The sequence below is a fragment of the Scyliorhinus torazame genome, chromosome 26, assembly GCF_047496885.1.
Source record: "Scyliorhinus torazame isolate Kashiwa2021f chromosome 26, sScyTor2.1, whole genome shotgun sequence".
NCBI classification, from domain to species: Eukaryota; Metazoa; Chordata; class Chondrichthyes; order Carcharhiniformes; family Scyliorhinidae; genus Scyliorhinus; species Scyliorhinus torazame.
The window spans coordinates 14,359,902-14,503,757 of record NC_092732.1 but is presented as its reverse complement, the minus strand read 5'-3'; the positions used below and the strand labels follow the sequence as shown (position 1 = coordinate 14,503,757).

The 143,856-nt window shown below is 52.8% G+C and overlaps 1 protein-coding gene across 2 annotated transcripts; it reads right to left on the bottom strand.

Moving 5' to 3' along the window:
- Positions 1-58,262: 58,262 nt before the first annotated feature.
- LOC140402904 (uncharacterized) lies at positions 58,263-122,697 on the bottom strand. 2 transcript variants are annotated; one of them, XR_011938182.1, is made up of 5 exons: positions 119,665-122,697; positions 101,124-101,756; positions 95,093-95,548; positions 63,710-64,092; positions 58,263-58,551 (listed from the first exon to the last, which is right to left on the bottom strand). XR_011938182.1 is itself a non-coding variant. In XM_072490538.1 (3 exons), the coding sequence occupies exons 1-3, from the start codon at positions 120,220-120,222 to the stop codon at positions 95,192-95,194; spliced, it is 1,548 nt and encodes a 515-aa protein (XP_072346639.1). In that variant the 5' UTR covers positions 120,223-122,697; the 3' UTR covers positions 92,585-95,191. The 2 variants fall into 2 exon arrangements, 1 of the variants encoding a protein (XP_072346639.1); XM_072490538.1 differs by lacking the exons at positions 58,263-58,551; positions 63,710-64,092 and having other exon boundaries at positions 92,585-95,548.
- Positions 122,698-143,856: the final 21,159 nt, after the last annotated feature.

The following is a 143,856-nucleotide window of genomic DNA, read 5'->3' as shown; positions in this document are numbered from 1 at the left end:
ATATTACAACGACAGGACAGGGGAGCTTGCTCTGTGAACAATAGTGTTACGGGCCAGGGATTAGAAAACTCCAAAGTATATTATGGAGTTCACCTGACCCACGACGTTTAATAGATTTTGGTTTGGGGGAGCACAAGGGTCCACTCTGCAGGTGTAATGCAACAGAACCTGATGTATTTTTAAAACAAAACAATATTTATTCTATGAACCAAATTAACATTTTGTAAACACACAGTAAACATATTATCAACTACCCACACACGCAACCCCAAAGATACAATTCTCTATAGGGAACCCTTAATACCATTCCTAGCAACATCCATGTTAAACGCTTTTTTAACAAAGACAGCTGGTTTAAATTCTCTACAGAAACAGGTATTACTTTGAAATCATCAAGTGAGTTGAAGCCATTCTTTAACTTGTAGAGAAAAAGATCATTACGCATCTGCTTTCTTTGAATACAGCTCTCCAACTCTGATAAACGAAAGCCAAAACAGAGCCACAATGCAGCTTTAAACATCAAAACGAAAGTAAAAAGACAGACCGACAGCCCAGTTCCACGCACACACGCACACCACTGCAGCTATTAGATACACACCCAGAAGTAACAGATTTGTTGTCATGGGTGATTTCAACTTCCCTAATATTGACTGGAACCTCCTTTGCGCAAATGGTTTGGATGAAGCAGATTATGTCAAGAGTGTACAGCAAGGATTCCTGACACAATATGTAGATAGGCCGACTAGGGGGAGGCCATATTGGGCTTGGTGCTCAGCAACGAACCAGGCCAGGTGTCAGATGTCTCAGTGGGAGAGCATTTCGGTGACAGTGACCACAACTCCTTGACCTGTACCATAGTCATGGAGAAGGATATGAACAGACAGTATGGGAAGACATTTAATTGGGGAGGGGAACTTATACTGCCATTAGACAGGAGTTGAGGAGCATCCAATGGGAACAATTGTTCTTGGGGAAATGCGCAACAATAATGTGGGGGATGTTTATGGCGCACTTGCTGCGAGTGCTGGGTAGTTTTGTCCCAATGAGCTGAGGAAGGAATGGCCAGGTGAAGGAGCCTTGGACGACAAGAGAAGTGGAGCTCCTAGTCAAGAGGAAGAAGGAAGCTTACGTAAGGTTGAGGAAGCAAGGACCTGGCACGGCTCTAGAGGGTTACAAGGTAGCTATGAAGGAACTCAAAAATGGACTGAGGAGAGCTAGAAAGGGGCATGAAAAAGCCCTGACGGGAAGGATTAGGGAAAATCCCAAGGCTTTCTACACTTATGTGAGAAATAAGAGAATGATCAGAGTGAGAGTAGGGCCGATCAGGGATAGTGGAGGGAACTTGTGCCTAGAGTCTGAGAAAGAAGGGGAGGCGCTAAATGAACATTTTGCTTCAGTATTCACGAGAGAGAGGGACCTTGTTGCTCATGAGAACAGTATGAACCAGGTTAATAGACACGAACAGGTTGATATTAAGAAGGATGATGTGCTGGAAATTTTGAAAAGCATCAGGATAGATAAGTCCCCATGGGCCAAACGGGATATACCCAAGGTTTCTGCGGGAAGTGAGGGAGGAGATTGCTGCGCACTTCACTATGATTCTCCGTCCTCCCTCTCCACTGTATTAGGACCGGATGATTGGAGGGAGGTGAATATTGTTCCCCTGTTCAAGAAAGGGAATAGGGAAATCCCAGGGAATTACAAATCTATCAGTCTTCCGTCTGTGGTGACCAAAACATTGCAATGGATTCTGAGAGATGGAAGTGATGATTATTTATAAAAACATACCTTGATTAAAGATAGTCAGCATGGCTTTGTGAGGGGCAGGTCATGCCTCACAAGCCTCATTGAATTCTTTGAGGATGTGATGAGACACATTGATGAAGGTCGGGCAATGGATATAGAATGATAGAATTTACAGTGCAGAAGGAAGCCATTTGGCCCATCGAGTCTGCACCGGCCCTTACAAAGAGCCCCCTATTCAAGCCCACATCTCTACCATATCCCAGCAACCCAGCAACCTAGTAACCCCCACTTAATCTTTTTGGACAATATGGGCAATTTAACATGGCCAATCCACCTAACCCACACATCTTTGGACTGTGGGAGGAAACAGGAGCACCCGGAGGAAAACCATGCAGACACGGGGAGAACGTGCTGACTTCGCACAGACAGTGACCCAAACCGGGAATTGAACCTGGGACCCTGCAGCTGTGAAGCAACTGTGCTAACCACTATGCTGTTGTGCTGCCCGTATGGTGTATATGGAATTCAGTACGGCATTCGATCAGGTTCCCCATGGTAGGCTTATTCAGAAAATTAGGGGGCATGGGATGCAGGGACATTTGGCTGTCTGGATACAGAATTGCCTGGCCAAAAGAAGATAGCAAGTTGTAGTGGATGAAAAGTATTCCCATTGGAGGTCGGTGACCGGTGGTGTCCGCAAGGATCTGTTCTGGGACCTCTGCTCTTTGTGGTTTTTATAAATGACTTGGATGAGGAAGTGGAAGGGTGGGTTAGTACGTTTGCCGATGACTCAAAGGTTGGTGGAGTTGTAGATAGCGTGGAGGGTTGTTTGAGGTTACAACAGGACATTGACAGGATGCTGAGCTGGGCTGAAAAGTGGCAGATGGAGTTCAACCTTGATAAATGTGAAGTGATTCATTTTGCAAAGTAGAATTTGAATGCAGAATACAGGGTTAAAGGCAGGATTCTTGGAAGTGTGGCAGAACAGAAGAATCTTGGGGTCCACGTACATAGATCCCTATAAGTTGCCACCCAGGTTGATAGGGTTGTTAAGAAGGCGTATGGTGTGTTGGCTTTCATTAACAGGGGGATTGAGTTTAAGAGTGGCTAGGTTTTGCTGCAGCTTTATAAAACCCTGGTTAGACCACACTTGGAATATTGTGTCCAGTTCTGGTCGCCTCATTATAGGAAGGATGTGGATGCTTTGGAGAGGGTACAGAGGAGATTTAACAGGATGCTGCCTGGACTGGAGGGCATGTCTTATGAAGAAAAGTTGAGGGAGGTAGGGCTTTCTTACTGGAGTGAAGAAGGCACAGAGATTACTTTATAGAGGTGTACAAGGTGACGAGAGGCATGGATAGAGTGGATAGCCAGAGACTTTTCCCCAGGGTGGAAATGGCTGTCACGAGGGGACATAATTTTAATGTGATTCGAGGAAGGTATAGGGGAGATGTCAGAGGTAGGTTCTTTACACAGAGAGTGGTTGGTAAGTTGAATGAACTGCCAGCAGAGGTGGTGGAGTCAGAGTCATTAGGGACCTTTAAGCGACTCTTGGACAGGCACATGGACAGCAGTAAATTCAAGGGGTGGAGGTTAGGTTGATCTTAGATTAGGATAAATGGTCGGCACCATTTCCTGGGCTGAAGGGCCTGTACTGTGCTCTACTGTTCTGTGTTCCATGTTCTATGTTCTACATGAAACAAGGTAAAATTAAACAGTGTCTGATAGTTTTACGTTATAACCCTGTTAGTTACGCATGCATACACACACTTCCGAATTGTGAATTATTAACCAGAACCGCTTGAACACTTGTGGGTTTTTTGTTTTTGTTTCCGATTGGATTCTATTCAAATTGTTGGGGTTCTCCCGGAGTGGTTTTCCACTTCTATGTCGGGTCCCGGCAGAGTCGCCAATTATGTTGCTCTTTTTAGCCTTAATTTTGTGTCCTGTTGGCTGCTTTTCCATTTTCGGTTAGCCATTTTAGATCAGGTTTTGGCCAAATTAATAGGGAATCAGCCATTTTAGGTGGCTACAGCTCCCACTGAAAATGGGCATTGAGAAGTTCGAAGTCCGGTCCCCGGGGGAAGAGATTTCTTGACTTAGGAATTTTGCGGAAAACATTTGTGAAAATAATGATTTAGTTACTTTCGGATTGAAGAAAGAAGGAAGATATAACACGTCGTTAGAGGATGCAAAAAGCTGCTCGGAATAAGGAAGAAAACCCGGGTTCGCCGTTGAATGAGAAGGCCATCAAAAGCGGTGACGAGATGGCGGATGCCGGACCGGATGGTAGGGCCGCACTACTTATGGTGGAAAAGATGATCGATGTGATGGCGGTGGAGCTGGAAAAGCAGTTTGCGAGGCATATGGAGGCTTTGAGGAAGGAGACGGCGGTCGCATTGAAATCATTGGTGGAGGAGGCCATCGCCCCGGTGAGAGTAGCTGTGGCAAAGACATCGGCCGAGGTGAGAGAGCAGGGCGAGAAGATGAAGGAAGTGGAGGAAGCCATGTTGCAGCACAGCGACGAGCTCACCTTGATGGGGGAATGAGCTGCGGAGAGTGGTAGAGGTCAACAGAGGACTCCGAGCAAAGCTCGAGGACTTGGGGAACCGCTCGAGATGGCACAATCTGAGAATTGTGGGCTTGCCCGAAGGGACAGAGGGCCCAAGGCCAACAAAGTACTTCACTAAGAAGCTGGCAGAGCTGATGGGGGGGGGGGGGGGGATGAGAACTCCTCCCAGTACTTGCTGAACCAAGCGCATCGGTCATTAAGGCCGAAGCCCAAGGTGAATTAGCCGCCAAGAGCAGTAATTATCTGCTTCCATAAGTACTGCATGAAGGAGAAGGTGTTAAGCTGGGCGAAGCAGAAGCGCGGGATGCTGTTGGATGGTGCTGGAGTTCGGATCTATCAGGACTTGACGGTTGAGTGGGCAAAGAGACGAGTGGGGGGGAAGGCGGCAGGGAAGGCGGCACTGTACATAAAGGGGGCGCGATTTGGTATGGTGTACCCGGCGAAGCTGAGGGGAACGTATTACGCCAAAGACTTTTATTTTGAGACAGCGGAGGCGGCTGAGGCGTTCGTGAGGGCAGAAAGCTTGGGACAGACGTGAGGAGCGGAACTGGAAGAGAGACTGTGGATGTGTTTGGGCAGCTGTAAAATGTATAAATGCTACAACTTTCTTTTTACTGATGTGTATTGTAATTTACTTCTCTTTGCATTGTAACAGAGTTCAAGTTAATTGTTGGGTTGACTGGCGTTATGTGTTGCGACGGTTAAATCTTAGGTTCGTGAATTGTATGGGTTGGATTGTTGGTTTTGTTTTTTCTTTCTCTGGGACTGGGTGGAAGGGGACGATATATCTTGGCGGGGGGGGGGGGGGGGAGCCATCCGCACTCGCTAACTAAAGTCAGCTAGTGAATGGAGGTGAGAGGAGGGCTGTCCACGAATGCGCCTGGATAACAGGCTTCAATGGGCAAATGTCGGAGGCGTTCTTGGGAGGGGGGGAAGGTGTTCGATGTTAACAATGGACAGGGGCGCATCAGGCGTATAGGGCAGGGCCCAGTGGTATGGTGATGGTGGATAAGCAGGGTGGGGGGGGGGGTGGTGAGAGACCCCCAGTTAGGATAGTCACGTGGAACGTGAGAGTGCAACGAGGTCCGGTCAAGCGGACATGGGTGCTTGCGCATCTTAAAAGTTTGTAAGCCGATGTGACAATGCTGCTGGAGACTCACTTGAGGGAGAAGGACCAGGTGAGACTTAAAAAGGGCTGGCTTAGTCTAGTGTTTCACTCTGGATTTTACGGGAGGGATCGAGGGCTAGCAAAAGGGTACGCTTCCAGATGGAGAAGGTGGTGGCAGATCAGGGGGGGGTAGATATGTGATTGTGATAGGGGCGCTGGAGGGGAGATTAGTGGCGCTGTTAAGTGTATACAATCCCAATTGGGACGATGTGGGATTCGCGAAGAAGGTGTTTGGGGCCATCTCCGACTTGGACACACATGAACTGATAGTGGGGGGGGGGCGGGGGGGTGACTGGAACCAAGGTTGGACAAATCATGGCCGCGCTCGCTGGTCCCGTCAGGCGCTGGCTGGGCTATTGGCGGAAATGGGAGGGGTGGACCCTTGGAGGTTCCTGCACTCAAGGGAAGGTGGGTACTGGTTTTTCTCAGCAGTCCATAAGGTATACTCGCGGATCGACTTCTTTGTTGTGGGGAAGGCTTTGCTGGGTGGCGTTAAGGGGTCGGAATACTCGGCAATTGCAGTGTCAGATCACGCTCCACATTGGGTGGACATGGTACTGGAGAAGGAGTGAGTGCAGAGGCCGTGGAAACTGGATTTGGGGCTTTTGGGGAACCAAGTGTTCTGTGAGAAAATTGAAAAGGTAATTAAGGAATATGTAGGTTTCAACTGTACGGGTGAGGTGTCGAAGACAGTTCCTGGGGCACTCTAAAGGCGGTGGCGAGGGGTGAGGTAATTTCGTTTACGGCCAGGTGGACAAAGAGGAGAGGTTGGAGTGGCAGAGGGTAATAGATGAGATGTTCGAGGTGGATAGGAGTTATGCAGAAGGTGGAGACCCAGCCATTCTGGAAAAGAGGAAGGAACTACAGGCGAGCTTCGACCAACTGTCTACTAGGAAGGCGGTGCGCCAACTGAGACGAGCAAGGGGTGCAGTTTATGAGCATGGAGATAAGGAGTCATGGAGAGGGAAGCAGCGGCAACGGAAATTCTTCAAGTGAGGGAGAGGGCAGGGAAATTGGTGGTGGCTCCGGAGCTGATTAACAAAGTTTTTGAGGAGTTTTACGAGAGGTTGTACAGGTCAGAGCCACCCGGGGGAGACCGTGAGATTCAGGAATTTCTAGATGGGTTGGAGTATCCGAGGCTAGGGGAGGGGGACAGGGCTACATTAGAAGGAGCAATAGTGGAGCAGGAGATAATGGATGCGATTGGGAGGATGCAGTCGGGGAAGGTGGCAGGGCCGGATGGGTTTCCAATATTATAAAAAAGTCAAAGATAAGCTGGCACCCCTGATGGTGGGGATGTTTGAAGAGGCGATAGGGAAGGGAGTGTTGCCACAAACCTTGGGGCAGGCATCGATTTCCCTGTTGCTAAAAAAAGATAAGGATCCGATGGAGTGTGGGTCATATAGGCCCATCTTCCATCTGAATGTGGACGCAAAAGTTTTGGGAAGGTCCTGGCGGGTAGGCTGGAGGAGTGCCTCCCGAAGGTGATAGGTGAGGATCAGGCGGGGTTCGTGAGAGGGAGGCAGCTCTTTTCGAACATTAGGAAGGTAATGAACGCCATTATGGTGCCGGCGGAAGGGAAGGAAACAGAGGTGGTTGTGGCATTGGACGCCGAGAAGGCGTTTGACCGGGTAGAATGGGGGTACTTGTGGCAGTTTTGGAGAGGTTTGGGATTGGACCAAGATTTGTCAACTGGATAAAGCTTCTGTCTAAGGAGCCGAGGGCGAGTTTCCGCACAAACAACATCAGCTCGAGATACTTTTCTCTCCACCGTGGGACGAGGCAGGGATGTCAAATGCCCCCCTGCTGTTTGCCCTTGCGTTTGAGCGTTGGCCATCGCATTAAGAAGTTCGGGAGCATGGAAAGGAATAGTGCGGGGTGTTGGATAGAGCATTGGGTGTCCTTGTATGCTGACGACTTGCTGTTATATGTGTCAGAACCGAGTGTGTCGACAGGGAGTCTATTGGAGCTACTGCGGGCATTTTGGTATTTCTCGGAGTACAAGCTGAACCTAGACAAGAGTGAGCATTTTGTGGTGTCTCGGCCGGCGGTGGGGGCAGGGGTGGTGGTGGTGGAGGGGGGGGGCTGCCATTCCGTAGTGCAGGGACTCACTTTAGGTATCTGGGGGTGCAGGTTGCCCCGGAGTGGGGAGGCTTCGTAGGTACAACATCTCTAGTTTGGTGGGGAGAGTGAAAGCCGATCTGGCAAAGTGCGATGGTCGCCCTGTGTCACTGGCGAATCGGGTATAGGCGGTTAAAATGAATGTCTTGCCGTGATTTCTGTTCATTTTTCAATGCCTACCGACTTTCCCGCCAAAGGCTTTTTTCAGGGAGATTGAGGGAAGGATTACCTCGTTCATATGGGGAGGGGAGGTGGCCAGAGTGAGAAAGGTGCTGCTACAGAGGGGAAGGCAGGCAGGGCGTTTGGGTCTCCCGAACCTGATGTAAAACGAACGTGGAGAAGGTGCGGAGCTGGGTCAGAGGGGTTAATTCGTGGTGGGTCAAAATGGAGGAGAGTTTCTGCAGGGGGTGGGGACTGAAAGTACTAGCAACAGCGCCGCTCCCGATAGCTCCGGGGAAATACTCAGGGAGTCCGGAAATAATAGCTTCATTGAAAATCTGGAGGCAGTTTCGCCAACACTTGGGGTTGGGGGCAGGGTCAAGGGAAATGCCGATTCGGGGGAACCACAGATTTGAGTCAGGGAGGTGGGATGGAAATTTCCGGAAATGGGATGAGAAGGGCATAAAGACGCTAAAAGATTTGTTTCTTAGGGGTTGGTTAGCAGGATTGAGGGAGCTGGAAGCGAAGTATCGGCTGGAGCAGGGGGAAATGTTCAGATACATGCTGGTTCGAGATTTTGCCAGAAAGGAGATACAGAGTTTCCTGGAGGAACTGGCCTCCACATTGCTGGAGGAGGAGCCGACGACAAGGGGAAGGATGAGGGGGTAGTGTCAGCGTTGTACGTAGCTATTTCGGAAGAGGATAAGGCACCACTGGAAGGGATCAAAGCAAAGTGGGAGGAAGAGTTAGGAGAGGCTATAGAGGAGGGGGTCTGGTGTGAGGAGGTACGGAGAGTAAATGCCTGCACCTCATGCGCGAGGTTGGGGCTGATACAGCTGAAGGTGGCATACAGAGCACACCTCACGAGGGTGAGGATGAGCCAATTGTTTGAAGGAGTAGAAGATGTGTGTGAGGGTTGCGGGGGTGGGGGAGGGAGGGCATTAATCACGTTCATATGTTTTGGTCCTGTCCAAACCTAGAGGATTACTGAAGGGAGGTTTTTAGGGTAATTTCCAAAGTGGTGCATGTGAAACTGGACCCGTGTCCCCAGGAGGCCATATTCGGGGTGTCGGCCCAGCCAGGGTTGGAAACGGGTGCGGAGGTAGATATCGTAGCCTTCGCCTCGTTGATCGCCAGAAGGCGAATCCTGTTGGGATGGAGAGCAGCCTCTCAGTGCCCTACCATAAACAAGGTAAAATTAAACAGTGCCCTACAGTTAACGAGGTCAAATTAAACAGTGCCCTACAGAAAACAAGGTCAAATTAAACAGAGACCTACATTAAACGAGATAAAATTAAACAGAGCCCTACAGTAAAAAAGGTCAAATTAAAGAGCCTCCGCCAGTGAGCAAGGCAAAATTGAACAGAGCCCGACAGTAAACAAGGTAACATTAAACAGTGTCCTGCAGTAAACAAAGTAAAATTAAACAGTGCCCTATAGTAAACAAGGTAACATTAAACAGTGTCCTGCAGTAAACAAAGTAAAATTAAACAGTGCCCTATAGTAAACAAGGTAAAATTAAACAGAGCCCGATATTAAATAAGGTGCAGTGAACAAGGTAAAATTAAACGGAGCGCAACAGCAAACAAGGTAAAATTATACAGTGCCCTACATTAAACAAGGTAAAATTAAACAATGCCCAGTAATCAAGGTCAATTTAAAAATGAGCCCGATAGTGAACAAGGACAAATTAAATTGAGCCCTCCTGTAAACAAGGTCAAATTAAACAGTGAACTGCTGTAACAAAGGTCAAATTAAACAGAGCCCGACAGTGAACAATGTAAAATCAAACAAAGCACAATAGTAAATACGGTAAAATGAAACAAGGCGCCACAGGTAAAACTAAACAGCCCCACAATACACAACTAAACAGCCCCACAAACAGGTACCTGGTGGGTGGTGTTCTCACGTGTAATGGTGGTATCCATGTTGATGATCTGGCACGTCTTGCAGAGATTGCCATGGTAACGAACCATTGTTTGCAGCAAACTACCCAGTCTTCAGAACAGTGACCACGACACCACACAACCCTGTCATGGCAATCTCTGCAAGACGTGCCAGATCATTGACATGGATACCACTATTTCACGCGAGAACACCACCCACCAGGTACGCGGTACATACTCGTGCGACTCGGCCACCGTTGTCTACCTCATACGCTGCAGGAAAGGATGTCCCGAAGCGTGGTACATTGGCGAATCCATGCAGATGCTGCGACAACGAATGAACGGCCATCGCGCAACAATCACCAGGCAGGAATGTTCCCTTCCAGTCGGGGAACACTTCAGCAGTCAAGGGCATTCAGCCTCTGATCTCCGGGTAAGCGTTCTCCAAGGCGGCCTTCAGGACCCGCGACAACGCAGAATCGCCGAGCAGAAACTTATAGCCAAGTTCCGCACACATGAGTGCGGCCTCAACCGGGACCTGGGATTCATGTCGCATTACATTCATCCCCCACCATCTAGCCTGCCAAATCCTACCAACTGTCCTGGCTTGATACAATTCACACCTCTTTAACCTGGGGTTACCCCATCTCTGGATCTGTAAAGATTTAATCACCTGCTAATGGTCGCATTCCTAGCATTGTTTGGCATCTTTGAAATTGTCTATATATATGTGTTTCTGGAACAGACCTCTTCATTCACCTGAGGAAGGAGCAGCGCTCCGAAAGCTAGTGACATTGAAACAAACCTGTTGGACTTTAACCTGGTGTTGTAAGACTTCGTACTGTAAAATTAAACAGAGCCCAATAGTAAACACGGTGAAATTAAACAGAGCCCTACTGTAAAAAGGTAAAGTTAAACTGAGTCCTGCAAGGTGACATTGTCAGCCTACAGTAAACAAGGTAAAAGTGAACAGTGCCCTACAGTAAATACCGTACAATTGGACTGTGCGTTACAGTAAAATGAATCAAATTTAACAGAGCCCTACAGTAATCAATGACAAATTAAACAGCCATGCAGTAAACCAGGTCAAATTAAACAGGACAAGGAACAAGATGAAATTAAACAGAGCCTTACTGTAAGTACGGTAAAATGAAACAGTGCCCTTGAGTGAACAATGTAAAGTTAAACAGAGCCTAACAGTAAACAAGCTAAAATTAAAGATTGTCCAACAGTGAACATGTTAGAATTAAACAGAGCCCGACAGTAACCAATGTCAAATTAAACAGAGCCCGACAGCGAGGGCAGCAGGGTGGGGCAGTGGGTTAGCACTGCTGCCTCACGGCGCCGAGGTCCCAGGTTCGATCACGGCTCTGGGACACAGTCCGAGTGGAGTATGGACATTCTCACCGTGGGGTTTCGGCCACACGCTAAATTGTCCCTTAATTAGAAAATATTAATTGTCTACTCCAAATGTATAAAAAAACAACAGAGCGCTACATTAATAGGTCCAATTAAACAGTGACCTGCAGAGCACAAGGCAATATTTAACAGTGCCCTACAGTAAACAAAGTAAAATTAAACAGATTCCTACTGTAAGAACGGTAAAATGAAACAGTGCCCGACAGCGAGGTAAAATTAAACACAGCCCAGCAGTAAACAAGGTGAAATTAAACACTGCCCAGCAGTAAACAAGGTGAAATTAAACACTGCCCTACGTAAAGAGGGTCAAATTAAACGGTGCCCGACGTAAACAGGGTCAAATTAAACAGCGTCCTACTGTAAGCCAGGTTAAATTAAACAGTGCTCTACAGGAAACAAGGGAAACTTATACAGAGTCTTGCAGAAAATACGGTAAAATGAAACATTGCTCTACACTAAACAAGGTAGAATTAAACAATGTCCTGCAGTAAACAGGGCAAATTAAACAGTGCCCTACAGTAAACGAGATGAAAGAATCAACCCTACAGTGAACACGGTAACATAATCAGTGCCCGACGATAAACAAGGTCAAATTAGACAGAGCCCTACAGTAAAGATAGAAAAATTAATCAGAGCCCTACAGTAAACAAGGTCAAATTAAACAGAGCCCAATAGTAAACAAGGTGAAATTAAACAGTACCCTATAGTAAACAAGGTAAAATTAAACAGTACCCTGCAGTAAACAAGATAAAATTAAACAGTGCCCTATAGTAAACAAGGTAAAATTAAACAGTGTCCTATAGTAAACAAGGTAAAATTAAACAGTGCCCTACAATAAACAAGGTAAAATTAAACAGTGTCCTATAGTAAACAAGATAAAATTAAACAGTGCCCTACAATAAACAAGGTAAAATTAAACAGTGTCCTATAGTAAACAAGGTAAAATTAAACAGTGCCCTGCAATGAACAAGGTAAAATTAAACAGTGCCCTGCAGTAAACAAGATAAAATAAAGAAGGACGCAACAGTAAACAATGTCAAATTAAATTGTGCCCGGCGGTAAACAAGGTAAAATTAAACAGAGCCCTATAGTAAACAAGGTAAAATTAAACAGTGCCCCGCAGTAAACAAGGTAAAATTAAACAGTGCCCTGCAGTAAACAAGGGAAATTAAACTGAGCCCTATAGTAAACAAGGTAAAATTAAACAGTGCCCTATAGTAAACAAGGTAAAATTAAGCAGAGCACAACAGTATACCACGGCAAATTAAACAGAGCCGCGCAGTAAACAAGGTCAAAATAAATAGAGCCCTGCAGTAAACGAAGTAAAATTAAACAGAGGCTGCCAGTGAACAAGGTAAAATTACACAGAGCCCTACAGTAAATACAGTAAAATGAAACAGAGCCCTGCAGTAAACAAGGTAAAATTACACAGAGCCCTACAGTACACAGGGCAAAATTAAACAAAGCCCAACATCCTGGTAAACCTTTTCTGTACTCTTTCCAAAGCCTCCACGTCCTTCTGGTAGTGCGGTGACCCGAATTGGATACAGTATTCCAAATGTGGCCGAACCAACGTTCTGTATAACTGTAACGTAATTTTCGAGCTTTGATACTCGTCCTATGAATGCAAGCATGCCATATATTGTTCTTTACCACGATTTCCACCTGTGCTGCCACTTTTAAGGATCTGTGGACCTATCACTCTGTGTCTCTTTGCTCCTGATGCTGCTGCCATTTATTTTCTAGCTTCAACCTGAATTGGATGTACCAAATGCATCACCACGCATTTGTCTGGGATAAATTCGATCTGTGATTTATCTCACCAATTTTGCAACCTATCTATATCCTGCTGTACTCTGTGACAATCTCCATCACCGTCTGCAACTCCTGCAGTCTTAGTATCATCCGCAAACTTGCTGATTAGACCCGCTACGTTTCCTTCCATGTCATTTATATATATTGCAAAGGGAAGTTTTGGTCCCTGCGGAACACCACTAGTTACAGATTTCCATTCGGAAAAACACCCTTCCACTGCAACCCCCTGTCTTCTATGGCCAGGCCTGGTCTGAATCCAGCCAGCTAGTTCACCCTGACCCCATGTGATTAATACTTTACTGAGGTAAAGTATTCATTTAGCACCTCGCCCATCTCCCCTACTTCCACGTATAGATTCCCTCCTCTGTCCTTGAGTGGACCATCCCTTTCCCTGGCTAACCTCGCTGTTAAAACAAACACAGCTTCTAACTATACTCAGGAGCACACAAGGGTATCGCACCACGGGAAGAGGGAGAGGAGATGATTCAGCCCCACATTGTAACGTCTATTGTACCTGATATTGGCTGATCTGTGTCTTCATTCACTCTTCCCGACTCGGTCCTAAAATTAATTTGCCCTCCACACAAGAAAAAAAAATCTATCTATCTCAGATTTGGTATTTCAAACGCACAAACACACTCAAACCCGACCCTCAGTCCCACGGCCTCAGCCGTGATTCTTTAATGGAGAGATGTTTAGAATTTGACCGGGCTCTCTTTGAACATGGACTTCCAGGCATCATAGATAAAATATCTCGTTCCAATTTTTAAGCATCTGTTCCCGCTGTCTGGATACCGCCAAACTGAATAAATAGTTTATCACCCTCCACCCTATTATCTGTAATTATATTCAGCATTCTAGGGTAAGAGAGCTTATTCGTTTCTTGAAAGTCTCGAATTCTTTACTTTGGAAGTTTAGTGTCAGGACCAGCAGTGGATCCCTTTGAAAACATAACAGAAATAATTCCAGGACTCGGATCTTTCCGGTAACTCTACTTGTGAATTTTGCAATACAGCAAAATTCATTTGTGGTAAATATTCTATTCGATCATGTCGGCCAGAATATGCAAAAGATATGAATCCAGGAAAGACAAGCACATCTGAACGGGCTTTTTTTCAGTTTGCTAAGTCTCCAGCGAACACCAATCTGATTCAAGTTTTAAGCAAGAAATCCATATTAACCACGTAATACATTTGAAAGAGGTCAATCAGCGTAATGAGTAAATCCAAGTACCCATGATTGGAACTAGAACCTTTGATTGGTAGATACTTCGCAGGAATCCAAGCAGACGCTACCTCTCCATCATCCAGGTGTCAACGCTCCATGATGAAGGGACAATTTCAAAGTGTTGACCCAGATCAGTGGGTTCAGTGAATAGAGAGCGGAACTGTTGTCCCACTCGCGGTAATTCAAGAGACATCTTGTGTATGGGGCATCAGTAAAGATATATTTTACGGATTAGGATGTTAAACTCTGTACGATTCTGAGGAGACGTCGTGGGATAAAGAGAAGAGGATGTTCCCTCTCGTGTAGTAAGGTAATAGCTGGTGACACGTGTTTGGAATAACTAAGATGTGGATGAATATCTGCTCCCAGTGGGTCGTTAGTTTGTGTGGTTCTGTGCCCGAGGACAATGGAGGCTAACACATTGAACATATCGCATACTGAGTTCGACATGTTGATTGACAAGGGAGTGACTGGTTATTGGGGATAGAAGGTAAGTTGGATTTCAAGCCGCAATTCGATGATTCCTGACGTTACTGAACAGTGGCGCGGGTTTGAGGGAGCAAATTAGTACAGCCGCTCCAATTTCTTGGTGTATTTTAATCTTTCGTTACTTGAAATTATTACGGAGATGCAAATTGTTGAATGGTGGAAATACCGATACCGGTGAAATAGGTGCTGCAGATGTACTGGCAAGTAATTCTTAAGTACAGCGATACAGTTCTTGGTGAACTTTGCAAAAACATATTATTCCCTAATCTTTGTCGGCGACATTCGCTCAGTTTTCAGAAAGAAGCATCTGTAATTAGGATTGAAATCCATGCACATCTTCGCAACCCTTTATAGAAATCTCCCTGGTAATCATCAATACACTCGCTTTCATGCGTAAAATCCAAATGAGGGACAACTGTCGAACCCGGATTATGTCAAACGATGAAGCAAACGGACCCGATGCACCATCTGAACGGAGACTAAAAACTGAGAATCTGCTGCGGAAACAAATCATTATTTATGGGAATCCCCGATGAGAAGCTGTACTCATTTCGAAAGTCAGATCAGACAATCTGTGCAGCGCGTTCTCTGCAAGGATCCTCAGCCACTCGCAGAGAAAAGGGTCGTCGGCCTATCGTTCCGCACCAGTCAAAAACAACTACATAACTGTTCGAATCCAATTTTCCTCCTCTTGGCCCATAGTCCTGGATGACCGAGGAATTTTGAGGTGATTGTTGAGGAATGGAACTGGCGAGGCAAAACGCATTAACATCAACTCAATGTGACGAATCCGGTAGAATAGGTGACTGGCAGAATGGATTGAAAACTAAACAGAGTGTTGATCCTCACTGAGTGCAGCAACTATTCTGCAGAAATGATTGACATTGAGTGACAAAGTCCTTTCAGCGGCCAGCAAACAGCAGAATCGGCTCCTCGTTCCCAGCCGCAGAAAGATGCCTCGCGAATAGCTCATTTGGGGCGGTGGACAAAGCCTGCCTGAAATGGGAAATCATTCGCTGAGATTCTGGCCAGTGTATGCTTGAGATGGAAAATGAAGTTCGAATCCGAACACCTCAGTGGGTTTTTTCTTATTTTACAGTTGAGACGTTTCACATGAGAACTGCCTTCAGGGGTCACACATGGAGACTAACTGCTAAACCGCAGACACAAGAGGTTGTACCGTCCAGGGGGCTGCTTGCACGTAACCAGGCTGGAGCACAATTGACCAGCATTACAGAATTCTCATCGTCATGATGCCGATTCCACCGTAACCTGGAAATGCCGGTATTAAATAAATATATAGTTCCTAATATTATTCACTGCTTGCATCAGCTGCTCACAGGAATTCCCGTGATGACTATGAACACACAGAGCAGGCTAGAGAAAGTCTCCAAGCTTAATACCCCCATATATTTCAGAACAATTCACTTACAATTCACACCATATTCTCTGTGATGGGAGGGTACCTAAAGATTTTTGTTTTACTCTTATTTTAGAAACAGAATTACACTGAAAACATGGCATGCGAACACGAGAACCTCACTTGACTCACCTGGAGCGATGTGGCCAAACCTTCACCGCCGTTGGGCCATAATCCTGGAAATGACTCCTTTACAACATATTGCGTGTAATTACACCACATGGGATATAGTGCTGCAACATAGCGGTTACAATCAGTTCTGCAAGGCATTGAATGATGGTTGATAGATTCTGGGCCGGTGACCAACTCGAATATTTGGGAATAAAGGAAACATCTTCAATATTCACTATGCGTATACACGAAGAATATTGTGAGACCCAGTAAAACCTATTACCGATATTATAATAAAAGAGTCATTGAGGTCGAGAGCAGAGAAAAGGGGCCTTCGGCCCACCGCGTCTGTGCCAGTCAAAATTAGCCACTGAACTATTCTAACCCAATTTTCCTGCACTTGATACATAGTCGTGGATTCCTTTACATCAAAAATGCAAATCAAAATACTTATTAAATGTTACGAGGGACTCTGCCTACACCACGCTTTCAGACAGTGATTTCTACACTCACACCACCCAAATCGTGAAAGTTATTCCTCACACCCCCTCCAAACCTCCAGCCCCTTCTATTAAATCTATGTCCCATAGTCATGTGTCCGTTAGCCAAAGTTAAACTTTCTTCCTGTCTGCTGTATCTATGCGCCTCATTATTTAATACATCTCACTGATGTCCTTCCTCTACATCAAGGAAAACACTCAGTCCATTTAATCTATTTTCACAACTGAAACTCTCCAGCATTTGCAACGTGCTGGTTAATGTCATCTGCAACCTATCCAGTCCTATCACATCCCTCCTCAAATAAGGATTCCAGAACTGTATGCAATATTTTTCCTGTTGCCGAACCAACGTTTAATCTCTTAAATTCTATGCCTCGGTCAATAAAGGCCAGTACACCATATGCCTATTTCATCACTTTTCCACTTCACTTGCTGCCTTCGGAGACCTGTGTACATGAGCACCAATCTCCATCTGATACTCGGTGCTCCTCAGGTTCCTGCCGTTCATCATGCATTCCCCTATCTTGATTGTCCTGACCAAATACATTTCCTCTAACCTATTTGGATTTAATAGCATTTGCAAGTGATGAACTCAAATGATCAGCTCGTTTCTATTCGCCTGCAATCTGAGGCTATGCTTCTCATTATTTATCACCCTCATAATCCTCCTATCATCTGAAAACTCACTGATCAAGCTCCCGGCATACAAGTCTATAACATTTAAATAAATCACAAACACCAATTGTCCCAATTTTGGTCCCTGGCAGATCACACTGGACGCAGCCTTCCAGTCGGAAGAACACCTGTCGATGAACTCCCTCTGCTTTCTGCCACTTAGGAAATTCTGGATTCAAAATTGTCTGTGTTCCTTGGATTCCATGGATTCATATCTTCACTTCCGGTCTCCGTGTGGCACATTAAAACGAGCCTTGCTGAATTCCAAGTATATCACCGCAAATGGATTGCTCTCATCTACACACCTCGCCAACTCTTCCAAGTCGTAAATCACATTGTGTAGGCATGACTTCCTCGGAACAAAACCATGCTGCCTGTTCGTGATTAAGAACAAAGTAGAAAGAATAATACAGCACAGGAACGCTGTTAGGCCCTCCAAGCTGGCACCGAACATAGTACCTGCCTAAACTCGAACTGTGTGCACTTCCAGAGCCCATATTCTTCCATTCCCACCCGATTCATATATTTGGCTAGATGTCTCTTAAATGCCGCTATCGTACCTGCTCCCACCATCCCCCCCAGGCAGTGCGTTCCATATATGTATACACATATATTTATCATAGAATTTACAGTGCAGAAGGAGGCCATTCGGCCCATCGAGTCTGCACCGGCTCTTGGAAAGAGCACCCTACCCAAGGTCAACACCGCCACCCTATCCCCATAACCCAGCAACCCCACCCAACACTAAGGGCAATTTTGGACACTAAGGGCAATTTATCATGGCCAATCCACCTAACCTGCACATCTTTGGACTGTGGGAGGAAACTGGAGCACCCGGAGGAAACCCACGCACACACGGGGAGGATGTGCAGTCTCCGCACAGACAGTGACCCAAGCTGGAATCGAACCTGGGACCCTGGATCTGTGAAGCAATTGTGCTATCCACAAGGCTACCGTGCTGCCCAAATGCAGATTAATTCTGTCTCTCGGAAATGCTTCCATTATTTTCTCCACCACTGAGATCAAATTTACTTGCCTGTAGCTTCCTGACCCTTCTTCCCCTCTTCAATACTATTCCACCACTGTCCGCCTGTTACACTCTGCCTCTGAAATGCACGTGGCATTTACCAGGATTCTGCACACACAATGTCATCGTGCTGTCCATTCGACAGTTTCTCAAAGTTTTGCAGCCTCTGAAAGTGGAGAAGCTCACTGGGAGCGAGTAGTGACTCTGCGGCCATCCCAATTGCAGAATTACCAGACTCCTAAACGACCCTGTTATGGACTGACCTCATTAACACTGCACCCCTGTATGCTTCATCCGATGCCAGTGCTTATGTAGTTACATTGTGTACTTTGTGTTGCCCTATTATTTATTGTATTTTATTTCATTTTATTTCCATGTACTTAACAATCTGTTCAGCTGCTCACAGAAGAATACATGCCACTGTTCCTCAATAAATAAAATCCAATGTGGGTCTTGTTCAAACAAAGGTAGTAGAGAGAGGGAGTGAACTGTTTGCATCACTATCAAGGGACGGATCTGGGGATTGTGACAAAGTGACACAAACCATTTGAAGTGCACACTAATTAATTCCAGAAGTCTACAGGCAGAAGTTTAGAAATCTGAGGTAATAATTAGATGAGATCCAAACAGACTTGGGAAGTACCAAAATAAATAATTGTAAAATGTGGATAACACCATTAAAAATGGACAAAGTAAAGAAACTCTTTGTGAAACGGTAATTTTGGAGGAATTCAAATACCGAATTCCAACATCTGTCAGAACTCAGTTGGAAGAACTTGGGCCAAGAAAGGCAGCAGGAATATAAGATGTTTTTTTATTGGCTCATACAACACGTTTTGGTGTTCGACATCAATTTCAGTCTGCAAGGGTCGAAACGACAAACTCGATAAAACAAAATACGCCAGTGAAGTTTACTAAAGTATCAAAATAAACCAGGGTGGCAACTGAAGAGTTGCAAAGTAGTGAACAAACAGTTCAGAGGTTATTGGATAAGAAGATGTTACATATTTATAAATATTTTACTTGCGAATGTAAAGTTTACTCATGTGTACTGGCTGAGGAGGCCCAAATTTGAAAGAATACGTGGGCAAGCCAATCATTCATAGTCAGAGATAAGAAGATAAGTATTTCGGAAAGAGTATTGTCAGAAAAGGTGCCGAAATGTGGTATTACAAAGAACAAAGGATAAAGAAAATTACAGCACAGGAACAGGCCCTTCGGCCCTCCCAGCCTGCGCAAATCCAGATCCTTTATCTAAACCTGTCTTCTATTTTCCAAAGACCCAATTCCCTCTGTTCCCTGCCCGTTCATATATCTGCCTAGATGCATCTTAAATGATGCTGTCGTGCCCGCCTCTACCACCGCCGCTGGCAAAGCGTTCCAGGCACCCACCACTCTCTGCGTAAAAAACTTTCCACGCACATCTCCCTTAAACTTTCCCTCTCTCGCCTTGAAATCGTGACCCCCTTGACACCCCCACTCTTGGAAAAAGCTTGTTGCTCTCCACCCTGTCCATACCTCTCATAATTTTGTAGACCTCAATCAGGTTCCCCCTCAATCTCCGTCTTTCCAACGAAAAGAATCCTAATCTACTCAACCTTTCTTCATAGCTAGCACCATGCATCCTGGTGAACCTCCTCTGCACCCTCTCTAAAGCATCCACATCCTTCTGTTAATGTGGCGACCAGAACTGCGCGCAGTATTCCAAATGTGGCCTAACAAAAGTCCTATACAACTGTAACATGACCTGCCGACTCTTGTACTCAATACCCCGTCCGATGAAGGCAAGCATGCTGTATGCCTGCTTGACCACTCTATAGACCTGCGTTGTCACCTTCAGGGTACAATGGGCCTGAACTCCCAGATCTCCCTGTACATCAGTTTTCCCCAGGCCTCTTCCATTGACCGTATAGTCCGCTCTTGAATTAGATCTTCCAAAATGCATCACCTCGCATTTGCCTGGATTGAACTCCATCTGCCATTTCTCTGCCCAACTCTCCAATCTATCTATAGTTTGCTGTATTCTCTGACAGTCCTCCTCACTATCTGCAACTCCACCAATCTTAGTATCATCTGCAAACTTGCTAATCAGACCACCTATACCTTCGTCCAGATTATTTATGTATATCACAAACAACAGTGGTCCGAGCACGGATCCCTGTGGAACACCACTAGTCACCTTTCTCCATTTTGAGACACTCCCTTCCACCACTACTCCCTGTCTCCTGTTGCCCAGCCAGTTCTTTATCCATCTAGCTAGTACATCCTGAACTCCATACGACTTCACTTTTTCCATCAACCTGCCATGGGAAACTTTATCAAACGCCTTACTGACGTCCATGTATATGACATCTACAGCTCTTCATTCATCAATTAACGTTGTCACTTCCTCAGAAATTCTATTAGGTTTGTAAGACATGACCTTCCCTGCAGAAAACCATGCTGCCTATCACTGATAAGTCTATTTTCTTCCAAATCTGAATAGATCCTATCCCTCAGTATCTTCTCCAACAGTTTGCCTACCACAGACGTCAAGCTCACAGGTCTATAATTCCCTGGATTATCCCTGCTACCCTTCTTAAACAAAGGGACAACATTAGCAATTCTCCAGTCCTCCGGGACCTCATCCGACTTGTCCACCTTAATGTCTTTTAGAATATTGAAAACTTCCCCCTTTCTTATGCTGACTTGACCTAGAGTATTTAAACATCCATCCCGAGCCTCAACATCCGTCATGTCCCTCTCCTTGGTGAATACCGACGCAAAGTACTCATTAAGAATCTCACCCACTTCCTCTGACTCCACGCATAAATTCCCTCTTTTGTCTTTGAGTGGGCCAATCCTTTCTCTAGTTACCCTCTTACTCCTTATATACGAACAAATGGCTTTGGGATTTTCCTTAACCCTGTTATCCAAAGATATTTCATGACCCCTTTTAGCCCTCTTTATTGCGCATTTGAGATTTGTCCTACTTTCCCGATATTCCTCCAAAGCTTCATCAGATTTAAGTCGCCTAGGTCTTATGTATGCTTCCTTTTTCATTTTAGCTAGTCTCACAATTCCACCCGTCATCCATGGTTCCCAATCTTACCATTTCTATCCCTCATTTTCACAGGGACATGTCTGCCCTGCACTCTAATCAACCTTTCCTTAAAAGACTCCCACATTTCAAATGTGGATTTACCCTTAAACAGCTGCTCCCAATCCACATTCCCTAGCTCCTGCCGAATTTTGTTATCCTTGGCCTTTCCCCAATTTAGCACTCTTCCTTTTGGACCACTCTCATCTTTGTTCATGAGTATTCTAAAACCTACGGAATTGTGATTGCTATTCCCAAAGTAATCACCGACTGAAACTTCAACCGCCTGGCCTGGATCATTCCCCAGTACCAGTATTGGTGTTGATAGTAGTGTTCCACTATGCAAGTTAAGGTTAGACAGTCGAGTAAAAGATGGTGAAGTAATGGTCGGAGCTATAGATAAATTATCATTTTAATGATACAGCTTATCTTTGCGATCATATTGCAGGATCGTAGGTGGGGGGGGGGGCGATGGCTTTTGTGGCTGAAACGCGATGGAACGTCAATCAACTGAGGTGTAGTAGGAAGGCCATCATGGGGTGTTTGGAAATAGTATATTGAGAAGGTCCATCAGCCACAGTTTCAGACAGGAGAAGAAGCCATCAAGGACCAAAGACATGGAGGCTGAGGTTCAGTTATCAGAGACAACCTTTGACCAGGTGGTGTATAACGATCAGGGACAGTTGGAGGATAGCTTTGGATTATAAACGTCGGGAGAATCACAACAGAATGATTCAGAGATAAACCATTCGCATCAGAAAGTATCTGCAGAAGTACAGTCTGAGTCCGTGCAGGAGTGTTAATATTTTTAGAAATAGTGTACAAATAAGAAAGTGAAACTGTTCATATATTCAGTCAGATAGAAAATGGGCAGAGATTCACCAAGTGCTATTCCCGATTTATTTTCGAAATGAGGGTATGCGGTTCCAGTAGGTGGTCATTTAGGAGCTGGGAAAACTCAAGAAAAAATACAAAAGCATTTTTTATTGGCGTCGACTGTACACTGATGTAGCTGAATATTGCCGTTGATGTTACAAATGTCAGCCAATAGGAGAACCTGAAACGGTAATCGAACCGGCAGCCCTAATACCCATTCCGGCATTTGAGGTGACTTTTGTGAGTTTCCGAATTGATTCAGCGAGACCACTTTCTAAAATTACATGCGAGAATCATTATTTCTGGCCCATAAGGGATAGTACTGGATTTCCAAATGACATTCCATTGCGAAATATTACAGCTAAGAAGTTCCTAGAAGAGTTAACTGAATTATTTTCCTGATACGGACTACCAAAAGGAATCCAATTAGAGCAGGGATCGAACTGAATGTCGAAGTTATTCAGGGAAGTTATTCTGAGGTTCAAATCAATTTAAATTCACTCCAGAATCACAGCAAGGGTGAGAAAGGTGACATGAAAGTTTAAAGATCACGTTGAGGACGGAAAATGAGGTTTATTCAGATAAATGGGGTAAAGGAATTCTCTCCGTACTCTTCGCCATTAGGGATGCATATAATTAATCAACTAAGTCAGTACCCCTCGAATTCATTTTAGGGCATGAGTAAGAGGACAAGAAAAATAAATTCAGGAGAAAATGATGAGTCAACGTTTGCAGTCTGTATTGTTGGACTATGTGTAAAACTTTAGGAAGAGATTATCTAGGACTGAAATGCATTTAACACTGGATCTTTCCCCCATTAAACCACTACCATTCCCCATCCACTACCTTCCACCATAATACCGAAAGACATAGGAGGAGACTGAGGCCACTCGGCCCATCGAGTCTGTTCCGCCATTCAATCATGGCTGATAATTTCCTCATCCCGATCCTCCTGTCTTCTTCCCAGAACCCCTGACCCCCTTCTAAATCAAGAACCTATCTATCTCTGTCATGAAGACACTCAGTGATTTGGCCTCCGCAACCTCCTTGCAATGAATTCCACAGAATCACCTGCCTCCTCATCTCTGTTTTGAAAGATCGTCCCTTTAATCCGATATTGTGCCCTCTGAACAAAGAACAAAGAACCAAGCCCGTGCCGACCATGCTGCCCGACTAGACTACAATCTTCTACACTTCCTGGGTCCGTATCCTTCTATTCCCATCCTATTCATGTATTTGTCAAGATGCCCCTTAAATGTCACTATCGTCCCTGCTTCCACCACCTCCTGCGGTAGCGAATTCCACGCACCAACTATCCTCTGTGTAAAGAACGTGCCTCGTACATCTACTCTAAACCTTACCCCTCTCACCTTAAACCTATGCCCCCTAGTAATTGACCCCTCTACCCTGGGGAAAAACCTCTGACTATCCACTCTGTCTATGCCCCTCATAGTTTTGTAGACCTCTATCAGGTCGCCCCTCAACCTCCCTCGTTCCAGTGAGAACAAACCGAGTTTATTCAACCGCTCCTCATAGCTAATGCCTTCCATACCAGGCAACATTCTGGTAAATGTCTTCTGCACCCTCTCTAAAGCCTCCACATCCTTCTGGTAGTGTGGCGACCAGAATTGAACACTATACTCCAAGTGTGGCCTAACTAAGGTTCTATACAGCTGCAACATGACTTGCCAATGCTTATACTTAATTCCCCGGCCAATGAAGGCAAGCATGCCGTATGCCTTCTTGACTACCTTCTCCACCTGTGTTGCCCCTTTCAGTGACCTGTGGACCTGTACTCCTGGATCTCTCTGACTTTCTTTAGGATCTCTTTCACTCTTGAGGGTTCTACCATTCACTGTATATTCCCTACCTGCATTAGACCTTCCAAAATGCATTACCTCACATTTGTCCGGATTAAACTCCACCTGCCATCTCTCCGCCCAAGTCTCCAAACAATCTAAATCCTGCTGTATCCTCTGACAGTCCACATCGCTATCTGCAATTCCACCAACCTTTGTGTTGTCTGCAAACTTACTAATCAAATCAGTTACATTTTCCTCAAAATCATTTATATATACTACAAACAGCAAAGGTCCCAGCACTGATCCCTGTGGAACACCACTAGTCACAGCCCTCCAATTAGAAAAGCATCCTTCCATTGCTACTCTCTGCCTTCTATGACCTAGCCAGTTCTGTATCCACCTTGCCAGCTCACCCCTGATCCCGTGTGACTTCACCTTTTCTACTAGTCTACCTTGAGGGACCTTGTCAAAGGCCTTACTGAAGTCCATATAGACAACATCCACTGCTCTACCTGCATCAATCATCTTTGCGACCTCCTCGGAAAACTCTATCAAGTCAGTGAGACACGACCTCCCCTTCACAAAACCATGCTGCCTCTCACGAATACGGCCATTTGATTCCAAATGGGAGTAGATCCTGTCTCGAAGAATTCTCTCCAGTAATTCCCCGTACCACTGAAGTAAGGCTCACCGGCGTGTAGTTCCCTGGATTATCCTTACTACCCTTCTTAAACAGAGGAACAACATTGGCTATTATCCTGTCCTCCTGGACATCACCTGAAGACAGTGAGGATCCAAAGATTTCTGTCAAGGCCTCAGCAATTTCCTCTCCAGCCTCCTTCAGTAATCTGGGGTAGATCCCATCAGGCCCTGGGGACTTAACTACCTTAATATTTTTTAAGACGCCCAACACCTCGTCTTTTTGGATTTCAATGTGACCCAGGCTATCTACACACCCTTCTCCAGACTCAACATCTACCAATTCCTTCTCTTTGGTGAATACTGATGCAAAGTATTCATTTAGTACCTCGCCCATTTCCTCTGGCTCCACACATAGATTCCCTTGCCTATCCTTCAGTGGGCCAACTCTTTCCCTGGCTACCCTCTTGCTTTTTATGTACGTGTAAAAAGCCTTGGGATTTTCCTTAACCCTATTTGCCAATGACTTTTCGTGGCCCCTTCTAGCCCTCCTGACTCCCTGCTTAAGTTCTTTCCTACTTGCCTTAATTCCCCACAGGCTTCGTCTGTTCCCAGCCTTTTAGCCCTGACAAATGCCTCCTTTTTCTTTTTGACGAGGCCTACAATATCTCTCGTTATCCAAGGTTCCCGAAAATTGCCGTATTTATCCTTCTTCCTGACAGTAACATGCCGGTCCTGAATTCGTTTTAACTGACACTTGAAAGCCTCCCACATGTCAGATGTTGATAAACCCTCAAACATGCGCCCCCAATCTAGGTTCTTCAGTTCCCGCCTGGTGATAGTTATTCCGACAAGTGGAAACATCCTCTGCACGTCCACTCTATCCAGGCCCCTCACTATGCTGTAAGTTTCAATAAGAGCCCCTTCATCCTTGTAAACTGAAAGAACGGAGAAGAAAGAAAAGTACAGTACAGGAATAGGCCCTTCGGCCCTCCAAGTTGAGCCGACCATGTTGCCCGACTAAACTAAAATCCTCTACACTTCCTGGGTCCGTATCCCGCTATTCTCATCCTATTCATGTATTTGTCAAGATGCCCCTGAAACGTCACTGTCGTCCCTGCTTCCACCACCTCCTCCGCAGCGAGTTCCAGGCACCCACTGTCCTCTGTGTAATAAACGTGCCTCGTACATCTACTCTAAACCTTGCCCCTTTCTACCTGTCAATCACGATCCGCTCAGTCTCCTCTGCTCCAAGGAAAACAAGTCCAGTCTATCCAATCGCTCTTCGGAACTAAAACTCTCCATCGCGGGCAACATTCTTGCAAATCTCATGTGTACCGTTTCCCGTGCTCCCACATCTTTCCGATAATGTGCATTCCAGAACAGCAGCATTGATCTCCTTGAAAGCGGCCACTCTTTTGTTCCAGAATTACCGAAAAATGTCCGCTCCCAGTTCACTCTGGCCCAATCATCTTTGATCTTATTAAGTTTGGCTTTCCTCAGTTTCGCATTTTGCTCTCACGCCAATCCATGTCCTTTCCCAGAACAATATTGAACCTAACGGATTTCAGGTCATTGTCTGCAAAATGCTCAGCCACAGGCATTTAAATCACTTACCCAGCTTCGTTACCGAATTGTAAGTCCATGACCAATCCTATTTTTGTTCTCATCAAGATTTAGTTTCAGAGATAGAGGGTCACGTGTGTCAATTACATTCACATCTTGGTGCAGATTAAGTGACACATCAGGGAATGGAAATGTGAGAGTCCATTCCTTGACTGCCGTTGTAAGAAGACACAAGTTGTCCAATCTTTTGACTTCGCATTAAGAGAAGCAAATCTTAAGGACACCAAATATTCTTACACCTCATCGGATGTGTAAGAAGACCAACAGGTTTGTTTGGAATTCGGAGCGCAGCCCCTTCCACAGGTGAGTGACGAAAGAGCTGAGCTCAGAAAGCGAGTGACTCCAAAGAAACATGTTGGACATTAACCTGGTATTATAAGACCTCGTACTGTACCGACTCCGGCATCTCCAATTCATTGGACGAGATTGAGGTTTTTATGACAAGTGCAGTTGGATTGCTGGACGCTTTTCAATGTAAATGCAGCAATTAACTGATGATTGGCTGGTAACATGAAGCGTTGTTGAAATTCTAACCAGGCAGCATAACTGATTGATCAAGACACAGCTTTGGGAAATCAACTAGCAATCGCCTCTCGCCTATTTTACACACTTGAAACAGTCATAATGTGCCGCACTTTTCATTCTGTCTTAAAAACCTGTCTTTATTTGTCTTATCAAACAGCAAAACATCATGTTCTAATGCTGACATTAATCTCCCAGAAAAACACACCGCGATTGAGAGTGATTATCCACCCGGAGGCGATTTGGGCTCCACCTGTATTGTGTAACAATATGATATTTTGGGAACCATTTATTGGGTTAGATCATGAATAGATTTAGTAAAAGGAGGTCAGAACAGTCCTCACTCACAATAATAACACATGCTAATTTTGTTTTTTGTTTGTTTGTACTGTGCTGAATTTGGGTGCACTTGAGTGCGAGGGTGAGAGTTTGGTGACTGAGGGCTAATAAAGGTTCTTTTTTATCTAAAGTCTTGTCTTTCTTTTATTTAGTTAATTAACTTAAATTTGCTGTTTGGTTTAGAAGAAGGTCAATTTTCAATCAGCTTTAATCAAAGGTTCTACTTGTAGCTACTTGCAGATGGAGCTTGTTAATTAGTTAATTGGATTAGACCAGTTTACAGAGGCTAGATTCACAGTATAAAAGTGAGCCAGCTACAGGGCAGACTTTGTTTCCACTGAGTGCTGCATTTTGGGTGCATTTGAGTACTATAGTTTTTTTTAAAATAAATTGAGAGTACCCAATTCATTTTTTCCAATTAAGGGGCAATTTAGCGTGGCCAGTCCACCTCCCCTGCACATCTTTGGGTTGTGGTATCGAAACCCACGCAAACATGGGGAGAATGTGCAAACTCCACACAGACAGTGACCCAGAGCAGGGATCGAAACTGGGTCCACGGCGCCGTGAGGCTGCACGGCTAACCCACTGCGCCACTGTGCTGTCCTATTTGAGTGCTATAGTGAGTGTTTGGTGACTCAGGGAGTTAGGTGAGGAGGGAGTAAGGTGCTCCTTTCATTTCATTTCCCACATTTCCTCAAAGAGCTTTGAGGGAGAATGAGGGAACAGACGAAGCCTGTGGGGAATATAAGGAAAGTAGGAAAGAACTTAAGCAAGGAGTCAGGAGGGCAAGAAGGGGGTCACGAAAAGTCATTGGTAAATAGGGTGAAGGAAAATCCCAAGGCTTTTTACACGTACATAAAAAGCAAGAGGGTAGCCAGGGAAAGGGTTGGCCCACTGAAGGATAGGCAAGGGAATCTATGTGTGGAGCCAGAGGAAATGGGCGCGGTACTAAATGAATACTTTGCATCAGTATTCACCAAAGAGAACGAATTGGTAGATGTTGAGTCTGGAGAAGGGAGAAATCCAAAAAGACGAGGTGTTGGGCGTCTTAAAAAATATTAAGGTAGATAAGTCCCCAGGGCCTGATGGGATCTACCCCAGAATACTGAAGGAGGCTAGAGAGGTAATTGCTGAGGCCTTGACATAAATCTTTGGATTCTCACTGTCTTCAGGTGATGTCCCGGAGGACTGGAGAATAGCCAATGATGTTCCTTTGTTTAAGAAGGGTAGCAAGGATAATCCAGGGAACTACAGGCCGGTGAGCCTTACGTCAGTGGTAAGGAAATTACTGGAGAGAATTATTCGAGACAGGATCTACACCCATTTAGAAGCAAATGGACGTACTAGTGAGAGGCAGCATGGTTTTGTGAAGGGGACGTCGTATCTCACTAACCTGATAGAGTTTTTCGAAGAGGTCACAAAGATGATTGATACAGGTAGGGCAGTGGATGTTGTCTATATGGACTTCAGTAAGGCCGTTGACAAGGTCCCTTGTGGTAGACTGGTACAAAAGGTGAAGTCACACGGGATCAGGGGTGAGCTGGCAAGGTGGATGCAGAACTGGCAGAGAGTAGCAATGGAAGTGTTCTTTTGTAATTGGAGGGCTGTGACTAGTGGTGTTCCCTAGGGATCAGTGCTGGGACCTTTGCTGTTCGTAGTATATATAAATGATTTGGAGGAAAATGCAACTGATCTGATTAGTAAGTTTGCAGACGACACAAAGGTTGGTGGAATTGCGGATAGCGACGAGGGCTGTCAGAGGATACAGCAGGATTTAGATTGTTTGGAGACTTGGGCGGAGAGATGGCAGATGGAGTTTAATCCGGAGAAATGTGAGGTAATGCATTTTGGTCGGTTTAATGTAGGTAGGGAATATACAGTGAATGGTAGAACCCTCAAGAGATTTGAAAGTCAGAGAGATCTAGGTGTACAGGCCCACAGGTCACTGAAAGGGGCAACACAGGTGGAGAAGGTAGTCAAGAAGTCATACGGCATGCTTGCCTTCATTGGCCGGGGCATTGAGTATAAGAATTGGCAAGTCATGTTGCAGCTGTATAGAACCATAGTTACGCCACACTTGGAGTATCGTGTTCAATTCTGGTCGCCACACTACCAGAAGGATGTGAAAGCTTTAGAGAGGGTGCAGAAGAGATTTACCAGGATGTTGCCTGGTATGGAGGGCATTAGATATGAGGAGCGGTTGAATAAACTCGGTTTGTTCTCACTGGAACGATGGAGGTTGAGGGGCGACCTGATCGAGGTATACAAAATTATGAGGGGCATAGACAGAGTGGATAGTCAGAGGCTTTTCCACAGGGTAGAGGGGTCAATTACTAGGGGGAATAGATTTATGGTGCGTGGGGAAAGGTTTAGAGTAGATGTACGAGGCAAGGTTTTTACACAGAGGGTAGTGGGTGCCTGGAACTCGCTGCCGGAGGAGGTGGTGGAAGCAGGAACGATAGTGACATTTAAGGGGCATCTTGACAGCTACATGAATAGGATGGGAAGAGAGCGATACGGACCCAGGAATTGTAGAATATTGTAGTTTATTTGGACAGCATGGTCCGCGCGGGCTTGGAGTGCCGAAGAACCTGTTCCTGTGCTGTACTTTTTTTGTTCTTTGTTCTTTGTTCTCGAACGTGAAGTGAGCCGGGAGTTTACAGAGAGTGCAGCTGACTGGGAGCAGAGCCGGAGGGCGGAGATCCAGTTGGTCCACAGGCAGCTATAATCTGTAAGGTAAGCGGCAATTGAGGCTGGGGCAGTTGCATGCTCCACCTGTAGGATGTGGTTGGTGAGGGATACCACCCTCACCAACCGGTGTCCCCGCTGACAATACCTGCGGGAAGTGCACCCAACTCCAGCTCCTCGGAGACCGTGCTAGGGAACTGGAGCTGGAGCTGGATGAACGTCGGATAATCCGGGAAGCAGAGGGGTAATAGACAAGAGTTACAGGGAGGTAACCACACCCAAGGTACAGGACAAGAGCAGCTGGGTCACAGTCAGGGAAGACAGTGCAGGGATCCCTAGTGGCCGTTCCCCTTCAAAACAAGTATACAGTTTTGGATGCTGTTGGGGGGGGGGGGGGGGGATGACCGGGGAAAGGCCCTAGCGGCCAGGTCTCTCGCACTGAGTCTAGCTCAGGGTCTCAGAAGGGAAGGGGGAGAACAGAAAAGGAATAGTGATAGGAGCCTCAATGGTTAGGGGAATAGATGGGAGATTTTGTGGTGCGAGTGAGACTCCCGGAAGGTATGTTGCCTCCCGGGTGCCAGGGCCAGGGATGTCTCGGATCGTGTCTTCAGGATCCTTAAGTGGGAGGGGGAGCAGCCAGAAGGCGTGGTGCACATTGGTACCAACGATGTAGGTAGGAAAAAGGGTGTGGATGTAATAAACGAGTTTAGGTAGTTTGGCTGGAAGTTAAAAACCAGGACAGAGAGAGTTGCCATCTCTGGTTTGTTGCCGGTGCCACGTGATAGCGAGGGAGGAATAGGGAGAGAGTGCAGCTGAACACGTTGCTGCAGGAATGTGTAGGAGGGAGGGCTTCAGGTATTTAGATAATTGGAGCTTATTCTTGGAGGGTGGGACCTGTACAAGTAGGATGGGTTGCATCCGAACCAGAGGGGCACCATATATCCTGGGAGGGAGGTTTTCTAGTACTCTTCGGGGGGATGAAACTAATTTGGCAAGGGAATGGGCACCGGATTTGTAGTCCAGCAACTAAGTTAGCCGATATTCAGGACGCCAAAGCGTGTAGTGAGGCAGTGGGGAAGGGAACACTGACAAAGGAGAGTACTTGCAGGCACGGAGATGGGTTGAAGTGTGTATACTTCAACGCAAGACGCATCAGGAATAAGGTGGGTGAACTTAAGGCATGGATCGGTATTTGGGACTACGATGTGATGGCCATCATGGAAACTTGGATAGACGAGGGGCAGAAATGGTTGTTGGAGGTTCCTGATTATAGATGTTTCAATAAGATTAGGGAGGATGGCAAAAGAGGTTGGGGGGGGGGGGGGTTGCATTGTTAATTAGAGACAGTATAACAGCTGCAGAAAGGCAGTTCGAGGAGGATCTGCCTACTGAGATAGTATGGGTTAAAGTCAGAAATAGGAAAGGAGCAGTCACCTTATTGGGAATTTTCTATAGCCCCCCAATAGCAGCAGAGATGTGGAGGAACAGAATGGGAAACAGATTTTGGAAAGGTGCAGAAATCACAGGGTAGTAGTCATGGGTGACATCAACTTCCCGAATATTGATTGGAAACTCTTTTGATCAAATATTTTGGATGGGGTGGTGTTTGTGCAGTGTGTCCAGGAAACTAACACAGTATGTAGATTGTCCGACCAGAGGGGAGGCCATATTGGATTGGTACTTGGTAACGAACAAGGGCAAGTGATAGATTTGCTAGTGGGGGAGCATTGTGGAGATAGTGACCACAATTTTGTGACTTTCACTTTAGTAATGGAGAGGGATAGTGCAACAGGGCAAGGTTTACAATTGGGGTAAGGGTGAATACGATGCTATCAGACAAGAACTGAAGTGGACAAGATGGGAAAATAGGCTGTCAGGGAAGGACACAATTGAAATGTGGAACTTGTTCAAGGAACAGATACTACAGGGCACGGAAGAGATGGTCGAGTGAGGGAACCATGGTTGACAAGAGAGGTTGAATGCCTTGTTAAGAAGAAGGAGGATACTGATGTAAGGCTGAGGAAACTAGGTTCAGACCGGACGTTGGAGGGATACAAGATAGCCAGGAGGGAATTGAAGAAAGGGATTAGGAGAGCTAAGAGAGGGCATGAAAAATCTTTGGCGGGTAGGATCAAGGAAAACCCCAAGGCCTTTTTGCACATATGTAAGAAATATGAAAATGACTAGAGCGAGGGTAGGTCCGATCAAGGACAGTAGCGGGAGATCGTGTATTGAGTCTGAAGAGATGGGAGAGGTCTTGAACCAGTAATTTTATTCAGTATTTACGAATGAGAGGGGCGATATTGCTGTAGAGGACAGTGCGAAACAGACTGGTAAGCTCGAGGAGATACTTGTTATGAAGTAAGATGTGTTGTGCATTTTGAAAAACCTGAGGATAGAGAACTCCCCCGGGCCTGACGGGATATATCCACGGATTCCATGGGAAGCAAGAGATAAAATTGCAAAGCTGTTAGCAATGACCTTTTCGGCCATACAGTCAACAGGGGTGGTACCAGGGGATTGGAGAGTGGCGAATGTCATGCCCCTGTTCAAAAAAGGGAACAGGGATAACCCTGCGAATTATAGGCCAGTTAGTCTTACTTCGGTGATAGGCAAAGTAATGGAAACGATACTGAGGGATAGGATTTCTGAGCATCTGGAAAGATACTGCTTGATTACGGATAGTGAGCCCGGATTTGTGAGGCGTAGGTCTAGCCTCACAAGTCTTATTGAATTCTTTGAGGAGGAGACCAAGCACGTGGATGAAGGTAAGGCAGTGGATGTAGTGTACATGGATTTTTGTAAGGCATTTGACAAGGTTGCCCAAGGTAGGCTGATGCAGAAAGTAAGGAGACATGGGTTTGTGGGAAATCTGGCCAGTTCAATAACGAACTGGCTAACCGATCGAAGTCAGAGAGTGGTGGTGGATGGCAAATATTGAGACTGGAGCCCAGTTACCAGTGGCGTACCGCAGGGATCAGTTTTGTGTCCTCTGCTGTTTGTGATTTTCTTTGATGACTTGGATGATGGAGTTGAAGGATGGGTCAGTAAATTTGCAGACGATACGAAGATTGGTGGAGTTGTGGATAGTGAGGACGGCTGTTGTCGGCTGCAAAGAGACATAGATAGGATGCAGAGCTGGGCTGAGAAGTGGCAGATGGAGTTTAACCCTGAAAAGTGTGAGGCTGTCGATTTTGGAAGGACAAATATGGATGCGGAATACAGGGTTAACGGTAGTGTTCTTGGCAATGTGGAGCAGCACAGAGATCTTGGGGTCTATGTTCATAGATCTTTGAAATTAGCCACTGAAGTGGACAGAGCTGTGAAGAAGGCCTATGGTGTGCTCGCATTCATTAGCAGAGGGATTGAATTTAAGAGCCGTGAGGTGATGATGCAGCAGTACAAAACCTTGGTAAGGCCACATTTGGAGTACCGTGTTCAGTTCTGGTCGCCTCATTTTAGAAAGGATGTGAAGCTTTCGAAAAGGTGCAAAGGAGTTTTACCAGGATGTTGCCTGGAATGGAGAGTAGGTCTTACGAGGAAAGGTTGAAGTGCTAGGTCTTTTCTCATTAGAAGTGAGTAGGATGAGTGGCGATTTGATAGAGGTTTATAAGATGATCAGGGGAATAGATAGAGTAGACAGTCAGATACTTTTTTCCCGAGTGGAACAAACCATTACAAGGGGGCATAAATATAAGGTGAATGGTGGAAGAGAAAGGGGGGATGTCAGAGGTTGGTTCTTTAGGGGGCAGCACGGTAGCATTGTGGATAGCACAATTGCTTCACAGCTCCAGGGTCCCAGGTTCGATTCTGGCTTGGGTCACTGTCTGTGCGGAGTCTGCACATCCTCCCCGTGTGTGCGTGGGTTTCCTCCGGGTGCTCCGGTTTCCTCCCACAGTCCAAAGATGTGCAGGTTAGGTGGATTGGCCATGATAAATTGCCCTTAGTGTCCAACATTGCGCTTAGGGTTGGGTGGGGTTACTGCGTTATGGGGATAGGGTGGAGGTGTTGACTTTGGGTCGGGTATTCTTTCCAAGAGCCGGTGCAGACTCGATGGGCTGAATGGCCTCCTTCTGCACTGTAAATTCTATGATAATCTATGAATACCCAGAGAGTAGTGGGGGCATGGAATGCACCGCCTCTGGAAGTAGTTCGTTCGGAAATATTAGGGACCTTCAAGCGGCAATTCGATAAGTAAATGGATTACGGTAGAATGATGGGGTGTAGATTAATTTGTTCTTAATCTAGGACAAAAGTTCGGCACAACATCGTGGGTCGAAGGGCCTGTTCTGTGCTGTATTTTTCTATGTTTTATATTCTATGCTAGTTAAATGGTTATACACCAGCATGAGTTGCCTGAAGAATCTTAACACCCTCAAGGTCCTGAATCAGTAAATCTCTCCAGCAAGGCATGGGAATCGAATGTGTTTCCTCCTAGAAGCCAAGCCATTGATTCAGAGCATGTCAAGTGTAGTGAATGGGTGGATAATAAAATGACAAATAGTACCTAGCTGTGTGACACTCTTCTGCGTGAACTGTATAATTGGAATTTGGACAGGTATGGAGACAAATTAGTATTTAAACAATGTCCGGTGCGCGTAAGCAACAAATAAATGGAAATACGTGGATGGTGAGAGTGCTTCTTTTCGGGGTGTCTTCTAGCAGTGCACCATGCTTGCTGGAATAAGAGATGGTAACATGCATCTGGGTCTCCTATGATGACTTTGTATAACTTCGTCACACCAGATGCATTGGAACAATAGGTTATTGGCACTTATAAATCATTTTTGTCGCCATAATTAATTGTTGGTTATCTCGACTTGGACAACATTGCAAATAATCCCCGAATCAATGATATACAGGTGTTTGTAGTCAAACAGATGCGACACCGAAACACTCGGAATCAATACGGGTGAGTGCGCTAAAACTGCTGGAATAAATTCCGGAACATCGATTTTTGGAACCAGCCATGACTCCCCATGACAGACATTTCCCGTGATTAGTGGAGAATCACATGTGTTTGGGACACTTGCTTTGGTCACTCAAGGAATAGATTAGAAATGCAGAGAGGTAAGTTGAAGTTGTGCAGAAATGAGGTGAGGCTGCAGCTGGAGTATTGTGTGCAATTCTGATCACCACATCATAGAAAGGATGCGATTGCGAGGGGCGGGTGCAGATGCGATTCACCAGGATGTTACCTGGGATGAAAAATGTAGATAATGAAGAGATGCTGGATAGGCTTACGTTGTTTTCACTGGCGCAGTGATGAGTGGGGGGCGACCCGAACGAGGCGTACAAGATTCTGAGTGGCGTGGACATTCTGTATAGGATCATCTGTTCCCCTTCGTTGAAGGCTCAATGGATTACTCTGAGATTCTGTGAGAAGAATTCATATACTAAAGGCGAATTTCTGTCGACTGATCAGTTTATGTGGGATCAGAACATTTCCGTTTGTCCTCTGTCTTTATCTGATACTACAAAGATTCTGATAATGTATTGTGCAGAATGTCTTTGTCAGACTTTGCTGCGAATTTTCAGCAGTTTATATTTCAGATATCCAGATTTCGCCTCTGCTCTACCTTTCCTCTCTGTATAGAGATTCCAGACGCCCCTTCCCCGCGGTGCCCATTCCTTCACCCTCCACACAAAGGTATATTTGTCTTAATACATTATCCATTGGAAGTAGAATGTCGATAACGCCAACCACAGGCGGAGATCTTGATTTGTTTTTGCTATTTCGACAGTCAACACGCATCTCAGAATTCATAGCTAGTAGGTTTGCAGATGACATCAAGATTGGTGGCATAGTGAATACTGAAGAAGGCTGTATAAGATGGCAACAGGATCTTGACCGATTGTACCAGTGGGCCGATGAATGGTAGGTGGAGTTTAATTTTGATAAATGTGAGTTGATGCATATTTGTAGATCAAATCAAGGCAGGACGAACTCAGTTAATGGTAGCGAGTTGGGGAGAGTTACAGAAAAAGATATCTAGTGGTCCAAGTTCATAGCTCCTTGAAGGTGGAGTCACAGGTGGACAGGGTGGTGAAGAAGGCATTCAGCATGCTCTGTTTTCTTGGTCAGAATATTGAATACAGGAGTTGGGTCCAAAGAAAAAATGCTGGAAAATCTCAGCAGGTCTGGCAGGATCTGTAGGGAGAGAAAAGAGCGAACGTTTCGAGTCCAGATAACCTTTGTCAAAGCAGAAGTTGGAACGTCGTGTTCAAGTTGTACAAGCATTAGTCAGATCACACATTGACTACATTTTTCTGTACTGGTCACCCTATTATAGGGAGGATATTGATAAACAGGAAACAGTGCAGAAGAGATTTACGAAGATGCTACCAGGACTTGGTGGTCTGAGCTATAAGGAGAGGCTGGATAGGCTGGTAATTCTTCCCTGGAGCTTGGAGGCTTAGGGGTGATCTTATAGAGTTCTATAAAATAAGGAGGGGCATAGATAACTTAGATAGTCAACATATTTTCCCAAAGGTAGAGGAGTCTAGAGCTAGAGGGCAGAGGTTAAAGGTGAGAGGGGAGAGATAAATAAGAGAACAAAGGCAAAATTTCGCCAAACAGTGGGCGGTGCGCATCTGGGTGAGCTGTCAGAGGCAGTGGTAGAGGAGGGTACAATGTTTTCCTTTAAAAAAAACAGTTAGACAGTGTAGCGCACAAAGACTCCGGGAGACGAATAGAGTGAAGTTGATGAGGCTTTATTAAGCGTGACTGTTCCCCCGCAGTTCAGTAGTAGACTGCCTGCGGGGGAGGACTCCTGGTTCTTATACTCCGCCTTCAGGGCGGAGCTAGAGGTCAACGTCCAACCAGGACCCGGGATCTGTCAGCCAATGACATCACGGCTTCACAGTCCCACATGACCCCTAATGCATACTACCACATTCACCCCTTGTTAAAAATGAACCCGGCGGGGTGATGCTTCGCATGGTGGTAAGGGTTTACAAGGCTGGTCCTGGGAGGAAAACTTTCGCATGTTATTACAGTATGTACAAGGTTTTTTTTTTGTTTCGAACTATTTACAGTAATCGTCAGGAAAAAGACAAAATGTTCTCGTTAAAAGTCCACATATTGTAGTGTTAGATCGACGCCACGAGTCGGTCGGGTGGTCTGGTCGTCCGTGTCGATCGCCTCGGCCCCAGTGGTGGTGGTGGTGCTTGTTCCGGTGTTGTCGTCTCCGGGAGCCTTACGGTTTCAGCTTGGGCTTCACTCCTGGTCGGGCCTGGGAGGAGGACCGATCCCCCGGGGAAGGGGGCGGTCGCGGGGTGCGGCGGTGGCAAGAAGGGGGTGATTGGTGTCGGGGTGGGGGGGTGTTGCCGGCGGGCGCCAGATCCCGCAGGGAGACCGTGTCCTGTCGGCCGTCGGGGTACTCCACGTAGGCGTACTGCGGGTTCGCGTGGAGGAGGTGAACCCACTCGACCAACGGGTCCGACTTGTGCGCCCGCACATGTTTTCGGAGCAAGATGGGTCCTGGGGCCGCCAGCCAGGTCGACAGCGATGTTCCAGAGGAGGACTTCCTGGGGAAGACAAGGAGGCGCTCATGAGGCGTTTGATTAGTGCTAGTACACAGTAGTGACCGGATGGAGTGGAGGGCGTCCGGGAGGACCTCCTGCCACCGTGAAACTGGGAGGTCCCTGGACCGTAGGGCCAGTAGGACGATCTTCCAGACCGTGCCGTTCTCCCTCTCTACTTGCCCATTCCCCCGGGGGTTGTAGCTGGTCGTCCTGCTCGAGGCTATACCGTTGCTCAGCAGGAACTGGCGCAGCTCGTCACTCATGAAAGAGGACCCCCTGTCGCTGTGGACGTATGCGGGGCAACCGAACAGTGTGAATATGGTGTTCAGGGCTTTAATGACTGTGGCCGCGGTCATGTCAGAACACGGAATGGCAAAAGGGAAGCGGGAGTATTCGTCCACCACATTAAGGAAGTATATGCTGCGGTCGGTGAAGGGGAGGGGTCCTTTGAAATCCAGACTAAGGCGTTCAAAGGGGCGGGAAGCCTTAATCAGGTGCGCACCATCCAGCCTGAAAAAATGCGGTTTGCACTCTGCGCAGATGTGGCAGTCCCTTGTGACTGTACGGACCTCCTCTAAAGAGCATGGGAGGTTGCGGGACTTAATAAAGTGGTAAAACCGAGTGACCCCCGGGTGGCAGAGGTCCTCGTGGAGGGTTTGGAGGCGGTTAATTTGTGCGTTGGCACATGTGCCGCGGGATAGGGCATCGGACGGCTCGTTCAGCTTTCCGGGACGATAGTTGAAGGTGGAGAGCTCGATCCTCCACCTTAAGATCTTGTCGTTTTTTATCTTGCCCCGCTGTGCATTATCGAACATGAAGGCTACCGACCATTGGTCCGTGAGGAGAGTGAATCTCCTGCCGGCCAGGTAATGCCTCCAATGTCGCACAGCTTCCACTATGGCTTGGGCCTCCTTTTCCACTGAGGAGTGGAGGATTTCTGAAGCGTGGAGGGTTCGGGAGAAAAAGGCCACGGGTCTGCCCGCTTGGTTAAGGGTAGCCGCTAGAGCTACGTCGGAGGCGTCGCTCTCGACCTGGAAGGGGAGGGACTCATCGATGGCGCGCATCGTGGCCTTTGCGATATCCGCTTTGATGCGGCTGAAGGCCTGGCAAGCCTCTGTCGACAGAGGGAAGGTCGTGGTCTGTACTAGGGGGCGGGCCTTGTCTGCGTACTGGGGGGCCCACTGGGCGTAGTATGAAAAGAACCCCAGGCAGCGTTTTAGGGCTTTTGGGCAGTGCGGGAGGGGAAATTCCATGAGGGCGCGCATACGTTCGGGGTCGGGGCCTATTATCCCATTGCACACTACGTAGCCCAGAATGGCTAGCCGATCGGTGCTAAAAACGCACTTGTCCTCGTTGTACGTGAGGTTCAAGGCTTTGGCGGTCTGGAGGAATTTTTGGAGGTTGGCGTCGTGGTCCTGCTGATCGTGGCCGCAGATGGTTACATTGTCAAGATACGGGAACGTGGCCCGCAACCCGTGTTGATCAACCATTCGGTCCATCTCTCGTTGGAAGACCGAGACCCCGTTTGTGATGCCAAATGGGACCCTTAGGAAATGGTATAATCGCCCGTCTGCCTCGAAGGCTGTGTACTCGCGGTCACTTGGGCGGATGGGGAGCTGATGGTAGGCGGACTTGAGGTCCACGGTGGAGAAGACCTTATATTGGGCAATCCGATTGACCATGTCGGATATGCGGGGGAGAGGGTACGCATCTAGCTGTGTGTACCTGTTGATGGTCTGGCTATAGTCTATGACCATCCTTTGCTTCTCCCCGGTCTTTATTACTACCACCTGTGCTCTCCAGGGACTATTGCTGGCCTGGATTATGCCCTCCTTTAGTAGCCGCTGGACTTCGGAGCGAATGAAGGTCCGGTCCTGGGCGCTGTACCGTCTGCTCCTAGTGGCGACGGGTTTGCAATCCGGGGTGAGGTTTGCAAACAAGGATGGGGGTTGAACCTTGAGGGTTGCGAGGCCGCAGATAGTGAGTGGGGGTATTGGGCCGCCGAATTTGAAGGTAAGGCTCTGTAGATTGCACTGGAAGTCTAATCCCAGTAATGTGGGGGCGCAGAGTTGGGGACGGACGTAGAGCCTGTAGTTTTTGAACTCCCTCCCTTGCACCGTTAGGGTAACTATGCAGAAACCTTTGATCTGTACGGAGTGGGATCCTGCAGCTAGGGAAAGCTTTTGTGCGCTGGGATGGATGGTCAAAGAACAGCGTCTTACTGTGACGGGGTGGATAAAGCTCTCCGTGCTCCCGGAGTCGACCAGGCATGGTGTCTCGTGCCCGTTTATCAGCACCGTTGTCGTCGTCGTCTGGAGCGTCCGGGGCCGTGCTTGGTCCAGCGTCATTGAAGCCAGCCGTGGTTGTAGTAGTTGAGTGTCTTCTTCGAACCCCGTGGAGCCGTTGACACTGGGGTCCGTTGTTGCCGTCCAAGATGGCGTCGGGGGTGAACAAGATGGCTGCCCCCATATATCGCACATGGCTGGGGATCACAAGATGGCGGCGGGGGTGGGTAAAATGGCCGCCCCCATGCGTCGCACAGATCTGGGGTGGTCCAAGATGGCGGCGCCCTTCTTCCCCTCGTGGTGGCCGGGACCCAAAATGGCGGCGCCTGCTGGTCGCACATGGGGCGCTGGGGGGGGGGGTTGGGGAGTGTTAGGAACGCGCGGGGCTCCCTCTTCTCTGGGGACAGCGGTGGCCGGGTCCCAAATTGGTAGCGCCGGCGGGTCATACATGGGGCGCGGGGGGGGCGGTTGGGGAGCGTAAACGGCGTGCAGGGCTCCCTGTTCTCCCGGGACAGCGGCGACCTCACGGGACCGGCACACAGCCGCGAAATGGCCCTTTTTCCCGCAGCTCTTGCAGATCGCTGCGCGGGCCGGGCAGCGCTGCCGGGGGTGTTTCGCTTGGCCGCAGAAATAGCAGCGGGCTCCCCCGGTGCGACTTGGCGTTTGAACCACGCAAGCCTGTGGGGTGTCCGGGGGGTGGGGGGGGTTTGTCGCGACAGGTGCGTACGGAGCCCAATGGGCTGCCGCGCGTTCGGGGCCGTAGGCGCGGCTATTTCAAGCGGCCAAGTCTAGGGAGGCTGCTAGGGCCCGTGCCTCTGAGAGTCCTAGCGACTCCTTTTCTAGAAGTCTTTGGTGGATTTGGGAGGAGTTCATACCTGCCACAAAAGCATCGCGCATTAACATGTCCGTGTGTTCGTTTGCGTTCACCGGCGGGCAGCTGCAGGCTCGTCCCAAAATTAGTAGCGCGGCGTATAATTCATCTATCGATTCTCCGGGACTTTGCCGTCTCGTTGCGAGTTGATAGCGAGCGTAGATCTGGTTTATTGGCGAACATAGAGACTTTTTAGTGCTGCGAACGCCGTCTGGAAATCCTCTGCGTCTTCGATGAGGGAGAAAATCTCCGTGCTCACCCTCGAGTGCAGGACCTGTAGTTTTTGGTCTTCTGTGACCCGGCCGGTGGCCGTTCTGAGGTAGGCCTCGAACCAAGTCTGCCAGTGCTTGAAAGCTGCTGCTGCGTTCACTGCGTGGGGCTGATCCTCAGGCATTCCGGGATGATCCTGAGCTCCATCGTCCTTTTTAGTCACGCTTAATAAATTGTAGCGCACAAAGACTCCGAGAGACGAATAGAGTGAAGTCGATGAGGCTTTATTAAGCGTGACTGTTTCCCCCGCAGTTCAGTAGTAGACTGCCTGCGGGGAGGACTCCTGGTACTTATATTCCGCCTTCAGGGCGGAGCTAGAGGTCAACGTCCAACCAGGACCCGGGATCTGTCAGCCAATGACATCACGGCTTCACAGTCCCACATGACCCCTAATGCATACTACCACAGACAGTTACATGGGCAGGGTGTTTCTCGAGGGATATGGGGCAAATGCTGACAAGTGGGAATAACTTAATGATAGAAACTGGACGGCATGGACAAACTGGGCTAAAGTCTGTTCCCAAGCTGGCTCTCTCACTCTATATCATCTGGGTACATAGAACATCGAACATACAGTGTAGAAGGAGGCCATTCGGGATCCCTCGTGGCCGTTCCTCTTCAAAACAAGTATACCGTTTTGGATGTTGTTGGAGGGGGTGACCAACCGGGGGAAGGCCCTATCGGCCAGGTCTCTTGCACTCAGTCTGGCTCTGGGGCTCGGATGGGAAGGGGGGAGAATAGAAAAGCAATATTGATAGGAGACGAAATGGTTAGGGGAATAGTTAGGAGATTCTGTGGTTGCGAGCGAGACTCCCGGAAGGTATGTTGCCTCTCGGGTGCCAAGGCCAGGGATATCTCGGATCGTGTCTTCAGGATCCTTAAGTGGGAGGGGGAGCAGCCAGAAGGCGTGGTGCACATTGGTAGCAACGACATAGGTAGGAAAAGGGGTGTAGGCTGGAAGTTAAAAGCCAGGACAGACAGAGTTGTCATCTCTGGTTTGTTGCCGGTGCCACATGATAGCGAGGCTAGGAATAGGGAGAGAGTGCAGTTGAACACGTGGCTGCAGGAATGGTGTAGGAGGGAGGGCTTCAGGTATTTGGATAATTGGAGTGCATTCTGGGGAAGGTGGGATCTGTACAACCAGGACGGGTTGCATCTGAACCAGAAGGGCACCAATATCCTGGGAGGGAGGTTTTCTAGTACTCTTCGGGAGGGTTTAAACTAATTTGGCAGGGGAATGGGAACCGGATTTGTAGTCCAGCAACAAAGGTAGCCGATATTCAGGACGCCAAAGCTGTAATGAGGCAGTGGGGAAGGGAACACTGACAAAGGAGAGTACTTGCAGGCACGGAGATGGGTTGAAATGTGTATACTTCAACGCAAGAAGCATCAGGAATAAGGTGGGTGAACGTAAGGCATAGATCGGTACTTGGGACTACGATGTGGTGGCCATCACGGAAACCTGGAAAGAAGAGGGGCAGAAATTTTGTTGGAGGCTCCTGGTTATAGATGTTTCAAGAAGATTAGGGAGGTTGGTAAAAGAGGTGGGGGTTGCATTGTTAATTAGAGATAGTATAACAGCTGCAGAAAGGCAGTTCGAGGAGAATCTGCCTTCTGAGGTAGTATGGGTTGAAGTCAGAAATAGGAAAGGTGCAGACACCTTGTTAGGAGTTTTCTATAGGCCCCCTAATAGCAGCAGAGATGTGGAAACAGATTTTGGAAAGGTGCAGAAGTCACAGGGTAGTAGTCATGGGTGACTTCAACTTCCCAAATATTGAGTGGAAACACTTTTGATCAAATCGTTTGGATGGGGCGGTGTTTGTGCAGTGTGTCCAGAAAGCTTTTCTAACACAGTATGTAGATTGTCCCACCAGAGGGGAGGCCATATTGGATTTGGTACTTGGTAATGAACCAGGGCAAGTGATAGATTTGTTAGTGGGGGAACATTTTGGAGATAGTGACCACAATTCTGTGACTTTCACTTTAGTAATGGAGAGCGATAGATGCGTGCAACAGGGCAAGGTTTACAACTGGGGGCAGCATAATTACGATGTTGTCAGACAAGATCTAAAGTGCAAAAGATGGGAACATAGGCTGTCATGGAAGGACACAATTGAAATGTGGAACTTGTTGAAGGAACAGGTACTACGTGTCCTTGATATGTATGTCCCTGTCAGGCAGATAAGAGATGGTCGAGTGAAGGATCCATGATTGACAAGGGAGGTTGAATGTCTTGTTAAGAAAAAGAAGGATACTTATGTAAGGCTGAGGAAACAAGGTTCAGACAAGGCGCTGGAGGGATACAAGATAGCCAGGAGGGAACTGAAGAAAGGGATTAGGAGAGCTAAGAGAGGGCATGAACAATCTTTGGTGGGTAGGATGAAGGGAAACCCCAAGGCCTTTTGCACAGATGTGAGAAATATGAGAATGACGAGAGCGGGGGTAGGTCCGCTCAAGGACAGTAGAGGCAGATTGTGTATTGAGTCTGAAGAGATAGGAGAGGTCTTGAACCAGTACCTTTCTTCAGTATTTGCGAATGAGAGGGGCGGTATTGTTGGAGAGGACAGTGTGAAACAGATTGGTAAGCTCGAGGAAATACTTGTTAGGAAGGAAGATGTGTTGGGCATTTTGAAAAACTTGAGGATAGACAAGTCCCCCGGGCCTGACGGGATGTATCCAAGGATTCTTTGGGAAGCAAGAGATAAAATTGCAGAGCCGTTGGCAATGATCTTTTCGTCCTCACAGTTAACAGGGGTGGTACCAGGGGATTGGAGAGTGGCGAATGTATTGCCCCTGTTCAAAAAAGGGACTAGGGCGAACCCAGGGAATTACAAGCCAGTTAGTCTTACTTCGATGGTAGGCAAAGTAATGGAAAGGGTACTGAAGGATGGGATTTCTAAGCATCTGGAAAGAAACTGCTTGATTAGGGAAAGTCAGTACGGATTTGTGAGGGGTAGGTCTTACCTCACAAGTCTTTAAGGAGGTGACAAAGCACGTGGATAAAGGTAAAGCAGTGGATGTAGTGTACATGGATTTTAGTAAGGCATTTGATAAGATTCCCCATGGTAGGCTTATGCAGAAAGTAAGGAGTCATGGGATTTGGGGAAATTTGGCCAGTCGATAACGAACTAGCTAACCGATAGATGTCAGAGAGTGGCGGTGGATGGCAAATATTCAGCCTGGAGCCCAATTACCAGTGGTGTACCGCAGGGATCAGTTCTGAGTCCTCTGCTATTTGTGATTTTCATTAATGACTTTGATGAGGGAGTTGAAGGGGGGAATCAGTAAATTTCCAGACGGTACAAAGATTGGTGGCGTTGTGGACAATGAGGACGGCTGTTGTCGGCTGCAAAGAGACATAGATAGGATGCAGAGCTGGGCTGAGAAGCGGCAGACGGGGTTTAATCCTGAAAAGTGTGAGGTTGTCCATTTTGTAAGGACAAATATGAATGTGGAATACAGGGTTAACGGTAGAGTTCTTGGCAATGTTGAGGATCAGAGAGATCTTGGGGTCTATGTTCATAGATCTTTGAAAGTTGCCACTCAAGTGGATAGAGCTGTGAAGAAGGCCTATGGCGTGCGAGCGTTCATTAGCAGAGGGATTGAATTTAAGTGCCGTGAGGTGATGATGCAGCTGTACAACATATTTGGAGTACTGTGTGCAGTTGTGGTCGCCTCGTTTTAGGAAGGATGTGGAAGCTTTGGAAAAGGTGCAAAGGAGATTTACCAGGATGTTGCCTGGAATGGAGAGTAGGTCTTATGAGGAAAGGTTGAGGGTGCTAGGCCTTTTCTCATTAGAACGGAGAAGGATGAGGGGCGACTTGATAGAGGTTTATAAGATGATCAGTGGAATAGATATAGACAGTCAGAGACTTTTTCCCGGGTGGAAAAAAACCATTAAAAGGGGACATAAATTTAGTGTGAATGGTTGAAGATATAGGGGGATGTCAGAGGTAGGTTCTTTGCACAAGAGTAGTAGGGGCATGGAATGCACTGCCTGTGGTTATAGTTGAGTCGGAAACATTAGGGACCTTAAAGCGGCTATTGGATAGGTACATGGATTACGGTAGAATGATGGGGTGTAGATTAATTCGTTCTTAATCTAGGACAAAAGTTCGGCACGACATCGCGGGCCAAAGAGCCTATTCTGTGCTGTATTTCTCTATGTTCTATGTTCATTCGGCCCATCGAGTCTGCACTGACCCACTTAAGCCCTCACTTCCACCCTATCCCCGTAACCAAAAAACCCCTCCTAACCTTTATGGTCACTAAGAGCAATTTATCATGGCCAATCCTCCTAACGTACACGTCTTTGGACGGTGAGAGGAAACCGGAGCACTCGTGGGAAACCCACGCAGACACGGGGAGGACGTGCAGACTCCGCACAGACAGTGATCCAGCGGGGAATCGAACTGGGACCCTGGCGCTGTGAAGCCACAGTGCTATCCACTGTGCTACCGTGCTGCCCGGATTATTTGTGCCCAGTAATTATCAGATTTTTATATTTGGGCACTTACTGCGTACTGATTGGCAGCCGCCCTTCCTACATCACAAACAATTCCTTCAGAAAACTGCCTTTAACATGAATAGCCGAACCGGAGAGTCCGAGTGACTCCCTATCAACGCAATTCTAATTAATTTTTAGTTTTACCGCCATATGATTAATTATGTGCCAACTACGCAACCATGAAAATGATGCGCTGTGGAACATGGAATTTCGATAGGCGAGCTAAAAGCAAAACAATCCAGGAAGATTCAAAGATCCTCGTATCAATTAAACGTCAATGATTTCTGGTTTAAGGTGCTTTCTGAGTTGTTGCTATTCTGGTTCAAGAAATACATTGACCCATTCTACCAGGGAGATAGAATCAAAACGGTCCACAGCATGAATACAGGCTCCTCGGCTCAACATGTCCATACCACCCAGTTTTCACCACTGAGCTAGTCCCAGTTGCCCACATTTGGCCCATAGCCCTCTCTATCTATCCTACCAATATCACTGTCTAAATGCTTTCTAAAAGACAAAATTGTTCCCGCCTCTGCTACTGCCTCTGGCAGCTCGTTCCAGAGGAATATTGCGGAAAACATTCTAACATTCTTACAGAAGAAATATCAGCTAATTAATTAGATATGAATTGGATAAATATTTGAAAGCGAGAACGTGCAGAGTGGATAGTGGGACCGATTGGTAGATCTTTCAAGGACTGACAATGGCCCCGTGGTCCGAATGGTCTCCTTCAGTCCTGCATAATTATTTTATTCTGGGAATGTGGTTGAGGGATGAGATAATATGACCTACCATTTACCTATTTCTCAATGTTAATAAGAACATAAGAACTAGGAGCAGGAGTCGGCCATCTGGCCCCTCGAGCCTGCTCCACCATTCAATGAGATCGTGGCTGATCTTTTGTGGACTCAGCTCCACTTTCCGGCCCGAACACCATAACCCTCAATCCCTTTATTCTTCAAAAAACGATCTATCTTTATCTTAAAAAATGTTTAATATTTGCACAATCAGAGGGCGGACCCCGCTACACCACCCTTGACATGAAAACGTTGTAAAAACAATTCACAACAGAAATTGTGTCACAGTTGACAATCAGATGGTTAAATTCGATGAATTTTGGGGGAAGCGGAATTTGCCAAAGACCCCAATGTCTTGCGGATATTAATTTGTAGACAATTAGATTTCAAGGAAACAAGTATTCGGTCCCTGAACACTGGACAGAACAAATAACAGAGAAATGTACAGCACATAACAGGCTCTTCGGTGCTCCAGGCCTGCACCGACCATGCTGCCAGTCTCAACGAAAATCTTCTACATTTCCGGGGTCCGTATCCCTCTATTCCCAACCTCGCTAACCCATCCAATCCTAAATAACAGTAAATAATTTAGTTTGGTTAGTTTTCGGATGATCCACTGATGTAATTCAGGTGTAAAGAAAACATTAAACCATTACGAGAGACCCCCTCCATCATTTCAGAACCTTTTCCGCTGTTCCTGTAAATCTTAATGTCAATAGAGAAGTCTTTGGCAGGTAGGATCAAGGATAACCCTAAAACTTTCTATAGATATGTCAGGAATAAACGAATGACTAGTGTAAGAGTAGGGCCAGTCAAGGACAGTAGTGGGATGTTGTGCTTGGAGTCCGAGGAGATAGGAGAGGTGCTAAATGAATATTTTTTGTCAGTATTCACACAGGAAAAAGACAATGTTGTCGTGGAGAATACTGAGATTCAGGCAACTAGACTAGAAGGGCATGAGGTTCATAAGGAGGAGGTGTTAGCAGTTCTGGAAAGTGTGAAAATAGATAAGTCCCCTGGGCCGGATGGGATTTATCCTAGGAATATCTGGGAAGCCAGGGAGGAGATTGCTGAGCCTTTGGCTTTGATCTTTAAATCATATTTGTCATATTTGTCTACAGGAATAGTGCCAGAAGACTGGAGGATAACAAATGTTGTCTCCTTGTTCAAGAAGGGGAGTAGATACAACCCCGGTAACTATAGACCAGTGAGCCTTACTTCTGTTGTGGGCAAAATCTTGGAAAGGTTTATAAGAGATAGGATGTATAATCATCTGGAAAGGAATAATTTGATTAGAGATAGTCAACACGGTTTTGTGAAGGGTAGGTCGTGCCTTACAAACCTTATTGAGTTCTTTGAGAAGGTGACCAAACAGGTGGATGAGGGTAAAGCAGTTGATGTGGTGTATATGGATTTCAGTAAAGTGTTTGATAAGGTTCCCCACGGTAGGCTACTGCAGAAAATACGGAGGCTGGGGATTCACGGCGATTTAGAAGTTTGGATCCGAAATTGGCTAGCTGGAAGAAGACAAAAATTGGTAGTTGATGGGAAATGTTCAGACTGGAGTCCAGTTACTAGAGGTGTACCACAAGGATCTGTTTTGGGGCTACTGCTGTTTGTCATTTTTATAAATGACCTGGAGGAGGGCGTAGAAGGATGGGTGAGTAAATTTGCAGATGACACTAAAGTCGGTGGAGTTGTGGACAGTGCGGAAGGATGTGACAAGTTACAGAGGGACATAGATAAGCTGCAGCGCTGGGCTGAGAGGTGGCAAATGGAGTTTAATGCAGAAAAGTGTGAGGTGATTCATTTTGGAAGGAATAACAGGAAGACAGAGTACTGGGCTAATGGTAAAATTCTTGGCAGTGTGGATGAGCAGAGAGATCTCGGTGTCCATGTACATAGATCCCTGAAAGTTGCCACCCAGGTTGAGAGGGTTGTTAAGAAGGCGTTCGGTGTGTTAGCTTCTATTGGTAGAGGGATTGAGTTTCGGAGCCATGAGGTCATGTTGCAGCTGTACAAAACTCTGGTGCGGCCGCATTTGGAGTATTGCATGCAATTCTGGTCGCCGCATTATAGGAAGGATGTGGAAGCATTGGAAAGGGTGCAGAGGAGATTTACCAGAATGTAGCCTGGTTATGGAGGGAAGATCTTATGAGGAAAGGCTGAGGGACTTGAGGCTGTTTTCGTTAGAGAGAAGAAGGTTAAGAGGTGACTTGATTGAGGCATACAAGATGATCAGAGGATTGGATAGGGTGAACAGTGAGAGCCTTTTTCCTCGGATGGTGATGTCTAGCACGTGGGGACGTAGCTTTAAATTGAGGGGAGATAGATATAAGACAGATGTCAGAGGTAGGTTATTTACTCAGAGAGTAGTAAGGGCGTGGAATGCCCTGCCTGCAACAGTAGTGGACTCGCCAACACTAAGGGCATTCAAATGGTCTTTGGATAGACATATGGACGATAAGGGAATAGTGTAGATGGGCTTTAGAGTGGTTTCCCAGGTCGGCGCAACATCGAGGGCCGAAGGGCCTGTACTGCGCTGTAATGTTCTATGTTCTATGTTCTGATAGGATAATTACATATTTGCAAATGCCTGTATGTAAATAAAATAACCTACTGTTAGATCAGAACGACACACCAATGATTTGCATTGAGCCACAGTCAACCAATAATTAAAGCCTATCCTTGTGACATTGCGATTTGTTTTAAATGAGATGCTGGTAATTCTCGTTTTCTCTGCTTGACCTGTGGTGTGTTTAATTATTAATATGATCATAGATCACAGAAACAACAGTGTAGAACAAGGTCATTTGGCTCATCGAGTCTGAACGGCCCTTGGAATGTGCAGGGTAGGTCGTGCCTCACAAACCTTCAGCGCCCCACCCCCTCACTCACACACTATCCACGTAACCCAGTAACCCCAACAAACATTTTTGGACACGACGGGCAATTTAGAATGGCGAATCCACCTAACCTGCAAATCTTTGGACTGCTCAAGGACGTGATCTTTGGTCATTGTCATTATTGCGAACAGAGGAGTGATTTGCATGTAGAGCATTGGAATACGATGTAATGTCTTGAAAAATAAATACAGCCGAGAGCAAATCGACAGGAAGAGTGGTTGAGGGCAAATTTTGGCTTTGAGTAAGTTCTGTAAGTTTGTAAATGAAGACAGTTCCCATGTGTCCACCTCAGTCATTAAACTAGCTTTACTGCTTAATGAACTCTGACTGTGCCTTCGGAAAATGAAGGGAAACGCAGCGCTATCAACAACCCAATGAGTGAAAGTTTCAACCTGCGTTGAGCGGGGCCATATTTTTGGATATGGACGAGTTTAAAAGGTATTGCTTTTCCTCTAGCCCTATGTATGCCTAAGGTCACCGTGGTAGTGGGGGAGGGGTGCAGTTGGGGTTGCGGAGGGTGGTCTATTACCTGAGATTACTCTTGATTTCCCTCTTTTGTCTAATTATTGTGCCTCAGTTCATCGTGTACCTGTCTGCCGGCTCGGACACTCCCTGTCCGGGAGTCTTGGAAAACTTAGCTGCCACATTAGGAGCTCAACAGGAGCTCAAGTGGTACAAATACAGTGAGAAGCGATGTGGAGCTGGTCAGCACAGCGGGCATGTATTTCTCTCTTAGCAGAGGGGAGTTTTTCCAGCGAGAACGATGACAAAGAGGGTGATTATTCACTGATCGTTACGAATACCCAGACAAATGATGCTGGAATGTAAAACTGTGCAACCGACAAATACCAACTGGGCCGAATGTTTGCAAACGGCTCCAACTTACATAGAACATAGAACATAGAACAATAACGCGGAGTACAGGCCCTTCGGCCCACGATGTTGCACCGAAACAAAAGCCATCTAACCTACACTATGCCATTATCATCCATATGTTTATCCAATAAACTTCTAAATGCCCTCAATGTTGGCGAGTTCACTACTGTAGCAGGTAGGGCATTCCACGGCCTCACTACTCTTTGCGTAAAGAACCTACCTCTGACCTCTGTCCTATATCTATTACCCCTAAGTTTAAAGTTATGTCCCCTCGTGCCAGCCATTTCCATCCGCGGGAGAAGGCTCTCACTGTCCACCCTATCCAACCCCCTGATCATTTTGTATGCCTCTATTAAGTCTCCTCTTAACCTTCTTCTCTCCAACAAAAACAACCTCAAGTCCATCAGCCTTTCCTCATAAGATTTTCCCTCCATACCAGGCAACATCCTGGTAAATCTCCTCTGCACCCGCTCCAAAGCCTCCACGTCCTTCCTATAATGCGGTGACCAGAACTGTACGCAATACTCCAAATGCGGCCATACCAGAGTTCTGTACAGCTGCAACATGACCTCCCGACTCCGGAACTCAATCCCTCTACCAATAAAGGCCAACACTCCATAGGCCTTCTTCACAACCCTATCAACCTGGGTGGCAACTTTCAGGGATCTATATACATGGACACCTAGATCCCTCTGCTCATCCACACTTTCAAGAACTTTACCATTAGCCAAATATTCCGCATTCCTGTTATTCCTTCCAAAATGAGTCACCTCACACTTCTCTACATTAAACTCCATTTGCCACCTCTCAGCCCAGCTCTGCAGCTTATCTATATCCCTCTGTAACCTGCTACATCTTTCCACACTATCGACAACACCACCGACTTAAGTATCGTCTGCAAATTTACTCACCCACCCTTCTGCGCCTTCCTCTAGGTCATTGATAAAAATGACAAACAGCAACGGCCCCAGAACAGGTCCTTGTGGTACTCCACTTGTGACTGTACTCCATTCTGAACATTTCCCATCAACCACCACCCTCCGTCTTCTTTCAGCTAGCCAATTTCTGATCCACATCTCTAAATCACCCTCAATCCCCAGCCTCCGTATTTTCTGCAATAGCCTACCGTGGGGAACCTTATCAAACGCTTTGCTGAAATCCATATACACCACATCAACTGCTCTACCCTCGTCTACCTGTTCAGTCACCTTCTCAAAGAACTCAATAAGGTTTGTGAGGCATGACCTACCCTTCACAAAGCCATGCTGACTATCCCTGATCATATTATTCCTATCTAGATGATTATAAATCTTGTCTCTTATAATCCCCTCCAAGACTTTACCCACTACAGACGTGAGGCTCACCGGTCTATAGTTGCCGGGGTTGTCTCTGCTCCCCTTTTTGAACAAAGGGACCACATTTGCTGTCCTCCAGTCCTCTGGCACTATTCCTGTAGCCAATGATGACATAAAAATCAAAGCCAAAGGTCCAGCAATCACTTCCCTGGCCTCCCAGAGAATCCTAGGATAAATCCCATCAGGTCCCGGGGACTTATCTATTTTCAGCCTGTCCAGAATTGCCAACACATCTTCCCTACATACCTCAATGCCATCTATTCTATTAGCCTGGGGCTCAGCATTCTCCTCCACAACATTATCTTTTTCCTGAGTGAATACTGACGAAAAATATTCATTTAGTATCTCGCCTATCTCTTGAGACTCCACACACAATTTCCCATCCCTGCCCTTGACTGGTCCTACTCTTTCCCTAGTCATTCGCTTATTCCTGACATACCTATAGAAAGCTTTTGGGTTTTACTTGATCCTTCCTGCCAAATACTTCTCATGTCCCCTCCTTGCTCGTCTTAGCTCTCTCTTTAGATCCTTCCTCGCTACCTTGTAACTATCCATCGCCCCAACTGAAACTTCACACCTCATCTTCACATAGGCCTCCTTCTTCCTCTTAACAAGAGATTCCACTTCCTTGGTAAACCACGGTTCCCTCGCTCGACGCCTTCCTCCCTGCCAGACCGGTACATACTTATCAAGAACACGCAGTAGCTGATCCTTGAACAAGCCCCACTTATCCAGTGTGCCCAACACTTGCAGCCTACTTCTCCACCTTATCCCCCCCCAAGTCACGTCTAATGGCATCATAATTGCCCTTCCCCCAGCTATAACTCTTGCCCTGCGGTGTATACTTATCCCTTTCCATCATTAACGTAAACGTCACCAAATTGTGGTCACTGTCCCCAAAGTGCTCTCCTACCTCCAAATCCAACACCTGGCCTGGTTCATTACCCAAAACCAAATCCAACGTGGCCTCGCCTCTTGTTGGCCTGTTAACATATTGTTTCAGGAAACCCTCCTGCACACACTGTACAAAAAACAACCCATCTATTGTACTCGAACTATATATTTTCCAGTCAATATTTGGAAAGTTAAAGTCTCCCATAATAACTACCCTGTTACTTTCGCTCTTATCCAGGATCATCCTCGCCATCCTTTCCTCTACATCCCTAGGACTATTAGGAGGCCTATAAAAAACTCCCAACAGGGTGACCTCTCCTTTCCTGTTTCTAACTTCAGCCCATACTACCTCGGAAGAAGAGTCCCCATCTAGCATCCTCTCCGCCACCGTAATACTGCTCTTGACTAGCAGCGCCACACCTCCCCCTCTTTTGCCTCCTTCTCTGAGCTTACTAAAACACCTAAACCCCGGAACCTGCAACATCCATTCCTGTCCCTGCTCTATCCATGTCTCCGAAATGGCCACAACATCGAAGTCCCAGGTACCAACCCATGCTGCCAGTTCCCCTACCTTGTTTCGTATACTCCTGGCATTGAAGTAGACACACTTCAAACCACCTACCTGAACACTGGCCCCCTCCTGCGACATCAAATCTGTGCTCCTGACCTCTATACTCTCATTCTCCCTTACCCTAAAACTACAATCCAGGTTCCCATGCCCCTGCTGCATTAGTTTAAACCCCCCCGAAGAGCACAAACAAATCTCCCCCCCAGGATATTTGTGCCACTCAGGTTCAGATGTAGACCATCCTGTCTGTAGAGGTCCCACCTTCCCCAGAAAGAGCCCCAGTTATCCAGAAATCTGAATCCCTCCCGCCTGCACCATCCCTGTAGCCACGTGTTTAAATGCTCTCTCTCCCTATTCCTCATCTCACTATCACGTGGCACGGGCAACAACCCAGAGATAACAACTCTGTTTGTTCTAGTTCTGAGCTTCCATCCTAGCTCCCTGAAAGCCTGCCTGACATCCTTGTCCCCTTTCCTACCTATGTCGTTGGTGCCAATGTGGACCACGACTTGGGGCTGCTCCCCCTCCCCCCTAAGGACCCGGAAAACACGATCCGAGACATCACGTACCCTTGCACCTGGGAGGCAACATACCAAACGTGAGTCTCTCACGCTCCCACAAAATCTCCTATCCGTGCCCCTGACTATCGAGTCCCCAATTACTAATGCTCTGCTCCTCTCCCCCCTTCCCTTCTGAGCAACAGGGACAGACTCCGTGCCAGAGGCCCGCACCCCATGGCTTACCCCTGGTAAGTCCCCCCCCCCCCCCCACAAGTATCCAAAGCGGTATACTTGTTTCTCAGGGGAACGACCGCAGGGGATCCCTGCACTGACTGCTTTTTCCCAGTCCCTCTTACAGTTACCCACCTATCTCCAATCTTTGGTGTAACTAATTCCCTGAAGCTGCTATCTATGACCCCTTCTGCCTCCCGAATGATCCGAAGTTCTTCCAACTCCAGCTCCAGTTCTCTAACTCGGTCTTGGAGGAGCTGGCGATGGCAGCACTTCCTGCAGGTAAAATCAGCAGGGACACTAAATGCATCCCTCACCTCAAACATCCTGCAGGAGGAACATTGCACTCCCTTCCCTGCCATTCCTCTAACTTTCTACCAAGATCTGGCTAACAACTAAATTAAATTTTTTATAAAAAATAATAATAATATAATAAAATATGGTACTTACCTCTGACCAATGGGTTTTATTATTAGGTTAGAGGAGGAGGGTGGGTGGGAGACACTACACGTGTAGTGTCTCGGGTTTCCTCTCCACTAGAATTTATTGGTGAGGGTCTTCCCAGACGTCCGCGGGTCGACTTCCTGTTCCCGCCTTAAACACTAATTTTTTTTAAAAAAATTTCAGCTCCTGCAGAAATTGACTAACCAGCCAGCTCCACTCCCGCCGAAATCGACTGGCCTGCCCCTGCAAAGACAAGTGCTTTTAAAGGACAGACTTACCTCCCAGCAGCCACTTCCACACTGCTCCCGCTGAAACTGACTCACCAGCTGATTCTCCCGCCGAAATCGACTGGCCTGCCCCTACAAAGACAAGTGCTTTTAAAGGACAGACTTACTTCCCAGCAACCACTTCCACACTGCTCCCGCTGAAACTGACTCACCAGCTGTTCTCCCGCCGAAATCGACTGGCCTGCCCCTGCAAAGACAAGTGCTTTTAAAGGACAGACTTACCTCCCAGCAACCACTTCCGCACTGCTCCCGCTGAAACTGACTCACCAGCTGTTCTCCCGCCGAAATCGACTCAACTTGCACACAGTCCTCACCGATGGAACTAAGACAGAAATCTTTGCGTTCATGACTGGGATCAAACAGCTATCTGTCTTCGCCCCCAACATTTTCTCCATCGTCATTGCCACCATCCTTCACCGTGACAAGAGCAAGCTTCCCAGTTAAGTGGGACTTAGTGATTACAGGTAAATTTCACTTGTAATCCGTCGAATTTGGAATCTTGTGACAGTTCAATATGAGTTGCCCAAATGTTACTGAGGTTGCATTTTATTTTCGTACCTTAGCGGGTTTCTCCACCAGATTCCCGGACAATTGAGACGGATGAGACCTACGTCAGGAGTTAAATGAGCCTCTTGGCGGATTCTTGAACCGGCACTCCCTGCACTTGTGCAGTTCAAATCAACCCCTGTGAATTCCTTCTGAGTGAAAGTGTGTGATCTCAGAGAGGGAGCTGCTCCCAATCTATTTGACCAATCTATTAACCTTTCTTTTCCTGTGTGTCAATGTATAATTCTCTCATAATTTAACTGTCAATAATTCTCAATCTTTCAGAGTACTGTTTCCTGAAATTGCACATCCATCTCTCTTTCTATTTAATGGAACTGTGTATATTCAGTCACTGAATAGAAGGGAAATAAGGATATGAGGAAAGGTAGGTTCATGTGCAAGTTAAGCCATGATCGTATTGAGTGGCGAAGCGGACACGATCGACCGAATGATTTCATCCTGTTTGTGTTTATTCAGATATTATTAAACGTCCTGACTGATCCATGACAAGCTGTCATCGAAAGTCCTCACCGATGGAACTAAGACAGAAATCTTTGCGGTCGTGACTGGGTTCAAACAGGTATCTGTGTTCGCCCCCAACATTTTCTCCTTCGCCATTGCCACCATCCTTCACCGTGACAAGAGCAAGCTTCCCAGTTAAGGCACCGTCTACAGGAAGGACAGACATCTTTCAACCTCAACTGCTTTAAATCCAAGAAGAAAACAATATGAACACGTCTCGTGGAACTTCAGTATGTGGGCGACAGAACCATCTCCAAACCTCTCAGAAGAGAATCTCCAAGCCATAGTTATCACCTTTCAGGAAGCGCGCTTACGAATCGATCTCAGCCTCACCTCAAGAAGATTATGTTATTTGCCAACCAACTTTAGGGCAGCACGGTAGCCTTGTGGATAGCACAATTGCTTCACAGCTCCAAGGTCCCAGGTTCGATTCCGGCTTGGATCACTGTCTGTGCGGAGTCTGCACATCCTCCCCGTGTCTGCGTGGGTTTCCTCCGGGTGCTCCGGTTTCCTCCCACAGTCCAAAGATGTGCAGGTTAGGTGGATTGGCCATGATAAATTGCCCTTAGTGTCCAAAATTGCCCTTAGTGTTGGGTGGGGTTACTGGGTTATGGGGATAGGGTGGAGGTATGGATCTTGGGTAGGGTGCTCTTTCCAAGAGCCGGTGCAGACTCGATGGGCCGAATGGCCTCCTTCTGCACTGTAAATTCCATGAAATCTATGAAACTCCAGGGAAAGATCCCGTCTCTCCCTCCATCGGTTCAACAAAGAGACTCTACCAAACGTGGAACATTTCCCATACCTGGCTAACCACGCCTCTTATAAAGCTGACATAATGCGGAGGCCAATCATTGTAACCAACCTGCATGGTCATCCGTCCGAGAGTATTTGATGACTGTGTCATCCAAGATACTCGTGTTAAAGTCAGACATCTTACCAAATCTTATCGATTGTTCAGTAACTTGGAGTACATACAGACGCCACTACAATTTCCTGGAGAGTTTCCAAAAATGCTGTTGAGACGAATTCTGAGCATTAGTTGAGAGGACAGATGTACATCCTTCAGTGTTCTTGAAGGAGTCAAGTCAACCAGAATACAGGCCATGATCACCCGAAACCAACTCTGCTGGGCCGGTGATCTGCATGGCTATTAGAATCCTGATTAACAAAACACATCTTCTTTGCCCAGCTCACGGAAGACATCCGAACAAGAAACAGCCAAGTGAACCTCTTCAAACATACCTTGAAGGCTGACCTCAAGAAATGTTACATATATGTCATCGCCTGGGAGATTTTTTTATTGGACGAGAACTACATCGCGGAACCTCCTGATTGAAGGCTGGACCACTCAGAGGATGCACAGCGGGACCCGTAGGCCTGATAAAGGAATACCACCGATATGGATTCCAGGGACCTTTCCCACCTGGAAACACCTGACAAGTTTTATGTCGAAGATTCAGCTCTAGGATCGCGCTCATCGGCCATGCAAGAAACCACGGTGCCTATGGGCAGTAACCTAGAGTTTACTATGTTGACAATCATACTCGTTCGTGACCGATCACCGAAGGACAAGTTCTTTGTCTCTGGTTATCATTTACTTCATCTTTCTATCCATTTCTCTTGTCTGCTCCGCACTCTTGTCTTTCACTCCCATCCACAAACGGGCATCTGGATCCATGCGTCCAGACCAAAACATTAATTTCAATATTTTTCAAATGTTGATGCGTTATCCTGAAAATACGTGTGTCCGTGTGTGTGTGTGTGAGATATAAATGTAATGAGAATGGAGACCGATCAGTTGCAATATTAAAGATAATGGAACGACGTGACTTGCGAAATCAAGACTTATTTGACTGAAATGAGCAAACGTCAGATGCGATCCCAGTGAACAGCAAGAATAGAAATTTGCATTAGGAGGCTATGTGGGCGACTTGACGGGTAAATGTTGTTCAAGATGTGTCATTGACAAAGAGCACACAAGGACTGACATTAGCACTCGCTTTATTTCTAAACAAAATATTCGCCTTGAAGAAAACATGAAAGTTCTGCAGATTGTGAAAGGTGGACTTTCAAAGTGAAGTCAACGTATTGGACGTTTAAATAAGGGGGAAGTACATTTAAACCGATACTATGGGCAGCAGAGGTTTTGATGACAATTAGATCCTGAAAATCACCTGCACAGAAACAGATCATTTAAGAAATGAACCAAAAACCTCCCTGAATGGAGTCGAACATTCAGTTTGCAACGTTTTTATCCGTGTTTTGTTTTTATTTCACTGTGCCGAATGAAAGAGGGAGAAGCGTGTGCAAGCTTCCTTGGAGCAACAATGGAAGCTTCTACTCATATTACTGATGTTTGTCTTATAATTCTTATACTTGTATATTTCTTTCCAATTAGGGATAGCACTGTGGCTTCACAGCGCCAGGGTCCCAGGTTCGATTCCCCGCTGGGTCGCTGTCTGTGCGGAGTCTGCACGTTCTCCCCGTGTCTGCGTGGGTTTCCTCCGGGTGCTCCGGTTTCCTTCCTCAGTCCAAAGATGTGCAGGTTAGGTGGATTGGCCGCGCTAAATTGTCCCTTAGTGACCAAAAAAGGTTAGGAGGGGTTATTGGGTTACGGGGATAGGGTGGAAGTGAGGGCTTAAGTGGGTCGGTGCCGACTCGATGGGCCGAATGGCCTCCTTCTGCTCTGTATGTTCTATGTCTATGTCTATGAGAACAGTGAACTCGGAGGGAGGATGAGGTCGAATCTTAAAGCAGGTAAACTGAGCAAAGAACCATCAGATTGGTGACCATGTAGGACATGCGCATTAACAATGTCTTCTTTACAAAAATGGATTCGGAACTTTAGGACACTTGGTGCAATAGAATATTTGTCGGAACTCTTTAGTTTTAATTGCTTCTTTCTTCCTCATTCACGTTCGCATAATTGGTACCTAAATCCAGCTCTAAATGTAAAACAACACATTGAGATGATGCTGTAATTTTTATTTCTGAGTTCAAAGCATTGCTGAGACTGGAGCAACACAGGTCCAGGTGAAGACACCTGAACAATCAAATCGAGTTTGCTTCGGGGATGAAGGTTTAGCATTGAAGTTTGAGGCCTGAGGGGTTGGAATCGGACATTAGAGAACCCTCTCCTCGATCAATCTGCAGCAGACCAAGTGACTACTGCAATATCCGTCAAATGTAGATTCGTCTGATTCACAGACACCAATGCGACATATTGTATTGGGTAAATCACACCATTTGGAGGACAATGCTGAAACAGGGAATGGGGAAGAAAATGAGTGATTATTCTGTACACCGAGGGTCAGAGAACAAACAGCAAAAACAACGATTTTCAGCGATATGAGGGATGACTCTGGGCAGCAGAATATTTCTGAACTTGTACAATGTATTTACAAAGTCAATCCGCAAGTCTAATTACACAAATGATCAGATAGAAAACCGGCGACCTTACTTTTAATTATGATGATCTAGGAACGATTCTCTCTGATTTGTCTCTGCTTTATGTCTGAACAGGAATCTTCCCTCGTGTTTCCGCCCGCCAGGATGGGTATTAGCGGGATTACAGGCTGCTTATTGGCGAGAATTTCGACGTGAAAAACGTTGTTAAGCTCTTAACCAGGACTGTCCAGCAGAGGGAAATAGAGTGGAGCTGCTGATTGGCTGTTGTGGGGAAAATGTGCATCCGTACATTGTGGCCACTGAATCCAGAAAGTGTACGTGAGCAAGGCACCCTAGGTGTTCAAGTCAAGGCAAGCATCCAGCAGAGGGCAGTAGAGCGGAGCTGCTGATTGGCTGTTGCGGGGAAAATTTGCATCAGTGCATTGCGGTCACTGCCTCCAAAAGGTGGTTTATGGAGGAGCTGTTTTCAAGTGACAGTTAAGCCGAAACACTTCTTCAGTGTTTCCCTCCCTACCCCCTCCTCTAACCAAAAAAAAAAGACAATCACAGTAAGGGTCCCAACCGAGTGAAAATCAAGAGGGAGACTCAAGGACAATTAGAAGTAGAAATAAGTTGAACCGTGACGTCACAGCCTGCAGGTAAGTGATTGGCTGTGAATGGTATGTAGTTTTTCTTTTGCCTGAGGTGTTATCGTGCGGGGCGCAGTGGTTGCTGAGTGAGTGCTTGCTGAGAAGGGAGCAAATTTTTTTTAAATTAAAAAAATACTGTTGGGAGTGTAAAAATGGCAAGAGATCCCAGACCCACGTTATGCTCCTCTTGCTTAATGTGGGAGTTCAGGGACGCGGCCTATGCCCCTGACTCCTTCATGTGTGGGAGGTGTGTCCAGCTGTAGCTCCTGTTAGACCGCATGACGGCTCTGGAGCTGCGGATGGACTCACTTTGGAGCATCCGCGATGCTGAGGAGGTCGTGGATAGCACGTTCAGTGAGTTGCTCACACCGCATATTAGGATTGGTAAGGGAGGCAGGAAATGGGTGACCAAAATGCAGAGAAAGAGCAGGAAGGAAGTGCAGGTGTCCCCTGCGGTCATCTCCCTCCAAAACAGGTATACCGTTTTAGATACAATTGGGGGAGATGACTCACCAGGGGAAGGCAGTAGTAGCCAGGCTCATGGCCCCGTGGCTGGCTCTGCTGCACAGAAGGGCGGGAAAAAGACTGGCAGGGCTATAGTCTTAGGGGATTCAACCGTAAGGGGAGTAGACAGGCGTTTCTGTGGTCGAAAACGAGACTCCCGAATGGTATGTTGCCTCCCGGGTGCACGGGTCAGGGATGTCTCAGATCGGCTGCAGGACATACTGAAGGGGGAGGATGAACAGCCAGTTGTCGTGGTGCATGTCGGCACCAACGATATAGGTAAAAAACGGGATGAGGTCCTACAATCAGGATTTAGGCAGTTAGAGGACAAGTTCAAAAGTAGGACCTCAAAGGGAGTAATCTCAGGATTGCTACCAGTGCCACGAGACAGTCAGAGGAGAAATTCAAGAATAGTCAGAATGAATACGTGGCTTGAGAGATGGTGCAGGAGGGAGGGAATCAGATTTTTGGGACATTGGAACCGGTTCTGGGGGCGGTGGGACCATTACAAATCGGATGGTCTACACTTGGGCAGGACTGGAACCAATTTCCTCGGGGCTGCTTTTACTAACACTGTTGGGAAGGGTTTAAACGAATGTGGCAGGGGGATGGGAACCAGATTCGGAAGTTCGAGGTCAGTAAAGAGGCAGCAACTAAAGCCAGTGAGGTACTAGATAATAAACTCAATGTGACTAAGGGGAAGAGTAGGCAGGGAAGAGATGATGAACGCAACGGGACAGGTGGTCTGAGGTGCATTTGTTCCAATGCGAGAAGTGTAGCAGGTAAGGCAGATGAACTTAGGGCTTGGATTAGTACCTGGAAATATGATGTTATTGGTATTACTGAGACTTGGTTGAGGGAAGGGCAAGACTGGCAACTAAATATCCCAGGGTATAGATGCTTCAGGAGGGATAGAGAGGGAGGTAAAAGGGGTGGAGGAGTTGCATTACTGGTCAGAGATGATATCACAGCTGTGATTATGGAGGGCACGATGGAGGATTCGAGCACTGAGGCAATATGGGTAGAGCGAAGAAATAGGAAGGGTGCAGTAACATTGTTGGGACTTTACTACAGGCCTCCCAAAAGCGAGCGTGAAGTAGAGGTACAAATATGTAGACAGATTATAGAAAAATGAAGGAGCAATAGGGTGGTTGTGATGGGAGATTTTAACTTCCCCAACATTGAATGGGACTCATGTAGTGTTGGAGGCGTAGATGGAGCAGAATTTGTAAGGAGCATCCAGGAGAGGTTTTTTTTAGAGCAGTATCTAAATAGTCCAACTCGGGAAGGGGCCATACTGGACCTGGTATTGGGGAATGATCCCGGCCAGGTGGTTGAAGTTTCAGTCGGTGATTACTTTGGGAATAGCGATCACAATTGCGTAAGTTTTAGAATACTCATGGACAAAGACGAGAGTGCTCCTAAAGGAAGAGTGTTAAATTAGGGAAAGGTCAAGTATAATACATTTCTGAAGGAGCTAGGGAATGTGGATTGGGAGCAGCTGTTCAAGAGTAAATCCACATTTGAAATGTGGAAGTCTTTTAAGGAAAGGTTGATTAGAGTGCAGGACAGACATGTCCCTGTGAAAATGAGGGATAGAAATGGCAAGATTAGGGAACCATGGATGACGGGTGGAATTGTGAGACTAGCTAAGATGAAAAAGGAAGTATACAAAAGATCTAGGCGACTTAAATCTGATGAAGCTTTGGAGGAATATCGGGAAAGTAGGACAAATCTCAAACGCGCAATAAAGAGGGCTAAAAGGGGTCATGAAATATCTTTGGCTAACAGGGTTAAGGAAAATCCCAAAGCCTTTTATACGTATATAAGGAGTAAGAGGGTAACTAGAGAAAGGATTGGCCCACTCAAAGACAAAAGAGGGAATTTATGCGTGGAGTTAGAGGAAATGGGTGAGATTCTTAATGAGTACTTTGCATCGGTATTCACCAAGGAGAGGGACATGACGGATGTTGAGGCTAGGGATGGATGTTTAAATACTCTAGGTCAAGTCAGCATAAGGAAGGGGAAAGTTTTCGATATTCTAAAAGACATTAAGGTGGACAAGTCCCCAGGTCCGGATGGGATCTATCCCAGGTTACTGAGGGAAGCGAGGGAAGAAATAGTTGGGGCCTCAACAGATACCTTTGCAGCATCCTTGAACGCGGGTGAGGTACCGGAGGACTGGAGAATTGCTCATGTTGTCCCTTTGCTTAAGAAGGGTAGCAGGGATAATCCAGGGAATTATAGACCTGTGAGCTTGACGTCAGTGGTAGGCAAACTGTTGGAGACACTGAGGGGTAGGATCTGTTCACATTTGGAAGAAAATAGACTTATCAGTGATAGGCAGCATGGTTTTGTGCAGGGAAGGTCATGTCTTACAAACCTAATAGAATTCTTTGAGGAAGTGACAAAATTAATTGATGAGGGAAGGGCTGTAGATGTCATATACATGGACTTCAGGAAGGCGTTTGATAAAGTTTCCCATGGCAGGTTGATGGAAAAAGTGAAGTCGTATGGGGTTCAGGTTGTACTCGCTAGATGGATAAAGGACTGGCTGGGCAACAGGAGACAGAGAGTAGTGGTGGAAGGGAGTGTCTCAAACTCGAAAAACGTGACCAGTGGTGTTCCACAGGTATACGTGCTCGGACCACTGTTGTTTGTGATACACATAAATGATCTGGACGAAGGTATAGGTGGTCTGATTAGCAAATTTGCAGATGATACTAAGGTTGGTGGAGTTGCAAATAGCGAGCAGGACTGTCAGAAAATACAGCAAAATATGGATAGATTGGAGAGTTGGGCAGCGAAATGGCAGATGGAGTTGAATCCGGGCAAATGCGAGGTGATGCATTTTGGAAGATCTCATTCAAGAGCGGACTATATGTTCAATGGAAGAGTCCTGGGGAAAATTGATGTACAGAGAGATCTGGGAGTTCAGGCCCATTGTACCCTGAAGGTGGTAACGCAGGTCTATAGAGTGGTCAAGAAGGCATACAGCATGCTTGCCTTCATCGGACGGGGTATTGAGTACAAGAGTCGGCAGGTCATGTTACAGTTGTATAGGACTTTGGTTAGGCCACATTTGGAATACTGCGTGCAGTTCTGGTCGCCACATTACCAGAAGGATGTGGATGCTTTAGAGAGGGTGCAGAGGAGGTTCACCAGGATGTTGCCTGGTATGGAGGGTGCTAGCTATGAAGAAAGGTAGATTAGGATTGTTTTCGTTGGAAAGACGGAGGTTGAGGTCTACAGAATTATGGGAGGTATGGACAGGGTGGATAGCAACAAGATTTTTTCCAAGAGTGGGGGTGTCAATTACATAGGGGTCACGATTTCAAGGTGAGAGGGGGAAAGTTTAAGGGAGATGTGCATCGAAAGCTTTTTATGCAGAGGGTGGTGGGTGCCTGGAAGTCTTTTCCAGTGGAGGTGGTAGAGACGGGCACAATAGCATAATTGAAGATACATCTAGACAGATATATGAATGGGCGAGGAACAGAGGAAAGTAGATCCTTGGAAAATAGAAGACAGGTTTAGATAAAGGATCCGCGCAGGCTGGGAGGGTCGAAGGGCCTGTTCCTGTGCTGTAATGTTCTTTGTTTTTGTAATCCAGAGCCTGGGTTATATGCCCTGACACCGAATGCAGCGCACCTTCCAAATCTGACACGAGCGAACAAGGTCATAATCGGAGCACTTTGAACTCCGTGGTCTCTCTGCTTTTATCACAACTCAACACTTGAAATTGTTTCTGTTCTTCAAGAGGTCGCTGAACAATGAGGAACTTCACATGTGGGAGTGAATTCAAACAACAATTCCCCTGTTTTTTACAATCTCAAAATGAAGTTACAAAGCGGAAACGATAGAAAAAACATAAATAACCTCTATTCCGAGCATGGCCTCCAGCAGCGATAGACTTAGTCAGCAGCAGGAAGCCAAGGATTAAAGACAGACGTTTCATTGTCAGCCACTGAATTGCTCAGACCCAGCGACAGGCGATTGCGGTAGAAGAGCTCTGAGTGCAGAATGGGTCAATTCGCAGCTTTAATACACGAGGCAGACTGGATGTCTCCCCCTGAATATAACCTGGTGAACAGTTTATTCTGTTCTTTCTGATGAGTGATCCATTGCCGGATTAATTCATTTGGCATTGTTCCGCATTCCACATCGGCAGATCGAGTGCTATGGCCCGGAGCCAGACGGCCACATGCAAAATAAGATGCCAACTTGCACCAGGTGCAGCAACAGAATTTTGAAAGGATACACTAGAATTGTAGAAATAAAAACGTAGGTTACATTCAAAATCAAGGTAAACGACAAAAGTGGTCATTCAAAATGAAATCCGAGATGTCACAAATCTGAAGTATTGCTGAAATAAGGTAGGCCACGGCACGTCAATCAGTCTGGATCGAGAGAGGTCAACATCCCCTCCCTATCTATGTCACCTCCTCCAGCCCCTACACCCCCTCCCTATCTCTGTAACCTCCTCCAGCCCCTACACCCCCTCCCTATCTATGTCACCTCCTCCAGCCCCGACACCCCCTCCCTATCTCTGTAACCTCCTCCAGCCCCGACACCCCCTCCCTATCTATGTCACCTCCTCCAGCCCCTACACCCCCTCCCTATCTCTGTAACCTCCTCCAGCCCCTACACCCCCTCCCTATCTCTGTAACCTCGTCCAGCCCCTACACCCCCTCCCTATCTCTGTAACCTCCTCCAGCCCCTACACCCCCTCCCTATCTCTGTAACCTCCTCCAGCCCCTACACCCCCTCCCTATCTCTGTAACCTCCTCCAGCCCCTACACCCCCTCCCTATCTCTGTAACCTCCCCCAGCCCCTACACCCCCTCCCTATCTCTGTAACCTCCTCTGCTCCTACACCCCCTCCCTATCTCTGTAACCTCCTCCAGCCCCTACACCCCCTCCCTATCTCTGTCACCTCCTCCAGCCCCTACACCCCCTCCCTATCTCTGTAACCTCGTCCAGCCCCTACACCCCCTCCCTATCTCTGTAACCTCGTCCAGCCCCTACACCCCCTCCCTATCTCTGTAACCTCCTCCAGCCCCTACACCCCCTCCCTATCACTGTAACCTCCTCCAGCCTCTACACCCCCTCCCTATGTCTGTAACCTCGTCCAGCCCCTACACCCCCTCCCTATCTCTGTAACCTCCTCCAGTCCCTACACCCCCTCCCTATCTCTGTAACCTCCTCCAGCCCCTACACCCCCTCCCTATCTCTGTAACCTCCTCCAGTCCCTACACCCCCTCCCTATCTCTGTAACCTCCTCCAGCCCCTACACCCCCTCCCTATCTCTGTAACCTCCTCCAGCCCCTACACCCCCTCCCTATCTCTGTAACCTCCACCAGCCCCTACGCCCCCTCCCTATCTCTGTAACCTCCTCCAGGCCCTACACCCCCTCCCTATCTCTGTAACCTCCTCCAGCCCCTTCACCCCCTCCCTATCTCAGTAACCTCCTCCAGCCCCGCCCCTCTCCCTATCTCGGTAACCTCCTCCAGCCCCTACACCCCCTCCCTATCTCTGTAACCTCCTCCAGCCCCTACACCCCCTCCCTATCTCTGTAACCTCCTCCAGCCCCTACACACCCTCCCTATCTCTGTCACCTCCTCCAGCCCCTACACACCCTCCCTATCTGTAACCTCCTCCAGCCCCTACACCCCCTATCTCTGTCACCTCCTCCAGCCCCTACACACCCTCCCTATCTCAGTAACCTCCTCCAGCCCCTACACACCCTCCCTATCTCAGTAACCTCCTCCAGCCCCTACACCCCCTCCCTTCTGTAACCTCCTCCAGCCCCTACACCCCCTCCCTATCTCTGTAACCTCCTCCAGCCCCTACACCCCCTCCCTATCTATGTCACCTCCTCCAGCCCCGACACCCCCTCCCTATCTCTGTAACCTCCTCCAGCCCCGACACCCCCTCCCTATCTATGTCACCTCCTCCAGCCCCTACACCCCCTCCCTATCTCTGTAACCTCCTCCAGCCCCTACACCCCCTCCCTATCTCTGTAACCTCGTCCAGCCCCTACACCCCCTCCCTATCTCTGTAACCTCCTGCAGCCCCTACACCCCCTCCCTATCTCTGTAACCTCCTCCAGCCCCTACACCCCCTCCCTATCTCTGTAACCTCCTCCAGCCCCTACACCCCCTCCCTATCTCTGTAACCTCCCCCAGCCCCTACACCCCCTCCCTATCTCTGTAACCTCCTCTGCTCCTACACCCCCTCCCTATCTCTGTAACCTCCTCCAGCCCCTACACCCCCTCCCTATCTCTGTCACCTCCTCCAGCCCCTACACCCCCTCCCTATCTCTGTAACCTCGTCCAGCCCCTACACCCCCTCCCTATCTCTGTAACCTCGTCCAGCCCCTACACCCCCTCCCTATCTCTGTAACCTCCTCTGCTCCTACACCCCCTCCCTATCTCTGTAACCTCCTCCAGCCCCTACACCCCCTCCCTATCTCTGTAACCTCCCCCAGCCCCTACACCCCCTCCCTATCTCTGTAACCTCCTCTGCTCCTACACCCCCTCCCTATCTCTGTAACCTCCTCCAGCCCCTACACCCCCTCCCTATCTCTGTCACCTCCTCCAGCCCCTACACCCCCTCCCTATCTCTGTAACCTCGTCCAGCCCCTACACCCCCTCCCTATCTCTGTAACCTCGTCCAGCCCCTACACCCCCTCCCTATCTCTGTAACCTCTTCCAGTCCCTACACCCCCTCCCTATCACTGTAACCTCCTCCAGCCTCTACACCCCCTCCCTATGTCTGTAACCTCGTCCAGCCCCTACACCCCCTCCCTATCTCTGTAACCTCCTCCAGTCCCTACACCCCCTCCCTATCTCTGTAACCTCCTCCAGCCCCTACACCCCCTCCCTATCTCTGTAACCTCCTCCAGTCCCTACACCCCCTCCCTATCTCTGTAACCTCCTCCAGCCCCTACACCCCCTCCCTATCTCTGTAACCTCCTCCAGCCCCTACACCCCCTCCCTATCTCTGTAACCTCCTCCAGCCCCTACGCCCCCTCCCTATCTCTGTAACCTCCTCCAGGCCCTACACCCCCTCCCTATCTCTGTAACCTCCTCCAGCCCCTTCATCCCCTCCATATCTCAGTAACCTCCTCCAGCCCCGCCCCTCTCCCTATCTCGGTAACCTCCTCCAGCCCCTACACCCCCTCCCTATCTCTGTAACCTCCTCCAGCCCCTACACCCCCTCCCTATCTCTGTAACCTCCTCCAGCCCCTACACACCCTCCCTATCTCTGTCACCTCCTCCAGCCCCTACACACCCTCCCTATCTGTAACCTCCTCCAGCCCCTACACCCCCTATCTCTGTCACCTCCTCCAGCCCCTACACACCCTCCCTATCTCAGTAACCTCCTCCAGCCCCTACACACCCTCCCTATCTCAGTAACCTCCTCCAGCCCCTACACCCCCTCCCTTCTGTAACCTCCTCCAGCCCCTACACCCCCTTCCTATCTCTGTAACCTCCTCCAGCCCCTACACCCCCTCCCTATCTCTGTAACCTCCCCCAGCCCCTACACCCCTCCCTATCTCTGTAATCTCCTCCAGTCCCTACACCCCCTACCTATCTCTGTAACCTCCTCCAGCCCCTACACCCCCTCCCTATCTCTGTAACCTCCTCCAGCCCCTACAACCCCTCCCTATCTCTGTCACGTCCCTCCAGCCCCTACACCCCTCCCTATCTCTGTAACCTCCTCCAGCCCCTAGACCCTCTCCCTATCTCTGTAACCTCCTCCAGCCCCTACACCCCCTCCCTATCTCTGGCACCTCCTCCAGCCCCCTACACCCCTCCCTATCTCTGTAACCTCCACCATCCCCTACACCTCCTCCCTATCTCTGTAACTCCCTCCATCCGCTACACCCCCTCCCTATCTCTGTAATCTCCTCCAGCCCCCTACACCCCCTCCCTATCTCTGTAACCTCCTCCAGCCCCTACACCCCCTCCCTATCTCTGTAACCTCCTCCAGCCCCTACACCCCCTCCCTATCTCTGTCACCTCCTCCAGCCCCCTACACCCCCTCCCTATCCCTGTAACATCCTCCATTCCCTACACCCCCTCCCTATCTCTGTAACCTCCTCCAGCCCCTACACCCACTCCCTAACCCTGTAACCTCCTACAGCCCCTACACCCCCTCCCTCTCTCTGTAACCTCCTCCAGCCCCTACACTCCCACCCTATCTGTCACCTCCCCCAGCCCCTACACCCCCTCCCTATCTCTGTAACCTCCTCCAGCCCCTACACCCCCTCCCTATCTCTGTAACCTCCTCCAGCCCCTACACCCCCTCCCTATCTCTGTAACCTCCTCCAGCCCCTACACCCTCTCCCTATCTCTGTAACCTCCCCCAGCCCCTACACCCCCTCCCTATCTCTGTAACCTCCTCCAGCCCCTGCACCCCCTCCCTATCTCTGTAACCTCCTCCAGCCCCTACACCCCTCCCTATCTCTGTAACCTTCTCCAGCCCCTACACCCCCTCCCTATCTCTGTAACCTCCTCCAACCCCTACACCCCCTCCCTATCTCTGTAACCTCCTACACTCCCTACACCCCTCCCTATCTCTGTAACCTCATCCAGCCCCTACACCCCCTCCCTATCCCTGTACCCTCCTCCAGCCCCTACACCCCCTCCCTATATCTGTAACCTCCTCCAGCCCCTACACCCCCTCCCTATCTCTGTAACCTCCTCCAGCCCCTACACCCCCTCCCTATCTCTGTAACCTCCTCCAGCCCCTACACTCCTCCCTATCTCTGTAAACTCCTCCAGCCCCTACACCCCCTCCCTATCTCTGTAACCTCCTCCAGTCCCTACACACCCTCCCTATCTCTGTAACCTCCTCCAGCCCCTACACCCCCTCCCTATCTCTGTAACCTCCTCCAGTCACTAAACCCCCTCCCTATCTCTGTAACCCCATCCAGCCCCTACACCCTCTCCCTATCTCTGTAACCTCCTCCAGTCCCCGACACCCCCTCCCTATCTCTGTAACCTCCTCTAACCCCTACACCCCCTCCCTATCTCTGTAACCTCCTCCAGCCCCAACACCCCTCCCTATCTCTGTAACCTCCTCCAGCCCCTACACCTCCTCCCTATCTCTGTAACCCCCTCCAGCCCCAACACCCCCTCCCTATCTCTGTATCCTCCTCCAGCCCCTACACCCCCTCCCTATCTCTGTAACCTCCTCCAGCCCCTACACCCCTCCCTATCTCTGTAACCTTCTCCAGCCCCCTACACCCCTCCCTATCTCTGTAACCTCCTCCAGCCCCTACACCCTTTCCATATCTCTGTAACCTCCTCCAGCCCCCTAAACCCCTCCCTATCTCTGTAAGCTCCTCCAGCCCCTACACACCCTCCCTATCTCTGTACCCTCCTCCAGCCCCTACACCCCCTCCCTATCTCTGTAACCTCCTCCAGCCCCTACACCCCCTCCCTATCTCTGTAACCTCCTCCAGCCCCTACACCCCCTCCCTATCTCTGTAACCTCCTCCAGCCCCTACACCCCCTCCCTATCTCTGTAACCTCCTCCAGCCCCTACACCCCCTCCCTATCTCTGTAACCTCCTCCAGCCCCTACACTCCCTCCCTATCTCTGTAAACTCCTCCAGCCCCTGCACCCCCTCCCTATCTCTGTAACCTCCTCCAGCCCCTACACCCCCTCCCTATCTCTGTAACCTCCTCCAGCCCCGACACCCCCTCCCTATCTCTGTAACCTCCTCCAGCCCCTACACCCCCTCCCTATCACTGTAACCTCCTCCAGCCCCTACACCCCCTCCGTCTCTCTGTAACCTCCTCCTGCCCCTACACCCCCTCCCTATCTCTGTAACCTCCTACACCCTCTACACCCGCTCCCTATCCCTGTACCCTCCTCCAGCCCCTACACCCCCTCCCTATCTCTGTAACCTCCTCCAGCCCCTACACCCCCTCCCTATCTCTGTAACCTCCTCCAGCCCCTACACCCCCTCCCTATCTCTGTAACCTCCTCCAGCCCCTACACTCCCTCCCTATCTCTGTAAACTCCTCCAGCCCCTGCACCCCCTCCCTATCTCTGTAACTTCCTCCAGCCCCTACACCCCCTCCCTATCTCTGTAACCTCCCCCAGCCCCTACACCCCCTCCCTATCTCTGTAACCTCCTCCAGCCCCTACACCCCCTCCCTATCTCTGTAACCTCCTCCAGCCCCTACACCCCCTCCCTATCTCTGTAACCTCCTCCAGCCCCTACACCCCCTCCCTATCTCTGTAACCTCCTCCAGCCCCTACACCCCCTCCCTATCTCTGTAACCTCCTCCAGCCTCTACACCCCCTCCCTATGTCTGTAACCTCCTCCAGCCCATACACCCCCTCCCTATCTCTGTAACCTCCTCCAGCCCCTACACCCCCTCCCTATCTCTGTAACCTCCTCCAGCCCCTACACCCCCTCCCTATCTCTGTAACCTCCTCCAGGCCCTACACCCCCTCCCTATCTCTGTAACCTCCTCCAGCCCCTTCACCCCCTCCCTATCTCAGTAACCTCCTCCAGCCCCGCCCCTCTCCCTATCTCGGTAACCTCCTCCAGCCCCTACACCCCCTCCCTATCTCTGTAACCTCCTCCAGCCCCTACACCCCCTCCCTATCTCTGTAACCTCCTCCAGCCCCTACACACCCTCCCTATCTCTGTCACCTCCTCCAGCCCCTACACACCCTCCCTATCTCTGTAACCTCCTCCAGCCCCTACACCCCCTCCCTATCTCTGTCACCTCCTCCAGCCCCTACACACCCTCCCTATCTCAGTAACCTCCTCCAGCCCCTACACACCCTCCCTATCTCAGTAACCTCCTCCAGCCCCTACACCCCCTCCCTTCTGTAACCTCCTCCAGCCCCTACACCCCCTCCCTATCTCTGTAACCTCCCCCAGCCCCTACACCCCCTCCCTATCTCTGTCACCTCCTCCAGCCCCTACACACCCTCCCTATCTCAGTAACCTCCTCCAGCCCCTACACACCCTCCCTATCTCAGTAACCTCCTCCTGCCCCTACACACCCTCCCTATCTCTGTAACCTCCTCCAGCCCCTACACCCCCTCCCTATCTCTGTCACCTCCTCCAGCCCCTACACACCCTCCCTATCTCAGTAACCTCCTCCAGCCCCTACACACCCTCCCTATCTCAGTAACCTCGTCCAGCCCCTACACCCCCTCCCTTCTGTAACCTCCTCCAGCCCCTCCACCCCCTCCCTATCTCTGCAACCTCCTCCAGCCCCTACACCCCCTCCCTATCTCTGTAACCTCCCCCAGCCCCTACACCCCTCCCTATCTCTGTAATCTCCTCCAGTCCCTACACCCCCTACCTATCTCTGTAACCTCCTCTAACCCCTACACCCCCTCCCTATCTCTGTAACCTCCTCCAGCCCCAACACCCCTCCCTATCTCTGTAACCTCCTCCAGCCCCTACACCTCCTCCCTATCTCTGTAACCCCCTCCAGCCCCAACACCCCCTCCCTATCTCTGTATCCTCCTCCAGCCCCTACACCCCCTCCCTATCTCTGTAACCTCCTCCAGCCCCTACACCCCTCCCTATCTCTGTAACCTTCTCCAGCCCCCTACACCCCTCCCTATCTCTGTAACCTCCTCCAGCCCCTACACCCTTTCCATATCTCTGTAACCTCCTCCAGCCCCCTAAACCCCTCCCTATCTCTGTAAGCTCCTCCAGCCCCTACACACCCTCCCTATCTCTGTACCCTCCTCCAGCCCCTACACCCCCTCCCTATCTCTGTAACCTCCTCCAGCCCCTACACCCCCTCCCTATCTCTGTAACCTCCTCCAGCCCCTACACCCCCTCCCTATCTCTGTAACCTCCTCCAGCCCCTACACCCCCTCCCTATCTCTGTAACCTCCTCCAGCCCCTACACCCCCTCCCTATCTCTGTAACCTCCTCCAGCCCCTACACTCCCTCCCTATCTCTGTAAACTCCTCCAGCCCCTGCACCCCCTCCCTATCTCTGTAACCTCCTCCAGCCCCTACACCCCCTCCCTATCTCTGTAACCTCCTCCAGCCCCGACACCCCATCCCTATCTCTGTAACCTCCTCCAGCCCCTACACCCCCTCCCTATCACTGTAACCTCCTCCAGCCCCTACACCCCCTCCGTCTCTCTGTAACCTCCTCCTGCCCCTACACCCCCTCCCTATCTCTGTAACCTCCCCCAGCCCATACACCCCCTCCCTATCTCTGTACCCTCCTCCAGCCCCTACACCCCCTCCCTATCTCTGTAACCTCCTCCAGCCCCGACACCCCCTCCCTATCTCTGTAACCTCCTCCAACCCCTAAACCCCCTCCCTATCTCTGTAACCTCCTACACCCTCTACACCCGCTCCCTATCCCTGTACCCTCCTCCAGCCCCTACACCCCCTCCCTATCTCTGTAACCTCCTCCAGCCCCTACACCCCCTCCCTATCTCTGTAACCTCCTCCAGCCCCTACACCCCCTCCCTATCTCTGTAACCTCCTCCAGCCCCTACACTCCCTCCCTATCTCTGTAAACTCCTCCAGCCCCTGCACCCCCTCCCTATCTCTGTAACTTCCTCCAGCCCCTACACCCCCTCCCTATCTCTGTAACCTCCCCCAGCCCCTACACCCCCTCCCTATCTCTGTAACCTCCTCCAGCCCCTACACCCCCTCCCTATCTCTGTAACCTCCTCCAGCCCCTACACCCCCTCCCTATCTCTGTAACCTCCTCCAGCCCCTACACCCCCTCCCTATCTCTGTAACCTCCTCCAGCCCCTACACCCCCTCCCTATCTCTGTAACCTCCTCCAGCCTCTACACCCCCTCCCTATGTCTGTAACCTCCTCCAGCCCATACACCCCCTCCCTATCTCTGTAACCTCCTCCAGCCCCTACACCCCCTCCCTATCTCTGTAACCTCCTCCAGCCCCTACACCCCCTCCCTATCTCTGTAACCTCCTCCAGGCCCTACACCCCCTCCCTATCTCTGTAACCTCCTCCAGCCCCTTCACCCCCTCCCTATCTCAGTAACCTCCTCCAGCCCCGCCCCTCTCCCTATCTCGGTAACCTCCTCCAGCCCCTACACCCCCTCCCTATCTCTGTAACCTCCTCCAGCCCCTACACCCCCTCCCTATCTCTGTAACCTCCTCCAGCCCCTACACACCCTCCCTATCTCTGTCACCTCCTCCAGCCCCTACACACCCTCCCTATCTCTGTAACCTCCTCCAGCCCCTACACCCCCTCCCTATCTCTGTCACCTCCTCCAGCCCCTACACACCCTCCCTATCTCAGTAACCTCCTCCAGCCCCTACACACCCTCCCTATCTCAGTAACCTCCTCCAGCCCCTACACCCCCTCCCTTCTGTAACCTCCTCCAGCCCCTACACCCCCTCCCTATCTCTGTAACCTCCCCCAGCCCCTACACCCCCTCCCTATCTCTGTCACCTCCTCCAGCCCCTACACACCCTCCCTATCTCAGTAACCTCCTCCAGCCCCTACACACCCTCCCTATCTCAGTAACCTCCTCCTGCCCCTACACACCCTCCCTATCTCTGTAACCTCCTCCAGCCCCTACACCCCCTCCCTATCTCTGTCACCTCCTCCAGCCCCTACACACCCTCCCTATCTCAGTAACCTCCTCCAGCCCCTACACACCCTCCCTATCTCAGTAACCTCCTCCAGCCCCTACACCCCCTCCCTTCTGTAACCTCCTCCAGCCCCTCCACCCCCTCCCTATCTCTGCAACCTCCTCCAGCCCCTACACCCCCTCCCTATCTCTGTAACCTCCCCCAGCCCCTACACCCCTCCCTATCTCTGTAATCTCCTCCAGTCCCTACACCCCCTACCTATCTCTGTAACCTCCTCCAGCCCCTACACCCCCTCCCTATCTCTGTAACCTCCTCCAGCCCCTACAACCCCTCCCTATCTCTGTCACCTCCCTCCAGCCCCCTACACCCTCCCTATCTCTGTAACCTCCTCCAGCCCCTAGACCCTCTCCCTATCTCTGTAACCTCCTCCAGCCCCTACACCCCCTCCCTATCTCTGTCACCTCCTCCAGCCCCCTACACCCCTCCCTATCTCTGTAACCTCCACCATCCCCTACACCCCCTCCCTATCTCTGTAACTCCCTCCATCCCCTACACCCCCTCCCTATCTCTGTAACCTCCTCCAGCCCCTACACCCCCTCCCTATTTCTGTCACCTCCTCCAGCCCCCTACACCCCCTCCCTATCACTGTAACATCCTCCATTCCCTACACCCCCTCCCTATCTCTGTAACCTCCTCCAGCCCCTACACCCACTCCCTAACCCTGTAACCTCCTCCAGCCCCTACACCCCCTCCCTCTCTCTGTAACCTCCTCCAGCCCCTACACTCCCACCCTGTCTGTCACCTCCCCCAGCCCCTACACCCCCTCCCTATCTCTGTAACCTCCTCCAGCCCCTACACCCCCTCCCTATCTCTGTAACCTCCTCCAGCCGCTACACCCTCTCCCTATCTCTGTAACCTCCCCCAGCCCCTACACCCCCTCCCTATCTCTGTAACCTCCCCCAGCCCCTACACCCCCTCCCTATCTCTGTAACCTCCTCCAGCCCCTGCACCCCCTCCCTATCTCTGTAACCTCCTCCAGCCCCTACACCCCTCCCTATCTCTGTAACCTCCTCCAGCCCCTACACCCCCTCCCTATCTCTGTAACCTCCTCCAACCCCTACACCCCCTCCCTATCTCTGTAACCTCCTACACTCCCTACACCCCTCCCTATCTCTGTAACCTCATCCAGCCCCTACACCCCCTCCCTATCCCTGTACCCTCCTCCAGCCCCTACACCCCCTCCCTATCTCTGTAACCTCCTCCAGCCCCTACACCCCCTCCCTATCTCTGTAACCTCCTCCAGCCCCGACACTCCCTCCCTATCTCTGTAAACTCCTCCAGCCCCTACACCCCCTCCCTATCTCTGTAACCTCCTCCAGTCCCTACACACCCTCCCTATCTCTGTAACCTCCTCCAGCCCCTACACCCCCTCCCTATCTCTGTAACCTCCTCCAGTCACTAAACCCCCTCCCTATCTCTGTAACCCCATCCAGCCCCTACACCCTCTCCCTATCTCTGTAACCTCCTCCAGTCCCCTACACCCCCTCCCTATCTCTGTAACCTCCTCTAACCCCTACACCCCCTCCCTATCTCTGTAACCTCCTCCAGCCCCAACACCCCTCCCTATCTCTGTAACCTCCTCCAGCCCCTACACCCCCTCCCTATCTCTGTAACCTCCTCCAGCCCCTACAGCCCCTCCCTATCTCTGTATCCTCCTCCAGCCCCTACACCCCCTCCCTATCTCTGTAACCTCCTCCAGCCCCTACACCCCTCCCTATCTCTGTAACCTTCTCCAGCCCCCTACACCCCTCCCTATCTCTGTAACCTCCTCCAGCCCCTACACCCCCTCCATATCTCTGTAACCTCCTCCAGCCCCCTAAACCCCTCCCTATCTCTGTAACCTCCTCCAGCCACTACACACCCTCCCTATCTATGTAACCTCCTCCAGCCCCTGCACCCCTCCCTATCTCTGTAACCTCCTCCAGCCCCCTACACCCCTCCCTATCTCTGTAACCTCCTCCAGCCCCTACACCCCCTCCCTATCTCTGTAACCTCCTCCAGTCTCCTACACCCCCTCCCTATCTCTGTAACCTCCTCCAGCCATCTACACCCCCTCCCTATCTCTGTAACCTCCTCCAGCCCCTACACCCCTCCCTATCTCTGTAACCTCCTCCAGTCCCCTACACCCCCTCCCTATCTCTGTAACCTCCTCCAGTCCCCTACACCCCCTCCCTATCTCTGTAACCTCCTCCATCCCCTACACCCCCTCCCTGTCTCTGTAATTTCCCCCAGCCCCTACACCCTCTCCCTATCTCTGTAACCTCCTCCAGCACCTACACCCCCTCCCTATCTCTGTAAACTCCTCCAACCCCTACACCCCCTCCCTATCTCTGTAACCTCCTCCAGCCCCTACACCCCCTCTCTATCTCTGTAACCTCCTCCAGCCTCTACACCCCCTCCCTATCTCTGTAACCCCCTCCAGCCCCTACACCCCTCCCTATCTCTTTAACCACGTCCAGCCCCGACACACCCTCCCTATCTCTGTAACCTCCTCCAGTCCCCTACACCCCCTCCCTATCTCTGTAACCTCCTCCAGCCCCGACCCCCATCCCAATCTCTGTAACCTCCTCCAGCCCCTACACCCCCTCCCTATCACTGTAACCTCCTCCAGCCCCTACACCCCCTCCGTCTCTCTGTAACCTCCTCCTGCCCCTACACCCCCTCCCTATCTCTGTAACCTCCTCCAGCCCCTACACCCTCTCCCTATCCCTGTAACCTCCCCCAGCCCCTACACCCCCTCCGTCTCTCTGTAACCTCCTCCTGCCCCTACACCCCATCCCTATCTCTGTAACCTCCAGCTCCGACACCCCCTCCCTATCTCTGTAACCTCCTCCAGCCCCTAGACCCTCTCCCTATCTCTGTAACCTCCTCCAGCCCCTACACCCCCTCCCTATCTCTGTAACCTCCTCCATCCCCTATACCCCCTCCCTATCTCTGTAACTCCCTCCATCCCCTACACCCCCTCCCTATCTCTGTAAACTCCTCCAGCCCCCGACACCCCCTCCCTATCTCTGTAACCTCCTCCAGCCCCTACACCCCCTCCCTATCTCTGTAACCTCCTCCAGCCCCTACACCCCCTCCCTATCTCTGTAACCTCCTCCATCCCCTACACCCCCTCCCTATCTCTGTCACCTCCCCCAGCCCCTACACCCCCTCCCTATCTCTGTAACCTCCTCCAGCCCCTACACCCTCTCCCTATCCCTGTAACCTCCCCCAGCCCCTACACCCCCTCCCTATCTCTGTACCCTCCTCCAGCCCCTACACCCCCTCCCTATCTCTGTAACCTCCTCCAGCCCCTACACCCCCTCCCTATCTCTGTAACCTCCTCCAGCCCCTAAACCCCCTCCCTATCTCTGTAACCTCCTACACCACCTACACCAGCTCCCTATCCCTGCACCCTCCTCCAGCCCCTACACCCCTTCCCTATCTCTGTAACCTCCTCCAGCCCCTACACCCCCTCCCTATCTCTGTAACCTCCTCCAGCCCCTACACCCCCTCCCTATCTCTGTAACCTCCTCCAGCCCCTACACTCCCTCCCTATCTCTGTAAACTCCTCCAGCCCCTGCACCCCCTCCCTATCTCTGTAACCTCCTCCAGCCCCGACCCCCATCCCAATCTCTGTAACCTCCTCCAGCCACTACACCCCCTCCCTATCTCTGTAACCTCCTCCAGCCCCGACACCCCCTCCCTATCTCTGTAACCTCCTCCAGCCCCTACACCCCCTCCCTATCACTGTAACCTCCTCCAGCCCCTACACCCCCTCCGTCTCTCTGTAACCTCCTCCTGCCCCTACACTCCCTCCCTATCTCTGTCACCTCCCCCAGCCCCTACACCCCCTCCCTATCTCTGTAACCTCCTCCAGCCCCTACACCCTCTCCCTATCCCTGTAACCTCCCCCAGCCCCTACACCCCCTCCCTATCTCTGTAACCTCCCCCAGCCCCTACACCCCCTCCCTATCTCTGTACCCTCCTCCAGCCCCTACACCCCCTCCCTATCTCTGTAACCTCCTCCAGCCCCTACACCCCCTCCCTATCTCTGTAACCTCCTCCAGCCCCTACACCCCCTCCCTATCTCTGTAACCTCCTCCAACCCCTAAACCCCCTCCCTATCTCTGTAACCTCCTACACCCCCTACACCCGCTCCCTATCCCTGTACCCTCCTCCAGCCCCTACACCCCCTCCCTATCTCTGTAACCTCCTCCAGCCCCTACACCCCCTCCCTATCTCTGTAACCTCCTCCAGCCCCTACACCCCCTCCCTATCTCTGTAACCTCCTCCAGCCCCTACACTCCCTCCCTATCTCTGTAAACTCCTCCAGCCCCTGCACCCCCTCCCTATCTCTGTAACCTCCTCCAGCCCCGACCCCCATCCCAATCTCTGTAACCTCCTCCAGCCCCTACACCCCCTCCCTATCTCTGTAACCTCCTCCAGCCCCGACACCCCCTCCCTATCTCTGTAACCTCCTCCAGCCCCTACACCCCATCCCTATCTCTGTAACCTCCTCCAGCCCCGACACCCCCTCCCTATCTCTGTAACCTCCTCCAGCCCCTAGACCCTCTCCCTATCTCTGTAACCTCCTCCAGCCCCTACACACCCTCCCTATCTCTGTCACCTCCTCCAGCCCCCTACACCCCTCCCTATCTCTGTAACCTCCTCCATCCCCTATACCCCCTCCCTATCTCTGTAACTCCCTCCATCCCCTACACCCCCTCCCTATCTCTGTAACCTCCTCCAGCCCCCGACACCCCCTCCCTATCTCTGTAACCTCCTCTAGCCCCTACACCCCCTCCCTATCTCTGTAACCTCCTCCAGCCCCTACACCCCCTCCCTATCTCTGTAACCTCCTCCAACCCCTAAACCCCCTCCCTTTCTCTGTAACCCCCTCCAGCCCCTACACTCCCTCCCTATCTCTGTAACCTCCTCCAGCCCCTACACCCCCTCCCTATCTCTGTAACCTCCTCCAGCCCCTACACCCCCTTCCTATCTCTGTAACCTCCTCCAGCCCCTACACCCCCTCCCTATCTCTGTAACCTCCTCCAGCCCCTACTCCCCCTCCCTATCTCTGTAACCTCCTCAAGCCTCTACACCCCCTCCCTATCTCAGTAACCTCCTCCAGCCCATACACCCCTCCCTATCTCTGTAACCTCCTCCAGCCCCTACACCCCCTCCCTATCTCTGTAACCTCCTCCAGCCCCTACACCCCCTCCCTATCTCTGTAAACTCCTCCAACCCCTACACCCCCTCCCTATCTCTGTAACCTCCTCCAGCCCCTACACCCCTCACTATCTCTGTAAACTCCTCCAACCCCTACACCCCCTCCCTATCTCTGTAAACTGCTCCATCCCCTACACCCCCTCCCTATCTCTGTAACCTCCTCCAGCCCCTACACCCCCTCCCCATCTCTGTAACCTCCTCCAGCCCCTTCACCCCCTCCCTATCTCTGTAACCTCCTCCAGCCCCTACACCCCCTCCCTATCTCTGTAACCTCCTCCAGCCCCCACACCCCCTCCCTATCTCTGTAACCTCCTCCAGCCCCTACACCCCCCCCCTATTTCTGTAACCTCCTATACCCCCTCCCTATCTCTGTAACCTCCTCCAGCTCCTACACCCCCTCCCTATCTCTGTAACCTCCTCCAGACCCTACACCCCCTCCCTATCTCTGTAACCTCCTCCAGTCCCTACACCCCCTCCCTATCCCTGTAACCCCCTCCATCCCCTACACCCCCTCCCTATCTCTGTAACCTCCTCCAGCCCCTACACCCCCTCCCTATCTCTGTAATCTCCTCCAGCCTCTACACCCCCTCCCTATCTCAGTAACCTCCTCCAGCCCCTACACCCCTCCCTATCTCTGTAACCTCCTCCAGCCCCTACACCCTCTCCCTCTCTCTGTAACCTCCTCCAGTCCCTACACCCCTCCCTATCTCTGTAACCTCCTCCAGCTCCTACACTCCCTCCCTATCTCTGTAACCTCCTCCAGTCCCTACACCCTCTCCCTATCCCTGTAACCTCCTCCAGCCCCTACACCCCTCCCTATCTCTGTAACCCCCTCCAGCCCCTACACCCCCTCCCTATCTCTGTAACCTCCTCCAGCCCCTACACCCCCTCCCTCTCTCTGTAATCTCCTCCAGCCTCTACACCCCCTCCCTATCTCAGTAACCTCCTCCAGCCCCTACACCCCTCCCTATCTCTGTAACCTCCTCCAGCCTCTACACCCTCTCCCTATCTCAGTAACCTCCGGCCTCTACACCCCCTCCCTATCTCTGTAACCTCCTCCAGCCTCTACACCCCCTCCCTATCTCAGTAACCTCCTCCAGCCCCTACACCCCTCCCTATCTCGGTAACCTCCTCCAGCCTCTACACCCCCTCCCTATCCCTGTAACCCCCTCCAGCCCCTCCCTATCTCTGTAACCTCCTCCAGTCCCTACACCTCCTCCCTATCTCTGTAACCCCCTCCAGCCCCTACACTCCCTCCCTATCTCTGTAACCTCCTCCAGCCCCTACACCCCCTCCCTATCTCTGTAACCTCCTCCAGCCCCTACACCCCCTCCCTATCTCTGTAAACTCCTCCAACCCCTACACCCCCTCCCTATCTCTGTAACCTCCTCCAGCCCCTACACCCCTCACTATCTCTGTAAACTCCTCCAACCCCTACACCCCCTCCCTATCTCTGTAAACTGCTCCATCCCCTACACCCCCTCCCTATCTCTGTAACCTCCTCCAGCCCCTACACCCCCTCCCCATCTCTGTAACCTCCTCCAGCCCCTTCACCCCCTCCCTATCTCTGTAACCTCCTCCAGCCCCTACACCCCCTCCCTATCTCTGTAACCTCCTCCAGCCCCCACACCCCCTCCCTATCTCTGTAACCTCCTCCAGCCCCTACACCCCCCCCCTATTTCTGTAACCTCCTATACCCCCTCCCTATCTCTGTAACCTCCTCCAGCTCCTACACCCCCTCCCTATCTCTGTAACCTCCTCCAGACCCTACACCCCCTCCCTATCTCTGTAACCTCCTCCAGTCCCTACACCCCCTCCCTATCCCTGTAACCCCCTCCATCCCCTACACCCCCTCCCTATCTCTGTAACCTCCTCCAGCCCCTACACCCCCTCCCTATCTCTGTAATCTCCTCCAGCCTCTACACCCCCTCCCTATCTCAGTAACCTCCTCCAGCCCCTACACCCCTCCCTATCTCTGTAACCTCCTCCAGCCCCTACACCCTCTCCCTCTCTCTGTAACCTCCTCCAGTCCCTACACCCCTCCCTATCTCTGTAACCTCCTCCAGCTCCTACACTCCCTCCCTATCTCTGTAACCTCCTCCAGTCCCTACACCCTCTCCCTATCCCTGTAACCTCCTCCAGCCCCTACACCCCTCCCTATCTCTGTAACCCCCTCCAGCCCCTACACCCCCTCCCTATCTCTGTAACCTCCTCCAGCCCCTACACCCCCTCCCTCTCTCTGTAATCTCCTCCAGCCTCTACACCCCCTCCCTATCTCAGTAACCTCCTCCAGCCCCTACACCCCTCCCTATCTCTGTAACCTCCTCCAGCCTCTACACCCTCTCCCTATCTCAGTAACCTCCGGCCTCTACACCCCCTCCCTATCTCTGTAACCTCCTCCAGCCTCTACACCCCCTCCCTATCTCAGTAACCTCCTCCAGCCCCTACACCCCTCCCTATCTCGGTAACCTCCTCCAGCCTCTACACCCCCTCCCTATCCCTGTAACCCCCTCCAGCCCCTCCCTATCTCTGTAACCTCCTCCAGTCCCTACACCTCCTCCCTATCTCTGTAACCCCCTCCAGCCCCTACACTCCCTCCCTATCTCTGTAACCTCCTCCAGCCCCTACACCCCCTCCCTATCTCTGTAACCTCCTCCAGCCCCTACACCCCCTCCCTATCTCAGTAAACTCCTCCAGCCCCTACATCCCTCCCTATCTCTGTAACCTCCTCCAGCCTCTACACCCCCTCCCTATCTCTGTAACCCCCTCCATCCCCTACACCCCCTCCCTATCTCTGTAACCTCCTCCAGTCCCTACACCCTCTCCCTATCTCTGTAACCTCCTCCAGCCCCTACACCCCCTCCCTTTCTCTGTAACCCCCTCCAGCCCCTACACTCCCTCCCTATCTCTGTAACCTCCTCCAGCCCCTACACCCCCTCCCTATCTCTGTAACCTCCTCCAGCCCCTACACCCCCTTCCTATCTCTGTAACCTCCTCCAGCCCCTACACCCCCTCCCTATCTCTGTAACCTCCTCCAGCCCCTACTCCCCCTCCCTATCTCTGTAACCTCCTCCAGCCTCTACACCCCCTCCCTATCTCAGTAACCTCCTCCAGCCCATACACCCCTCCCTATCTCTGTAACCTCCTCCAGCCTCTACACCCGCTCCCTATCTCTGTAACCCCCTCCATCCCCCACACCGCCTACCTATCTCTATAACCTCCTCCAGCCCCTACACCCCCTCCCTATTTCTGTAACCTCCTCCAGCCCCTACACCCCCTCCCTATCTCTGTAAACCCCTCCATCCCCTACACCGCCTACCTATCTCTATAACCTCCTCCAGCCCCTACACCCCCTCCCTATTTCTGTAACCTCCTCCAGCCCCTACACTCCCTCCCTATCTCTGTAACCTCCTCCAGCCCCTACACCCCCTCCCTATCTCTGTAACCTCCTCCAGCCCCTACACCCCCTTCCTATCTCTGTAACCTCCCCCAGCCCCCACACCCCCTCCCTATCTCTGTAACCTCCTCCAGCCCCTACACCCCTCCCTATCTCTGTAACCTCCTCCAGCCTCTACACCCCCTCCCTATCTCTGTAACCCCCTCCATCTCCTACCCGCCTCCCTATCTCTGTAACCTCCTCAAGCCCCTACACCCCTCCCTATCTCTGTAACCTCCTCCAGCCTCTACACCCCCTCCCTATCTCTGTAACCCCCTCCATCCCCTACACCGCCTCCCTATCTCTGTAACCTCCTCCAGCCACTACACCCCTCCCTACCTCTGTAACCCCCTCCAGCCCCTACACCACCTCCCTATCTCTGTAACCTCCTCCAGCCGCCTACACCCCCTCCCTATCTCTGTAACCCCCTCCAGCCCCTACACCCCCTCCCTATCTCTGTAACCTCCTCCAGCCCCTACACCCCCTCTCTATCTCTGTAACCTCCTCCAGCCCCTACACCCCCTCCCTATCTCTGTAACCTCCTCCAGCCCCTACATCCCCTCCCTATCTCTGTAACCTCCTCCATCCCCTACACCCCCTCCCTATCTCTGTAACCTCCTCCAGCCACTACACCCCCTCCCTATCTCTGTAACCTCCTCCAGTCCCTACACCCCCTCCCTATCTCTGTAACCTCCTCCAGCCCCTACACCCCTCCCTATGTCTGTAACCTCCTCCAGCCCCTACACCCCCTCCCTATCTCTGTAATCTCCTCCAGCCCTACATCCCCTCTCTATCTCTGTAACCTCCTCGAGCCCCTACACTCCCTCCCTATCTCTGTAACCCCCTCCATGCCCTACACCCCCTCCCTATCTCTGTAACCCCCTCCATGCCCTACACCCTCTCCCTATCTCTGTAACCTCCTCCAGCCCCTACACCACCTCCCTATCTCTGTAACCTCCTCCAGCCCCTCCCTATATCTGTAACCTCCTCCAGCCCCTACACCAGCTCCCTATCTCTGTCACCTCCCCCAGCCCCTAAACCCCCTCCCTATCTCTGTAACCTCCTCCAGTCCCCTACACCCCCTCCCTATCTCTGTAACCTCCTCCAGCCTCTACACCCCCTCCCTATCTCTGTAACCTCCTCCAGTCCCCTACACCCCCTCCCTATCTCTGTAACCTCCTCCAGTCCCCTACACCCCATCCCTATCTCTGTAACCTCCTCCAGTCCCCTACACCCCCTCCCTATCTCTGTAACCTCCTCCAGTCCCCTACACCCCATCCCTATCTCTGTAACCTCCTCCAGTCCCCTACACCACCTCCCTATCTCTGTCACCTCCTCCAGCCCCTAAACCCCCTCCCTATCTCTGTAACCTCCTCCAGTCCCCTACACCCCCTCCCTATCTCTGTAACCTCCTCCAGCCCCTACACCCCCTCCCTATCTCTGTAACCTCCTCCAGTCCCCTACACCCTCTCCACCCCCACCTTATCTCTGTAACCTCCTCCAGCCCCTACACCCCCTCCCTATCTCTGTAACCTCCTCCAGCCCCTACACCCCCTCCTTATCTCTGTAACCTCCTCCAGCCCCTACAGCCCCTCCCTATCTCTGTAACCTCCTCCAGCCCCTACACCCCCTCCCTATCTCTGTAACCTCCTCCAGCCCCTACACCCCCTCCCTATCTCTGTAACCTCCTCCAGTCCCTACACCCCCTCTCTATCTCTGTAACCTCCTCCAGCCTCTACACCCCCTTCCTATCTCTGTAACCTCCTCCAGTCCCTACACCCCCTCCCTATCTCTGTAACCTACTCCAGCCCCTACACCCCCCCGATTCTCTGTAACCTCCTCCAGCCCCTACACCCCCTCCCTATCTCTGTAACCTCCACCAGCTCCTACACCCCCTCCCTATCTCTGTAACCCCCTCCATGCCCTACACCCCCTCCCTATCTCTGTAACCTCCTCCAGCCCCTACACCCCCCTCCCGATCTCTGTAACCCCCTCCATACCCTACACCCCCTCCCTCTCTGTAACCTCCTCCAGCCTCTACACCCCCTCCCTATCTCTGTAACCTCCTCCAGCCCCTACAACCACTCCCTATCTCTGTAACCTCCTCCAGCCTCTACACCCACTCCCTATCTCTGTAACCTCCTCCAGCCCCTACACCCCCTCCTTATCTCTGTAACCTCCTCCAGCCCCTCCCTATCTCTGTAACCTCCACCAGCCCCTACAAGCCCTCCCTATCTCTGTAACCTCCTCCAGCCCCTACTCCCCCTCCCTATCTCTGTAACCTCCTCCAGCCCCTACACCCCCTCCCTATCTCTGTAACCTCCTCCAGCCCCTACACCCCCTCCCTATCTCTGTAACCTCCTCCAGCCCCTACACCCCCTCCCTATCTCTGTAACCTCCTCCAGCCCCTACACCCCCTCCCTATCTCTGTAACCTCCTCCAGTCCCTACACCCCTCCCTATCTCTGTAACCTCCTCCAGCCCCTACACCCCCTCCTTATCTCTGTAACCTCCTCCAGCCCCTACAGTCCCTCCCTATCTCTGTAACCTCCTCGTGCCCCTACACCCCCTCCCTATCTCTGTAACCTCATCCAGCCCCTACACCCCCTCCCTATCTCTGTAACCCCTCCATGCCCTACACCCCCTCCCTATCTCTGTAACCACCTCCAGCCCCTACACCCCCTCCCTATCTCTGTAACCTCCTCCAGCCCCTACACCCCCTCCCTATCTCTGTAACCCCTCCATGCCCTACACCCCCTCCCTATCTCTGTAACCTCCTCCAGCCCCTACACCCCCTCCCTATCTCTGTAACCTCCTCCAGCCCCTACACCCCCTCCCTATCTCTGTAACCCCTCCATGCCCTACACCCCCTCCCTATCTCTGTAACCACCTCCAGCCCCTACTCCCCTCCCTATCTCTGTAACCTCCTCCAGCCCCTACACCCCCTCCCTATCTCTGTAACCTGCTCCAGCCCCTACACCCCCTCCCTATCTCTGTAACCTCATCCAGCCCCTACACCCCCTCCCTATCTCTGTAACCCCTCCATCCCCTACATCCCCTCCCTATCTCTGTAACCTCCTCCAGCCCCTACACCCCCTCCCTATCTCTGTAACCTCCTCCAGTCCCCTACACCCCCTCCCTATCTCTGTAACCTCCTCCAGCCCCTACACCCCCTCCCTATCTCTGTAACCTCCTCCAGTCCCCTACACCCCCTCCCTATCTCTGTAACCTCCTCCAGTCCCCTACACCCCATCCCTATCTCTGTAACCTCCTCCAGTCCCCTACACCCCCTCCCTATCTCTGTAACCTCCTCCAGTCCCCTACACCCCATCCCTATCTCTGTAACCTCCTCCAGTCCCCTACACCACCTCCCTATCTCTGTCACCTCCTCCAGCCCCTAAACCCCCTCCCTATCTCTGTAACCTCCTCCAGTCCCCTACACCCCCTCCCTATCTCTGTAACCTCCTCCAGCCCCTACACCCCCTCCCTATCTCTGTAACCTCCTCCAGTCCCCTACACCCTCTCCACCCCCTCCTTATCTCTGTAACCTCCTCCAGCCCCTACAGCCCCTCCCTATCTCTGTCACCTCCTCCAGCCCCTACACCCCCTCCTTATCTCTGTAACCTCCTCCAGCCCCTACAGCCCCTCCCTATCTCTGTAACCTCCTCCAGCCCCTACACCCCCTCCCTATCTCTGTAACCTCCTCCAGCCCCTACACCCCCTCCCTATCTCTGTAACCTCCTCCAGTCCCTACACCCCCTCTCTATCTCTGTAACCTCCTCCAGCCTCTACACCCCCTTCCTATCTCTGTAACCTCCTCCAGTCCCTACACCCCCTCCCTATCTCTGTAACCTACTCCAGCCCCTACACCCCCCCGATTCTCTGTAACCTCCTCCAGCCCCTACACCCCCTCCCTATCTCTGTAACCTCCACCAGCTCCTACACCCCCTCCCTATCTCTGTAACCCCCTCCATGCCCTACACCCCCTCCCTATCTCTGTAACCTCCTCCAGCCCCTACACCCCCCTCCCTATCTCTGTAACCCCCTCCATGCCCTACACCCCCTCCCTATCTCTGTAACCTCCTCCAGCCTCTACACCCCCTCCCTATCTCTGTAACCTCCTCCAGTCCCTACAACCCCTCCCTATCTCTGTAACCTCCTCCAGCCTCTACACCCCCTCCCTATCTCTGTAACCTCCTCCAGCCCCTACACCCCCTCCTTATCTCTGTAACCTCCTCCAGCCCCTACAGCCCCTCCCTATCTCTGTAACCTCCACCAGCCCCTACACGCCCTCCCTATCTCTGTAACCTCCTCCAGCCCCTACACCCCCTCCCTATCTCTGTAACCTCCTCCAGCCCCTACACCCCCTCCCTATCTCTGTAACCTCCTCCAGCCCCTACACCCCCTCCCTATCTCTGTAACCTCCTCCAGCCCCTACACCCCCTCCCTATCTCTGTAACCTCCTCCAGCCCCTACACCCCCTCCCTATCTCTGTAACCTCCTCCAGTCCCTACACCCCTCCCTATCTCTGTAACCTCCTCCAGCCCCTACACCCCCTCCTTATCTCTGTAACCTCCTCCAGCCCCTACAGTCCCTCCCTATCTCTGTAACCTCCTCGTGCCCCTACACCCCCTCCCTATCTCTGTAACCTCATCCAGCCCCTACACCCCCTCCCTATCTCTGTAACCCCCTCCATCCCCTCCCTATCTCTGTAACCTCCTTCATGCCCTACACCCCCTCCCTATCTCTGTAACCCCTCCATCCCCTACATCCCCCTCCCTATCTCTGTAACCTCCTCCAGCCCCTACACCCCCTCCCTATCTCTGTAACCCCTCCATGCCCTACACCCCCTCCCTATCTCTGTAACCACCTTCAGCCCCCACACCCCCTCCCTATCTCTGTAACCTTCTCCAGCCCCTACACCCCCTCCCTATCTCTGTAACCCCTCCATGCCCTACACCCCCTCCCTATCTCTGTAACCTCCTCCAGCCCCGACACCCCCTCCCTATCTCTGTAACCACCTCCAGCCCCTACACCCCCTCCCTATCTCTGTAATCTCCTCCAGCCCCGACACCCCCTCCCTATCTCTGTAACCACCTCCAGCCCCTACTCCCCTCCCTATCTCTGTAACCTCCTCCAGCCCCTACACCCCCTCCCTATCTCTGTAACCTGCTCCAGCCCCTACACCCCCTCCCTATGTAACCTCATCCAGCCCCTACACCCCCTCTCTATCTCTGTAACCCCCTCCATCCCCTCCCTATCTCTGTAACCTCCTTCATGCCCTACACCCCCTCCCTATCTCTGTAACCCCTCCATCCCTTACATCCCCTCCCTATCTCTGTAACCTCCTCCAGCCCCTACACCCCCTCCCTATCTCTGTAACCCCTCCATGCCCTACACCCCCTCCCTATCTCTGTAACCACCTCCAGCCCCTACACCCCCTCACTATCTCTGTAACCTCCTCCAGCCCCTACACCCCTCCCTATCTCAGTAACCTCCTCCAGCCCCTACACCCCTCCCTATCTCTGTAACCCCCTCCATCCCCTACATCCCCTCCGATCAGCCACGATCTTTAACTTTAACTTTCCAAATATTGACTGGAAAAGATATAGTTCGAGTACATTAGATGGGTCGTTTTTTGTACAGTGTGTGCAGGAGGGTTTCCTGACACAATATGTTGACAGGCCAACAAGAGGCGAGGCCGGCGCCCCCCCCCCGGGTCAAACCGAGGCTCCGGCTCCGCGCTCAGGGCAAAGAGGAAAGTGTCACTCAAAGGGGAGGGGGGCGGGGTCACTGGAGAGAGGGCGGGGTCCCGGAGCAGGGGTTTGGGATTTGGCGCGTGGTGTCGGTGGAAGGGCGTGGTCTCGCCAGGGGGCGGGTCCATGGCAGGCGGGGTCTAGGAGAGGGGCGGGGTCTAGGAGAGGGGGCGGGGTCTCCAAAGAGGGGCGGGGTCTATTGGGGCGTGGTCAAGGGGAGAGGGCGTGTTTTCGACAGAGGAAGCGTGGTCTCAGCATGGGGCGGGCTCTGGGATTAGGGGCGTGATCTAGGAATGGGCAGGGTCTCGGAGGAGTGGGCGTGGTCTAGGATTAGGGGCGTGGTCTCTACAGGGGGCGGGTCTATTTATAGGGGCGTGGTCTCGGAGGAACGGGCGGGGTATAGGCATAGGGCAGTGGTTTCCATAGAGGGGCGGGGCCTCCAGACAGGGGGCGTGGTTTCAGGGTAGGGGCACGGTCTCCGAGGAGGGCCGGGGTATCTTTAGGGGTGTGGTCGGTTGAGAGTGGACGGTGCTTTGGGGTAGGGCCGCGGTCTCCTTAGGGGCGTGGCCTCTAGGGCGGGCGGGGCTTCGGGGTAGGGGCGTGGTCTCGGAGGAGGGGCGTGGTCTTTTGAGCGAGGGCGTGGTCCTGGCAGAGAGCGCAGCCACCGGACAGTGGTGTGGTCTCGGAAGAGGGGCGTGGTCTCTTGGTCTCTCTGTAACCTCCTCCATGCCCTACACCCCTCCCTATCTCTGTAACCCCCTCCATCCCCTCCCTATCTCTGTAACCTCCTCCATGCCCTACACCCCCTCCCTATCTCTGTAACCTCCTCCATGCCCTACACCCCTCCCTATCTCTGTAACCCCCTCCATCCCCTCACTATCTCTGTAACCTCCTTCATGCCCTACACCCCCTCCCTATCTCTGTAACCTCCTCCATGCCCTACACCCCCTCCCTATCTCTGTAACCCCCTCCATCCCCTACATCCCCTCCGATCAGCCACGATCTTTAACTTTAACTTTCCAAATATTGACTGGAAAAGATATAGTTCGAGTACATTAGATGGGTCGTTTTTTGTACAGTGTGTGCAGGAGGGTTTCCTGACACAATATGTTGACAGGCCAACAAGAGGCGAGGCCACGTTGGATTTGGTTTTGGGTAATGAACCAGGCCAGGTGTTGGATTTGGAGGTAGGAGAGCACTTTGGGGACAGTGACCACAACTCGGTGATGTTTACGTTAATGATGGAAAGGGATAAGTATACACCGCAGGGCAAGAGTTATAGCTGGGGGAAGGGCAATTATGATGCCATTAGACGTGACTTGGGGGGGATAAGGTGGAGAAGTAGGCTGCAAGTGTTGGGCACACTGGATAAGTGGAGCTTGTTCAAGGATCAGCTACTGCGTGTTCTTGATAAGTATGTACCGGTCAGGCAGGGAGGAAGGCGTCGAGCGAGGGAACCGTGGTTTACCAAAGAAGTGGAATCTCTTGTTAAGAGGAAGAAGGAGGCCTATGTGAAGATGAGGTGTGAAGTTTCAGTTGGGGTGATGGATAGTTACAAGGTAGCGAGGAAGGATCTAAAGAGAGAGCTAAGATGAGCAAGGAGGGGACATGAGAAGTATTTGGCAGGTAGGATCAAGGAAAACCCAAAAGCTTTCTATAGGTATGTCAGGAATAAGCGAATGACTAGGGAAAGAGTAGGACCAGTCAAGGACAGGGATGGGAAGTTGTGTGTGGAGTCTGAAGAGATAGGCGAGATACTAAATGAATATTTTTCGTCAGTATTCACTCAGGAAAAAGATAATGTTGTGGAGGAGAATGCTGAGACCCAGGCTATTAGAATAGATGGCATTGAGGTACGTAGGGAAGAGGTGTTGGCAATTCTGGACAGGCTGAAAATAGATAAGTCCCCGGGACCTGATGGGATTTATCCTAGGATTCTCTGGGAGGCCAGGGAAGAGATTGCTGGACCTTTGGCTTTGATTTTTATGTCATCATTGGCGACAGGAATAGTGCGAGGACTGGAGGATAGCAAATGTGGTCCCTTTGTTCAAAAAGGGGAGAAGAGACAACCCCGGCAACTATAGACCGGTGAGCCTCACGTCTGTAGTGGGTAAAGTCTTGGAGGGGATTATAAGAGACAAGATTTATAATCATCTAGATCGGAATAATATGATCAGGGATAGTCAGCATGGCTTTGTGAAGGGTCACATGGCTTCATGCCTCACAAACCTTATCGAGTTATTTGAGAAGGTGACTGAACAGGTAGACGAGGGTAGAGCAGTTGATGTGGTGTATATGGATTTCAGTAAAGCGTTTGATAAGGTTCCCCACGGTAGGCTATTGCAGAAAATACGGAGGCTGGGGATTGAGGGTGATTTAGAGATGTGGATCAGAAATTGGCTAGCTGAAAGAAGACAGAGGGTGGTGGTTGATGGGAAATGTTTAGAATGGAGTTCAGTTACAAGTGGAGTACCACAAGGATCTGTTCTGGGGCCGTTGCTGTTTGTCATTTTTATCAATGACCTAGAGGAAGGCGCAGAAGGGTGGGTGAGTAAATTTGCAGACGATACTTAAGTCGGTGGTGTTGTCGATAGTGTGGAAGGATGTAGCAGGTTACAGAGGGATATAGATAAGCTGCAGAGCTGGGCTGAGAGGTGGCAAATGGAGTTTAATGTAGAGAAGCGTGAGGTGATTCACTTTGGAAGGAATAACAGGAATGCGGAATATTTGGCTAATGGTAAAGTTCTTGGAAGTGTGGGTGAGCAGAGGGATCTAGGTGTCCATGTACATAGATCCCTGAAAGTTGCCACCCAGGTTGATAGGGTTGTGAAGAAGGCCTATGGAGTGTTGGCCTTTATTGGTAGAGGGATTGAGTTCCGGAGTCGGGAGGTCATGTTGCAGCTGTACAGAACTCTTGTACGGCCGCATTTGTGGAGTATTGTGTACAGTTCTGGTCACCGCATTATAGGAAGGACGTGGAGGGTTTGGAGCGGGTGCAGAGATTTACCAGGATGTTGCCTGGTATGGAGGGAAAATCTTTTGAGGAAAGGCTGATGGACTTGAGGTTGTTTTCGTTGGAGAGAAGAAGGTTAAGAGGAGACTTAATAGAGGCATACAAAATGATCAGGGGGTTAGATAGGGTGGACAGTGAGAGCCTTCTCCCGCGGATGGAAATGGCTGGCACGAGGGGACATAGCTTTAAACTGAGGGGTAATAGATATAGGACAGAGGTCAGAGGTAGGTTCTTTACGCAAAGAGTAGTGAGGCCGTGGAATGCCCTACCTGCTACAGTAGTGAACTCGCCAACATTGAGGGCATTTAAAAGTTTATTGGATAAACATATGGATGATAATGGTATAGTGTAGGTTAGATGGCTTTTGTTTCGGTGCAACATCGTGGGCCGAAGGGCCTGTACTGCGCTGTATCGTTCAATGTTCTATGTTCTATGTTCTATCTTATTTAATAGAGCGGGCTTTTCCATATAATCCCTATGGTGCAGAAGGAGGCCATTCGGCCCATCGGGTCAGCAACCTACATATCCCTGGACACTCTGGACAATTTATCATGGCCAATCCACCTAACCCGCACATCTTTGGATTGTGGGAGGAAACCGGAGCACCCGGAGGAAACCCACGCAGACACGGGGAGGACGTGCAGACTCCGCACAGACAGTGACCCAAGCCGGGAATCGAACCCGGGTCCCTGGCATCGTGAGGCAGTGGCACTAACCAATAATCTTCAGAACTGTACGCGGTGGGTCAGGATTGTCTATCTAAAAGCTGGGATGTAATTGTGTGTATGTTTTTCTTTAATAGGCAGGAGAGCTGGATTCACTGGTGGGCACGATAATGGAAATGGAAGCTGCTGATGATAAACAGGTAGATCGCACAGAGTTTTTCCTGATAGCTTCGGGCCTCATCCTGGGCAAAGCTCTGAGCCATTGCTCCCATCAGGGCCCCAAAATGGTTCGCCTTTTGCATCACTAGCAAGGCCAACAAAGCGGCAGGGTGGGTTAGCACCACTGCCTCACAGTGTCAGAGCCCCCCCCAGGTTCGATTCCCGGCTTGGGTCACTGTCTGTGCGGAGTCTTCACCTTCTCCCCCTGTCGGCGTGAGTTTCCTCCGGATGCTCCGGTTTCCTCCCTAGGTCCAAAAGATGTGCAGGAGAGAGTTCCTATCGGGAGCAGATCCAGGACACGTTTGCTCAACATTTGGCAAAACGGCTGATTAACTTAAAAACCTCTCGCAGACGGCGAAACTACAGACAGACCTGGCTCCTCCCTTAAATTACAGCATCTGTGTCCCACTCACATTTCTTTTTTTTATAAACAAAACTGGGTGGGGGCAGTGTATCGGGGGTGGGGGTGGGATCTCAGGAAGGGGTCTGGTCCTGGAAGAGGGGGCGTGGTCCAGGGGTCGGGAATGTGGTCTAGGAGGAGGGGCGTGCTCTCCAGACAGGGGGCCTCTGGAGCGGGTGGGCTATCGGAGCAGGGCGCATGGTCTCGGGGGAGGGGGCGGGGTCTCTGGAGAGGGGGCGGGGTCTCAGGGAGGGGGCCAGGCCGCCGTGGTCCTTCCCCCCACCCCGCCCAGGTGTTATGGTTCCGGGTTTACAGAACCCCAAAGTGTTTCATGGAGTTCAACCGACCCACAACTTTTAATAGCACACGGCGTACTCTCCAGGTGTGATACAGCAGAAATGGACAACTGGTTTTTAAAACAAAATAATGTTTATTCTATGAACTCAAATTAACCTTTTAAAAACAAACATTGACTATCTTAACACCCATTACTTCAAAGATAACCCCAACAGACTACAACACTAAATAATCCTTCAAACTGTTCCTTTAAACATCCAAAAGACTTCAAACCTTCAAAAATAGGAGCACATTAGGTTACATTCAATATATTTATAGTCTTTGGATTGCAGGAATCAACAGACCAGCTCTGTGTTTCTTCATGCAGCTCACAGCAAAACACACAGACACTCCCAGCTGCCTTCTCAAACTGAAACTCAAAAAAGCAGAAGTGAGCTCGGCTTCCCCCCACCCTCTGACACCACTTCAGTAATATGATCAGCTCCATTTCTTAAAGGTACATTGCTTAAACATCCATTTCTTAAAGGTACCCTCACATGACACTGGACCCCCCCCCCCCCCCCGGGGAGAATCGCGGCCATAGTGTTATTTACTGGAGGAACAATGCTGTTGGATATGTATATATATTTTTATTTCTAAAAACAGTAACTAGTGTAGAGTTACTCTTGTGTACTCTCGTTGCACTCCTGTGCCCCCTTGTAATTGTCATTTCCGCCCTGGGAAAAAGCCTCCAACTGTTCACCCTCTCTGTGCCCCTAATAATTTTATAAACTTCTATCAGGTTGCCCCTCAGCCTCCGTCTCTCTGGGGAAAACAACTTGTTTATTCAATCTCTCCTCATAGCTAATACCCTCCATGCCAGACAACATCCTGGTAAACCTTTTCTGCACTCTCTCCAAAGCCTCCACGTCCTTCTGGTAGTGGGGTGACCAGAATTGGACACCGTATTCTAAATGTGGCCAAACCAACATTCTATGTAGCATTATTTTTGAGCTTTTATACTCGATACCCCGTCCTATGAAGGCAAGCATGCCATAAGCTTTCTTTACCACCATTTCCACCTGTGCTGCCACTTTTAAGGATCTGTGGACCTGCACACCCAGATCGCTCTGTGTATCTATGGTCCTGATGGTTCTGCCATTTAATTTCTAGCTCCCATCTGAATTGGATCTACCAAAATGCATCACCTCGCATTTGTCCATGGTAAATTCCATCTGCCATTTCTCTGCCCAATTTTGCAGCCTCTCTATATCCTGTTGTATTCTCTGACAATCTTCATCACGAACCGCAACTCCTGCAATCTTAGTATCATCCGCAAACTTGCTGATTAGACCAGCTACATTTTCTTCCAAGTCATTTATATATATTACAAAGAGCAGAGGTTCCAGTACTGATCCCTGCGGAACACCACTAGTTACAGACCTCCATTCGGAAAAACACCCTTCCACTGCTACCCTCTGTCTTCCGTGGCCCAGCCAGTTCTGGATCCATCCAGCTAGTTCACCCCTGACCCCCATGTGATCTAATCTTTTGCACCAGGCTGCCATCAGGGATCTTATCAAATGCTTCACTAAAGTCCATGTAGACAACATCCACAGCCCTTCCCTCCTCAATCATTTTTGTCACCTCCTCAAAAAGACTCAATCAAATTGTTGAGACTTGCCCTCCCTCATACAGAAACATGCTAAATCGCTTCCAAATGTGCATGGATCCTACCTCCGAGAATCTTTTCCAACAATTTCACTATCGCTGATGTCAAGCTCGGCCTATAATTACCAGGATTATCCTTGCAACCCCCCTTAAATAACGGTACAACATTGGCTATCCTCCAATCTGCTGGGATCTCACCTGTGGCCAACGAGGGCACAAAGATTTCTGTTAGAGGCCCAGTCATTTCATCTCGTCTCTCAGAAATCTGGGATAGATGCCATCTGGCCCTGGGGATTTGTCTACCTTAATACTTTTTGACCCACCCAACACTTCCTCCCTCGTAATAACGACCTGTTCTAAAGTGTTTGCACATCCCTCTCAGACGCCGCCAGTCAGCATGTCCCTCTCCTTTGTGAATACCGATGCAAAATACTAATTCAGGACCTCACCTACTTCCTCTGGTTCTCCACATAATTTCCCTCCTTTGGCCTTGAGTGGACCAACTCTTTCTCTAGCTACCCTCTTGTTCCTAATATACATAGAAAATGCCTTGGGATTCTCCTTAATCCTGCCTGCCAAGGATGTTTAGTCACCCCTTTTTGCCCTCCTAATTCCCCGCTTGAGCTCTTTCATACTTTCCTTGTACTCCCCAAGTTCTTAGTTTTTAGTTGCCTGTATCTCACGTATGCATCTTTTTTCTTTTGACAATATTCTCAATTTCCCTGGTCATCCATGGTTCCCGAATCCTGCCTTTCCCGTCCTTCCTTTTCACCGGCACATGCCTGCCCTGCACTCCCATCAACTGCTCCTTAAGACTCCCACATGCCAAATGTGGGTTTACCCTCAAACAGCCTCTCTCAAACCACAGCCTCCAAATCCTGCCTCATCTGTTTGTAGTTAGCCTTCCCCCAATTTAGCGCCATAACCCTAGGACAACACTCGTCCTTTTCCATGAGTATCCGGGAGCTTACGGAATTGTGGTCACTGTTCTTGGAGGTAAACGATGTCAGCCTTAAGGCTTCTTAAGTGGGCGAAGACTCTGGATCTGTTCACTGGGCCGTTCAGTCCCCTTACGTTCCAGGTAACAATCCTGGTGGGGGGGTTTCTGATCCCCCCGGTCCTGCAGGATCACCCTGGTGGCCGGGCACTCGTTCTCCCTCCCTGACGTGCGTGCGGCCGTGCTTGCGGAGGTTGGAGGGGTCGACGAACCCCCGGCCGCAGTCGGGGCACTTCAGGGGCTTCTCCCCGGAGTGGGTGAGGAGGTGCAGCTTGAGCCGGTAGTTCCGGGTGAAGGTGCGGCCGCACTCGGAGCAGGTGAAAGTCCGGGGCCCCGGGGGCGAGGCAGGCCCGGCGTCCGGCCCAGGGGAGACCTGGCCAGGGAGGGGCAGCACGGAGTCCGGCTGGGTCACGTCAGGCGCCGGCATCTCCTGGAACAGAGAGGGGGTGACCATTACCAACATCCACGGGCTAAAACAAAAACAGAGACAAATATAGCCCCCCGACATGGCCGGCCGATAGCCGACTCCCCGAACGTTCAATCACCAGGCACACCACAACCCAGCCGAGCAGCGGTGCTACAGTAAAACCTGCAGCCCCGACAACCTCAAAGTGAGCTTTCCGTCCAAAAAGAAACTTATTGGGACGGCACGGTCGGTCAGCAACGCTGCCTCACGGCGCCATGGACCCGGTTCGATTCCGGCCTCAGGTCACTGTCTGTGTGAGGTTTGCACGTTCTCCCCGCGTCTGCGTGGGTTCTCTGTCCGGGAGCTCCGGTATCCTCCCACAGTCCAAAGATGTGCAGGTTAGGTGGATTGGCCGTGCTAAACTGCCCCTTAGTGTCCAAAGATGTGGAGGTTAGGTGGATTGGCCGAGCTAAATTGTCCCTTAGTGTCCAAAGATGTTCGGGTTAGGTGGATTGGCCGTGCTAAATTGTCCCTTAGTGTCCAAAGATGTTCGGGTTAGGTGGATTGACCGTGCTATATTGTCCCTTAGTGTCCAAAGATGTGCAGGTTAGGTGGATTGGCCGTGCTAAATTGTCCCTTAGTGTCCAAAGATGTTCGGGTTAGGTGGATTGACCGTGCTATATTGTCCCTTAGTGTCCAAAGATGTGCAGGTTAGGTGGATTGGCTGTGCTAAATTGTCCCTTAGTGTCCAAAGATGTGCGGGTTGGGTGGATTGGCCGTGTTAAATTGTCCCTTAGTGTCCAAAGATGTGCAGGTTAGGTGGATTGGCCGGGCTAAATTGTCCCTTAGTGTCCAAAGATGTGCAGGTTAGGTGGATTGGCCGTGCTAAATTGTCCCTTAGTGTCCAAAGATGTGCAGGTTAGGTGGATTGGCCGTGTTAAATTGTCCCTTAGTGTCCAAAGATGTGCAGGTTAGGTGGATTGGCCGGGCTAAATTGTCCCTTAGTGTCCAAAGATGTGCAGGTTAGGTGGATTGGCCGTGCTAAATTGTCCCTCAGTGTCCAAAGATGTGCAGGTTAGGTGGATTGGCCGTGCTAAATTGTCCCTTAGTGTCCAAAGATGTACAGGTTAGGTGGATTGGCCGTGCTAAATTGTCCCTTAGTGTCCAAAGATGTGCCCGTATCGGCTCTTCGAAAGATTTGTTCAATTAGTTCCCCCCCAGCCCCATCTCCCTGTGAATTCTACCCTTTTGTGATTTCCGAGTAACTCTCCCACTCAACCTTTCTCCGCTCGAAGAACAATCCCATTGAATCGTCTCTCCTCACCCTCCTCCCTATCTCTGTAATCTTCTCCAGCCCGTACACCCCCTCCCTATCTGTAACCTCCTCCAGCCCCCATGCCCCCTCCCTATCACTGTAACCTGCTCCAGACTCGACACCCCTCCCAATCTCTTTAGCCTCCTCCAGTCCCTCCACCCCCTCCCTATCTCTGTAACCTCCTCCAGCCCCTCCACCCCCTCCCTATCTCTGTAACCTCCTCCAGCCCCTACACCCCCTCCCTATCTCTGTAACCTCCTCCAGCCCCTACACCCCCTCCCTATCTCTGTAACCTCCTCCAGCCCCGACACCCCCTCCCTATCGCTGTAACCTCCTCCAGCCCCTACACCCCCTCCCTGTCTCTGTAACCTCCTCCAGCTCTGGAATCCCTCCCTAAACCTCTCCACCTCTCTGCCAGTTTGTCTCGGTCTCTCTCTTCTCCTTTAACTCACTTCCGCCTCGTTGATGGGAGCCTTTGTCTTTTTGTCAAATTGTCTTTTGTGGCTTGGGGTGAGGTTTGAACCTGATAGTTCTGCTGTGGAGTCCCTTGGGCTATTGGTTACAGGCGATATAACGGGCAGCACGGTAGTGTAGTGGTTAGCACAGTTGCTTCACAGCCCGAGGGTCCCAGGTTCGATTCCCGGCTTGGGTCACTGTCTGTGCGGAGTCTGCACATCCTCCCCGTGTGTGCGTGGGTTTCCTCCGGGTGCTCCGGTTTCCTCCCACAGTCCAAAGATGTGCAGGTTAGGTGGATTGGCCATGATAAATTGTTCTTAGTGTCCAAAATTGCCCTTAGTGTTGGGTGGGGTAAGTGGGTTATGGGGATAGGGTGGAGGTGTGGGCTTGGGCAGGGTGCTCTTTCCAAGAGCAGGTGCAGACTCGATGGGCCGAATGGCCTCCTGACTGCTCTGTAAATTCTATGATTCAATGATATATAAACAGTGTCTGATTGGGTCAAGCACACCACCCATACAATCATAGAAAGGTTATAGCACAGGAGGAAGCCATTCAGCCCATCTTCCCCATGCCAGCCCGAGGGCACCCAGGTGTCCTTTCTAATCCCACCTTCCTGCTCCCGGTCCGCAGCCCTGGAGCTTACAGCACTCAAGGTGCGGATCCAGGTACTTTTTAAAAGACGTTAGGGTCAGCAAATCATGTCCACATGTTTTGGGCAAGCCCGAAGCTCAGAGGGTTTTTGGCAGGGTTTTGCGACGGCGATGGCCACGGTGCTAAAAACACGGGTGGTGCCGAGTCCGGAGGTGGCGATCCTTGGAGTGTCGGAAGATCCGGGAGTTCAGGAGTCGGAAGAGGCCGACGTCTTGGCCTTTGCCTCCCTGGCAGCCCGGAGATGGATCTTGTTATTGTGGGAGAGACTCAAAGCCCCCGAGTGTAGAGACCTGGGTTTCTCGGTCTCGAGAACATAACGGTCACCTTAAGAGGGTCAATGTCAGGGTTCTCCCGGAGGGGGCAGCCGTTCGTCGACTTTCTCGGGGAATATTACAATGTCGGCAGATGCAGTATTCTGAAGGGCGGGGGGGGGGGGGGGGCGGATTGTTGTACGGTTGAAGTGCGTGAAGATTGGGCTGGGGGGGCGGCGGGGGGGAATGTTTATTTTACCATGTTAAAATTATTTTTGCTACTGTTATAAAAAATTTCAAATACCTCAATAAAATATTATATATAAAAGAAAAAGACTGTCGGGAAGCTGCCTCCACCACCAACGCGGGCAGAGAATTCCAGACCCCACTCCCCTCTGCGCAAAAAAGTTCTTCCTCACGTCCCCTCCACACCTTCTGCCTCTTATCCTGAATCTGTGTCCCCTGGTTCTAGAATTCTCCACCGGGGGAAACAATTTTACCCTGAGCACTCTATCTCTTCCCCTCATAATTGTGTCCACCTCAATTAAGTCACCCCCTCGGCCTTCTTGGTTCCCAGGAAAATAACCCCAACCTTTTGGGCTGTGCGTCCCAAGTCCAACGCCCACCGCAGTCACTCTGCCCCGGGGTTGGGAGAACAAAGAATAAAGAAACGTACAGCACAGGAACAGGCCCTTCGGCCCTCCAAGCCCGTGCCGACCATACTACCCGACAAAACGACAATCTTCTACACTTCCTGGGTCCGTATCCCTCTATTCCCAACCTATTCATGTATTTGTCAAGATGCCCCTTAAATGTCCCGATCGTCCCTGCTTCCACTACCTCCTCCGGTAGCGGGTTCCAGGCACCCGCTACCCTCTGCGTAAAAAACTTGCCTCGTACATCTACTCTAAATCTTGCCCCTCTCACCTTAAACCTATGCCCCCTAGTAATTGACCCCTCTACCCCGGGGAAAAGCCTCTGACTATCCACTCTGTCTATGCCCCTCATAATTTTGTAGACCTCTATCAATTCTCCCCTCAACCTCCGTTGTTCCAGTGAGAACAAACCGAGTTTATTCAACCGCTCCTCATAGCTAATGCCCTCCATACCAGGCAACATCCTGGTAAATCTCTTCTGCACCCTCTCTAAAGCCTCCACATCCTTCTGGTAGTGTGGCGACCAGAATTGAACACTATACTCCAAGTGTGGCCTAACTAAGGTTCTATACAGCTGCAACATGACTTGCCAATTCTTATACTCAATGCCCCGGCCAATGAAGGCGAGCACGCCGGACTGTTTCCCCGCTGGGGATTCGGAGAGGCCGCAGCATTCGGGCCCGTGTGAATTATCACCTTCCTAGCCCAATGCTCATAGGTGTGGTTAAGGCTTCAAGTCAAAAAAACTACTGAAGGCACCAAAAAACCCACGGACACATTTAGAAGAGTCACACAGACACAAAACTGTTTCTCTCTCCACAGATCTTGTCAGATTTGTTGTATCTTTCCAGCATTTTCTGTTTCCATTACACGTCTAATGATCTTTTCTGCTGATTGTTTTTTATAAACCCTGATTTTGGACATTAGAAATTTCAGTTACTGAAAAAAAAAAGTTTTTTTTTTTAAATGAGAGCAATTTTGGAGTCATTCATTTGGTAGGGGGTGGGAGCCATGTCACTACAATAGTATTCAGTGACACACAGTGTTACGGGAAAGACAAAACATTTCACCCCATTGGAAGACCTACTTGAATGTCACTTGCAGGGGTCGTGAACAGAAACAAAATGTCGACACTGTCATAAGGAGGTTTCCCAGAGGAGCTGGTGTCTAACGGACGATGAACTCCAGATTCTGCAGATAATTGAAATCTCGACCAGTTCTGTCGAACGAGACATTTCTCTCTTTTCCGTGATTGGCAAACACTTTGTGAGGTTTGCCGTTGGGGGGGGGGGGGGGGGGGGTGTGTACACGGCGGGTTGCCTTCCCTGCTCGCGCCCCCTCTGCCCGAGGGCCCGAACTGGGCGGTGGCCTCACGTGTAGCAGGTGGGGCACTGAAACATCAGGTCTCTAGCCTTGGGGTCCCAACAGCAGTCTGACGGCACGTCACTCTCCTGCTGTTAGGTCCCTGGGGCTCTGTGACCCACAAGCAGAGGTCCCCCAGGGCAGGGCTCGGGGGGGGGGGGGGGGGGGGTGCCGATCACACTGGATAAGGGTGGACTCTTCAATCAAGCAAATAAAATCTCTTTAAGCGTCTCCAATTGGTAAAAACTCGAACAAAGGAATCTCTTCCCGAACACGACGATGATGGCGAGACTGGATCTTCCCTCTGACTGCAAGGCTCCTTAATGAAGCCTCTATAATCCCAGATCTATCTTCAACGAAGGTGGCAGCTGCGGAAAGCTTTCGGATCAGATTTTTCTTAGCCTGTTAATGTGGGCGTCGCCGGCTGGGCCGGCATTTGATGCCCATCCCGAATCACCCCTTGAGGAGGTGGTGGGTGAGCCGCCATCCTGAACCCGCTGCAGTCCCCGTGTGGTGTAGGTACACCCACAGTGCTGTTAGGGAGGGAGTTCCGGGATTCCGACCCGGCGACAGTGAAGGAACGGCCGATGTATTCCCGAGTCGGGATGGCGAGCGGCTCGGAGGGGGTGTTCCCCGTGTGTCTGCTGCCCCCCTCGCCCGTCTAGATGGTACAGGTGGCGGGTTTGGAAGGTGCTGTCGAAGGAGCCTCGGCGAATTGCGTCTTGTAGACGGTAGTGTTCCCCTGCCACTCGCTACCCTCGTCCTGTCGGGTAGCGGGAGGTGCAATAAAACGACTTGGTGCATTTCAGGGGGGGGGGGCGACTCCCCTGCTAATGATACCCCTCCCACCCTGCCCGGAATCAGTGCCCAAACACCAGGGGTCAAAGGACCGCCAACGCCTCACTTACCCCGTCTTGGCTGCTGCCGGCCTCTGCTGCGTGGATCCTCCTGTGCTTGCGGAGGCTGGACGGGTTGCTGAAGCCCTTGGGGCAGGCGGGGCAGCGGAAGGGCTTCTCGCCCATGTGCGTGCCCTTGTGGTTGCGGAGGCTGGACGGGTCGATGAATCCCTTGCCGCAGACGGGGCAGCGGAAGGGCTTCTCGCCGGTGTGGGTGCGTTCGTGCTTGCGTAGGTTGCACTGCTTGTTGAAGTCCGTGCCGCAGACGGCGCAGCGGAAGGGCTTCTCGCCGGTGTGGGTGCGCTGGTGGGCCACCAGGGTGGAGGACTGGCTGAACTCCTTGCCGCACGCGGGGCACTTGAAGGGCTTCTCGCCGGTGTGGGTGCGCTGGTGCTTGCGCAGGTTGGACGAGTTGCTGAAGCCTTTGCCGCACTCGGCGCAGGTCATGGGCCGCTCGCCCGTGTGGACCCGCAGGTGGAGCTTCAGCCGCGAGTTCTGGTCAAAGCCCTTGCCACACTCGGGGCAGCGGAAGCGTTTCGGGCCCTCCGACGGCTCCGGCCACCAGGGGCGCTGCGGCCTCCACTCCGCGCCGGCCTGGCCCGTGTCCGGCTCCTGCGAATTCGCTGCTCGATCCATCAGCCTCTCCTGTAAGAGAGAGCTCACAGTTACAACCTGTTACGGGTGGGGGGGTCTCGCTCACACTGCCTGTCCACAGAATACACCGAGACTCCATTAAGATCGAGATGCCAGCCCCTCCCAGAGGAGCAGAATCAGGCCATTCGGCCCATCGAGTCTGCTCTGCCACTCAATCACAGCTGATGGAACCAGCATTGCACAGATAAGCCAAGGGGACTACAGACCATTGAGTCTCACGTCAGGGGTGGAGAAACTTCTGAAGGAGAGAACCTATCTCCGCTTGGAGAGGCAAGGTTTGATCAGGAGTAGTCAGCATGGCTTTATCAGAGGGAGGTCATGCCCAACAAATTTGATTGAATTATTTGAGGATATTATCAGGTGTGCAGATGAGGATAATGCGGTGGATGTAGTTTATATGGATTTCAGTAAAGCCTTTGACAAGGTTCCACATGGGAGACTTATAAGAGAGGCAAATACACATGGGATACAGGGTAACTTGATAAGGTGGATTTAAAATTGGATTAGCCGTAGGAGACAGAGGGTGATGACAGACGGCTGCGTTAGTGTCTGGAAGCCAGTGACCAGTGGGGTACCCCAGGGATCTGTGCTGGGCCCCCTCTTGTTTGTCATTTATACAAACAACATCGATGACCATGTGGGGAGTAGGATCAGTAAGTTTGCGGATGACACAAAGATTGTCCGGGTGGTTAACAGTGAGGTGAGGGTCTTGGGTCACAGGAAGATACAGACGAGATGGTCAAATGGGCAGGAAAATGGAGATGGAACCAACCCTGAAAAGTGGGAGGTGATCAATTTTGGAAGGAGTAATTTGACAAGGAAGCATTCAACGAACGGCCTGACACTGGGAAGTTCCGAGGAACAAAGGGACCTTGGCGTGTTTGTCCCTCGATCTCTGAAGGCAGAGGGCAGGCTAATAGGCTGGTGAAAAAGGGACACTCGCTTTTATCAATCGAGGCAGAGATTACAAAAGCAGGGCAGTGACGTTGGAGTTGTGTAGAACTTTGGTGATGCCACAGCTGGAGTACTGTGTGTAATTCTCGTCGCCACATTATAGAACTTAGAACAGTCCAGGCCCTTCGGCCCACGATGTTGTGCCGACCATTTATCCTAATCTAAGATCAACCTAACCTACACCACTTCAATTCGTTGCTGTCCATGTGCCTGACCAAGAGTCGCTTAAATGCACCAACCTTTGTGCCATCGACAAACTCGCTCACCCACCCTTCCACTTCCTCATCCAAGTCATTTATAAAAAACACAAAGGGCAGAGGTCCCAGAACAGAATCCTGCGAGACACCATTGGTCACCGACCTCCAGGCGGAATATTTTCCATCCACTACCACTCGCTGTTTTCTTTCGGCCAGCCAATTCTGTATCCAGACAGCCAAATTTCCCTGTATCCCATGCCCCCTAACTTTCTGAATGAGCCTACCATGGGGAACCTTATCAAATGCCTTACTGAAATCCATATACACCACATCCACTGCCCGGCCTTCGTCAATGTGTCTCGTAAGATGTGCAGGTTAGGTGGATTGGCCGTGCTAAATTGTCCCTTAGTGTCCAAAGATGTGCGGGTTAGGTGGATTGGCCGTGCTAAATTGTCCCTTAGTGTCCAAAGATGTGCGGGTTAGGTGGATTGGCCGTGCTAAATTGTCCCTTAGTGTCCAAAGATGTGCAGGTTAGGTGGATTGGCCGTGCTAAATTGTCCCTTAGTGTCCAAAGATGTGCAGGTTAGGTGGATTGGCCGTGTTAAATTGTCCCTTAGTGTCCAAAGATGTGCAGGTTAGGTGGATTGGCCGTGTTAAATTGTCCCTTAGTGTCCAAAGATGTGCGGGTTAGGTGGATTGGCCATGCTAAATTGTCCCTTAATGTCCAAAGATGTGCAGGTTAGGTGGATTGGCCATGTTAAATTGTCCCTTAGTGTCCAAAGATGTGCGGGTTAGGTGGATTGGCCGTGCTAAATTGTCCCTTAGTGTCCAAAGATGTGCAGGTTAGGTGGATTGGCCGTGTTAAATTGTCCCTTAGTGTCCAAAGATGTGCAGGTTAGGTGGATTGACCGTGCTAAATTGTCCCTTAGTGTCCAAAGATGTGCAGGTTAGGTGGATTGGCCGTGTTAAATTGCCCCTGAGTGTCCAAAGATGTGCGGGTTAGGTGGATTGGCCGTGTTAAATTGCCCCTTAGTGTCCAAAGATGTGCAGGTTAGGTGGATTGGCCGTGTTAAATTGCTCCTTAGTGTCCAAAGATGTGCGGGTTAGGTGGATTGACCGTGCTAAATTGTCCCTTAGTGTCCAAAGATGTGCGGGTTAGGTGGATTGGCCGTGTTAAATTGCCCCTTAGTGTCCAAAGATGTGCGGGTTAGGTGGATTGGCCGTGTTAAATTGTCCCTTAGTGTCCAAAGATGTGCAGGTTAGGTGGATTGGCCGTGTTAAATTGCCCCTTAGTGTCCAAAGATGTGCAGGTTAGGTGGATTGGCCGTGCTAAATTGTCCCTTAGTGTCCAAAGATGTGCAGGTTAGGTGGATTGACCGTGCTAAATTGTCCCTTAGTGTCCAAAGATGTGCAGGTTAGGTGGATTGGCCATGTTAAATTGCCCCTTAGTGTCCAAAGATGTGCAGGTTAGGTGGATTGACCGTGTTAAATTGTCCCTTAGTGTCCAAAGATGTGCAGGTTAGGTGGATTGACCGTGCTAAATTGTCCCTTAGTGTCCAAAGATGTGCAGGTTGGGTGGATTGGCCGTGTTAAATTGTCCCTTAGTGTCCAAAGATGTACAGGTTAGGTGGATTGGCCGTGCTAAATTGTCCCTTAGTGTCCAAAGATGTACAGGTTAGGTGGATTGGCCGTGTTAAATTGTCCCTTAGTGTCCAAAGATGTGCAGGTTAGGTGGATTGGCCGCGCTAAATTGTCCCTTAGTGTCCAAAGATGTGCAGGTTAGGTGGATTGGCCGTGCTAAACTGTCCCTTAGTGTCCAAAGATGTGCAGGTTAGGTGGATTGGACGTGCTAAATTGTCCCTTAGTGTCCAAAGATGTGCAGGTTAGGTGGATTGACCGTGTTAAATTGTCCCTTAGTGTCCAAAGATGTGCAGGTTAGGTGGATTGACCGTGCTAAATTGTCCCTTAGTGTCCAAAGATGTGCAGGTTAGGTGGATTGGCCGTGTTAAATTGCCCCTTAGTGTCCAAAGATGTGCAGGTTAGGTGGATTAGCCGTGCTAAATTGTCCCTTAGTGTCCAAAGATGTGCAGGTTAGGTGGATTGGCCGTGTTAAAATGTCCCTTAGTGTCCAAAGATGTGCAGGTTGGGTGGATTGGCCGTGCTAAATTGTCCCTTAGTGTCCAAAGATGTGCAGGTTAGGTGGAATGACCGTGCTAAATTGTCCCTTAGTGTCCAAAGATGTGCAGGTTAGGTGGATTGGCCGTGCTAAATTGTCCCTTAGTGTCCAAAGATGTGCAGGTTAGGTGGATTGGCCGTGCTAAATTGTCCCTTAGTGTCCAAAGATGTGCAGGTTAGGTGGATTGGCCGTGCTAAATTGTCCCTTAGTGTCCAAAGATGTGCAGGTTAGGTGGATTGGCCATGCTAAATTGTCCCTTAATGCTTCCGGAGGCGGCTATGAAGGAGTAAGTCGCACATTCGGTGGCTCCTGCTCTGGTCGGACTTTTGGACCTGTCTCCCCGATCTTTTAACGGACTTGACTTGTAGAACGGATGTTAGAGGCAATTCTCTACTGAATTCCCACTTCGGTGCATGGAGAAAAATACTAGAAGTGTTCGTAAGGGCAGAAACAAAAAGACAGAGAAGACTTTGGCTGTAGTTGCAACAGGGGACAGCATGGCGGAGGGTCGGACCTCTGGCTTGTCGACCCAGCAGTCTATGGAGCAGCTGATGCAAGTCATTCAGGAAGGCTTTGCTACGCAGAAACGGGACTGCTTGGTCCCGTTTGATAAAAGCGTTGATTGAGCAGTTGGAGCTCAGGTTGGAAGTCCAGGATCGGGCGATCCACAAGGTGGAGAAGGGGACGGCTGAGCAGGAGGAGCATCAGACTGCGGTGGAGCTGGAGGTGGGGATGCTGTGAGACCAGCAGAAGAAGCTCCTGCAGAAGGTGGAGGACCGAGAGAATAGGTCCCGCCGGCTGAACCTCAGAATTGTCGGGCTCCCGGAGGGGTCCGAAGGAGCGGACGCTGGGGCATGCATCGCGGACATGTTTGAGAAGCTGCTGGGGGAGGGGGCATTCTCCCGGCCCTTGGAGGTGGACAGGGCTCACAGAGCACTCGCGAGAAAGTCGCGAATGGGAGACCCCCCCCACCCCCACCCCCACCCCCACCCCGAGGGCTATGGTGGTGAGATTCCACAGGGTCTCGGATAAGGAGCGTATTCTGCAGTGGGCAGACACGGAGCTGTAAGTGGGACAATAGCATCCTGCGGGTTTACCAAGACCTGAGCGTGGAGGTGGCCAGGAGGAGAGCCGGCTTCAACCCGATCAGGGCGATCCGTTTCAAGAAAAAGGTGAAGTTTGGACTGTTATACCCAGCCCGTCTCTGGGTCACGCATGAGGATCAGCACTTTCGAGTCGCCTGAGGACGCGTTGGACTTTGCAAGAAAGGGCTGACGAAGGACTGAGACCTTTTGAATTTGGCTGCAACGTTCGTGTTTCTGTTTTTGTAAAATATTTCTCGTTTTGCTTGGAACCAGCAGTAGAAGCGGAGTGAGTTTAGGTTTTCATTTGCACTGTTGGGGGGATGGAGGTGTGCTAGTTTTTGGTGTTTTCTGTTGGGCAATTGTTTGGGGATTGTTTGATGTTGGAGTTTGTTTGGGGGGGGGAACAATAGGTGGGAGACTATCTGGCGCCGGGGATGGGGGCCACCAAGGTAGCTGGGCGGGCTAGCTCACGGACACGCAGTGGGGATTGTGCACATGTTTGGTTTGAGAAAGGGATTGGGTTACAGAGTGTTGTTACTGGGGGGGGGGGGGAATGTTCTGCTGGCGAGGGAGGGACTTGGGCTGAGGGACAGAGAGGAGGTCGGGGGCTTGATGGGGGCGGGCCGGTCGTGGCGCGGATCACGGGCTGGTGGAGGGCCTAAAAATGGGGATGACGGATCGGCGGAGCGGGGGGGGGGGGGGGGGCAGGCAATGAGCCCCCCAACTCGGCTGATCACCTGGAATGTTCGAGGGTTAAATGGGCCGGTCAAAAGGGCACGTGTGTTCGTGCATCTTAGGGGACTGAAGGCGGACGTGGTAATGTTGCAGGAGACGCACCTTAGAGAAACTGACCAGATTAGATTGAGGAAAGGCTGGGTCAGTCAGGTCTTTCACTCGGGACTGGATTCAAAGACTAGAGGGGTCGCGATCCTGATCAATAAGCGGGTGGTGTTTGAAGTGGGTAGAATAGTCTCGGATGTGAGAGATCAGTACATTATGGTCAGTGGGAAACAGGAGGGGTGCAGGTGATATTAGTAAATGTGTGCGTGCCAAATTGGGATGATGTGGAGTTTATAAAGAGGATCCTGGGGAAGATACCGGACCTGGACTCGCACAGGTCGGTCATGGGAGGGGACTTTAACAAAGTTATTGACCCTGGCTTGGACCGGTCAAACTCGAAAACGGGCAGGGTGCCAGCAAGGGCAAAGGAACTGAGGGGATTCGTGGAGCAGATGGGGGGCTGGATCCATGGAGATTTGGGCAGCCGAGGGTGAAGGAGTTCTCCTTCTACTCACACGTGCATAAAGTGTACTCCCGGATTGATTTCTTTACTTTGAGCAGGGCCTTACTGGCTGGGGTGGTGGACACGGGGTACTCGGCGATCACAATCTCAGACCATGCTCCACACTGGGTTAATCTGCAGGTTAGTAAAGACAGTAACCAGCGCCCGCACTGGTGGTTAGATGTGGGACTTTTGGCGGACGAAGGGGTGTGCGAGCAGCTGAGGAAATGCATTCAGAACTACCTGCAGGTCAATGATACGGATGAACCTTCGGCAGCGGTGGTTTGGGAAGCACTGAAGGCGGTGGTAAGGGGGGACCTGATCTCGATCCGGGCTCATAGGGAGAAGGTGGACAGGGCAGAGACGGACAGACTGGTGAAGGAGATATTACCGATCGATAGGAGGTAAGCGGATACCCCAGAGGCAGGGCTCCTGAAGGAACGGCGGAGACTGCAGGCGGAGTTTAGCTTGTTGACCACAGGGAGGGCAGTGGAGCAGCTGAGAAAGGCGAGGGGGGCGATCTATGGGCATGGGGAGAAGGCCAGCAGAATGCTTGCACAGCAGCTTAGGAAGAGGGAGGCAGCTAGGGAGATAGGGAAAGTAAAGGACGGAGATGGGAACCTGGTTGGAGATTCAGTAAGGCGTTTAATTTTTATAGCAGGCTGTACAGGTCGGAACCCCCTACACGGCTGGAGGGGATGACGCGCTTCTTGGAGGGGCTGAATTTCCCAACGGTGGACGGAGAGCGGGTAGAAGGGCTGGGGGCCCCAATTGGGTTGGAAGAGATAGTAGAGGGCTTGAAGGCCATGCAGGCGGGTAAGGGCCCCGGGGCTGGACGGATACCCAGTGGAGTTCTATAAAAAGTTATCTGGGATATTGGGGCCGGTGTTGATGAGGATGTTCAATGAGGCAAGGGAAAGAGGGGTGCTGCCCCCGACGATGTCACAGGCAATGATTTCGCTGATTCTTAAGCGGGACAAGAACCTGGAACTGTGTGGATTCTACAGGCCAATCTCCCTGTTGAATGTAGATGCCAGGTTGCTTGTCCTCCAGGATTGAGGATTGTGTTCCGGACGGCTTTGCGCAGGTCAAAGAGACACAGCCTGAGTGAGACACATCCAGAGTGGGAATTTGGAACTTGGTAATTTGGTGCAGTGAGGTAATTCGGTGCAGAGTGGGAGAAGGTGCTTTTCCCTACTGTTTTGTTCTCTCTCTTTCTTCTGGCCTGTAACTTTTAATCAGCAGGGAGAGAACCTGAGAGCATCTGAGACCCTCGGAAGGTAAGTAAGTGATTTTTACTCATTTTTACTTTTATTACCTTTTCAAATTGTGTGTGGGGGGGGGCGGAAACTGAAGTGACATCACAGAAAAGCGGCGACCTGATTGGCTGGTTGGGAATCTACACTAAATTAAAAAAATTAAGCATTGGTAAACTAATTAAACATAATTAGTTAATTATCATTTAGAGGGGTATCGAAGCCAGAAATCGGAGAGGACTGTATTTAGCTTTCACATTTATATTAGAAATCTAGTGCTAGGAAACATATAGTTAACAGTAACTTTTAAAAAAACGTTTAAATTTAATTTACTAATTAATTGACGCAATGTCAGTTAGAGGGGTGCAGTGCTCTGACTGTGAGATGTGGCAGGTCCGGGAGGCTTCTAGCGTCCCGGATGGCTTAATCGGCAGAAAGTGCACCCAACTGCAGCTCCTCACACACCGCATGGTTCGGTTGGAGCAGCAGTTGGATGCACTTAGGAGCATGCAGGTGGCGGAAAGCGTCATAGATCGCAGTTATATAAATGTGGTCACACCCAAGGTGCAGGCAGAGAAATGGGTGACCACCAGAAAGGGCAGGCAGTCAGTGCAGGAATCCCCTGTGGTTGTCCCCCTCTCGAACAGGTATACCCCTTTGGATACTGTCGGGGGGGATTAGCCTATCAGGGGAAAACAGCAGCAGCCAGAGCAGTGGCACCACGGCTGGCTCTGATGTTCAGAAGGGAGGGTCAAAGCGCAGAAGAGCAATAGTCATAGGGGACTCTATAGTCAGGGGCACAGATAGGCGCTTCTGTGGACGTGAAAGAGACTCCAGGATGGTATGTTGCCTTCCTGGTGCCAGGGTCCAGGATGTCTCCGAACGGGTAGATGGCATCCTGAAGGGGGAGGGCAAACAGGCAGAGGTCGTTGTACATATTGGTACGAACGACATAGGCAGGAAGGGGCATGAGGTCCTGCAGCAGGAGTTCAGGGAGCTAGGCAGAAAGTTAAAAGGCAGGACCTCAAGAGTTGTAATCTCGGGATTACTCCCTGTGCCACGTGCCAGTGAGGCTAGAAATAGGAAGATACAGCAGCTAAACACGTGGCTAAACAGTTGGTGTAGGAGGGAGGGTTTGCGTTATCTGGACCACTGGGAGCTCTTCCGGGGCAGGTGTGACCTATATAAGGACGGGTTGCATCTAAACTGGAGAGGCATAAATATCCTGGCCGCGAGGTTTGCTAGTGTCACACGGGAGGGTTTAAACTAGTATGGCAGGGGGGTGGGCACGGGAGCAATAGGTCAGAAGGTGAGAGCATTGAGGGAGAACTAGGGAATAGGGCCAGTATGGCTCTGAGGCAGAGCAGACAGGGAGAAGTTGCTGAACACAGCGGGTCTGGTGGCCTGAAGTGCATATGTTTTAATGCAAGTATTATTACGGGTAAGGCAGATGAACTTAGAGCTTCGATTAGTACTTGGATCTATGATGTTGTTGCCATTACAGAAACCTGGTTGAGGGAAGGGCAGGATTGGCAGCTAAACGTTCCATGATTTAGATGTTTCAGGCGGGATAGAGGGGGATGTAAATCGGGTGGCGGAGTTGCGCTACTGGTTAGGGAGAATATCAAAGCTGCACTACGGGAGGACACCTCAGAGGGCAGCAAGGCTATATGGGTAGAGATCAGGAATAAGAAGGGTGCAGTCACAATGTTGGGGGTTTACTACAGGCCTCCCAACAGCCAGCGGGAGATAGAGGAGCAGATAGGTAGACAGATTTTGGAAAAGAGTAAAAACAACAGTATTGTGGTGATGGGAGACTTCAACTTCCCCAATATTGACTGGGACTCACTTAGTGCCAGGGGCTTAGACGGGGCAGAGTTTGTAAGGAGCATCCAGGAGGGCTTCTTAAAACAATATGTAGACAGTCCAACTAGGGAAGGGGCGGTACTGGACCTGGTATTGGGGAATGAGCCCGGCCAGGTGGTAGATGTTTCAGTAGGGGAGCATTTCGGTAACAGTGACCACAATTCAGTAAGTTTTAAAGTACTGGTGGACAAGGATAAGAGTGGTCCGAGGATGAATGTACTAAATTGGGGGAAGGCTAATTATAACAATATTAGGCAGGAACTGAAGAACCTAGATTGGGGGTGGATGTTTGAGGGCAAATCAACATCTGACATGTGGGAGGCTTTCAAGTGTCAGTTGAAAGGAATACAGGACCGGCATGTTCCTGTGAGGAAGAAGGATAAATACGGCAATTTTCGGGAACCTTGGATAACGAGAGATATTGTAGGCCTCGTCAAAAACAAAAAGGAGGCATTTGTCAGGGCTAAAAGGCTGGGAACAGACGAAGCCTGTGTGGAATATAAGGAAAGTAGGAAGGAACTTAAGCAAGGAGTCAGGAGGGCTAGAAGGGGCCACAAAATGTCATTGGCGAATAGGGTTAAGGAAAATCCCAAGGCTTTTTACACGTACATAAAAAGAAAGAGGGTAGCCAGGGAAAGGGTTGGCCCACTGAAGGATAGGCAAGGGAATCTATGTGTGGAGCCAGAGGAAATGGGCGAGGTACTCAATGAATACTTTGCATCAGTATTCACCAAAGAGAAGGAATTGGTAGATGTTGAGTCTGGAGAAGGGGGTGTAGATTGTCTGGGTCACATTGAGATCCAAAAAGACGAGGTGCTGGGCATCATGATAAATATTAAGGTAGCTAAGTCCCCAGGGCCTGATGGGATCTACCCCAGAATACTGAAGGAGGCTAGAGAGGAAATTGCTGAGGCCTTGACAGAAATCTTTGGATCCTCACTGTCTTCAGGTGATGTCCCAGTGCACTGGAGAATAGCCAATGTTGTTCCTCTGTTTAAGAAGGGTAGCAAGGATAACACATGGAACTACAGGCTGGTGAGCCTTACGTCAGTGGTAGGGAAATTACTGGAGAGAATTCGTCGAGACAGGATCTACTCCCATTTGGAAGCAAATGGACGTATTTGTGAGAGGCAGCATGGTTTTGTGAATGGGAGGTCGTGTCTCACTAACTTGATAAGAGTTATTCGAAGAGGTCACAAAGATGATTGATACAGGTAGGGCAGTGGATGTTATCATAGATTATCACAGAATTTACAGTGCAGGAGGCCATTCGGCCCATCGAGTCTGCACCGGCTCTTGGAAAGAGCACCCTACCCAAGGTCAACACCTCCACCCTATCCCCATAACCCAGTAACCCTACCAACACTAAGGGCAATTTTGGACACTAAGGGCAATTTATCACGGCCAATCCACCTAACCTGCACATCTTTGGACTATGGGAGGAAACCGGAGCACCCGGAGGAAACCCACGCACACACGGGGAGGATGTGCAGACTCCGCACAGACAGTGACCCAAGCCGGAATCGAACCTGGGACCCTGGAGCTGTGAAGCAATTGTGCTATCCACAATGCTACCGTGCTGCCCAATGTTGCTGCTGTTGTCTATATGGACTTCAGTAAGGCCTTTGACAAGGTCCCTCATGGTAGACCAGTACAAAAGGTGAAGTCACACGGGATCAGGGGTGAGCTGGCAAGGTGGATACAGAACTGGCTAGGTCACAGAAGGCAGAGAGTAGCAATGGAGGGATGCTTTTCTAATTGGAGGCCTGTGACCAGTGGTGTTCCGCAGGGATCAGTGCTGGGACCTTTGCTGTTTGTAGTATATATAAATGACTTAGAGGAAAATGTAACTGGTCTGATTAGTAAGTTTGCAGACGACACAAAGGTTGGTGGAATTGCAGATAGCGATGAGGACTGTCGGAGGATACAGCAGGATTTAGATTGTTTGGAGGCTTGGGCGGAGAGATGGCAGATGGAATTTAATCCGGACAAATGTGAGGTAATGCATTTTGGAAGGTCTAATGCAGGTAGGGAATATACAGTGAATGGTAGAACCCTCAAGAGTATTGAAAGTCAAAGAGATCTAGGAGTACAGGTCCACAGGTCATTGAAAGGGGCAACACGGGTGGAGAAGGTAGTCAAGAAGGCATACGGCATGCTTGCCTTCATTGGCCGGGGCATTGAGTATAAGAATTGGCAAGTCATGTTGCAGCTGTATAGAACCTTAGTTAGGCCACACTTGGAGTAGTGTTCAATTCTGGTCGCCACACTACCAGAAGGATGTGGAGGCTTTCGAGAGAGTGCAGAAGAGATGTACCAGAATGTTGCCTGGTATGGAGGGCGTTAGCTATGAGGAGCGGTTGAATAAACTCGGTTTGTTCTCACTAGAACGAAGGAGGTTGAGGGGCGACCTGATGGAGGTCTACAAAATTATGAGGGGCATAGACAGAGTGGATAGTCAGAGGCTTTTCCCCGGGGTAGAGGGGTCAATTACTAGGAGGCATAGGTTTAAGGTGCGAGGGGCAAGGTTTAGAGTAGATGCACGAGGCAAGTTCTTTACGCAGAGGGTAGTGGGTGCCTGGAACTCGCTACCGGAGGAGGTGGTGGAAGCAGGGACGATAGTGACATTTAAGGGGTAACTTGACAATTACATGAATAGGATGGGAATAGAGGGATACGGAACCAGGAAGTGTAGAAGATTGTAGTTTAGACGGGCAGCATGGCCGGCACGGGCTTGGAGGGCCGAAGGGCCTGTTCCTGTGCTGTACGTTTCTTTGTTCTTTATTCTTTTGTTATTGGGGAGGAGCAGACGGGGTTTGTTAAGGGCAGGCAGTTGGTGGCCAATGTAAGGTTGTTAAATGTGATCATGATACCCCCGGAAGGTAGGGAGGTGTAGGTAGTGATCGCAATGGATGCAGAAAAGGCTTTTGATCGGGTAGAATGGGACTATCTGTGGGAGGTACTGGGACTGTTCGGATTTGGGCTGGGCTTTATTGACTGGGTCAGGTTGCTGTATCAGGCTCCTGTGGCAAGTGCGCGGATGAACAGGACAACTTCGGACTATTTTAGACTGCACCGGGGGACGAGACAGGGATGCCCCCTCCCCTCACTGTTGTTTGCGCTGGCCATAGAGCCGTTGGCAATCACTCTGAGAGCTTCAAGGGGCTGGAGGGGACTGGTCCCGGGGGAGGGGGGGGTGGTGGAGCACAGGGTTTCGCTTTATGCGGATGATCTGCTTCTGTACGTTTCGGACCCAGTAGAGGGGATGGAGGAAATCATGAAGATTCTAGGGGAATTTGGCCGGTTTTCGGGGTATAAGGTAAATATGGAAAAGAATGAGATGTTTGTGGTTCAGGCGTGGGGACAGGAGGGGCGATTGGGGGAGCTGCCGTTTAGGTCAGGAGGGGGTAGTTTCAGATACTTGGGCATCCAAGTGGCGTGGGAATGGGACCGGCTGCATAAATCGAATCTGGCCCAGCTGGTGGACCAAATGAAGGATGATTTCCGGAGACGGGACGCGGTCCCGTTGTCGCCGTGGGTGCGTATGGAGGCGGCTTCTTGTAAGGGCGCCAGTCTGGGGGCGTTGGTAACTGCGCCTCTGCTGCTCCCGCCAGCGCGGTACTCCACCAGCCCCGTGGTGGTGGCGGCCCTGAGAGTTTGGGGGGCCAGTGGAGGTGGAATGTGGGAGCAGAGGGAGCATCGGTCTGGCCCCCAATCTGTAATAATCACCGGTTTGCCCCGGGAAGAATGGATGGGGGATTCCGGATATGGCGGAGAGCGGGGATTGAGAGGATGGGGATGTATTCATAGAGGGGAGCTTTCCGAGTATGAGGGCGCTGGAGGAAAGGTTTGGGCTGGCGAGGGGAAACAAATTCAGATACTTGCAGGTGCGTGACTTCCTTCGTAAACAGGTGGCAACCTTCCCGCTCCTACCGCCGAGGGGGATTCAGGACAGGGTAATTTCCAGAGGGTGGGTAGGGGGGCGTCTCGGACATCTATAAAGGAGCTTATGGGGTCGGAGGAGACGCAGACCGAGGAGCTGAAGCGTAAGTGGGAGAAGGAGCTGGGAGATAGAGGGTGTTCTATGGGCGGACGTGTTGAGTAGAGTCAACGCGTCTGCAACATGTGCCAGGCTCAGCCTGATACAATTTAAGGTTGTGCACTGGGCTCACATGACAGTGGCCTGGGTGAGCAGATTCTTTGGGGTGGAGGACAGACGCGCAAAATGCGCGGGAGGACCGGCGAACCATGTCCACATGTCCGGAACTTAGGGGATTTTGGCAGGGGTTTGCAGATGTTAAAAACGGTGTTAAAAACAAGGGTGGCGCTGGGTCAGGCTGTGGGAAGATCCGGGAATCCAGGAGGAGAAAGAGGCAGATGTTCTGGCCTTTGCTTCCCTGGTAGCCGGGAGACGGATACTATTGGCATGGAGGGACTCAAAGCCCCGAAGTCGGAGACCTGGCTATCTTTCTGTGTTTGGAGAAAATCAAGTTCGCCTTGAGAGGGTCACTGTTCAGGTTCGCACGGAGGTGGCAACCATTCGCCGACAGCTTTGCGGAAAATTCGTCAACAGACAGGGTGGTGGGGAGAGTCAATTTTAGGTAAGAATAGGGGGTCAATAAGAGTAGGACTTGTACGCAAGGTAAACGGTTTTTGCACTATGTTTATGGATTCACGTATCGTCTATTTAGTTGTTGTTTCTATACCAAACATACCCCAATAAATGTTTATTAAAAAAAAAAAATTGTCCCTTAAAGATGTGCAGCTGGCAAAATGAATTCTGAAGATGCTAATTGGGTGCAGGAGTCGACCATTCTACCCCTCGAGCATGCTCCACCGCCCTCTGGGGAACACAATGCGTGACACTCTTGACAGATGAAATTTCTCCTCATCTCCTTCTTAAATCGGAGATCTATCATTGTCAAATCTCTCCCTTATTTCTACCCTCTCCCACGAGGTACCCACCCTGTCAGAGCGCCCCCCCCCCTCAGCATTTTATGGATACAGGCCGGACCAGCTCAACCTTTCCTCAGAAGACTACATTCCCCCACGTCCAACACACCCACCCTGCACCCCGGGACATGTCGCGTATATCTTCTCTGAGCCGTTAATCCAATTGAATCCTTTACAGCGGAGACCAAAGCTGTACCAGTACTCCACAGAATCCCGACACTGCAGGACACCATTCGGCCCATCGAGTCTGCATCAACTCTCCAAAAGAATGCCCTACCCAAGCCCACTCCCCTCCCGGCCGATCCCCGTAACCCCACCCAACCTGCACATCTTTGGACACAAAGCGGCAATTTATCATGGCCAATCCACCTAACCTGTACATCTTTGGACACTAAGGGACAATTTAGCACGGCCAATCCACCTAACCTGCACATCTTTGGACACAAAGCGGCAATTTATCATGGCCAATCCACCTAACCTGTACATCTTTGGACACTAAGGGACAATTTAGCACGGCCAATCCACCTAACCTGCACATCTTTGGACACTAAGGGACAATTTAGCACGGCCAATCCACCTAACCTGCACATCTTTGGACACTAAGGGACAATTTAGCACGGCCAATCCACCCAACCTGCACATCTTTGGACACTAAGGGGCAATTTAGCACGGCCAATCCACCTAACCTGCACATCTTTGGACACTAAGGGACAATTTAGCACGGCCAATCCACCCAACCTGTACATCTTTGGACACTAAGGGACAATTTAGCACGGCCAATCCACCTAACCTGCACATCTTTGGACACTAAGGGACAATTTAGCACGGCCAATCCACCTAACCTGCACATCTTTGGACACTAAGGGGCAATTTAGCACGGCCAATCCACCTAACCTGCACATCTTTGGACACTAAGGGACAATTTAGCACGGCCAATCCACCTAACCTGTACATCTTTGGACACTAAGGGACAATTTAGCACGGCCACTCCACCTAACCTGCACATCTTTGGACACTAAGGGACAATTTAGCACGGCCAATCCACCTAACCTGTACATCTTTGGACACTAAGGGACAATTTAGCACGGCCAATCCACCTAATATGCATATCTTTGGACGCGGAGGGGCAATTTAGCACGGCCAATCCATCTAACCCGCACATCTTTGGACACTAAGGGCAATTTAGCACGGCCAATCCACCTAACCTGCACATCTTTGGACACTAAGGGACAATTTAGCACGGCCAATCCACCTAACCACATCTTTGGACACAAATCGGCAATTTAGCACGGCCAATCCCCCTAACCTGCACATCTTTGGAAGCGGAGGGGCAATTTAGCACGGCCAATCCACCTAACCTGCACATCTTTGGACGCGAAGGGACAATTTAGCACGGCCAATCCACCTAACCTGCACATCTGTGGACACTAAGGGACAATTTAGCATGGCCAATCCACCTAACCTGCACATCTGTGGACACTAAGGGACAATTTAGCACGGCCAATCCACCTAACCTGCACATCTTTGGACACTAAGGGACAATTTAGCACGGCCAATCCACCTAACCTGCATATCTTTGGACGCGGAGGGGCAATTTAGCACGGCCAATCCACCTAACCTGCACACCTTTGGACACTAAGGGACAATTTAGCACGGCCAATCCACCTAACCTGTATATCTGTGGACACTAAGGGGCAATTTAGCACGGCCACTCCACCTAACCTGCACATCTTTGGACACTAAGGGACAATTTAGCACGGTCAATCACCTAACCAGTACATCTTTGGACACTAAGGGGCAATTTAACACAGCCAATCCACCTAACCTGTATATCTGTGGACACTAAGGGGCAATTTAGCACGGCCAATCCACCTAACCTGCACATCTTTGGACACTAAGGGGCAATTTAGCACGGCCAATCCACCTAACCTGCACATCTTTGGACACTAAGGGACAATTTAGCACGGCCAATCCACCTAACCTGTACATCTTTTGACACTAAGGGACAATTTAGCACGGCCCATCCACCTAACCCGCACATCTTTGGACACTAAGGGACAATTTAGCACGGCCAATCCACCTAACCTGCACATCTTTGGACACTAAGGGACAATTTAGCACGGCCAATCCACCTAACCTGCACATCTTTGGACACTAAGGGGCAATTTAACACGGCCAATCCACCTAACCTGTACATCTTTGGACACTATGGGGCAATTTAGCACGGCCAATCCACCTAACCTGCACATCTTTGGACACTAAGGGACAATTTAGCACGGCCAATCCACCTAACCTGCACATCTTTGGACACTAAGGGGCAATTTAGCCCGGCCAATCCACCTAACCTGTACATCTTTGGACACTAAGGGACAATTTAGCACGGCCAATCCACCTAACCTGCACATCTTTGGACACTGAGGGACAATTTAGCATGGCCAATCCACCTAACCTGTACATCTTTGGACACTAAGGGACAATTTAGCAGGCCAATCCACCTAACCTGCACATCTTTGGACACTAAGGGACAATTTAGCACGGCCAGTCCACCTAACCTGCACATCTTTGGACACTAAGGGGCAATTTAGCACGGCCAACCCACCTAACCTGCACATCTTTGGACACTAAGGGGCAATTTAGCCCGGCCAATCCACCTAACCTGCACATCTTTGGACACTAAGGGACAATTTAGCACGGCCAATCCACCTAACCTGTACATCTTTTGACACTAAGGGACAATTTAGCACGGCCAATCCACCTAACCTGCACATCTTTGGACACTAAGGGACAATTTAGCACGGCCAATCCACCTAACCTGCACATCTTTGGACACTAAGGGACAATTTAGCACGGCCAATCCACCTAACCACATCTTTGGACACAAATCGGCAATTTAGCCCGGCCAATCCACCTAACCTGCACATCTTTGGACACTAAGGGACAATTTAGCACGGCCAATCCACCTAACCTGTACATCTTTTGACACTAAGGGACAATTTAGCACGGCCAATCCACCTAACCTGTACATCTTTGGACACTAAGGGACAATTTAGCACGGCCAATCCACCTAACCACATCTTTGGACACAAATCGGCAATTTAGCACGGCCAATCCACCTAACCTGCACATCTTTGGACACTAAGGGACAATTTAGCCGGGCCAATCCACCTAACCTGCACATCTGTGGACACTAAGGAACAATTTAACACGGCCAATCCACCTAACCTGCACATCTTTGGACACTAAGGGGCAATTTAGCCCGGCCAATCCACCTAACCTGCACATCTTTGGACACTAAGGGACAATTTAGCACGGTCAATCACCTAACCTGTACATCTTTGGACACTAAGGGACAATTTAGCACGGCCAATCCACCTAACCTGCACATCTTTGGACACTAAGGGGCAATTTAGCCCGGCCAATCCACCTAACCTGCACATCTTTGGACACTATGGGGCAATTTAGCACGGCCAACCCACCTAACCTGCACATCTTTGGACACCAAGGGGCAATTTAGCCCGGCCAATCCACCTAACCTGCACATCTTTGGACACTAAGGGACAATTTAGCACGGCCAACCCACCTAACCTGCACATCTTTGGACACTAAGGGGCAATTTAGCCCGGCCAATCCACCTAACCTGCACATCTTTGGACACTAAGGGGCAATTTAGCACGGCCAATCCACCTAACCCGCACATCTTTGGACGCGAAGGGGCAATTTAGCACGGCCAATCCACCCAACCTGCACATCTTTGGACGCGAAGGGACAATTTAGCACGGCCAATCCACCTAACCCGCACATCTTTGGACACTAAGGGACAATTTAGCACGGCCAATCCACCTAACCCGCACATCTTTGGATACTAAGGGACAATTTAGCACGGCCAATCCACCTAAATTGATTCATCAGCCTGTAACGTGGCATCTTATTGACGACCTTCAGGAAGTCTAGATATATTACATCAACCGTGCCACCCTTGTCTACCCTCCTTAGTGGAGCAATCTGATTTCCCCTTCAGTTGGGGTTCCACTATTACTCCCTGTTGCTGAGGCCGAGCTTGGTTATCTATACCACCCCCCCCCCCCCCACCCCCACGTAGCTCCCTCACAGAGACGGGTAGGCGGCGCTACCTGGTGTTCTCGCCGCCGCTTCTCCGCCGCATGGTAGAGTTTGTGGATGCCCAGCGCCGAGCGCTGCTTGAACTCCCGGCCGCAGACGCCGCACTGAAGGGGCCAGTCCTCGTTGTGGCGGTGCTGGTGTTTGGTCAGCGAGGAAGAGTGGCTGAACTCCTTGGCGCAGCTGGGGCACTTGTAAGGCTTGGCGCCGGTGTGGGTCACCTGGTGGCGGCGAAGGGTGGCCGAGCGGCTGAAGCCCCGGCCGCAGGCGGAGCACTGGAAGGGCCTCTCCCCGGAGTGGGTGCACTGGTGCTGAGCCAGGTGCGAGGAGCAGCCGAAACGCTTGCCGCAGGCTGGGCACGGGAGGTGCCGGCGGTCGCCCCTGCCGTGGGCTGCCAGGTGCAGCTTCAGCTGGCCGTACTGCTCGAAGCTCATGCCGCACTCGGAGCAGATGAAGCAGTCGTCGTCCTCGGCCGCCTCGGCTGGCCGCCTGCCGGTCCGCGACGGAATGGTCTCCCGCACGGTGTCCTCCACTGGCCGTAGGGCAGTGCCCGCACCCTGTACCAGCTCCATCGTGGAGCTTCGCTGACCCTGCAACAGAGAGAACAATTATTGATTCAGTCAGCACACAGAGAATATCACTGCCTGTGACAGTTCAGGGTGTGGCAGTAACCGGCTGCCAGTTACGGGTCAGACCCTCGCTGCCGGTTACGGGTCGGACCCTCGCTGCCGGTTACGGGTCAGAGTCGGACCCTCGCTGCCGGTTACGGGTCAGTCAGACCCTCGCTGCCGGTTACGGGTCAGAGTCGGACCCTCGCTGCCGGTTACGGGTCAGTCAGACCCTCGCTGCCGGTTACGGGTCAGAGTCGGACCCTCGCTGCCGGTTACGGGTCAGAGTCGGACTCTCACTGCCGGTTACGGGTCAGACCCTCGCTGCCGGTTACAGGTCGGACCCTCGCTGCCGGTTACGGGTCAGAGTCGGACCCTCGCTGCCGGTTACGGGTCAGAGTCGGACTCTCGCTGCCGGTTACGGGTCAGACCCTCGCTGCCGGTTACAGGTCGGACCATCGCTGCCGGTTACGGGTCAGAGTCAGACCCTCGCTGCTGGTTACGGGTCAGAGTCAGACCATCGCTGATTGTTACGGGTCAGACCCTCGCTGCCGGTTACGGGTCAGACCCTTGCTGCCGGTTACGGGTCAGACCCTCGCTGCCGGTTACGGGTCAGAGTCAGACTCTCGCTGCTGGTGACGGGTCAGAGTCACACCCTCGCTGCTGGTTACGGGTCAGACCTTCGCTGCCGGTTACGGGTCAGACCCTCGCTGCCGGTTACGGGTCAGACCCTCGCTGCCGGTTACGGGTCAGTCCCTCGCTGCCGGTTACAGGTCAGACCCTCGCTGCTGGTTACGGGTCAGAGTCAGACCCTCGCTGCCGGTTACGGGTCAGACTCTCGCTGCCGGTTACAGGTCAGACCCGGACTCTCGCTGCCGGTTACGGGTCAGACTCTCGCTGCCGGTTACGGGTCAGAGACGGACCCTCGCTGCCGGTTACGGGTCAGAGTCAGACCCTCGCTGCCGGTTACGTGTCAGACTCTCGCTGCCGGTTACGGGTCAGACCCTCGCTGCCGGTTACGGGTCAGACTCTCGCTGCCGGTTACGGGTCAGAGTCGGACTCTCGCTGCCGGTTACGGGTCAGACTCTCGCTGCCGGTTACGGGTCAGACCCTCGCTGCCGGTTACGGGTCAGAGTCGGACTCTCGCTGCCGGTTACGGGTCAGACTCTCGCTGCCGGTTACGGGTCAGAGTCGGACCCTCGCTGCCGGTTACGGGTCAGAGTCGGACCCTCGCTGCCGGTTACGGGTCAGACACTCGCTGCCGGTTACGGGTCAGAGTCAGACCCTCGCTGCCGGTTACGGGTCAGACCCTCGCTGCTGGTTACGGGTCAGACTCTCGCTGCCGGTTACGGGTCAGAGTCGGACTCTCGCTGCCGGTTACGGGTCAGAGTCGGACTCTCGCTGCCGGTTACGGATCAGAGTCGGACTCTCGCTGCCGGTTACGGGTCAGACCCTCGCTGCCGGTTACGGGTCAGAGTCGGACTCTCGCTGCCGGTTACGGGTCAGACTCTCGCTGCCGGTTACGGGTCAGAGTCGGACTCTCGCTGCCGGTTACGGGTCAGAGTCGGACTCTCGCTGCCGGTTACGGGTCAGAGTCGGACCCTCGCTGCCGGTTACGGGTCAGACTCTCGCTGCCGGTTACGGGTCAGAGTCGGACTCTCGCTGCCGGTTACGGGTCAGACTCTCGCTGCCGGTTACGGGTCAGACCCTCGCTGCCGGTTACGGGTCAGACTCTCGCTGCCGGTTACGGGTCAGAGTCGGACTCTCGCTGCCGGTTACGGGTCAGAGTCGGACTCTCGCTGCCGGTTACGGGTCGGACTGTCGCTGCCGGTTACGGGTCAGAGTCGGACCCTCGCTGCCGGTTACAGGTCAGAGTCGGACTCTCGCTGCCGGTTACAGGTCAGACTCTCGCTGCCAGTTACGGGTCAGACCCTCGCTGCCGGTTACGGGTCAGAGTCGGACTCTCGCTGCCGGTTACGGGTCAGAATCTCGCTGCCGGTTACGGGTCAGAGTCGGACTCTCGCTGCCGGTTACGGGTCAGACTCTCGCTGCCGGTTACGGGTCAGAGTCGGACTCTCGCTGCCGGTTACGGGTCAGAGTCGGACCCTCGCTGCCGGTTACGGGTCAGAGTCGGACTCTCGCTGCCGGTTACAGGTCAGACTCTCGCTGCCGGTTACGGGTCAGACCCTCGCTGCCGGTTACGGATCAGAGTCGGACTCTCGCTGCCGGTTACGGGTCAGACTCTCGCTGCCGGTTACGGGTCAGAGTCGGACTCTCGCTGCCGGTTACGGGTCAGAGTCGGACTCTCGCGGCCGGTTACGGGTCAGACTCTCGCTGCCGGTTACGGGTCAGAGTCGGACTCTCGCTGCCGGTTACGGGTCAGACCCTCGCTGCCGGTTACGGGTCAGAGTCGGACACTCGCTGCCGGTTACGGGTCAGAGTCGGACTCTCGCTGCCGGTTACGGGTCACAGTCGGACTCTCGCTGCCGGTTACGGGTCAGACTCTCGCTGCCGGTTACGGGTCAGACCCTCGCTGCCGGTTACGGGTCAGAGTCGGACTCTCGCTGCCGGTTACGGGTCAGACTCTCGCTGCCGGTTACGGGTCAGACTCTCGCTGCCGGTTACGGGTCAGACCCTCGCTGCCGGTTACGGGTCAGAGTCGGACCCTCGCAGCCGGTTACGGGTCAGAGTCGGACCCTCGCTGCCGGTTACGGGTCAGAGTCGGACTCTCGCTGCCGGTTACGGGTCAGACTCTCGCTGCCGGTTACGGGTCAGAGTTGGACTCTCGCTGCCGGTTACGGGTCAGAGTCGGACTCTTGCTGCCGGTTACGGGTCAGAGTTGGACTCTCACTGCCGGTTACGGGTCAGAGTCGGACTCGCGCTGCCGGTTACGGGTCAGAGTTGGACTCTCGCTGCCGGTTACGGGTCAGAGTCGGACTGTCGCTGCCGGTTACGGGTCAGAGTCGGACCCTCGCTGCCGGTTACAGGTCAGAGTCGGACTCTCGCTGCCGGTTACAGGTCAGACTCTCGCTGCCAGTTACGGGTCAGACCCTCGCTGCCGGTTACGGGTCAGAGTCGGACTCTTGCTGCCGGTTACGGGTCAGAATCTCGCTGCCGGTTACGGGTCAGAGTCGGACTCTCGCTGCCGGTTACGGGTCAGACTCTCGCTGCCGGTTACGGGTCAGAGTCGGACCCTCGCTGCCGGTTACGGGTCAGACACTCGCTGCCGGTTACGGGTCAGAGTCAGACCCTCGCTGCCGGTTACGGGTCAGACCCTCGCTGCTGGTTACGGGTCAGACTCTCGCTGCCGGTTACGGGTCAGAGTCGGACTCTCGCTGCCGGTTACGGGTCAGAGTCGGACTCTCGCTGCCGGTTACGGGTCAGACTCTCGCTGCCGGTTACGGGTCAGACCCTCGCTGCCGGTTACGGGTCAGAGTCGGACTCTCGCTGCCAGTTACGGGTCAGGCTCTCGCTGCCGGTTACGGGTCAGAGTCGGACTCTCGCTGCCGGTTACGGGTCAGACTCTCGCTGCCGGTTACGGGTCAGAGTCGGACTCTCGCTGCCGGTTACGGGTCAGAGTCGGACCCTCGCTGCCGGTTACGGGTCAGACTCTCGCTGCCGGTTACGGGTCAGAGTCGGACTCTCGCTGCCGGTTACGGGTCAGACTCTCGCTGCCGGTTACGGGTCAGACCCTCGCTGCCGGTTACGGGTCAGACTCTCGCTGCCGGTTACGGGTCAGAGTCGGACTCTCGCTGCCGGTTACGGGTCAGAGTCGGACTCTCGCTGCCGGTTACGGGTCGGACTGTCGCTGCCGGTTACGGGTCAGAGTCGGACCCTCGCTGCCGGTTACAGGTCAGAGTCGGGCTCTCGCTGCCGGTTACAGGTCAGACTCTCGCTGCCAGTTACGGGTCAGACCCTCGCTGCCGATTACGGGTCAGAGTCGGACTCTCGCTGCCGGTTACGGGTCAGAATCTCGCTGCCGGTTACGGGTCAGAGTCGGACTCTCGCTGCCGGTTACGGGTCAGACTCTCGCTGCCGGTTACGGGTCAGAGTCGGACTCTCGCTGCCGGTTACGGGTCAGAGTCGGACCCTCGCTGCCGGTTACGGGTCAGAGTCGGACTCTCGCTGCCGGTTACAGGTCAGACTCTCGCTGCCGGTTACGGGTCAGACCCTCGCTGCCGGTTACGGATCAGAGTCGGACTCTCGCTGCCGGTTACGGGTCAGATTCTCGCTGCCGGTTACGGGTCAGAGTCGGACTCTCGCTGCCGGTTACGGGTCAGAGTCGGACTCTCGCGGCCGGTTACGGGTCAGAGTCTTGCTGCCGGTTACGGGTCAGAGTCGGACTCTCGCTGCCGGTTACGGGTCAGACCCTCGCTGCCGGTTACGGGTCAGAGTCGGACACTCGCTGCCGGTTACGGGTCAGAGTCGGACTCTCGCTGCCGGTTACGGGTCAGAGTCGGACTCTCGCTGCCGGTTACGGGTCAGACTCTCGCTGCCGGTTACGGGTCAGACCCTCGCTGCCGGTTACGGGTCAGAGTCGGACTCTCGCTGCCGGTTACGGGTCAGACTCTCGCTGCCGGTTGCGGGTCAGACTCTCGCTGCCGGTTACGGGTCAGACCCTCGCTGCCGGTTACGGGTCAGAGTCGGACCCTCGCAGCCGGTTACGGGTCAGAGTCGGACCCTCGCTGACGGTTACGGGTCAGAGTCGGACTCTCGCTGCCGGTTACGGGTCAGACTCTCGCTGCCGGTTACGGGTCAGAGTCAGACCCTCGCTGCCGGTTACGAGTCAGACCCTCGCTGCCGGTTACGGGTCAGAGTCGGACTCTCGCTGCCGGTTACGGGTCAGAGTTGGACTCTCGCTGCCGGTTACGGGTCAGAGTCGGACTCTTGCTGCCGGTTACGGGTCAGAGTTGGACTCTCGCTGCCGGTTACGGGTCAGAGTCGGACTCGCGCTGCCGGTTACGGGTCAGAGTTGGACTCTCGCTGCCGGTTACGGGTCAGAGTCGGACTGTCGCTGCCGGTTACGGGTCAGAGTCGGACCCTCGCTGCCGGTTACAGGTCAGAGTCGGACTCTCGCTGCCGGTTACAGGTCAGACTCTCGCTGCCAGTTACGGGTCAGACCCTCGCTGCCGGTTACGGGTCAGAGTCGGACTCTCGCTGCCGGTTACGGGTCAGACTCTCGCTGCCGGTTGCGGGTCAGACTCTCGCTGCCGGTTACGGGTCAGACCCTCGCTGCCGGTTACGGGTCAGAGTCGGACCCTCGCAGCCGGTTACGGGTCAGAGTCGGACCCTCGCTGACGGTTACGGGTCAGAGTCGGACTCTCGCTGCCGGTTACGGGTCAGACTCTCGCTGCCGGTTACGGGTCAGAGTCAGACCCTCGCTGCCGGTTACGAGTCAGACCCTCGCTGCCGGTTACGGGTCAGAGTCGGACTCTTGCTGCCGGTTACGGGTCAGAATCTCGCTGCCGGTTACGGGTCAGAGTCGGACTCTCGCTGCCGGTTACGGGTCAGACTCTCGCTGCCGGTTACGGGTCAGAGTCGGACCCTCGCTGCCGGTTACGGGTCAGACACTCGCTGCCGGTTACGGGTCAGAGTCAGACCCTCGCTGCCGGTTACGGGTCAGACCCTCGCTGCTGGTTACGGGTCAGACTCTCGCTGCCGGTTACGGGTCAGAGTCGGACTCTCGCTGCCGGTTACGGGTCAGAGTCGGACTCTCGCTGCCGGTTACGGGTCAGACTCTCGCTGCCGGTTACGGGTCAGACCCTCGCTGCCGGTTACGGGTCAGAGTCGGACTCTCGCTGCCAGTTACGGGTCAGGCTCTCGCTGCCGGTTACGGGTCAGAGTCGGACTCTCGCTGCCGGTTACGGGTCAGACTCTCGCTGCCGGTTACGGGTCAGAGTCGGACTCTCGCTGCCGGTTACGGGTCAGAGTCGGACCCTCGCTGCCGGTTACGGGTCAGACTCTCGCTGCCGGTTACGGGTCAGAGTCGGACTCTCGCTGCCGGTTACGGGTCAGACTCTCGCTGCCGGTTACGGGTCAGACCCTCGCTGCCGGTTACGGGTCAGACTCTCGCTGCCGGTTACGGGTCAGAGTCGGACTCTCGCTGCCGGTTACGGGTCAGAGTCGGACTCTCGCTGCCGGTTACGGGTCGGACTGTCGCTGCCGGTTACGGGTCAGAGTCGGACCCTCGCTGCCGGTTACAGGTCAGAGTCGGGCTCTCGCTGCCGGTTACAGGTCAGACTCTCGCTGCCAGTTACGGGTCAGACCCTCGCTGCCGATTACGGGTCAGAGTCGGACTCTCGCTGCCGGTTACGGGTCAGAATCTCGCTGCCGGTTACGGGTCAGAGTCGGACTCTCGCTGCCGGTTACGGGTCAGACTCTCGCTGCCGGTTACGGGTCAGAGTCGGACTCTCGCTGCCGGTTACGGGTCAGAGTCGGACCCTCGCTGCCGGTTACGGGTCAGAGTCGGACTCTCGCTGCCGGTTACAGGTCAGACTCTCGCTGCCGGTTACGGGTCAGACCCTCGCTGCCGGTTACGGATCAGAGTCGGACTCTCGCTGCCGGTTACGGGTCAGATTCTCGCTGCCGGTTACGGGTCAGAGTCGGACTCTCGCTGCCGGTTACGGGTCAGAGTCGGACTCTCGCGGCCGGTTACGGGTCAGAGTCTTGCTGCCGGTTACGGGTCAGAGTCGGACTCTCGCTGCCGGTTACGGGTCAGACCCTCGCTGCCGGTTACGGGTCAGAGTCGGACACTCGCTGCCGGTTACGGGTCAGAGTCGGACTCTCGCTGCCGGTTACGGGTCAGAGTCGGACTCTCGCTGCCGGTTACGGGTCAGACTCTCGCTGCCGGTTACGGGTCAGACCCTCGCTGCCGGTTACGGGTCAGAGTCGGACTCTCGCTGCCGGTTACGGGTCAGACTCTCGCTGCCGGTTGCGGGTCAGACTCTCGCTGCCGGTTACGGGTCAGACCCTCGCTGCCGGTTACGGGTCAGAGTCGGACCCTCGCAGCCGGTTACGGGTCAGAGTCGGACCCTCGCTGACGGTTACGGGTCAGAGTCGGACTCTCGCTGCCGGTTACGGGTCAGACTCTCGCTGCCGGTTACGGGTCAGAGTCAGACCCTCGCTGCCGGTTACGAGTCAGACCCTCGCTGCCGGTTACGGGTCAGAGTCGGACTCTCGCTGCCGGTTACGGGTCAGAGTTGGACTCTCGCTGCCGGTTACGGGTCAGAGTCGGACTCTTGCTGCCGGTTACGGGTCAGAGTTGGACTCTCGCTGCCGGTTACGGGTCAGAGTCGGACTCGCGCTGCCGGTTACGGGTCAGAGTTGGACTCTCGCTGCCGGTTACGGGTCAGAGTCGGACTGTCGCTGCCGGTTACGGGTCAGAGTCGGACCCTCGCTGCCGGTTACAGGTCAGAGTCGGACTCTCGCTGCCGGTTACAGGTCAGACTCTCGCTGCCAGTTACGGGTCAGACCCTCGCTGCCGGTTACGGGTCAGAGTCGGACTCTCGCTGCCGGTTACGGGTCAGACTCTCGCTGCCGGTTGCGGGTCAGACTCTCGCTGCCGGTTACGGGTCAGACCCTCGCTGCCGGTTACGGGTCAGAGTCGGACCCTCGCAGCCGGTTACGGGTCAGAGTCGGACCCTCGCTGACGGTTACGGGTCAGAGTCGGACTCTCGCTGCCGGTTACGGGTCAGACTCTCGCTGCCGGTTACGGGTCAGAGTCAGACCCTCGCTGCCGGTTACGAGTCAGACCCTCGCTGCCGGTTACGGGTCAGAGTCGGACTCTCGCTGCCGGTTACGGGTCAGAGTTGGACTCTCGCTGCCGGTTACGGGTCAGAGTCGGACTCTTGCTGCCGGTTACGGGTCAGAGTTGGACTCTCGCTGCCGGTTACGGGTCAGAGTCGGACTCGCGCTGCCGGTTACGGGTCAGAGTTGGACTCTCGCTGCCGGTTACGGGTCAGAGTCGGACTGTCGCTGCCGGTTACGGGTCAGAGTCGGACCCTCGCTGCCGGTTACAGGTCAGAGTCGGACTCTCGCTGCCGGTTACAGGTCAGACTCTCGCTGCCAGTTACGGGTCAGACCCTCGCTGCCGGTTACGGGTCAGAGTCGGACTCTCGCTGCCGGTTACGGGTCAGAATCTCGCTGCCGGTTACGGGTCAGAGTCGGACTCTCGCTGCCGGTTACGGGTCAGACTCTCGCTGCCGGTTACGGGTCAGAGTCGGACTCTCGCTGCCGGTTACGGGTCAGAGTCGGACCCTCGCTGCCGGTTACGGGTCAGAGTCGGACTCTCGCTGCCGGTTACAGGTCAGACTCTCGCTGCCGGTTACGGGTCAGACCCTCGCTGCCGGTTACGGATCAGAGTCGGACTCTCGCTGCCGGTTACGGGTCAGACTCTCGCTGCCGGTTACGGGTCAGAGTCGGACTCTCGCTGCCGGTTACGGGTCAGAGTCGGACTCTCGCGGCCGGTTACGGGTCAGACTCTCGCTGCCGGTTACGGGTCAGAGTCGGACTCTCGCTGCCGGTTACGGGTCAGACCCTCGCTGCCGGTTACGGGTCAGAGTCGGACACTCGCTGCCGGTTACGGGTCAGAGTCAGACTCTCGCTGCCGGTTACGGGTCAGAGTCGGACTCTCGCTGCCGGTTACGGGTCAGACTCTCGCTGCCGGTTACGGGTCAGAGTCGGACTCTCGCTGCCGGTTACGGGTCAGAGTCGGACTCTCGCTGCCGGTTACGGGTCAGACTCTCGCTGCCGGTTACGGGTCAGACCCTCGCTGCCGGTTACGGGTCAGAGTCGGACTCTCGCTGCCGGTTACGGGTCAGACTCTCGCTGCTGGTTACGGGTCAGAGTCACACCCTCGCTGCTGGTTACGGGTCAGACCTTCGCTGCCGGTTACGGGGCAGACCCTCGCTGCCGGTTACGGGTCAGACCCTCGCTGCCGGTTACGGGTCAGTCCCTCGCTGCCGGTTACAGGTCAGACCCTCGCTGCTGGTTACGGGTCAGAGTCAGACCCTCGCTGCCGGTTACGGGTCAGACTCTCGCTGCCGGTTACAGGTCAGACCCGGACTCTCGCTGCCGGTTACGGGTCAGACTCTCGCTGCCGGTTACGGGTCAGAGACGGACCCTCGCTGCCGGTTACGGGTCAGAGTCAGACCCTCGCTGCCGGTTACGTGTCAGACTCTCGCTGCCGGTTACGGGTCAGACCCTCGCTGCCGGTTACGGGTCAGACTCTCGCTGCCGGTTACGGGTCAGAGTCGGACTCTCGCTGCCGGTTACGGGTCAGACTCTCGCTGCCGGTTACGGATCAGACCCTCGCTGCCGGTTACGGGTCAGAGTCGGACTCTCGCTGCCGGTTACGGGTCAGACTCTCGCTGCCGGTTACGGGTCAGAGACGGACCCTCGCTGCCGGTTACGGGTCAGAGTCGGACCCTCGCTGCCGGTTACGGGTCAGACACTCGCTGCCGGTTACGGGTCAGAGTCAGACCCTCGCTGCCGGTTACGGGTCAGACTCTTGCTGCCGGTTACGGGTCAGACCCTCGCTGCTGGTTACGGGTCAGACTCTCGCTGCCGGTTACGGGTCAGAGTCGGACTCTCGCTGCCGGTTACGGGTCAGAGTCGGACTCTCGCTGCCGGTTACGGGTCAGACTCTCGCTGCCGGTTACGTGTCAGACTCTCGCTGCCGGTTACGGGTCAGACCCTCGCTGCCGGTTACGGGTCAGACTCTCGCTGCCGGTTACGGGTCAGAGTCGGACTCTCGCTGCCGGTTACGGGTCAGACTCTCGCTGCCGGTTACGGGTCAGACCCTCGCTGCCGGTTACGGGTCAGAGTCGGACTCTCGCTGCCGGTTACGGGTCAGACTCTCGCTGCCGGTTACGGGTCAGAGTCGGACCCTCGCTGCCGGTTACGGGTCAGAGTCGGACCCTCGCTGCCGGTTACGGGTCAGACACTCGCTGCCGGTTACGGGTCAGAGTCAGACCCTCGCTGCCGGTTACGGGTCAGACTCTTGCTGCCGGTTACGGGTCAGACCCTCGCTGCTGGTTACGGGTCAGACTCTCGCTGCCGGTTACGGGTCAGAGTCGGACTCTCGCTGCCGGTTACGGGTCAGAGTAGGACTCTCGCTGCCGGTTACGGGTCAGACTCTCGCTGCCGGTTACGGGTCAGAGTCGGACCCTCGCTGCCGGTTACGGGTCAGAGTCGGACTCTCGCTGCCGGTTACAGATCAGACTCTCGCTGCTGGTTACGGGTCAGACCCTCGCTGCCGGTTACGGGTCAGAGTCGGACTCTCGCTGCCGGTTACGGGTCAGACTCTCGCTGCCGGTTACGGGTCAGAGTCGGACTCTCGCTGCCGGTTACGGGTCAGACTCTCGCTGCCGGTTACGGGTCAGAGTCGGACTCTCGCTGCCGGTTACGGGTCAGTCAGACCCTCGCTGCCGGTTACGGGTCAGAGTCGGACCCTCGCTGCCGGTTACGGGTCAGTCAGACCCTCGCTGCCGGTTACGGGTCAGAGTCGGACCCTCGCTGCCGGTTACGGGTCAGAGTCTCGCTGCCGGTTACGGGTCAGACCCTCGCTGCCGGTTACGGGTCAGACTCTCGCTGCCGGTTACGGGTCAGAGTCGGACTCTCGCTGCCGGTTACGGGTCAGACTCTCGCTGCCGGTTACGGGTCAGACCCTCGCTGCCGGTTACGGGTCAGAGTCGGACTCTCGCTGCCGGTTACGGGTCAGACTGTCGCTGCCGGTTACGGGTCAGAGTCGGACCCTCGCTGCCGGTTACGGGTCAGAGTCGGACCCTCGCTGCCGGTTACGGGTCAGACACTTGCTGCCGGTTACGGGTCAGAGTCAGACCCTCGCTGCCGGTTACGGGTCAGACTCTTGCTGCCGGTTACGGGTCAGACCCTCGCTGCTGGTTACGGGTCAGACTCTCGCTGCCGGTTACGGGTCAGAGTCGGACTCTCGCTGCCGGTTACGGGTCAGAGTCGGACTCTCGCTGCCGGTTACGGGTCAGACTCTCGCTGCCGGTTACGTGTCAGACTCTCGCTGCCGGTTACGGGTCAGACCCTCGCTGCCGGTTACGGGTCAGACTCTCGCTGCCGGTTACGGGTCAGAGTCGGACTCTCGCTGCCGGTTACGGGTCAGACTCTCGCTGCCGGTTACGGGTCAGACCCTCGCTGCCGGTTACGGGTCAGAGTCGGACTCTCGCTGCCGGTTACGGGTCAGACTCTCGCTGCCGGTTACGGGTCAGAGTCGGACCCTCGCTGCCGGTTACGGGTCAGAGTCGGACCCTCGCTGCCGGTTACGGGTCAGACACTCGCTGCCGGTTACGGGTCAGAGTCAGACCCTCGCTGCCGGTTACGGGTCAGACTCTTGCTGCCGGTTACGGATCAGACCCTCGCTGCTGGTTACGGGTCAGACTCTCGCTGCCGGTTACGGGTCAGAGTCGGACTCTCGCTGCCGGTTACGGGTCAGAGTCGGACTCTCGCTGCCGGTTACGGGTCAGACTCTCGCTGCCGGTTACGGGTCAGAGTCGGACCCTCGCTGCCGGTTACGGGTCAGAGTCGGACTCTCGCTGCCGGTTACAGGTCAGACTCTCGCTGCTGGTTACGGGTCAGACCCTCGCTGCCGGTTACGGGTCAGAGTCGGACTCTCGCTGCCGGTTACGGGTCAGACTCTCGCTGCCGGTTACGGGTCAGAGTCGGACTCTCGCTGCCGGTTACGGGTCAGACTCTCGCTGCCGGTTACGGGTCAGAGTCGGACTCTCGCTGCCGGTTACGGGTCAGTCAGACCCTCGCTGCCGGCTACGGGTCAGAGTCGGACCCTCGCTGCCGGTTACGGGTCAGTCAGACCCTCGCTGCCGGTTACGGGTCAGAGTCGGACCCTCGCTGCCGGTTACGGGTCAGAGTCGGACTCTCGCTGCCGGTTACGGGTCAGACCCTCGCTGCCGGTTACAGGTCGGACCATCGCTGCCGGATACGGGTCAGAGTCGGACCCTCGCTGCCGGTTACGGGTCAGAGTCGGACTCTCGCTGCCGGTTACGGGTCAGACCCTCGCTGCCGGTTACAGGTCGGACCATCGCTGCCGGTTACGGGTCAGAGTCAGACCCTCGCTGCTGGTTACGGGTCAGAGTCAGACCATCGCTGATGGTTACGGGTCAGACCCTCGCTGCCGGTTACGGGTCAGACCCTCGCTGCCGGTTACGGGTCAGACCCTCGCTGCCGGTTACGGGTCAGAGTCAGACTCTCGCTGCTGGTTACGGGTCAGAGTCACACCCTCGCTGCTGGTTACGGGTCAGACCTTCGCTGCCGGTTACGGGTCAGACCCTCGCTGCCGGTTACGGGTCAGATCCTCGCTGCCGGTTACGGGTCAGTCCCTCGCTGCCGGTTACAGGTCAGACCCTCGCTGCTGGTTACGGGTCAGAGTCAGACCCTCGCTGCCGGTTACGGGTCAGACTCTCGCTGCCGGTTACAGGTCAGACCCGGACTCTCGCTGCCGGTTACGGGTCAGACTCTCGCTGCCGGTTACGGGTCAGAGACGGACCCTCGCTGCCGGTTACGGGTCAGAGTCAGACCCTCGCTGCCGGTTACGTGTCAGACTCTCGCTGCCGGTTACGGGTCAGACCCTCGCTGCCGGTTACGGGTCAGACTCTCGCTGCCGGTTACGGGTCAGAGTCGGACTCTCGCTGCCGGTTACGGGTCAGACTCTCGCTGCCGGTTACGGGTCAGACCCTCGCTGCTGGTTACGGGTCAGAGTCGGACCCTCGCTGCCGGTTACGGGTCAGAGTCGGACCCTCGCTGCCGTTTACGGGTCAGACACTCGCTGCCGGTTACGGGTCAGAGTCAGACCCTCGCTGCCGGTTACGGGTCAGACTCTTGCTGCCGGTTACGGGTCAGACCCTCGCTGCTGGTTACGGGTCAGACTCTCGCTGCCGGTTACGGGTCAGAGTCGGACCCTCGCTGCCGGTTACGGGTCAGAGTCGGACTCTCGCTGCCGGTTACGGGTCAGAGTCGGACTCTCGCTGCCGGTTACGGGTCAGACTCTCGCTGCCGGAGACGGGTCAGAGTCGGACCCTCGCTGCCGGTTACGGGTCAGAGTCGGACTCTCGCTGCCGGTTACAGGTCAGACTCTCGCTGCTGGTTACGGGTCAGACCCTCGCTGCCGGTTACGGGTCAGAGTCGGACTCTCGCTGCCGGTTACGGGTCAGACTCTCGCTGCCGGTTACGGGTCAGAGTCGGACTCTCGCTGCCGGTTACGGGTCAGACTCTCGCTGCCGGTTACGGGTCAGAGTCGGACTCTCGCTGCCGGTTACGGGTCAGAGTCGGACCCTCGCTGCCGATTACGGGTCAGACTCTCGCTGCCGGTTACGGGTCAGAGTCGGACTCTCGCTGCCGGTTACGGGTCAGACTCTCGCTGCCGGTTACGGGTCAGACCCTCGCTGCCGGTTACGGGTCAGACTCTCGCTGCCGGTTACGGGTCAGAGTCGGACTCTCGCTGCCGGTTACGGGTCAGAGTCGGACTCTCGCTGCCGGTTACGGGTCGGACTGTCGCTGCCGGTTACGGGTCAGAGTCGGACCCTCGCTGCCGGTTACAGGTCAGAGTCGGACTCTCGCTGCCGGTTACAGGTCAGACTCTCGCTGCCAGTTACGGGTCAGACCCTCGCTGCCGGTTACGGGTCAGAGTCGGACACTCGCTGCCGGTTACGGGTCAGAGTCGGACTCTCGCTGCCGGTTACGGGTCAGAGTCGGACTCTCGCTGCCGGTTACGGGTCGGACTGTCGCTGCCGGTTACGGGTCAGAGTCGGACCCTCGCTGCCGGTTACAGGTCAGAGTCGGACTCTCGCTGCCGGTTACAGGTCAGATTCTCGCTGCCAGTTACGGGTCAGACTCTCGCTGCCGGTTACGGGTCAGAGTCGGACTCTCGCTGCCGGTTACGGGTCAGACTCTCGCTGCCGGTTACGGGTCAGAGTCGGACTCTCGCTGCCGGTTACGGGTCAGAGTCGGACCCTCGCTGCCGATTACGGGTCAGACTCTCGCTGCCGGTTACGGGTCAGAGTCGGACTCTCGCTGCCGGTTACGGGTCAGACTCTCGCTGCCGGTTACGGGTCAGACCCTCGCTGCCGGTTACGGGTCAGACTCTCGCTGCCGGTTACGGGTCAGAGTCGGACTCTCGCTGCCGGTTACGGGTCAGAGTCGGACTCTCGCTGCCGGTTACGGGTCGGACTGTCGCTGCCGGTTACGGGTCAGAGTCGGACCCTCGCTGCCGGTTACAGGTCAGAGTCGGACTCTCGCTGCCGGTTACAGGTCAGACTCTCGCTGCCAGTTACGGGTCAGACCCTCGCTGCCGGTTACGGGTCAGAGTCGGACACTCGCTGCCGGTTACGGGTCAGAGTCGGACTCTCGCTGCCGGTTACGGGTCAGAGTCGGACTCTCGCTGCCGGTTACGGGTCGGACTGTCGCTGCCGGTTACGGGTCAGAGTCGGACCCTCGCTGCCGGTTACAGGTCAGAGTCGGACTCTCGCTGCCGGTTACAGGTCAGACTCTCGCTGCCAGTTACGGGTCAGACCCTCGCTGCCGGTTACGGGTCAGAGTCGGACACTCGCTGCCGGTTACGGGTCAGACCCTCGCTGCCGGTTACGGGTCAGAGTCGGACACTCGCTGCCGGTTACGGGTCAGAATCTCGCTGCCGGTTACGGGTCAGAGTCGGACTCTCGCTGCCGGTTACGGGTCAGAGTCGGACTCTCGCTGCCGGTTACGGGTCAGAGTCGGACCCTCGCTGCCGGTTACGGGTCAGAGTCGGACTCTCGCTGCCGGTTACAGGTCAGACTCTCGCTGCCGGTTACGGGTCAGACCCTCGCTGCCGGTTACGGATCAGAGTCGGACTCTCGCTGCCGGTTACGGGTCAGACTCTCGCTGCCGGTTACGGGTCAGAGTCGGACTCTCGCTGCCGGTTACGGGTCAGAGTCGGACTCTCGCGGCCGGTTACGGGTCAGACTCTCGCTGCCGGTTACGGGTCAGAGTCGGACTCTCGCTGCCGGTTACGGGTCAGACCCTCGCTGACGGTTACGGGTCAGAGTCGGACACTCGCTGCCGGTTACGGGTCAGAGTCGGACTCTCGCTGCCGGTTACGGGTCAGAGTCGGACTCTCGCTGCCGGTTACGGGTCAGACTCTCGCTGCCGGTTACGGGTCAGAGTCGGACTCTCGCTGCCGGTTACGGGTCAGAGTCGGACTCTCGCTGCCGGTTACGGGTCAGACTCTCGCTGCCGGTTACGGGTCAGACCCTCGCTGCCGGTTACGGGTCAGAGTCGGACTCTCGCTGCCGGTTACGGGTCAGACTCTCGCTGCCGGTTACGGGTCAGACTCTCGCTGCCGGTTACGGGTCAGACCCTCGCTGCCGGTTACGGGTCAGAGTCGGACCCTCGCTGCCGGTTACGGGTCAGAGTCGGACCCTCGCTGCCGGTTACGGGTCAGAGTCGGACTCTCGCTGCCGGTTACGGGTCAGACTCTCGCTGCCGGTTACGGGTCAGAGTCAGACCCTCGCTGCCGGTTACGGGTCAGACCCTCGCTGCCGGTTACGGGTCAGAGTCGGACTCTCGCTGCCGGTTACGGGTCAGAGTTGGACTCTCGCTGCCGGTTACGGGTCAGAGTCGGACTCTTGCTGCCGGTTACGGGTCAGAGTTGGACTCTCGCTGCCGGTTACGGGTCAGAGTCGGACTCGCGCTGCCGGTTACGGGTCAGAGTTGGACTCTCGCTGCCGGTTACGGGTCAGAGTCGGACTGTCGCTGCCGGTTACGGGTCAGAGTCGGACCCTCGCTGCCGGTTACAGGTCAGAGTCGGACTCTCGCTGCCGGTTACAGGTCAGACTCTCGCTGCCAGTTACGGGTCAGACCCTCGCTGCCGGTTACGGGTCAGAGTCGGACTCTCGCTGCCGGTTACGGGTCAGAATCTCGCTGCCGGTTACGGGTCAGAGTCGGACTCTCGCTGCCGGTTACGGGTCAGACTCTCGCTGCCGGTTACGGGTCAGAGTCGGACTCTCGCTGCCGGTTACGGGTCAGAGTCGGACCCTCGCTGCCGGTTACGGGTCACAGTCGGACTATCGCTGCCGGTTACAGGTCAGACTCTCGCTGCCGGTTACGGGTCAGACCCTCGCTGCCGGTTACGGATCAGAGTCGGACTCTCGCTGCCGGTTACGGGTCAGACTCTCGCTGCCGGTTACGGGTCAGAGTCGGACTCTCGCTGCCGGTTACGGGTCAGAGTCGGACTCTCGCGGCCGGTTACGGGTCAGACTCTCGCTGCCGGTTACGGGTCAGAGTCGGACTCTCGCTGCCGGTTACGGGTCAGACCCTCGCTGCCGGTTACGGGTCAGAGTCGGACACTCGCTGCCGGTTACGGGTCAGAGTCAGACTCTCGCTGCCGGTTACGGGTCAGAGTCGGACTCTCGCTGCCGGTTACGGGTCAGACTCTCGCTGCCGGTTACGGGTCAGAGTCGGACTCTCGCTGCCGGTTACGGGTCAGAGTCGGACTCTCGCTGCCGGTTACGGGTCAGATTGTCGCTGCCGGTTACGGGTCAGACCCTCGCTGCCGGTTACGGGTCAGAGTCGGACTCTCGCTGCCGGTTACGGGTCAGACTCTCGCTGCTGGTTACGGGTCAGAGTCACACCCTCGCTGCTGGTTACGGGTCAGACCTTCGCTGCCGGTTACGGGTCAGACCCTCGCTGCCGGTTACGGGTCAGACCCTCGCTGCCGGTTACGGGTCAGTCCCTCGCTGCCGGTTACAGGTCAGACCCTCGCTGCTGGTTACGGGTCAGAGTCAGACCCTCGCTGCCGGTTACGGGTCAGACTCTCGCTGCCGGTTACAGGTCAGACCCGGACTCTCGCTGCCGGTTACGGGTCAGACTCTCGCTGCCGGTTACGGGTCAGAGACGGACCCTCGCTGCCGGTTACGGGTCAGAGTCAGACCCTCGCTGCCGGTTACGTGTCAGACTCTCGCTGCCGGTTACGGGTCAGACCCTCGCTGCCGGTTACGGGTCAGACTCTCGCTGCCGGTTACGGGTCAGAGTCGGACTCTCGCTGCCGGTTACGGGTCAGACTCTCGCTGCCGGTTACGGGTCAGACCCTCGCTGCCGGTTACGGGTCAGAGTCGGACTCTCGCTGCCGGTTACGGGTCAGACTCTCGCTGCCGGTTACGGGTCAGAGTCGGACCCTCGCTGCCGGTTACGGGTCAGAGTCGGACCCTAGCTGCCGGTTACGGGTCAGACACTCGCTGCCGGTTACGGGTCAGAGTCAGACCCTCGCTGCCGGTTACGGGTCAGACTCTTGCTGCCGGTTACGGGTCAGACCCTCGCTGCTGGTTACGGGTCAGACTCTCGCTGCCGGTTACGGGTCAGAGTCGGACTCTCGCTGCCGGTTACGGGTCAGAGTCGGACTCTCGCTGCCGGTTACGGGTCAGACTCTCGCTGCCGGTTACGGGTCAGAGTCGGACCCTCGCTGCCGGTTACGGGTCAGAGTCGGACTCTCGCTGCCGGTTACAGGTCAGACTCTCGCTGCTGGTTACGGGTCAGACCCTCGCTGCCGGTTACGGGTCAGAGTCGGACTCTCGCTGCCGGTTACGGGTCAGACTCTCGCTGCCGGTTACGGGTCAGAGTCGGACTCTCGCTGCCGGTCACGGGTCAGACTCTCGCTGCCGGTTACGGGTCAGAGTCGGACTCTCGCTGCCGGTTACGGGTCAGAGTCGGACCCTCGCTGCCGGTTACGGGTCAGACTCTCGCTGCCGGTTACGGGTCAGAGTCGGACTCTCGCTGCCGGTTACGGGTCAGAGTCGGACTCTCGCTGCCGGTTACGGGTCGGACTGTCGCTGCCGGTTACGGGTCAGAGTCGGACCCTCGCTGCCGGTTACAGGTCAGAGTCGGACTCTCGCTGCCGGTTACAGGTCAGACTCTCGCTGCCAGTTACGGGTCAGACCCTCGCTGCCAGTTACGGGTCAGAGTCGGACTCTCACTGCCGGTTACGGGTCAGAATCTCGCTGCCGGTTACGGGTCAGAGTCGGACTCTCGCTGCCGGTTACGGGTCAGACTCTCGCTGCCGGTTACGGGTCAGAGTCGGACTCTCGCTGCCGGTTACGGGTCAGAGTCGGACCCTCGCTGCCGGTTACGGGTCAGAGTCGGACTCTCGCTGCCGGTTACAGGTCAGACTCTCGCTGCCGGTTACGGGTCATACCCTCGCTGCCGGTTACGGATCAGAGTCGGACTCTCGCTGCCGGTTACGGGTCAGACTCTCGCTGCCGGTTACGGGTCAGAGTCGGACTCTCGCTGCCGGTTACGGGTCAGAGTCGGACTCTCGCGGCCGGTTACGGGTCAGACTCTCGCTGCCGGTTACGGGTCAGAGTCGGACTCTCGCTGCCGGTTACGGGTCAGACCCTCGCTGCCGGTTACGGGTCAGAGTCGGACACTCGCTGCCGGTTACGGGTCAGAGTCGGACACTCGCTGCCGGTTACGGGTCAGAGTCGGACTCTCGCTGCCGGTTACGGGTCAGACTCTCGCTGCCGGTTACGGGTCAGAGTCGGACTCTCGCTGCCGGTTACGGGTCAGAGTCGGACTCTCGCTGCCGGTTACGGGTCAGACTCTCGCTGCCGGTTACGGGTCAGATTCGGACACTCGCTGCCGGTTACGGGTCAGAGTCAGACTCTCGCTGCCGGTTACGGGTCAGAGTCGGACTCTCGCTGCCCGTTACGGGTCAGACTCTCGCTGCCGGTTACGGGTCAGAGTCGGACTCTCGCTGCCGGTTACGGGTCAGAGTCGGACTCTCGCTGCCGGTTACGGGTCAGACTCTCGCTGCCGGTTACGGGTCAGACCCTCGCTGCCGGTTACGGGTCAGAGTCGGACTCTCGCTGCCGGTTACGGGTCAGACTCTCGCTGCTGGTTACGGGTCAGAGTCACACCCTCGCTGCTGGTTACGGGTCAGACCTTCGCTGCCGGTTACGGGTCAGACCCTCGCTGCCGGTTACGGGTCAGACCCTCGCTGCCGGTTACGGGTCAGTCCCTCGCTGCCGGTTACAGGTCAGACCCTCGCTGCTGGTTACGGGTCAGAGTCAGACCCTCGCTGCCGGTTACGGGTCAGACTCTCGCTGCCGGTTACAGGTCAGACCCGGACTCTCGCTGTCGGTTACGGGTCAGACTCTCGCTGCCGGTTACGGGTCAGAGACGGACCCTCGCTGCCGGTTACGGGTCAGAGTCAGACCCTCGCTGCCGGTTACGTGTCAGACTCTCGCTGCCGGTTACGGGTCAGACCCTCGCTGCCGGTTACGGGTCAGACTCTCGCTGCCGGTTACGGGTCAGAGTCGGACTCTAGGTGCCGGTTACGGGTCAGACCCTCGCTGCCGGTTACGGGTCAGAGTCGGACTCTCGCTGCCGGTTACGGGTCAGACTCTCGCTGCTGGTTACGGGTCAGAGTCACACCCTCGCTGCTGGTTACGGGTCAGACCTTCGCTGCCGGTTACGGGTCAGAGTCGGACTCTCGCTGCCGGTTACGGGTCAGACTCTCGCTGCCGGTTACGGGTCAGAGTCGGACCCTCGCTGCTGGTTACGGGTCAGACCTTCGCTGCCGGTTACGGGTCAGAGTCGGACTCTCGCTGCCGGTTACGGGTCAGACTCTCGCTGCCGGTTACGGGTCAGAGTCGGACCCTCGCTGCCGGTTACGGGTCAGAGTCGGACCCTCGCTGCCGGTTACGGGTCAGACACTCGCTGCCGGTTACGGGTCAGAGTCAGACCCTCGCTGCCAGTTACGGGTCAGACTCTTGCTGCCGGTTACGGGTCAGACCCTCGCTGCTGGTTACGGGTCAGACTCTCGCTGCCGGTTACGGGTCAGAGTCGGACTCTCGCTGCCGGTTACGGGTCAGAGTCGGACTCTCGCTGCCGGTTACGGGTCAGACTCTCGCTGCCGGTTACGTGTCAGTCTCTCGCTGCCGGTTACGGGTCAGACCCTCGCTGCCGGTTACGGGTCAGACTCTCGCTGCCGGTTACGGGTCAGAGTCGGACTCTCGCTGCCGGTTACGGGTCAGACTCTCGCTGCCGGTTACGGGTCAGACCCTCGCTGCCGGTTACGGGTCAGATTCGGACTCTCGCTGCCGGTTACGGGTCAGACTCTCGCTGCCGGTTACGGGTCAGAGTCGGACCCTCGCTGCCGGTTACGGGTCAGAGTCGGACCCTCGCTGCCGGTTACGGGTCAGACACTCGCTGCCGGTTACGGGTCAGAGTCAGACCCTCGCTGCCGGTTACGGGTCAGACTCTTGCTGCCGGTTACGGGTCAGACCCTCGCTGCTGGTTACGGGTCAGACTCTCGCTGCCGGTTACGGGTCAGAGTCGGACTCTCGCTGCCGGTTACGGGTCAGAGTCGGACTCTCGCTGCCGGTTACGGGTCAGACTCTCGCTGCCGGTTACGGGTCAGAGTCGGACCCTCGCTGCCGGTTACGGGTCAGAGTCGGACTCTCGCTGCCGGTTACAGGTCAGACTCTCGCTGCTGGTTACGGGTCAGACCCTCGCTGCCGGTTACGGGTCAGAGTCGGACTCTCGCTGCCGGTTACGGGTCAGACTCTCGCTGCCGGTTACGGGTCAGAGTCGGACTCTCGCTGCCGGTCACGGGTCAGACTCTCGCTGCCGGTTACGGGTCAGAGTCGGACTCTCGCTGCCGGTTACGGGTCAGAGTCGGACCCTCGCTGCCGGTTACGGGTCAGACTCTCGCTGCCGGTTACGGGTCAGAGTCGGACTCTCGCTGCCGGTTACGGGTCAGACTCTCGCTGCCGGTTACGGGTCAGACCCTCGCTGCCGGTTACGGGTCAGACTCTCGCTGCCGGTTACGGGTCAGAGTCGGACTCTCGCTGCCGGTTACGGGTCAGAGTCGGACTCTCGCTGCCGGTTACGGGTCGGACTGTCGCTGCCGGTTACGGGTCAGAGTCGGACCCTCGCTGCCGGTTACAGGTCAGAGTCGGACTCTCGCTGCCGGTTACAGGTCAGACTCTCGCTGCCAGTTACGGGTCAGACCCTCGCTGCCGGTTACGGGTCAGAGTTGGACTCTCGCTGCCGGTTACGGGTCAGAATCTCGCTGCCGGTTACGGGTCAGAGTCGGACTCTCGCTGCCGGTTACGGGTCAGACTCTCGCTGCCGGTTACGGGTCAGAGTCGGACTCTCGCTGCCGGTTACGGGTCAGAGTCGGACCCTCGCTGCCGGTTACGGGTCAGAGTCGGACTCTCGCTGCCGGTTACAGGTCAGACTCTCGCTGCCGGTTACGGGTCATACCCTCGCTGCCGGTTACGGATCAGAGTCGGACTCTCGCTGCCGGTTACGGGTCAGACTCTCGCTGCCGGTTACGGGTCAGAGTCGGACTCTCGCTGCCGGTTACGGGTCAGAGTCGGACTCTCGCGGCCGGTTACGGGTCAGACTCTCGCTGCCGGTTACGGGTCAGAGTCGGACTCTCGCTGCCGGTTACGGGTCAGACCCTCGCTGCCGGTTACGGGTCAGAGTCGGACACTCGCTGCCGGTTACGGGTCAGAGTCGGACTCTCGCTGCCGGTTACGGGTCAGAGTCGGACTCTCGCTGCCGGTTACGGGTCAGACTCTCGCTGCCGGTTACGGGTCAGAGTCGGACTCTCGCTGCCGGTTACGGGTCAGAGTCGGACTCTCGCTGCCGGTTACGGGTCAGACTCTCGCTGCCGGTTACGGGTCAGAGTCGGACTCTCGCTGCCGGTTACGGGTCAGACTCTCGCTGCCGGTTACGGGTCAGAGTCGGACTCTCGCTGCCGGTTACGGGTCAGAGTCGGACTCTCGCTGCCGGTTACGGGTCAGACTCTCGCTGCCGGTTATGGGTCAGAGTCGGACTCTCGCTGCCGGTTACGGGTCAGACTCTCGCTGCCGGTTACGGGTCAGAATCTCGCTGCCGGTTACGGGTCAGAGTCGGACTCTCGCTGCCGGTTACGGGTCAGACTCTCGCTGCCGGTTACGGGTCAGAGTCGGACTCTCGCTGCCGGTTACGGGTCAGAGTCGGACCCTCGCTGCCGGTTACGGGTCAGAGTCGGACTCTCGCTGCCGGTTACAGGTCAGACTCTCGCTGCCGGTTACGGGTCATACCCTCGCTGCCGGTTACGGATCAGAGTCGGACTCTCGCTGCCGGTTACGGGTCAGAGTCGGACTCTCGCTGCCGGTTACGGGTCAGAGTCGGACTCTCGCTGCCGGTTTCGGGTCAGAGTCGGACTCTCGCGGCCGGTTATGGGTCAGAGTCGGCCTCTCGCTGCCGGTTTCGGGTCAGAGTCGGACTCTCGCTGCCGGTTACGGGTCAGACTCTCGCTGCCGGTTATGGGTCAGAGTCGGACTCTCGCTGCCGGTTACGGGTCAGACTCTCGCTGCCGGTTACGGGTCAGAATCTCGCTGCCGGTTACGGGTCAGAGTCGGACTCTCGCTGCCGGTTACGGGTCAGACTCTCGCTGCCGGTTACGGGTCAGAGTCGGACTCTCGCTGCCGGTTACGGGTCAGAGTCGGACCCTCGCTGCCGGTTACGGGTCAGAGTCGGACTCTCGCTGCCGGTTACAGGTCAGACTCTCGCTGCCGGTTACGGGTCATACCCTCGCTGCCGGTTACGGATCAGAGTCGGACTCTCGCTGCCGGTTACGGGTCAGAGTCGGACTCTCGCTGCCGGTTACGGGTCAGAGTCGGACTCTCGCTGCCGGTTTCGGGTCAGAGTCGGACTCTCGCGGCCGGTTATGGGTCAGAGTCGGCCTCTCGCTGCCGGTTACGGGTCAGAGTCGGACTCTCGCTGCCGGTTACGGATCAGAGTCGGACCCTCGCTGCCGGTTACGGGTCAGACTCTCGCTGCCGGTTACGGGTCAGAGTCGGACTCTCGCTGCCGGTTACGGGTCAGACTCTCGCTGCCGGTTACGGGTCAGACCCTCGCTGCCGGTTACGGGTCAGACTCTCGCTGCCGGTTACGGGTCAGAGTCGGACTCTCGCTGCCGGTTACGGGTCAGAGTCGGACTCTCGCTGCCGGTTACGGGTCGGACTGTCGCTGCCGGTTACGGGTCAGAGTCGGACCCTCGCTGCCGGTTACAGGTCAGAGTCGGACTCTCGCTGCCGGTTACAGGTCAGACTCTCGCTGCCAGTTACGGGTCAGACCCTCGCTGCCGGTTACGGGTCAGAGTTGGACTCTCGCTGCCGGTTACGGGTCAGAATCTCGCTGCCGGTTACGGGTCAGAGTCGGACTCTCGCTGCCGGTTACGGGTCAGACTCTCGCTGCCGGTTACGGGTCAGAGTCGGACTCTCGCTGCCGGTTACGGGTCAGAGTCGGACCCTCGCTGCCGGTTACGGGTCAGAGTCGGACTCTCGCTGCCGGTTACAGGTCAGACTCTCGCTGCCGGTTACGGGTCATACCCTCGCTGCCGGTTACGGATCAGAGTCGGACTCTCGCTGCCGGTTACGGGTCAGACTCTCGCTGCCGGTTACGGGTCAGAGTCGGACTCTCGCTGCCGGTTACGGGTCAGAGTCGGACTCTCGCGGCCGGTTACGGGTCAGACTCTCGCTGCCGGTTACGGGTCAGAGTCGGACTCTCGCTGCCGGTTACGGGTCAGACCCT

Coding starts and splice junctions, on each gene's coding strand:
- LOC140402904 (XM_072490538.1), bottom strand. CDS start 120,222: ATGGAGCTGGTACAGGGTGCGGGCACTGCCCTACGGCCAGTGGAGGAC. Junction 101,757..119,664: donor AGCGGCGGCGAGAACACCAG/GTAGCGCCGCCT, acceptor TCTCTCTTACAG/GAGAGGCTGATGGATCGAGC. Junction 95,549..101,123: donor CCGGCAGCAGCCAAGACGGG/GTAAGTGAGGCG, acceptor TCTCTGTTCCAG/GAGATGCCGGCGCCTGACGT.